Raw genomic sequence first — 101,000 nt, 5'->3', positions numbered from 1 at the left:
GTGCATCCTGTTCAATCCATATGTAACTGAGGATATGACTCTCTCTTCTCTTTGTTCCTTTGCCATTCACAAAATATCAATATGACATTTGGTGGATACTTCACTTCATCCTCATTTGACCAAACATATCACGCTGATATGGTTTGACTTTCACTGCTGGACACTAACAAAAAGATTGCATTCTGAATCTTGATGAGGTGGAATACAGAACAAACATGATGAGATAAATATTTCCATATCTAATCTATGCATCTGTGTATCAATAGAGTAGTTTAGTTTCATTATCCATCTGTTGTGCAGATGCCACATTGTGTCATGTGAGGCAAGATTGGGGTAGAAGGTCTAGAAGTTAAATTCTAGAAATAAAAGTGTGTTGATTTGATCGTTTTAACCTCATTAATATCATGAACATATAACAGAGATTGTATGCATTTTTTGTTTGAAATTTTTGCAGTTCACCATCATACTTTGAAAGAACTTTGAGGGATATTGGGGGGGGGGGCGTGTAAAAGAACGTATAACAATTCAGAAGAGGAGAAATAGTAGGACTATGAGTACAGAGGGAAGGACAACATCTTCTCTCGCCTTTCCAGCTGATGTGTAGGATGGGGGCCCCTTTGGTGAGCGCTGTTGTCAGCCGAGACAAACTGCAGCTCCTGGGAGTGCCCCAGATCTGACAGAATCCTCCCCCTCCATCAGTCACGTCATCTGAGTCAGTGAAGGAGTCTGCGCCCTGCTCGCGGTCACACTAACCAGGAGACACAAGCTGTTCCTCTCCAGGTGCTCATTAATGCACTTGTCCTTGATACCTCCACCATACAACAACACAAAGACAAACACAGGCCTGCCGTGTTCTAATTACACTTACACACACACACACACAAGGATGTGCATCATGCATTTCACTAAGAGACTTGTAAATGTCAAACAATGGCAGACGCCCCGTTACTTCCCCCTCCTGCTGTTGCTGCTGCTGTTATTGTTCTTTTTTTTTTTAGGTATCTCTGTCTCGCTCCGACACTGAAAGCGGCTGTTGTTGTGAAGCAGAGAGAGATAGAGAGCATGCAGTGCTGATGTAAAGATGGTGCGAGCCTTTGAAGTGGGGGACATTAGGGACAGCTGATAGGAGTGCCAGCGTTGGAGTGGAGAGCCGGGCTGGAGGAATTCATCAAGCTTCCTCAGCAATTAGCATATGGGCCTAATTATCATATGAAACCAATCCTCCATAACCAGTCTCTCCCTCCAATATGACTTCCTATCCTTCTACATTATCACCCATCCCACTGAAAAATGGTGAGCATGGACGACCCCGGCGTTGTCTTATACCTCCTCTCTCCGAGGCCTGCTTGAATAACTACCATACCTCCAATGTTCCTTTTTCCATTATGCAGTTAAGCCAGACAGTTAATTATCCAGGAGCAGGGAGGCCGGGGCTCTTTGCTGGCTGCGATAACGATATGCTTTGCTGGGCAGAGAATGAAGAGGGCCAGCCCATAGGGAGCTGTGCTGATGTCAGGCAATCTTTCAAAAAAGGCCTAGGCAATTAGATGCACCAGTGCTACCAGGGATGACTAGTGTTATTGAGGATACTGGCTAGCTTCTCTAATGGGGGTATTTAGGGCAATTATGATAAAGATGTCAGGGCGACCTCCCCGCGACTGCTGCTCTTACATGTGGTGCCTCTAAGTGCAAGATCACAGAGCAGAAATAAAGAGTGACTAAAGATGTGGCCAGTCCCGTGTGGAAGTCCTACCAGCAGCAGAGCTGCTGTAAATACTTGTCTCATGTTGAAAATACATGTCTAGTGTTGCTAAGAGGGCTAATCTGCCCACAAAGGTAAGTCTCTCAGTGGAATTTTGGAGACTATTATTAAAGTTGAAATAAAGTAAATAAACACTCCAGTGGTCAATCAAAGCACAAAGCCTGGCTAATTTGTCCCCCTATAACATCTGATTCAGCACATCTGGCCTGGGGAGAGATCGGAGGACTGTTATTATTTAATGGACGTGGGAAGCTGACCATCTGTGAGGTAGCACAGCCCCACAAAGACGCCTTTCATGTGGCTACTGTTGAGTACACTGCTTGTGTCTGAATTGTTTCCATCCAGCCCTTTGCCTCAGTCATCACCTTTCCGCCACTAGCACCCACCCCTCTTCAGATCAAAGTCACCGCTCAGCGACACGAGCAACAGCTACTGGTCACCACATAGACCTTTAACCGGCCAGCTCCATTTTTTATTTTTTTTACATTGTAATGTTAGCATATGCCATCCACATGGCTGGCATGACACTAAACACACGTTGGCTATTGTTTGAAGTAGGTTCAAAGAGGCAAAAGCGGAGACAAAGTGCAACGTGGAAGCAACCCATGTATCCTCCTTCCTCCTTTAAAACAGTCGTACAGCTGGTCATGTTCTTACTCAATACATTCCTGTGAGTTTTTTTTTATCATGAATAATGCACAATAAGACCCCTCTCTGGTTCTCTGAAATAACACCTCTGGATGGATATTCGAAAGTCATCATGGAAACAGCAAATCCCACTATTCAGATGAAGAAAGGCTCTCCAGTGAAGCACATACCAAAGCTAAGTAAGTGTTTCTTTCTGTTGTAGATCATGGAACACAGCCATGCACCATCCAGGAGAGACTGGTGAGATTAGATATGGAGTGTAATGCAATAAAACCCTCAAAACACAATAAGCCTCTTGTCACCATCCTGTAATGAAGGGGTGCTGCTAGAGATAATTAGCCAGATGAGAGAAATGTAAAGTTTAACATAATAAACCAATATTATGTTATGTGTTTGTCTTTGTGCGCAGGTATTTATAGTATCCCATTCTTCCTGACTTTGATATGTCAGGTGCTTTGAGATGTGTATATTATTTTGTGTGATGTTACTGTTTCCTCTGTTACCAGTTTTATTATTCATTTACCATATGTGAGTTATGTACATAAAAGTGGCAAAATGGCCACGGAGCAGATTGAATTTTACTCATGAAACACCTGCATCTCTGTCCTGTGAAGTGAAAGAGGAGCACAGTAAAGCAGCATTCAGCTTTCATATTGCACTCGTTTTGCTTAAATCATATAAATACCAGCATTAGAGGTTATTCTGATCTCTTCCTTTGACCCGATTCTCCCGTCCTCAATGATTCCTCAACTCACATCAGCTACTTTTCATTATTTGTCTTTCCGCCTTCTACCAAATGCTTCCAAAGCATTCCAGCATCATAAGCAAATGGGCATGGGGCCTCTCTGAAATACTAGCCAATCAATCAGGCCAGGTTTGCCCTTCTGGAGCAACAAGCCCCCATCCCACCCAGCCATCAGTCATGCCCCACCTCTGGTTGTCCTCTTGCCTATTTTCACACCATCTCTTTCACTCCGCAGCTAACATGATGACTTATTATGTTTTCCAACTTGATTCCCTCCAATGTTTGCACTCTAACTCTCTCACTGCCTGTGAGTTACAATCCCCTCCGCCGATTTTCCATCACGATAGCTGGAGAATTAGCTCCAAATGTCTGGCAGAGCGTCAAATGCAAGCGGGGGGAGCCGGGAGAGAAAAGAGACTGCTTTGAGAGATTTTGATCTTAATTTTCCAGCTATTTGCCTCTGTCAATAATATTCATCATGACAAGAAAAAGAACATCTGTTCCTTTTGAATACCTACAAAGGGAGTTGTGATGAGGACATAATTCCAACAAGGCCAGTATCAATCTCTACAGTGCCTTCACTTGGCCACACTTAAAAGTTCAGCGGTGAGTTAAAAAGTTTCCATGCACTGTTCTGTACAAGGGCAGTCAAAAAGGACACTGTGTTAAAAAGCGTTCAATGACAAATTGCCACTTGTGCAAATCAAATTTATAATGCCAGTATTGGGAGGGGGTGTATTGTCTTCTTGAGCGTAAGGCCTTATCCCAGCGTAATAAAAATGAAACAAAAGTCAAAGCTTTTCCCAAAAGGGTGATACATATGCCTGTACTGTATAAGGTCACCTTTAAGGCTGCTGCGCTACACTGTACACCTGCCTAAGAGGTACATTTAAAACAACAGCTAAGCAGCAACCAGCAGTGTCTCAGCATGAATGCACAAGTGTTTGCCTCTATCGTTTGTAGATTTTTACTTAGCATGCATACACATTAGCTTGTGAGGTGTTCCTTCATCCTCTACATTTTATCACAGATGCAGAGAGATGAGATTAGTGTATGTTGACATTCCATAATAAGCCTGAATTGTGAGCATGTAATCTTGAACATTACTGAAAGGGGAGCTGCATAATTCAAAGCCTCACACACAGCCATGCCATCAAAAGGAAAAGCATACCTCACAAATTGCAACAATTTGAGTCATTTAATTCCATTAGGGAGAGGTGTTTCTCTTAATGCAAATGGTGTAATCAGGAGCTGTGCAGCAGGTGTGGACAGTGGACCAACGTGACCTGCTGTGTGTACATAAACTACAGCTGTAGTGATGGATAGCTTGCTTGACAGGGTGTTGTTCTGTGATGCAGTGGAAGAAGGTTCCCACTGTGTCCACACACCTAGCTGCTGCCTCTGTCTCCCATACTCATGCAGGCGCACACACACACACACACACACACACCTCCTAACAATCAAACCACCACATGCCAATGTAAGTAGATGCTGGATTGAGGATTTGGGCTCGTGTCAAAAAATCGTATGCTTAAAGAGATGTTAAAGTGATTGAACTTTGGTGGTACCTTGGGTTGGGAAATCCAGTCAGAAGAAGTGTTACACTTGTTCAAGCTGAAAGGTTTAATGACATAAAGAAAGCGATTCACTTAAAAACAATTCAGCAGAATGACTAGGTTTTTTTTTAAATAAATTGTCAGAGTCTGCTTTGTTCACATTTGTTAATGTGCTAGAAGCGTGATTTTGAGATGTTTCACCATATAATGGCACTGAATGGAGAGAGAAAAAAACACAACTCTCCAATCGTCTCTGCCAGAGCAACAGATAACATAGAATCGCCGTTTTTGGGGTTATATCATGGCCATGAAGCTACACAACCCAAGGTACTACCAAAGTTCACCATCACTTTAAAATTGTGTTTGTTGTTACTGCAGAAACAGGAACACATACAGCTCACCTGTCTGGTTACATCCGTGACACAACAGGAGGTCAAAATCACAGTCACCTTTGCTACACAACTTCTACTCCTCTGCTGCTCTCCACTCCATCAGCGGTCAACAGAGGGATAACAAAGGCAGAGAGAGAGAGAAAGAGAACAAGATCCACCACCCTTCCAGGAAGGACCCTGAAGGGTTTGGGGCCCTGAAAAATAAGGCTAATTTGAAGGTCGTTTAAAGAGCGCCAGGCTGTGCGGCTCAGGAGGGGGGCTGTGAACAAGCGCAGGGGGAGCGGCTTGGGTTGCACTGCTCTGAGGTAGGCGCTCCGACGCTCTCCCTGGTGCTCTTCATCAATCTCTCCCATCCGCCGAGAGCCTCCCCTGACCCACATAGCAGCCGGAGGGAGGGGGTTTGCCTTTCTTCCATTATTGATACCACTGCATCACACGACCTGCACTTACCTGAACCAAGTCAGCAAAGGAGCCACAAAGGTCAGAGAACCACACGCAGACATTTAGCCTCTCATTCACAGTCACAAAGTAAGTGACAAAAATCCCCCTTTGAGATGACTATTGTATGCAAACTATTCATATACGAGGCATACAAGAAAAGTGCCATGCACCCAGAGATTTCTCATTGGGACTTCTGTGTAGGCGCTGAGGAAAAGTCCTCTGGAACACAGTTGCCTTTTCAGACACGGGGTCTGTATCTCAGATGTTATGCGAGGTAAACTGAGACAGGAAACATCTGATCTTCACGCAACTGGAGAAACTGAAACACTTTTGGGGGGAGACAGTTTTTTTGCCCGGTCAGGTGCCGCACATTTTGAACATAAACAAACAGGTGAAATGTGACGAGCTTCCAGTGTGTTTATGCTGGATCCCTCTGTGGCATGAGCACAATAAACTGTGAATTCCAGCACTCTGAGTGAGCGAATGACCGTCTTGCATATTTTCCTGCGGTTAACACCAGGATGACAGGGGGTGTCGGGTTGGACCACAGTGCACCAAGGACAAGGAGCTGCACCATCCTCTCAACATATTGAGGGATGTCCTTGGCAGTGTTGTGTGTGTGTGTGTGTGTGTGTGTGTGTGTGTGTGTGTGTGTGTGTGGGTGTGTGTGTGTGTGTGTGTGTGTGTGTGTGTGTGTTTTGGTTGTGGGGGTGCAAAGATACAGACAAACCGCTCTACATCCTTTTGGAAACGTCTGGCGAACAGTTGCTGATCTGTCTGTGTTTCAGCAGCTAAAGCTTGATCGCAGAGCCATTGGTTGGCGACGAAACTCCCCTTTACACATTATCTCCTTGTCACAATGTTGCTAAAACTGCTATTATAAAGGAATGTACACGCTGTCAGCAAACAAAACACAGTTATTGGTTTAGTGCACTATTGTCTCAACAAAGGAAGGCAATATCACCTCGAAAGCTCTCCATAATCTTTGATTTTGACATTGAATAGGAAGGAGAGAAGAAGCTTTAGCGGTGAAACAATGGTAGATTTGTTCTCTGCATATGCCTCAAATTAGGCCAAGGTTTGGGTAAGGATAAACACAAGTTTAAGCCATTCTAAGTCTTTGCCATAGCAGAGAACAATTCACGTTTGAATGTGAAGCTATTGTTAAACAAAACGCAGGAAAGGAATGATGCCGCTGGATGGAAAGAGAGCTTATCTTATCGTACTGTAACTATCATGTCGCTGCTGTGGACAGCCTCACTCAGTTCAAAGCAAGGGCCGCCTGGCTTAAGTGTCTGGCTTTGTTTCTTCTTCTGAACTGCTGCATTACTTGCACAAATACTTTGATTAAGGTACTGGAACACATTACTCATTCTATGTGCGAATAACAAGCTTTATCTGAAGTGCAGCAGCTGTTAAGACATTAGCATATTTGCTGTGAGTCAGAATAAGACACCTTTGTTGACGTGTTAAACCACTTATGCAATTTAACAGCCACGGAATTGTGCCAGTTTTTCCTAAATTTGGAATTTCAGAAAACAAATGATCATAAGATGGATATAAACTCTGAAGTACATTATTCTCAAAGAAATAAAGTAGGAGTTGATTCCCTCCCCAGTCTCAGACAGGTGGTGCTATATTGTAACATAAACACTGCTGTGATGTCAGGGACAGAAAAAATAGGGCAAAAAGTATTAAACTTTTGATAGTGATCTGTATTAAATACTCTTGTCAAACCACATAAAACACACCATATCAGCACTTTGTTTACATTACACTCACATCAAATCGAGGTGCTATACAATGAATGTGTCATAATATATAATGTATATATAAAAGTACATCATGTTATAGTATCTAGTGTACCAGTTTCTACATTAGTAGTAAAAAGAGTTTCTACAAACTCTTTTTTGTAGTTTGACATAGGAATCATGTATATTGCTGAGGGATGGGTGTCTGTGGGCTAACTAACACAGGAAGTGGGGACAGCTGTATGAAAGTTAGGTGCTAGTTTGTGGTTTTGACAAATAACTGTGACATATCTGACAAGCATGAGTATAAAATGATCAATCACTCATGATGATTAAATATGATTCAAAGAAGATCAGAGTTTGTAGGCGTTCAGGTTCTGATATTTCCATTTATCTTGTGCTTTCACCATAGATCATTTTCTTGATATGCAAGACAAGCACATTTCTGCTTTGACAAGCAGAGTAGTGAACAGCTGGGCACAGTTGTGCATTAAGAGGTGATAATAACGGATCTCAACTGCCTTGCTAGCTCACTACAAATGTCAATCAACAACAATCAAGCAGCCATAATTATCTCTTTATGAAGTTGCTGTGATAGTTGCCGGTATTGAAGTTTACTATCAATGGCTGCAAGCCATGTATAATAATTACAGCAAAGAAACACGCACTATATCAAAAACAAATTACCCTCCATGCACAACAATTAGACTAGAAAATAAAAATCTTGCATGGTGCTGTGTGGTTCTTTTCATCTTGAGTCAGCTCAATAAAGACGGTCTTTCTATCAAAGCTGTTCCAGTTATGTGAATCATACTGAAAGCCTACAGGATTGTTCCTTGGTATTTTGCACAAGCTGGGGACAGGGTGGCTCGACAGCTAGCATGTCTGTGACTGGGTGGTTGTGTTGAAGGGTTAAGAGCACAACCTCAAAGACAAACACAAACACACACACACATGCACACTTACACTTACACACACTCAAACACACACACACACACACACACACACACACGTGAACACCTAAAAGTGTAAAACCAACACCTTAAGGGAATTCACCAAAACTCTCTGTGCGATCAGACACAGGACGCAGGTTTCATGACTCAAATCATTTTGACTCTTACGTTGTTGTTTTTTTTAACTTTCCAGTGAATTTATGAAACTATGACAGCCATTGTCCTGTCTGCAAATTCTCTGAGTGCTTCTGCTGCTGCCACCTTCCAACAGACTAGAGGGGTTTTCTGTTTTCATTTGGAGCTTTGGGGTGTGCAAGTGAAGTTGACAAGGTTGCCATGAGCCTCTTGAACTGTGAACAGGAAGGGCAAGTGCTAAAGTGCTTGAAGGCAGATTTCTATGGTTGGGTGTCTTGACAGATGAAAATGGTGTAATTGCAAGCACAGGATAACTGGTGAGGCTGTGGAACTTCTACAGCAACAAAACAACAAATTGAAAGCTTTTGTCACCCATATTGCATTATTAATTTTGATCAATGGTGATCACACTTGGGCATTACTTCAAAGCAGGTTTTATATTTTATGACAACAAATTCAATTTAGAATCAAGTATTTAACAGAACCATTGTAGAAATATTATAAAATGTGCTGGCACCACTTCACCACTGCCTGTGTCTCTCACCAAAATGGTGACCCCCAAGGTTCTGAGTTTAGTTAATTACTTCAAGTTCCTGTCAGTGGAAAATCAATTACTTTGAGATTCTGGAGTGTATAGAATAAACTAACATACATAACATAGATGTTTGTGTGTTTGTTTTTTATCTCCCACTGCACCAATGGCTTCTAGGTAAACCTGTGCATATAGGGTTGTATCAGGAACCTCTGAAAGAGAGTTACCTTACATATAAAGGAGTTCCTCTAATGGGGCAAGGAACCCCCATAGGTACCGAGTAGCACTAGTACAAAAGCATCAACTCAAAAACATATGCATGAAATTCTAAATGTTTAGTTAATTCTCAAAGATAAGGGTTTTACAAAGACAGGGAAGGCATACTTTGGTGGTTGCAGGAAGATTAAAATGGCTCACCTCAAGATTAAGAAATTCACGACTTCAATGGCTGAAGGGTTTTTTAGGAATGTGCTGGATACATCATATGGTCATATCCTTTATAAATCCCTATGACACAACCTATGATGGAGAAATACTAATAAAGAACAAATTAACCTATACAACTACTCAGGTTGCAGGAAAATTGTAGGTGAGATTGTGGGTCTCCAGAGAAAAGGCTGCTGTAGATGGTATAAAGTACCACTTGATAGTAACCTATTTTTTTCCAACTCTTTTTCAGTGTTTTAATCCCATTAGCCTTGGGGTCCCAGATGACTCACTCCTGCAACATCACAACACAAGCCTTGAGCAGAATACTATTGCAGTGGACTTCCACGCATCTGCACTGTACGCTATAGGTTTGCACTGCAGACTCTCAGCCGGGTTGGAGTACAAGAGAAGAATGATTAGAAGAGCTTGAATGGAGTTTGGCAATGGTGAGAAATTTTAAGTGCTCACCCCCAGACCCTCCACCCCCACACACACTCCCTTGAATGTCTACACATACACACACGTACACACATACATACACACACACAGATGTAAGCAAGGTCTGAGTGACTCTACTCCTGTCACTGGGTGCCTGCTGTGAAAACAGCACCCTCCTCTCTCCCCCCTCTCCCTCTTCCCTGGACGCCAGCCTGACATACCAGACCTTGTTCGTTAGCGCATATTTTTACCCACCGTTACTAAATTAGGAAGCCAGAGAGAGCAAACGGAGTGTGGCTGCCAAGGCAGAAGAAGAAGGGTCTGATCAGGCCTGGGTTTGCTGAGGGCCCATGCCAACCCTACCAGCTTCATTAAGAGCCACTTGGGTTTCAGAAATAGAAGCCCAACAGGGACCGGGGCCAAACAGAGCCCTGAACGGCCAGCCAGAAACTCACGGGACAAACAAACAAATAAACGGGTTGTCTCAAGGCCTGCCAGAATCAACCGGCAGCAGCCACCCCAAGGAGCCATAAGAAGTTATCTTAGGCAGTCTTGCACACAAAGTGCGCCCTGCCCAAAGTTTAAAACCGTTGACAGTACACATACTGCCAGCCCGATACAGAATAAATTAACCTAGAAAGCTGTCTCCGGAGACCAATTTCTCAAAGCAGCCACAGAGACGTTACTTCTTGTTTGTTTTGCATGGATTTTGGGCACTGATGTAAGAAAGGATATTTTCATAAGGAAATGTACATTTCCTCCTCTTTCTATTGGCATATAGCATTCATGTCATCTGAAAGTAAGGAATGATACATGGTACACAGGTATTCCTTATCGTTGGTCTTTCTGCTGACAAGGCAATGAATAGATCGTAGATCACTTAAAAAAATAATATTTTTTAAGGGCTCTTGGTTGGGTACAGCTCTAATAATATATATTTTTTTATCTGAGGAATCTCTTTTCAGAGGGAAAATGTGGTTCACTGAAATGTCTTGAGGGATAAAAAACATTTTTGTCTTCATTCTGAAAAGTCTCGCTGATGACATAAAAAATATTCTCTAAGATCCCACCTACATACAGATTGTGTCTACTCCAAAATTTACAATGTAAAGGTATCCTATATAAACATTTTACAGCATCAAATAAATAAACTCCTTGTCAGATAAGATAAGACAAGATAAGATAAGATAAGGTAAGATAAGGTAAGATAAGGTAAGATAAAGTAAGATAAAACAAGATAAACTTTATTATCCCTGCAGGTAAATTTGTCTTGGACATCAAAGCCGCAGCAGCAGCGACATAAAAACAAGCCATAAATACAAACAGCAGCATTGGATCAATACACATCATTGTGGCATAAAAAACATACCTTATAGGCCAGATTAGTCCATTAAATAACACATTATACACACGCTGCAAGCCTGAAAAAATGCATCAGACTCATACATTCAGTCAGTATAAATAACTTAACAGAGAGGAAAGCAAGATACTGTGTTTGTGTGGGAGATGGGGGTGAGGAGAGATCCAGGCTATGTTCTGCGTTAATCAGTTTTATTGACTGGGGATTTGGACTGAGAACAGAATGAAAATGAATCAAAATATTTTTTATATCTGGTAGTGTAGTTTCAGAGAAATTAGCCGTTTTACAACAAAACCTCAACAGTGGAACCAGGTCCATTGTCCACTGTTGCTCTATCTAACTGGTGACACTCATCCTGCGCACCATAGTGACATTTCCAAGGTTTTAAGTTCAGTCCATTTAACTTCCACCCATTATAACTAATGAGTCGTTAGTAATTGACTTTGAATAACTTCAAGGTCACTGTTGCTCAGCCCTGGATTAAATCTCTAACCTTGGAATGTGTTCACCAATGAGGATGCAGAGAATGGCTGGTCTTTGAGGTCTTTGATGATTAGCTACAAATACACATGTATGGACAATGCAGATATAGTAGTCTTTATATATACTTTGCTAGCATTATATAACGATTAATTCTTACCATTTTGCATAGATAACATTATGAGAGGTCTGCTAAATTGTGCCTGTCATTTCCTAGACTTTGCTATCACATAATGTATGTGAATAGGCCTAACTGTGGATCACTCAAAAGCCAAATTCTTAATCCTAACATTAACAAATGATTAAGAAAGCCCTTTTCTTATTATAAGTTGTCCTGGATAAGAGCATTTGCAAAGTGCCTACAATGTGAAATGTAAACCAGTCACTTTAATAATATTCTTAGATTTTTAAATGAATTGACAGAACTCATTATGAGGACAAATGTTAAATAGCCTAAATGACAGATTTAAAAAGGTTGGGGCTTTTTTAGAGAAAGTGAACCTGGATCAGAGGAGCAGATAATTACTCGCTTACTTAATCTTTCTGTGGATGAAGTTTTTAGGGGGGAAATGTAAAACACTCAGGGATCCTCACCAAACACAGTGAAAAAGATGACTAAAGTTTTTGGGCTGCAGCACCATGCATTGCCCAGTGGTTTCTGCATATTGCCAGTTTAGCATTTTGAAGTGCGCATGCCCCGAACGGCCCAGCCATCACGAGGGACACCAGTCTTGCCACAACCACAACCATAAGACCCTCTGTATGACGCACGCGCTCGGAACCGGTATTTTTGTGTTACTACACTGACATCTTCTGGAGCTATCAGAGCATTACAACTCACCTGTCCAAAACATGTTTTGGAGATGATTTTGTTTTTACATCTCTATAGACTAAACGTTATGAGAAACTCTGTCTTAGCTGGCTTTTTTTTTTAAGGTTACAGTTTAGATTTGTATGTCATTTCTGCTTCATCAGACAGAAGCAGGGAAAAGAAATGGGATGACATTGGGAGGAATTCAAGTATTCTGGGACATCAGCTTTAACCTTATTTCCTGGTTTAATAAAAGATTTGTTACTAGTCTCTACTTGCAGAGACTGTGAAAAAAAAAGCATGAATTGATTGGTTTGATGTCAAGGGCAGGGTAAGCTGATTGAAGTGTTTGTTTGAAATAATTGTAAGGTTAGTCTGTCATAAATCACAAATTGTACCTAATTATTGCGTGTGATATAGGCTACTGACGCAACAAAATAAATAAAAGGTTGACTTTTTTTTTTTTTATTCAGTCTTTTTATGTTAAGATCTCTCATAAATTGATCATCTCAAGCACCCTTGGATAACTGACCAAAACCAAATGAATCCACAAAGATCAATCAATTCAGTGACCAGTTAAGTAGTGAGGACAGCAATTTCCCCATGACCTTACCACACTCTTCTTTTTCTTCTTCTTTTGTTTAAATTATTTTAAGGATAGGGTATTTGACTGCTTTTGAGTGAAACAAACGCATGCGCATTCACATCAACACTGATTGCATGCCCTCGCTACGCTGAAGGGTTATAGAAATCACAGAAGAGCCTTCTATTCCTCACTGTTTCTTGAAGCAATGACATTGCTAGTGGATGAGTCAGAAAAAGTGTAAACTTCATTTTTCCCCTTACTATACAATTACATGGAAAATATAGAAAATATAAAATAAAGGCTGGCTGTATTTTAAACACTAGTCAGGGTCTACTTAAGACTACATAAGCGTGAAGCCTATTTTGAGCTTCTATTGGATTTCATACAGTAGATTTCTCCATTTGATTATAACATTTGTTGTGACAAGTATTGTCGAGATATCCTATAGTAAAACTTGATGAAAATAACAGCGACAATTGTGGAAAATCTGTAGTGGCGAGTAATCTATAAAACCGTTGCAGATTATTTAAGAACGGCGTGGTTCTTGAATGCAGCCTACGTTACAAACAAGCCACTTTCACTGTACGTTATCGACGTGCCTTTAGGATTGGGTTTTCTACTGATGAATGTTATATTAAGTATCACGCTTAGACTTACTCTCTGGAAGATATGGCCCATCACTTAAGGTGTTGTTTTATGGAAGTTTTAAGACCAGTCGTTTCTCCAAATGAAACGACAGGTACTAATTCTGACTGAGAAGGATGAGTTGGTTACGTTATGCTAGCTACGCGTCGTGTATCCACGGAAACTCAAGAAACGAAAACAAACGTGAGACGGCCCGGGATATTGTTGATCCCACTGGTGGACTGGAAAAATGGATGATGATCACACATTGACAAAAACACGACCCATATCCTCCGATCTTAATGAATCGTAAGTGCTTCTTACAGACGATTTTTTTTAAACAGTGGTCCAGTATCCAGTCCAAGCATCCCCACTACAATCCTTGTAACAGAAAGTCAGCACATTTTCTTTCTCACGGGCTATTAATTGACTGTAGACTAATGTAAGGATTAAATATGTGGAGTTAAAATATTGATGATGTAAAGTGTGCTTTTGTTTATCAATGTAGCTGACTGGAGTAGTTGTCGATGCAGGAAAAAAAAGTAGCAAAATATTTGTTTCTCCATCTGCAGGTCCAACTTTTCAATAATGAATATAGACCTAGCTACCTTGTTAGATTAGATTCAGGAAAAGAAATTAAGCTTAAAGTGGCGGGAGGTGATGATGATAATAACTGTAGCCTACCACTGCTCGTTCTTGTAGATCCACTGAAAGCAGAGGAAGCACCAGTGGGGCCATAGGTGCGTCTCCTGTCTGTGATGTAGATGTGGTGAGTCCTTCACAAACTGGACACACTAGGAAGGAGTATGTTATAATGCCTCCCGAGGAAAAGCTCAAACACTTTGACAGCCGAGCCCAAGCCCTGGCAGACAGCCAACAGGTAGGTATAGGTTAGTTGTTTTGACTAAGTAATATGACATTCATTATTACTAGTTTTGCAGCTACAGTGATGCACAGACATGCATGCACATGTAAGAAATATGTAGAAATAAATAGAAATAAAAAAACAATTAAAACAATACATAAAAACAATGTAAAAGTAGAAATAAAAGACTGTGTAAAAACATCTCCAAGAATGATTTAAACAAGCAAGTTTCTAAGATGTGGTATTAATTTTTCTAGCCTAAGCCCCCAACTCTAATGCGTATAGACATTTCTCCACAGTTTGATGCCTGCATCCAGGACCTGGTGCGCTGTGTGGCCCTGACTAGGCTGGTATATGGAGACAGACATCTGAAACTAGCCCAGGCACATGCCAGACTGGCTAAGGCATACCTCCAGTTTAAAGGTAAGATGCTGTGAGAAAAATACAAAATCCTAACTGTAGATTATGAAATTGATTTTCAAGAAACTCATTCAGGTCAGAGATATAAAGCATTTTGCAGTTTTTGTGACTGATGCGCCTGCAATTCCTACAATTTGGCCTCTTTGTACCTCTGTTAGTTGCTTCATGTTGCTTCAAAAATGCATTTACAATTGATTGGAAGTGTAGCTGTATTTGTAATTATGATTTAGCAGAGGTGGCGTCTCGAGTCATATGACTTGGACTCGAGTCAGACTCAAGTGACAATTTTAATTGCTTGAGACTTGACTTGATGGAGAGAAGAAAATACTTGAGACCGACCGTCTTGACTTGGGTTCCGGTGACTTGGGACTTGACTTTGACTTGTACTTTGATGACTTGAAAAGGTTTCTAAAGTCTTGACAAAAGATCTTGTATAAATGACTTAGATCGAAAGTTATGAGATTTGTTCACCAGACAAATCTCTTCAGAATGTTTTCTGAATTTGTATGAAATTATTTAATTTATTGAGTTGAAACTGATTATAGAAATCAAACTCATGATGCTCTTACCAATTTTTTATACTCTTAAAACAATATTGCATTGAAAAGTGCTAGATATTTAGTTTTCTTTAAGATTTTAAATTGCTACTGGACTCTTGATTTGTTCAGACTTGACTTGGTGTTCTACTTTTAGACTTGATACTTGACATTAATGACATGGAATTGACTTGGTAATCTACATTTAGACTTGGGTCTTGACTTGAGACTTACTTGGGTCTCGAACAAAGTGAACTTGGTCACACCTCTGTGATTTAGTCACTTCAAAGTTAGTCATTTTTCATGTGGTGTTCCTGTTATTTTGTCCCCTCCCCAGTAAATACCAGCTAATGAAAGGATTGTTATTTGTTCAGAACATGAATGTTAAGCTGATGTTCAGATTTAAAGTCTACGGACAAATTAAATTCAAACTCAGAGGCGGGTGATTGTTCCTCCAGGCTGGGGACTTCAGGCCCAGCAGCACTCCTCACTGGCCAGGGAGCTGCTGCCCTTCTGCTCCCCGCTCTCCTCCAGCAGAGACGAAAGGCTCCAGGTCCTCACATGTCTCCTGAGCATACATCTCACACAGGGAGGCGCTGCACTGCTGACAGCACAATATCCTTTTGGGAGAGGAGTCGTATGATGGTGTTAAATCACAGTGATATGACTTGAGTATAAAGGTGATATGACTTGAGTATAAAGGTGTGGAATTAAATATGTACAGAAATAACATGCAACCCTGTTCAACGGAATGAACAGGGTTGCATTTAATGACTATGGAAAATGCCTTGACTCTTCCAACTCTTGAGGAAGCGGAGTCCTCCTACCTGAAGGCAGAACAAATACAGGAGGAGCTTCATCAACAGGGTGGCATCAACCATGAAGAGAAGAAGAAGACTGAGCTGGAAATATCCACTTCTCTATCCAGGTCCAGTAGTGAAAAACATTTGTTGTGTTAAAGATACAGTATATATTTGAAAAGTATATAGTATCTATAAGTTTTCCAACATAGATTTTCAGTCAAACCTGAAAATTCATCAAATGTTTTCAGTGCAGCTTATAGTATGTAATGGCAGACAGTGCTTTGAGTAGCAGTACTGTCTGGTAATCAGATGATTTGCTCTATTTATTTCCTGTGACGCCTACAGTGTCATGTTCAAGCTGAGAGACTAAATAACTTGGCACCATCCCAAATTAAATAGTGACGGGTCGGGTCAGGTCTTTCCAGTGGGGATTCAGAGTGTAGGCTGGGGCATGTTACATTTACATTGATAGTTATAACTAATTTAAATCTGTGTTTTCTGGCAGGCTCAGCATAATCACCGGTGCAAAATTTGAGAGGGTGCCTCTGATGTTAGTTTTAAGCTTGACCACAAGATGGCGATAGTTTCCACTAAATTTGTACAAAACCAACCCTTTAAAATATTACATTGGCTCTAACTTCACATCCTTCATGGGCTATTTTCGTTTCGTTGTGATTATGAAATGCCGTCATTCTTAATGGTGAAACATTACAAGCATTTCCCGCTGTGTTATTGTCCAGTCCGCTCAACAGAGCGGTGAGTGTTTTGTGGTGTGTGGCTGCAGACCTGCTGGGTGGGGTTTCGGCATGTCCCACTCATCCAGCCACTGCCGGAGCAGCAGAGGCACACACATTCCTCTTCATAAGCATTTCTAACTCTCTCTCTTCTCTTTCTCTGCTTTCTGTCTTTTTCTTTTTCTCTTTTCCGTCTATATTTTTATCTCTGCCTCCGCCCTTCATCATTTCTTTTCCCCTCCCCTTAGATGATGCTTGTACAATCTGGTTCACTCCTATAGATCTAGTGATTTTTGCTATACTCTACAGAGGAAGCATCGATCATTTTGTTTACATTATATCCAATACAGTTGACATCTTATTGATTTGTTTCCACCGTTTTATAGTATGTTTGCAACCTAATGGTGATATTTACAAGAGAAGTCCCAAGGGCAATACTGGCTCAGGAGAAGATGAAAGAACCAGAGAATCATGGTGGAAACGCAAACCACAAACATTAACACTGCAGGAGAAACTGATAGCCTGTATGGGGAGCTGTATTGGCAGCGTACAATATACTACTTGTCATAGGTTGGAAAGATAATGATATTAACTGTAGGTGAATTTAACGGCATGCACATCGCAGAATTGGAATATAGTCCTACCTGTGTTGAGAATGCCTTTATTTATATTCATTGTGATACTGTTAATTCTTGTGTGACACCAAAAATTAGTTTTGAATATATTTTGCGTCTGTAAATAGTTTGTTTATGCTTGCATTGCACATAACCACTGGATGCTACACGATTCAGTATTTTCTGAGTTGGAGTGGAAACTGAGTTGCAAAGAGATTATTCTGAGCAAGTCCTACACTAATGGATCTATATAGGATCTATATAAATATACTCAAAAATATCTATGCATGTGTACCTAAAACTTTGGTATATTCCTATAGAATAAGCTGCAATATGCTTTGTGGAACTTTCTGAACCCATTATAACTCAAATACAAGTCTGTATCTCAGTCTTGCTGTAAATATTATACAGCCTCACAATCCATGTAAAAGTCTTGTTAAGTGACCAGATACTGATATACTGTCAGAATTTGGATCAATACCTAAAGAAATTCTGCTTAATCTTAGAGTGGAAAAAGTTTTCAATCCAGGAAGTCATGTGTCAAGACAGTGTTTCAACAGGGGATGCCATCCTTCAGTGACGTATTTAAAGGCACTTGAAGATAAGAAAGCAGAAACCCAAGTGAAAATTTAAAAAAAAAAATGTTGTGCGGTAAAGACAAACAATGCTCAAGCAGCATCTGAACAAGCCTCATAGGCTGCTGAGGTGAGCTACTCTGTGAGGAATTTGTAAATGATGCCACCTTGGGTCAGTGTGAATCGCTGAGAGTTTGTTGACATGATATGCGTAATTGAAAAAATGTGCAGACTCTGGCTGGTGTGTAAGCTTGCTAAATCTCTTTTGTTTGGTGATGACTAAGAATTTGGCATGCTTCTATAGCTCTGTCAGTCGACACTGTTGTGATGGAGGGGAATGTTCCCACCAAAGCCTGGAACAATAAAGTAAGCTCAACCCTGTTATAGATCCTGGTCCAAACATTCCACTCAGTTCCAGATTCATACTCAAGGTGTGCACTTATCATCAGCCAAACGGGATGTTGTCTTCAAGGTTTCAAGAACGATTTATTGTTAGGTTTATATTTGTCATGCATCTCCACCTTTTTAGACTTGGGCCTCAAAGCATTTATCGCCTATTGTTTAAAGACCATGCTCTCACAAATCTGCATTTCAGTTTACAGATGTGATTTATTTTAATTAAACATGTTTAGTATCTATTTCATCAATAAAGAGGAAAAAAGTGACCTGCACACTGATTGCATAGGGCACAAAAGGCTTCAAAAAATGGAGGTCACAGAGCTGAGTTAGCAGAATTAAAGGATAAAGCTGGTGTTTTTTTTAATGCATTTCTTACTGTCAAAAAATCCTCTGAAAATAACAAAATCAGCAATGAATTTGCTAATAAGTCTCATCCATGTAGCCGATGCCCAATGAAGCCATGTCCCAGGAGCCATAGAACTCCATTGTATTAAAAAAACTATTAAAAACACGTCAAAGAGCCATGCCGTGGCCCTGGGCAGCATATTTCATAATGGTGATGCACCGGGCCAGCCAACTTTTTCCTCAAACAACTTAATAACCCGACCGTAAACACGTTTTCCATCTCAGGAAAGTAGTTCTGCACCACCGAAAATAGTCCCCAGCGTAATGAAGAATTTGTCCCCATTTGAATTTGATTTGGTAATAAGTACAATAGCTTGACTTTTCATGGTAACAGTTAGCGATTTTTAAAATTGAAACTGTCTTTGTGAGCTGTATTTAAAGGTTTTTAGCTTACAATTGGAGCCAATGACTTCGGGTTGAAAGCTAAAACGGGAACGTGGGATGTCAGAAAGTAATGGGAGTAGAGCAACCGCATTGTTGATTTTGTTATTTTCATAGGATTTGTTGAAGAAATGTTTTTAAAAACACCAGCCTTATCCTTTAAAGAATTCTCAATCCAACATGGTGCAAATATGACAAAAACATGTTCAAAATTATATTTGCACCATGTTGGATTGAGAATTAAATTCCTCAATTCTGCTAACTCAGCTCTTTGACCTCTGTTTTTTTAGCGCCTTTTGTGCCCTACTCAATCAGTGTGCGGGTCACTCTGGTCCTATTTATTGAGTATTTCATAAGATAAGATTCTGTCTAGTAGAATCATTTAACCCACAGACATTTTTGGGAAATTGCATGATTACTCCATCCTCCTTTTGATGAACTGCAAATTCTGAGTACCAACTTTGTACTAATAATTTCCAGAATTTGTCCTGTTGAGGTAATTTTTGGCCCAGTTGCCCTTACTCTCGCATCCTGTTTAACATCTGCATAGCAAATGGGCTGGTTTCACAGAATGGAGCCACAACATAGCCATGCCTAATACTAAACAGTTGGCTTGGTACTCCTCTCCGCTGAGTACAAAACTAGAGTAGCACTAGGCTTAATCCATGTTCATGACATGGATCCAGATGATACCTGATGTTATGAGGCACACAATAAAACGTCCTCAGTCAGAATGTGTTAAATTAAAAGAACCACACAGTTTTGCACAGAGCAGGCCTGTAACGTTATTGTCCCTTCAGTGTTTCCAGGGTTGGCTTCACTGTATCATTTTCCCTGAGCCAAAGCCCAGAGCAAACTTACGTCAACAGTGTTCTGGTAACATTTACTAAAGAGGGCCGTGTGGCTTGCTTGGCAACACATCTATAAATCCCTAATTACATTAATTCCCTGCCCTGTGGACTCTGAGTAGATTTCAGTGGCATATGGCATATTCCCCACTGCCAGGAAGTGTGTAAGGATGCATAGTGAATGAGAGGATAGAGGGGTATTGTCTCCAGGTCTGACCATGCAGGCAGACAGGCAGCACTCTGGGCACAACGGAATGTAGTTCTGCTGCAGCCGTCCTTGCTGCCCTAAAAGGATCTGGAGTGCCTGTCCCATGAAAGCTCTGCTGCTCAGCGGTGGGGTGCGGCCCTCCCACTATATCCATCAAGGCATGTTAGGATAATCTTGTGTTCATGGGAAAATTCAAAGAAAAGGACCATAGGTTTTTGTACTCTCTACCACAGAGATTTCACTATTGAGCATGAATACCCAAATCCATGTGGTCCTGTAGCTCAGGGAGTTGAGCATGGCATTAACACTCAAGGTTTTGATTCCCACGGGGGTTGCCCATAGTAAAAATGAATACACTCATGGTACTGTAAGACACTTTGGATAAAATCATTCACCAAATGGCATATGTTGTTACAGCTTGGCTGCAGTCTGCACTCCATAGGTAAACAAACAGTGTCAGTATCCAGACAACCAGGCATGGACCCAATCTGTACAGTGTGGATGTGGAAAGACTGATATGTGAAAAGGTGTTTCCTCTGCAGTACTGTAGCTAGTGATGGTATAGAAGTGAGTATAGTGTCCTCAGCCTCAGCCCTCCCCTTGACTGGAGAGCTGAATTGAATTTAGACTCCATTAGATGGTTTGAATCCTGCAGGGAGTTGAAGCTGTTAGCAGAGTGGCCTGATGGATCCAGTCTCCTTGCAGAGGATAATGCAGCCATCTCTCTCTCTCTCTCTCCCTCTCTCTCTCTCTGTCTCTCTCTCTCTCTCAGACCATCCTTATAGCACAGTGTGACAGTGACTCTTCTGTCTCTTCTACAGGCATATGTTATGTCGTATGCATTAGAACAACATGTGAAGCCTCACAAATGGCAGCAACTGCATATATCATTTGTTGTCATAGATGTAGAGTTCTGAGCCATGCCTGCCTCATCAAAGACCATGCTTGGATCATCATCTCTGCTTAGCTGGTTTCAACTGTGTTGAGACTGCAAGGGCAAACCTAATTTAGACATCCTGGAATGAGACTTGTGAGCTGAGTGGTGTTGCTTAACACACTGCAGGACATGTTTGTCAAGAGTCTGAGAGGCTGTATGAATAATGAGGGTTAGGAGCAGCATGACCTTCAGGCCCAGAGGAGACCATACAGACTTGTGAAAGGAACCAAAAACAGTTAAAAGGGCTTTGTGCAAGCCTTCCCTATTATAGGCTGCACTGCACCAGGTTTCAAAGGCAGCCATCAGCCGAAGTCTTCACTCCTCTGCAGCGCCCGGGTTTGGCTAGACACCAGGCAGTAGCTTCAACACTGTAGAACAGACTCCTAGTAACACAGTACTAGACATACAGATAACTATGCTGCTGTAAATAAGATTGTAGTCTCAGACAACTTGCCTGATCAAACAAGGGTTAAAATATTACTCTTTCCCTCTCCTTATATCACCATAGTAATGCTAATAATGTGATACTTTATTGACCCCCGTTGGGAAATTCTCTGCCCCCTGCCACAGTGGGATCAAAATTCTGGGCCAGCTACAGACCAGTGACTACAGATGGTAGGGATTCAATGTCTTGCTCAAGGGCACTTCAGCAGGGCAGATGCTTTCCAACACAAGGGTTTGAACTTGGATCCCCGACTTGAAGGGCGGTCTCTCTACTCATTACTCCACCCCGCTGTCTTGTGTAGTGGGCTGGACTACCACTATCTTTACCTTTGTCTCTCTGTCTCTGACTGTTTGCCTTTTTCTATGTCCTTCTCTATTCTGTAGGGTGTATCAGAGGCAGGGGAGGCCCGCGGAGGCCTTAGGCCAGTGTGAGATGTCTCTGCAACTGCTGGAGGGCCGGGGGAAGCCAGAGGAGACCTGCTCTGTCTATAGAGACATGGCAGCCATTGAACAGGCCCAAGGCTGTTTGGACAAAGCCATAGAGTATCTCTCCAAGGCAAGGGACATATGACCTACACATCCACAAACCAACACATACGCACAACACACACAAACACCTGAGACACACTTGTATGAGAGGCTGCTGAGCCTTGTTGTTAGGTAATGTTCCTGAAGTTCTTATTTGGTGATATGTGAGCTGTCTTATTTCATGTGGGTGTTTCTACTAGGCTCATGCCATTGCTGTGAGTCAGAGCCCAGGGGGCCTGGATGGGGCTCATATCTCCCACAGCCTGGCCCTACTCCTTTCTACTGCAGCAGAGACCCACCACAATGGTGAGTCTATTCACAGACGCAGGCCTGAGCTATAGGCACAACCAGCACTGTATGAGGGGTTAATTAGGATTTGAATCTCTCATTGTCTTCCTATATGTCAAGCCCTTCCAGATGATGTTTTTGAAAACGGTATTATAATAGCTTTATTGAGGACATGGCAACTATGCAGCCCAAGTCTAACTTCAACCACATGTCACTGTGTGATCTCCCAGCTCAACTATGTCAAGATAAATTTAAGTTCCATAGTGAAGCATGAGGTTCAGATTGAGGATATTAGGAGGGCTTGTATAGAGGACTGAGCTTACATATAGTGTATTGGCTCTTTGGAAGTGTATCTTTTCAAAATCATATGGTCTTCAATTATTGCTGTAATTGAAATATTGAAGATTGTATTGTGTGTTTTTCCTATGTTGTCGTAGACTCTGCAGGTCAATACTTTGAGCAGAGTCTAAGTGCATACAAGAACTCTGTAGATCAGCAGGATGCAGCCTTTCTCACTGTCCAGGATGACTTCTGTCGCTTCCTCCTCCTCAATGGACAGAAAGAGGTTATACACACACACACACACACACGCACACACATTAATAAAACATGCACCAGCAGCGGCAGTTAAACAGCCCCACTACAATGATGTCCTCCGTGCATTTAGAGTATCATAGCCATCTCTGTGTTTTTGCTCTCATAATTTTGAGATCCTCAGAAGATTTTCACCAACCACACCTCCCTCACTCTGAGAGCAGCACCATGGAAATGTCCCCATTAGATTTTGTGATTGCCAAGGGAATGATTCCACCTGCTAATTGGGGCGCGGCTAGCTCTGCTGTGGGCAACAGGTGTCATTTTGATTTTATATGTACCATTGCAGAGATGTGCGGAGATCCAGAGATCGTCCCTCGCTCTGAAGAGGTCTACATTCGGCGACTTGAGCACTGAGGTGGCAGACACCCTTCAGCTGATAGGAGGTGTGGAGATGACCCAGGGCAGGATCAGGCAGGCCCACAGGTCCATGAGCAAGGTACTCACAACATATAGACAACAAACAGCACACTTAGTGGTGGTAATGTTGTATGTTTGTAACACCCTGTAAATGCACATTTGAAGTGCTGTAATATGAAGATACAGTACTAGCTACTGAGCATAAATAAATCAAACATGGCAAGGAAAACATTCTGGTGGGAGCATCATGTGTTCCGTAATGGCACTGTACTGTTCACCCACGCAGACATAATATTGACCTTTGTGTCTGCCAAGCTATTTGGGAGGGTCTTAATAAAAGGCCAGGAGTCAGAGGGCGTGGCCCCCTCAAAACAAGACACACCAGTGAGAGGCCTGCTCAAATATATACACACAAAGAGCCCCTGTCATATTGAGATGAGTTATTTCCACCATCGTCTCTAAAGCTCAGAGTAGCATGCTAATCTTGGAAGGGTGCAGTGTGCAGAGCCACCCTCCCTGGTGTAAAATGTCACACAGAGTGACGTTGTGCTTTCTCAGTCTGGATGGAGCCTGACAGATGGGCAACACAAGTTTGGAAGGAGAGCGGCACTTTGCTAACTGCTGTCAATTAAAGGGATACTGACCCCAATTAAACCGGCATGCCATTATATCCTTCTAAGCAAAAGTGACATTCCTAAATCATTCAGGGCATATGCATCGAATTAACATCAATAGCAGTCTTTTAGTTGGTTTAATCATCTTCCTCATCAACAGCTGTTACTGTGTTTAACGCCATAAAGGCTTAATTTAGCCATTTAGCATTTAATATGATAAAGGATGTTATTTTATTAAAACCAAACCATGTTTCAAACTCCTTGGTATGTGTTTGCCTTATGAGCTTGGTTCCTCTGGCCACCAAACATACTAAAATACACCAGTAAAGGGGGATTTCTGCACACTAGTGATGACATGCCTGTAAGTGAAGGAGCATGGTTGCTATGTTGCTTTGTTATTGTATCTAAGTGCAGAGGGGTCCAAGTACCACGGGGTGCATCAGAGCTCCCTCACTCTACACTTCGTCAGACTGCTAACCTTTCTGAGTTATCCTGACACAGAACAGATCTGTCAGGTCGTGTTCTTCTGCCATGACCATGACAACAACTGCACCCCGAGAAGTATGTTTTGTTTTCATATGGACGTTCCAAAGGAAGCCTGGCTCGCACATACATGACATCCACAGTCAAAGTAAAGAAAGAACAATGGTGCACACACACTTGACATTTTCCCCTTCCTCTGTCGTGCTGCTGGGGAAAAAAACCTTCCATTACATCAACCTTAGCAACAGTGAAAACATCCATCAGGCCAGATGGACCTGTTCCAATATTTTTTTTTTACTTTCCTTGTTCAAGAGCTAGCTCCTTCTTTCCCTGATTAAACTAAGTTCTGTTGACACCCTGTAATTTATGGTGATTGTGGAAATAGCGGGCAGTCTTTTATCGTGGCTGTTACATCACTTTGTGTGTGTGTGTGTGTGTGTGTGGGGGGGGGGGGGGTGTAGTATGTGTGTGGTGTGTGTAGTGTGTGTGTGGGTGTGTGTGTGTTGGTTTTATTGAGTTATGTTAAATTTAGCCAACATGTTCTAACATCATGGAGATAAGCAGTCATGGCTCATTCCTCTCCTTTGATTAGAGCAAACTAATTGTAGAATGGAAAGTCACACAGGCTGCTTCTTTAATTCATTGGGTAAACCAGCTCAGATTCCTGGGTTGTTAGTTTGCAGTCCTAGAAATACATCCAGATGATCCCCTGGTCAAGTCTACTCTGGTCAGCACAGTTGTTATCTAAACCTCTGATTGGTACAGTGGTTATTTTGGGATGTTAAGAGCTCCATTCACATGTTACTAGGAAGTATTCATATCACCTCTCATCTTCCAGTGACCACTATGCTGTTTTTTTAGTGCCTGGAGATCCAGAGTTTCATGTATGGTCCTCAGCACAAGAAGACAAGAGCTACGCAGAAAACTGTGGACATGCTAGCCCGGTAAATCTCAAGTAGATGTGCAGACCTTTGGGTTATATCCGCTACAAATTAAACTGTACCTTACCATTAAAACATTTGACTTGCATGTCATGCTTTCATGTTTTAATGCTTGAGGCATGAGACCCACTGTTACCGATCAGTAATTCACAATAACAAGTTAGTAGTGCGCTGTAGTTACACCAACAGTTAAGAAAAGAACAGAAATATGTGTGTAAACCTAGGAATGCGACTTGTGTTTCAGTGATACTACCATGTATGTTTTCCAGGGCACCAGAGGTGGCTGAGAGGCGGTCGAGGCAAGGCAGTGGGAAAACGAGGCCTCCTTTCTCTGCAGTTGTTCCATCCTATGTAAAAGAGGGCAACTCCAACATCTCTGACTCTTAAAACTCTTTTCCTTTGTTGCTACAAGAAGGTAGATGAGTTGGAATTGGACCAAGGACTACTGACAGTGGTCTCCATTTAATTTCCTCTGTTCTTGTCTAAATTTGTGTCTGTCTGTTGGCACGAGTAGACAGGCAGGTGCCACTGCTCAGAATGGACTTCATTGCTCCCCTCCATGTCCATGGGCAACACTTGATTTTGTGTTACTTTGTACATTCTGTGAAATAACTGAGTTTGAAGAAATACTCACACTCAGAAAGCATATTTTACTCACAGTAGTTTTTAATTGTTTTTAAGGGATGAACCAATGTCCAAATAAGTGCTGGAACCTATATCAACCAAAACCAAAATGATAATTTCTTCAATATTGATATTCATATGTTATTGACAGTGATATCATATGTCTATATATGAGTGTTGTATGTGTGTCATATGTCGATATAATATCATATATCAATACCTATCGATATCATATGCTATCAATATTTATTGATCATCTCAATAAAACCAGTGATAATGGGGTGCCCAGGGTGGAAACACTTGTTAAACATTGAGTATATAATTATATATTTTCTGCACGCTGGTGTACACTACTAGTTTATGCTATGAAATGGCACACAGTGTCCAAATTATTACATTAGTAATCTAACAAAGGATTGCCTTATTAAACCACAATTTAAGTGCACTGATGTAACAACAGTATTCCAGAATCTTTTTTCACAAAATACTGCAGTTTGTGCAACAGTAAATAAATGTAAATGCACTGTAACAGGGCCCTTAAATGCAATAAATTCTTTTTAATAAGGGTTTCATTTCTTAGATTTCTAAAGTGATAAACGTGTTAATAGGCAATTTGAAAGCATGAAATTCACACTCAACACTGCATTTCTACACTCTTCTTCAATATGACAGTGCCAATAAGGCGATCTTTGAAGACAGTGCTCAGTTGTTAGCAAGTGAGAGTTATACAGCAGCGTAGGGAAAACGTAAAAGATGCGTAACAGGCTGAAACCATATTGGATCACTTCTGCTTCTACAACTAGTACACAACACACCCTTGTGAACACTCAGTGCCACTAAGCTGATGATCCAAAAATAGCCACGGGTCAGGAACACACTCTCATCTCAGAGCAAAGGTGAATCCTGCAAGCCAACACTCTGGTCAACAAATGTGTACAAGCAAAAGGCGTTCAGACAAAATATACTGTGATTCAGAAAGAAAAATTACAAAACGTGTGATTATATTTCATTTCCTGCGTCCATCTTAATTCATCAGTTTCTATCTACTTTTCCTTTTCGGTCTTTCATCCTACCACTGGCTCTTCAAATTGACAGCACTTTTCTTTGGAATTCAAAATGGTGGATTACATCGAGCTCCCTAAATGCATACAAAGTTTAAAAAAAAAGAAATCACTATTTGGTGATTAGAATGGTATGGTACAAGACACCATGTTTTAATTGACATGTTTGCAAGTTTTTCATTTTGATTACTTTGATCAAGTAACTCATGTTTGGTTGTATAATATGCAATTATTTTTCATAATTATATGATTAAACATAATTTAGATAAGTAATTAGTAGAAAGAAGAGTTTATAGTCTGAAAATAAATCATTAGCATGCTATTAGCTATGCTACAACTGTGATAAATCATCACAATTGCTCTCTTTCAGTTTAAAGTTTAAAAGTTAAGGGATTTCTTCAAATCACCAGCTTTTTTCCCCCACTTCTCTAGGAAACTTACGTATAAGCCTACTTTTTCTTGTCCACAGCTGAGCTTTACTATGTTCTGTACATGTCAAAAACTACTACTTAACATAAACCACCGTGTTCCACAATATATACTAACATCATTGCATAAGTAGTGTCTCAATCAAAAAGAATGATAAGATACAGCTGTGTAGCACAGGTTAGTACAAAAATAGAGAAATCTAGAGAATATTAAAGAAATCTGTTTTAAGATAAACTGAAAGCTATAAAATCAGTCAACCAATGCCAACAAAATATTCCATCAAAATGCTGCCATAAAAAGTTGCTACAATATGTAGACATTAGTCCTAACTGAAGCTAGCCTATAAAAAATGAAGACATGGTCAGGCTCACCATTAAGTATTTTGTTTGGCTGTGTAGTAATGCTGCAATTAATACCATAAAAATATGTATTCATCGAGCAGTTTAACAACTCAACAAGTTTCTCTGGGATCATATGAGTTGCATTGATGGTGAACTAAGTATACCAAGTCTCAGGAGATATACAGATACAGTAAAATAATGCACCAGAATCAATGCATTATTATTTAATGTTGTACTGCAAGAATTACAGCATTATTACATAGTCTGAGACCAATGTTACTGCCATATGTGTGGATTGCTGCATGAGAAAACCATGTGGATGTGCGATTCAACAAGTGTTAAATTGGCGAGTATTGTAGTTTGAAAGATTTCTGACTGGATTCTTCATTAGTCATCTGAAGTGCTTTCAAGGTAAACTGTCGCGACTCTTTTCTCATGAGAGACCTTCAGCTGAGTATCCAAGAACTGAGACTGCAGCACCGGCTCTGAGCTGGCCTGAGCTTGGCTGTTGTTTACGTCCATCTGGAAGGTGAAGGACTTTTCTGATGGCCCCAGCTGGGTGTGCCACTCAGTGATGTCAGTCACAGACTCTCTTTCGGTGGTGAAGCCTTCCAGGCCTTCAGCGTGTGTAACATCCTGATCTGTGGAGACTCTCATGCTGTACCCTCCTCCTGCTCCGCCCTGGAGGGCCTTCTCGAGCTCTGGATTAGAAGACTGAAGAGCTGCCATGATCTGCTCCTCAGACAGATCATCTCCTGCCTCCAGCAGCCCAGACTCCTCCAGAGTTTGAGAGACATTCAGCTCTGCAACAATGGTCATGGTTCCATTGTCAGTCGACTGCTGCACTTTTTTGACATCGACAGCCAAATTCTGTGGACTGTCGCTACTAACTTCTGTGAGGAAAGCCAATTCATCCTTCAGTGGACCTGAAACTGAGCCTTGTATCTTCTCTAGTGCTCCCTTTAGCTGCTCTTTTGGGTCCAAAGAGTCCTCTCTCAGGAACTCAAGCACTGACTCCTGCACTGTTGGGGAGACATGAATCTCCTCTTCAATTATGCACTCTGGGAAACTCTCTTTGACAAATGAGTGATCACTTGATATGAACTTATATTCGTCACTTTCCTCAGCAGCCATTCTGTTCGTTGGAAGTCCTTCATCTTGGTAATACCTCTCATCTGATAGGTCATCCACAACTCCATAATGGCCATATGAGGTTATGCCACCACTCTCCTCATGTTCGGACAGATTATCATCTGGTGTGGAGACAAAATACTCATGAGGCTCTTGACCATGGGAGAAGTATGGAGATTCACTCTCTCTGGAGACCTCTTGAACTTGTACAGATCCACCCTTGCCATAGCCTTTGTCTGTCATTAAGGTTTTCAAGGTATCATCATCACTCTTCTGAACTTCAGAGTCATGAGGGACATTCTCAAGCTCCTCAATTTGGAAATATGTTGAGGAGGGCTGAAAAAAACTAGACATGGTCTGCTCAACCACATACTCCTCATCGCTGTGAGACTCCACAGGCTCCTCAATGATTTCCACATTGACGGACTTATTTGCCAGATTCTCTCCTCCCTGCAGGCCACTTAGCAGATTCTGGATCATACTTCCTGTTGCTGTGTCCTTGATGTCCTCCAGTGTCACCTTCTTCACTCCTCTGCTGAGGAGGTCATCCAGGGCAGTGTCTTCAGAAAAATCCAGCTCCTCCTCCACCTTGGACTCCAACACAATCTGTGTCTTAGTTGTGCCATCCTCCTGCTCAGTTTTCTCCACATGGTATATGACCTTTGATTCTCCAGATGAGCTCACTTTAGCATCCAAACCTGCAGGTTTTATCACTTTCTCGATGATCTCCTCCACAGACACAGACTCTAATATATGCTTCTCACTTGGTCCTGTCATAGCCTCTATGTTGCCTTTACCTTTGAAATCACTCTGATATGCATTTCCTTTCTCCTCTTTTTCATCACTCACTTTCCTTTTACTGTCCACCTCTGTATTATTGCCCAGGCTCATCATTGGTGGTGACACCACTCTCACTGATTTGGAGTGAACTGTGGGGGAGATGATGGGGCTGAATTGGTTCTCTGGCTGTGATGCCTGTTTGATTTTCACACTTTTTTCTTCTGCTGCTTTTTTCTGCACCTTTTCTGCATCTCGACTACATTGGCTTTCATTCTGGGCCACTTGTTTGTCTTTGGTGGTGGCGGCAGAGGCAGAAGCTGCAGCCCGAGCTTTTGTGAACGAGATCATATCCCTCCTGGACGCAGGACTCTGATGCTGAGCCCAGCCTGTTACTGAAATAGGAATGACCCTAGAGGGACTAATGGACCCAGAGTGAGGCACAGGGGATCTTCTCAGGTTTGATGTCTGCTCCATGTACCTGACATCCACATGCTGTCTGGTTGAGGTGGCCGCTCTTGGAGTGTAGGGTTGGGAAGGCATCTTGATATCTGAGGCAGAGAATGAATCAACATTTCATGCACAAACATTTCCTGTTAAGTCAAAGCTCTTGATACTTAGTATTGACTGTTTGGTAAAAGACATTGCTTAGTTCATCTAATTCAACAATGGTTGCATATATTCTCATTTATCAAAATAAATACACTCACAAAGTACTCTTGTGTGATCAACATATAACAACAACAATTAAGTAAATACTTTTCAATACCTATTATTCTTTCTCTTTGATGTTGATTTGCCCTCCTGTGTGTGTCTTGCAGATCTACTCTCCCGCCTTCCAGGAGGGCCCTGAACGAGCAAAAAACGAATAAGACAAAAAAGTAATTCAAGTCAAGGGCAAATAATTCACGGTAAATCATTAGGTAATCTTCCTATTTCAAAGTCATTAACGTTTTCCCACTTGCGTGTAAAAAATGATGAACAGATACCTCATGAGGCGATGCACATCATTCAGCTCTGCCATCTCAAACCTCAAACATAAACACGACAGGCTTACAAGACGATATCAATCCAGGGACCTGGCCATATAGGGCAGTAGTCAGCAAAAACATGATAACAAACCACTGTCATCTCACAATGACCTGACAACAGTTTCGTAAAACAGCTCACCTTTCTTTGGCCATGGTTCAACAAAAGTAAATAATGAGAGAGCAAGTAGAAGTCCTTCAAAAAGGAATAACCTCTCCGGAGGGTGCTTCCCGAAAGACTGACCTAAAAATAACAGCTACAATGCGCCGCTGTCTGCACTTTGCAATGAATCCCAAAGCAAAAGCAGGCTCATGACATAGATCCTAAAACTCAAGCCACTGCTACGCCTCTAAGGAAACATTCTGCCTATTCCAAAAATTCAAAACAAACCAGATGTGCCACTGGAGAATTCGCCTTATAGAGACACGCTGAAGCAGATAATTGCCTGCAAAAACATCCTGGAAATTGGTTGGATACTAACATAGAAAATCCCACAACAAATCTGTTGTTTGAGGCTGTATAGATGACATGGGATATGAGTTAAGAAGTAATGAAGTTATGAGTTATGAAATGTTGTGGATATCTTTGATGAAAGCCAGTAGATAAAACCTTAATAAATGAAAATATGTTCTTCACTGCTTGATATAAATAGCTATGTAAATGGATCCAAAGAGTGCCTTTGTAAAAATAGCATGTCTGTTGTTATGATCATAGAGTGGCTACTGTATGACAGCAGCATGAAGACTGAACATCTTGTGCAGGATATGAAATGCAATTATGTACTTCATGTCTTGCTTCCTATAAACTCACAATGAATAATAGAAAATATTTAAGGGCCTCGAACAAAAGAGCCACTGAAGGGTTCTCTTTCAAAAGAAAAAATGTAACTTTTGAATTTAAACTCAATTTATATAAAAGCCACCAATTGCATAAAAAATATAATTGCATAAAAAAATCTAAACTGTCATAACAATACAGAGAATTATGACTGCATTTCCTCATGCAATAATATTTCAAAATGTATTTTCACCATCAGAATGAACGGTGACCAAGTGTATCACTTCTTTCATCTTTCAACCTCAGTTTGAAAGATTAAGTTTGAGAAGCTCATACCTGTTGAACAGCACTAAAGTGCTATAAAACAAATTTCTGTTCAGACTGGACAAATTATGAAAAACAGTGGGCTCACCTGTAGGCAGCCACCTCCATGCCCAGATCCATCTTGACCTGAAGGAGCTGCTGATGCTCCCGCAGCTTGTCTGCAATGCTGTCAGCCAAAATATTCCGCTCACGCTCCAGCTGCTCAATAATCATCTGGAACAACGAAAAAAGACAACTGGCATTAACTCTGGCCCTGTACATAGTGTAATATTTTGACAGTAATGTCCCTTGGGATGTGATTTTTTGTTTATCTCATAATTTAACTGAAAGTACTGTCTCATTCATCTCCTCTTTAACATGATCTATCAAACCATTTTATTTTACTAAAGCCTAGAAAGTTGTGAACTTGGTAGGCTTGTATTGTCTATATTGCTTCTGTTGGATTCTTTGAGACACTAATTCTCTTTCACCTTTCATTTGCAGAGAGATGTTGAATTGGGCGAGCACTTCCTGTGTAAATCAAGTCTGATCCCACTAACAGATTGCATTAATCATGTGGACCAGTTAAGCCAGTGTCTGTCCCTATAATTCTTGCTTGAAGCTTGTCCCCTAGAATGACAGTTGGCATCCCACAACAGATGTCATGTTCAATTACAGATTATAACATGGGGTTAAACTGTGAGAAAAATGTCTTTTTTTTTTTTCTTCAATATTAAAGGCATGCCTATATGAGCACTGTAGCCAGTCGCAGCTGACTGACCTGCTTGGGGCTCCATCTTTAGGAGGGTAATAAGGATTTGTCAGTCTGACAGCTAATTGGTTTAAGTGGCTGGTGTAGCTAAGAGCCATGAAGTGCTGGGGAGGTAAAATGCCATTTACCAAAGCTATTCAATCCTTTTATACTGGGGTCAAGCATGCATGCAAGATCCCATGCTCTTTGTTTGATGGTTATGAGAACACAAACTTGCCAACCACCACCTAATGTTGGTAATGTCAGTATATTTAGAAGTGAGGAGACTTTTATTGATTTCAGAGCCAACATCTATGTGGTAATCGCACTCAAACAGCCAGAGTGAGGCTGGTTACATTATGTCACTTCTTACAGCCATATGTCAGATGATATTTGCACTTGAGGCCATTTTTACTGACTTATACAACACAGGATGCCATATTTTGCATTACATGAGCTTATGTTGTTGATGAATTTTAGGAGTGGGTGGATTGTGATGTTATATTCTTGAATTGAACAAAGTATTTAGGTTTTCTGTTCTCCCCTAAGAAGCAGACTGATCAGATTTCAGATAATTTGCTTGTAGCTGACACTGTGCATCACTGTGCTTATCCCACTTCCAGTGGGTGTGGCAGGGCGCAGAGGGAGTATCCCAGGGCTTAGTGGGACAAAGGGTAGATGATTCTGGAGATTTTCCAATTTTGTATATTTAGGCATGTCTTTGAATAGAACTAAATTCCTTAAATTCTGGCTTCACTTAAATCTCTCTAAAAAAAAGAAAAGAGTAGCCTACTGTCTGTCTTACACTGTCATAACGTGCTCATCCTTACCTGAAACTCAGTGAAATCCCCACGAAATGTGTCCTGCATATGCATGAGTTGTTCTTCAAGATGTATTTGAATCTGGCCTTGTTTTTCCGCCTCAGCGCGTAATTTGTCGAACTCCGCGGCGTAAAGCATCTTCTCCCTTCGCAGGTCTTCCAGTCTCGCCTGGTCCGCTTTAATCGACTGTTCCATTTCTTCGACCTTTTGCTGATACATCTCGAATGTTTCAATCCATCCCTCGGACAGACCTCGGGCATACTCTTGTACTTCTTCCAAGGAAGCCGTCTGAGGCCCATGGTAAGTTTGCGTGATGATGGGTACCACCCGGGAGTCTACCTGACGCCGGAGATGCGCAATTTCTTGATTGTGCGCGTCCTCTAAGCATTTATACTCATTCTCTAGTTGGAATAAACGCTGCTCGAGTGCACTGTTGGTTTTGTGAGCGTGGTGAAGCTCCTTCTCGCAGCCTTTCAGCTCGCCACCTATGTCTCTGCACACCTCGGTCTCCTGGCTGCACAGAGACTGGACCATCTGCAACTCTCGCCATTGCTTCTCTCTCTCCATCTCGGCCTGGGACTTTTCAAACGACAGCTGTGCCACCATTCTCCTCAGATCCCGCATCTCGGCCTTGTATTTCTGCTCCCATTCCCCCGTCTTTGTTTGTCTGAGTTTATTGATTTCAGTAATTAGACAGGCGTTTTCCTGCTCCAACTGCTTGGTTCTTGATAGGTACTGGGAAAGTCTGTTGTTGAGCTCCTGCAGTTGATGTTTTTCGCTCTCAAAAGTTCTCCTGAATTGCATCATTTTGGCATGAAGTTAATAAAAAATAGTTCTGAGTTTTAAAAAGGGTTTCTTTTCTGTGTGAATTCAGAGGACAGGTTCTCCTGGTGTCATTTGCGTGCGCGTCTGTAAGCAGAACTGTCATGCAATTTGCGATCACTGCCCTTTGACAAGTGCAGGAGGTGGGCGGGACCAGAGGATCGGCCCAAGCTGGTCCGTTTCCCTGGCAGATGTGGTGATGCTTTAACGTGCCGTCAGAAATATAAAGACTAGTTGAGTTTACACGTTACCCTTTTTTACAGTCTATGGTTTACACGAATGGCGCAACAAAGTGGTAAACACTACTGTGAAACTCGGAATCAAGGTTAGCCTATTATAAAAATTTAACTAAAACTTACACAAAAACTATGTGATAAAAATTAAAAGACTTTTGAAAACTAAAAGTGTCTTGTCTGCTTGTAAAACTAGCTAAAGAAAATAGAAATGTGCGTGACATGTTTTAGTTCTCATCTTCTTGCTTATGTGCAGGGTAAAAAAGCGAATGGATTTTGGGTGGAGAATCTTTGGATGTTATACTGAACGCTAACTAGGCCACAAGATGGCGCTATCTTGTAGCTCTATTTGTTCAGCCCATGGAAGTATTAGTCCTATGTTGGTTCAGCCCCCATGAGCACCTCTTGCTCTTGGATAAAGTGCCAGCGTTGCCATTGCCTTTGAAAATAGTTGGGATAAAACCCCAGAGTCCTGGGGTTATTTTGTTGAGTCTGCTAGTGCATTTCATTTGTAGGCAAGGCAGGCAAGGCAGCTTTATTTGTATAGCACATTTCATGCACTGGGGCAATTCAAAGTGCTTTACAGAGTGATAAAAATACAGTAAAGGTAAAAGATTTACAATTAAAAAGTGCAAAAGTACAGACAAGAGATACAAAAGATAAAAGACTTAAAAAGTAAACTAGTGCAGTTCAAATCAAATTAAATAGAAAGATAAAGGAACAAATACTCCCACTTTTAGGTGCACATTGTGAGTGAACCCATATGTTTTTCTGTAATTTTCTTTTCCCCTGTCCTTCCTGATTCTACTCTTGATCTGATATTTACGTCAGATCTCACTGCCTAAGGCAGACGAGAATCATAGATTCTCCTCTTGGTCAAAAACCTCACCATCCACAGATGGATAAGAATCATACAGGGTACTTGTACAGCAGGAAACCAACTTTAAGTTGGGCTAGTTGAGGATGTAGGCCTACTGAAAAGTGTATGAAAATAAATTAACAAAAAATAAGTTGGGATTTGTTTTGTTTATATTACACACTTGTTGCAAACAAAATACTATCTATCATTATACCTTAAAAAAATACGACACCGACCAAAAATACTAAAACTGAAACTAAATAAAAATCAAATACTTTTAAATAAATAGAAAACTAAAACTAAACTGAAATTGAAATAACTGAAAACCACATTGGCCTATTATTGTAGAGACAATTAATTAAGACAATTAATATTCTTGTATGTTTCTATTTTCAATGTTTTTCTGTTTGTTTGGTTTTTTTTTTACTTTTGATACTTTTGGTTTTTAATGAATCAACATGCCTGATGCACATTTTCCCCTCCTCATTCTGACGCTGCAGCACAAAGAAGCTCTGTGCCAACAGAGAGACAAAAGAGCCACCAAAAAAAAATCCTAATTTTTGTTACAGGGTCAATTTTGTCTGTGTTTCCGACCAAAAGCACTACAATCAATGTACGAAAAGTCGTTTTTTATGACTTCTGAATTTGAAAATTTGTAATTTACGAGCAGCACTTGAAGGCAGCATTTCCGGGCAGAGGCTTCATCATTTTCAGGGGAACAGCTCTCCCAAGTGGACAAGCAGAGAGCTGCGGGTCTGTGGTTTGTCCTTCTCATAAGATTTAGGTTGACGCACGAATAGAAGTGAAACGTACTCTTCACTTGTTTTAGTGTCTTGCTATTTAATACACAATTATTCCGTATTTCCTTTGCGCCCATAGACTTTGGAAACTTGACCGCGTTATGGATGGAGGCGAAATTGTGGTCGTTACAGGTAAACTGGGAAAATATAAATTCACAATTCTGCTAACTCGTAAAACTGACGTTTATGTATATTTGGAGTGGTGGACAAATGTATGTCTTTTAATCTGCTTTTGAGGGTTTGGACCTTTCAGACAGTTCTTGGTGAACCCCAGCTGGAAAGCAGCCCAGGTAACCTTTGAAATTATTTACAGGCCCATGCATGGAAGTTAAGTCTTTTCATGATATCAACAATATAGCACACGATATTGACTTAAAATGCCTACACATGTTAATATTGAAGGGCTTGAAGTTGGTTGGACTGGGAGAGGGGATAGGTGTTTACATCAAGGAGGTGCCAGTGAGTTATGTCAAAACACAACAGATCATCACTGAACTTTGGCAAACTCTCAACCCAAAGGTAAATATGGTGTTCAAGTCTGGATAATTGTTGTTAAAGCCTATGTCAATACACTGGCCATTCTAGTTATGCTATGAGAAGTTGAATATCTCACATTACCTTTCTGTGTGTGTGTCCAAGTTTGCTGTGCATCTCGGGATAGCCAGTGGTTCCAGAGTCATCATGTTGGAGCAAACAGGGAAGAACAGCGGATACTCGGACAGAGATGTGTGTGGCTTCTGTCCTGAAAGTGGCTGCTGCATGCAAGGAGGAGCAGAGAAACTGGACTCGATTATAGATATGAAGTCTCTCTTCAAGCTGTTAAAACAAGCAGGGATGGATGTGATTTATTCGAGGGACGCTGGCAGGTAGGCGTCTGGTTCTGCAGTGTGGCTGTGTGCTGAAAGACACTCAGATTATAAGATCATGCTTTCCCTCCTCCTCCTCAGGTACCTCTGTGATTTTGCGTATTACTGCTCTCTGCATCACGGTCAGGGGAGAGCAGCACTCATCCATGTACCTGCGTCCGGCAGCCTGGCCTCAGCAGACAGACTGGTCCCTCTGCTGCAGACTGTCATTCAGGCCATGCTCAGACAGCTGGATGGCCCTTCACAAACAGCATGAGGTGCCGTTACAGTGGGCTTCCTGAGGACATCAGTCAGGGTGATCTCAGGCTTGGTGGACCAGTGGTTCTCAGACTATTTGGCTCGTGACCCCCTTAAAACGAAGCGATTCTTGCTTACCACCCACATCACAGGCTGCATATGGAGAGTGGGGAACAGTTCAACCAAAAAATTATTTTCCCTTTTCAGATCATGTCGTTTGATTATCAGAGGAGGTCTAGAGGCTGAAAAAATAAAAAATTATCTTGCAACCTCCTGGGGGGTTCCGACCCTTAGTTTGAGAACCACTGTGAAACCACAGATATAGATAATACTGTTAATGATCGAGGAATCATGGGTTCCCAGTTAATGAAACAGACTTAACAAACGGTGATAGTTCTCATTCACTTTTTTATTCAAAATTTCAGAAAAAAAAAGAAAATACAAGAAATTCTCAGATACACATTTGGAGATGGCATGTCAAAAATACACCATCTCACCTATAGGTGTGAAAAAACTTGAGGCCTCAGTTACAGAACTTGAAAGAAGACAGAGTCTAGCGAAGCTTTTTGATGAATTTTCTTTTCCAATCATTGAATTAACACACAGATTCAGGTTTTGTGAAAGTTAATAAAATAATAGTAGATCAAGGCCCCCTCTGAAGTTATAGGAATGCAAATCATAAAAAGAGAAGCATGATAGTGATAAACCTCAAACTCATTATTGCAATTTGAATGCATTTATGCATCCTCCATAAACCTGAGGTTTGCATGAAGAACATTCTGAAGAAGTTAAATTGAAATGATAAAGACGATTAAGTTGAATCCTTTTTCAGTCAATCTATATTTATGCTTGCAATCTGGCAATGCAAAAAGCAACTAGTCTTCTACTGTAAACGTAGGCCTATCATCTGATTCTAGTCATGTTGTTTACTCTTTACCATGACTACCCGTAATCTACTCGACATCCCTGTCCTATTTATGTCCGTGTGTTTGTTTACGCTGTGGTTTTGACAGGTTTGTGATCTACTGGTAACTAAGGAACCATGGCAGCACTCCATATGAACAGATATTCACCTCACAACAGGTCAACTTTATATCTATTTCCATAACTGAAAGAGCGGAAATATATCACAAATGTCTGTATTTTATCATTACATACGTCCAAACTGAAAAAAAAACATACAAATATATTAAGTAACAACACAAGCACAGTTGGCCTTTGTCAGTGGTGATCTGTGGCATGATGTCCAACAGCAATCCAACTGTCTGTTTTTCCACCAAAAAAAATGTTTACTCTTAGATTTGTATTCTCTTAGATCATACATGGATACAATGCTTAGGAAGATCCTACTTTGAGCCCCCAAATTTAATCTCATATATCACATCAGAAGTTAACTATTGTCCTATTCATGATCCCATTTTTTTTATTGCTTTTGGGTTGTAATTTCAACAGAGTTTTCACATAATTTGCCATTTTATGCCTCCAGCCCTGCAGCCCAGGAGCCTTTGCCCTGAGACAGCGCCCTCCACATGCCTCCTGTGAGGAAAAAGTAAAAAAAAAAAACAGAAGTTTTATGAGAAGTTGGGGGATCTAAAAGCTACATGGCCACCTTTTTACACCTGATACTTAAGACGATTTAGATACGCTCAGGTGACTCTTTGAACCAGCAGCATTATCGTAAGCAGCAATACAATAGGCAGGGAAGGGTGTAGTGTTTACTTCCAAATGATCAAAATGTTGACCGAACCCACTCAAATTACAGAATGGTTATGAAAAGGGTCCATATGGGGATGCAGTCTAATGATATTGGACATTAGCCATCGCTAGAGCATCATGGCAATCAGCAGATAGACATGGTGGACAGGAGAAATGATGGTGTTCACATACCTACAGCGAGTTTAAGGGCAAAAAGATGGAGTAGCCAATTCTAATAATCCCAGTGACAAGAACAGGGTTTCTTCTGCGGCTTTGGTTCCCACATTGACCCGAGAAACCACTCAGAATGTCGTCCATTTTGTGGATTTCTCACTGAGGGCAGAACCGTATTGGAGGTGGAGTTGCTGCTATCGCTATGGAGGTTTTGTGTAGTATGTTATCTGCGGAGGAAAAAATGCTTACCAGACTTCACAGTGCTGATACATAATACACAACAGAATGTATTCTTAAAAAGTATTTTCTGAGCGCGTGATTGACATCTCAATGTTTGGAATAACTCAAAAGGATTGAAAGTTGTTGTAATGTTGATCTTTGCGCTTTAACCTGAATGTAGGCTGCAGCTAAACAGCAAAGGATTTACACCTTGCAAAAACATACTGATTATCGGAGGTCAATAAAATGCTGTCCCTTTTTTTTTTTTTAAATATTCCCCATGATAACTGATGTGTTATCTACATAAATGCATTTTAGATGAGAAGATTAAGGTGTCCTGTCTGCTAACCCTCTTTTGATAGTCTGAGGATTTGAGGTTGTGAAAATTAATGTTGTTGGGAGTCAGCAGAGATGGAATGTCTGATGTGGACGTTTTGCACCCGGCCTCATCTCATAAACTATATACTGTATATATTGCACTGTTCAAAGTCTTACAACACTGCAAACAATCCAGTCAAAAAAAATAATAAAGGTTAACATCATTATGCTAATCCTTTCTCATATGAGGACCCGACGACAGCCTGAACCGATTCTGAAAGAGAGAAGTAAACCACACCGCGCTGAAGGCCTCCATTATCGCTCTGCACCGCACCGGCCCACATGCATCCTTTTCCTCCGTACTCTCAGAACTATAAACTTTCCTTCTGAAAACCAGAAATTGGTAGGGGCAATCTTACGGTGGGACAGCATTCAAACCTCCACACAGGTATTCCATCTCCCACCCTAGTCCACTTGTGAGGTTTCATCTAGATCCCTGTGGGTGTATCCAGATCATGAGGTTTTCTCCAGAGACTAACGAGGTTATTCTATACAAACTAATGAGAAAGAGTGAGATGTACTTTTTTTTCATACGCATACATATATTTAAAAAGAGTGAGGTAGATATATACTTGAAGGAAAAAAAAAAAAGTTTTAAGTCCCCCAGTCATGACACCAAAGAAAATACATAAAAAAAAATCCAACTTTATACTGAATCATGGGGCATTTATACAGTGATTTAAACTGATATCACAAAAGGAAAAAAATAAAAAAAATAAATAAATAACACTCCTACAGAAAAAAAAAACTTCAAAGAAAGAAAAAAATAATCACCAAGCAACATTTTCAAAAGATGAGGAGAAATCCTTCAAAACACTTTTACTATTCAGCCTCCATGTATAAGACCTATTCCATTCATGACATTGAAATGTGATCCCTTCCCTGGACTTTAACCCATCCTTTATTTGGTTTACAGAAGCAATGATTATGAAGACAAATAATAAGACCTGTTTTCACTTTAAAGAAGTAGTACCGCATCAACAGAACGCAGAAGTGGCATGATATCGTGCTTGAGAGTTTTGACGCAAAAAAAAAAAAGAAGAAGAAGAATGGTTTTCGATTTCAAATGGGTAGCAGATGGTTGGGATAATTAAGGCAAACAAGACAACCCAATTAGCCCTATTAATTCGAGAGGCAGGAAATGGATGGGTTAAAATACCAGATCTGGTATAAAGAAAACATCCTGTATACTGGAACTAATCCTGACTTCAAAAGGAGGCACCGGGGGGGGGAGCAGGTATGCTGTACATGTCAGTGAGGGGCCAGAGGGGAGGAGAGAGGGCACTATTGGACTCAACAAAGCATTTGGGGGGCGGGGGTGGGGGGGGCGGGGTACGAGGTGAGACAAGTAGAGGGCAATCATGAGAATGTGTGGAGAAAGCAAAGCCTTTACTTTGACCTGAGATTGAGTCGCACCTAGAGGGCAATGCTAGGCGCAGTGCTAGACAACAAGTACAAAAAGGGTGCAGAAAGTACACGCTCACACATCGAGCTAAGGTGTCCATTCCAAATAATAATAATAATAATATTAATAATAATAATAATATAGACATCCACAAAAAGAATACAGGAGGAAACAGTTCATAAAAAATAAAAGGCAATGAACAAAATGTAGTGTTACAGAAAACCGTTTGGGGTAACAGGAAAAAAAAAAAGTAATTTTATATCTAAATGATCTTGTTTTTTGTTTTTGTTTCTTTTATTTTTTTTAACAGAGTGTGAGGATATAAGAAATGGACTGTAGTGGAGACCATAAATACCAAACCTGAAGGATTTCTGTATATATATAACATCCAAAAGAGAAAAAGAATAAAATAGCAGCTTTGTTCTGTACAGACATAGAGGCGAACATTTGAACCGTAAAAAGGTTAAAAAAGTGACAAACCAATGATGTGTATAAAAATGATCCTGCAGTCTAACATACAACTGTAAGACCTTTATATATGTTTGAAATGTAGAGATACTATGACTATTCTAAAAGAGACCTGCTGTGACTTTAAAGTTCTCTCTAGGCTACTAAAGTCTTTGCCGATCCAGTACGGTCTTGTTTTCTGTCTCAGGTCTTTATCTGCGTTTGTGGTATTATTTGGTGCCAAGTCCATCTGATTTGAACAACAAAGTCTCAGCGAGTGATGTTCATCTCTCAAATGAAATGTACAGTTAAAAATGACAGATAAGGGCGCTGGTCTGAGTAAATTAAACTGGAGACAGAACAGGCAAAATCCCATCCCTTGATTGTGAAATTCAGTGACTAGCTGTGTGAGAATAATGATGCTTTGATGTTTTTGTTTCTTCTGACATGTTGAAGCAAAGACAGACTAAGGCTGCGATTCAGAGTTGGCTGTGACTCAAGTCACATGCGTACGTCCTTCAGACGATACAAAGGATGAACGGGAAAGTCATTCATACTCAGACTCTGTGTCCATACTCTGCGTGGATGATCACCTCTAGACTTGGGTGGTGCATTAGAGATTTTCGAGAAACCTATTGCCAGGAACAGCCTGCTGGTTTTCCTCATTTCACCATCCGAAGGTATTTGGGGACTGGGACTTGAAATCCTTTGAAAAACCCCTTGTTTGGATTGAAGCCAATATAAACCCCTTATTTGGATTTAAGTGGAAGAATATAACAAACCTTATTATCCACTGCATCTGACAGAAGCTGTTCTCTTCTGTGTGTCATATCCATACAGTAGATAATGATTCACAAAATAATAGTGGCTTATGCCAGAATTCTGGATATTAAATTTGTAGATTTGTATATTCAAGCATCTTTTTATCATTATCTGATTATATCACCTGCCTAGTGGTTACTTTGATAACTGTAGGTAACTATTAATTATTTATGATAACAATTGCTGGTTGAAATAATCATAAATTATTAATTTGAATTATGACTATTGTTGTGTGACATTTTTGAAGTCATAAGGAAGCCAATATAAACTGAATGAAAGAGGCCTTTGTTTATATTTCAAATAGAACATAGTAATTATCATGAACCAAATTCACTCATTCCTACTATGCAAGCCACGGTAAGAAATTCATTTCACAGAAATGTAGTATTGTTTTTCTCTTCAAAGTATCACAAGGTTTGCCAGATTTATTCCACCCCCAGCACAGATTCTGTAAATTCTACAGAACTTTGACTGCAGGTCTGAATACAGCGCATCTCAAGACACTCTATTCTATATTCTTCTATCCCACCCCACACACACAGCTACTCAAGGAGCAGTTAGTACCAAAGATAAGCATGGTCTGAATACCAACAAACAATTTTGGTATTATCCCCAGTCCCCAGACTTATCTCAACTCTGAATCACAGCCTTAAGCGCAAGAAGGGAGACCTGTACTAAAAAAAAGCTTAATTTGGCAATAGTTTGGCAGATACACAATAGGCCCTCCTCTTCCATTTGACCCGCTCCTGAAGGGATCTACACCCACAGAAATAGCAACAGGAAAATGAAACAATGATCATAGTCCACAATTCATAATTGAAGCATCCTCACACGACATGAGCTAGTCAGATGCTCATGGAAAGAAAGTAATTTTGATGGAAAGTCATTTTAGAAATGGAGCTATACCATATTATAGAGAGAATCATGTGTTTGTATAAATACACACTCAGATATCCACAACATCCTCTCTGAAATCATCAGAAAAAGTGCTCTTCTGTTGGATTTGCTGGCAGATATGCTAAAAAATTATTTTCTTAAGTCCATGTCTCACTATATCTGTAAGTCAGGATAAATGCCTGTGTCGTTTTCCTTCTTAAAGGACTTACGTAACAAAGACTGTACAATACAGGCTGCACAGGAAGGAGACCGCAGAGTTCCCCAGTGTTGAGTCTGAGCCACCATACTCCAAATGATACTCCAAATGCTTTAGCAGGTTGCTGTGCTGTTTCAGTTTTTAGAGTTGATCTTTGACCTTGATAATGCAATCATAAAGAAGTGGAGAGACCATCTACTGCCATACAGTAGAAGAATGTCTGTCATTTCTTACCTCATCCATCCCTCCTTCAGAGATGGGGGAGAGGTTTGTTTTACCCTGTGTAAGAGGAGGAGGAGGGGCTGGTCTGGCCACAGGGGGCTGATATCAGCAGGCCGACGACTGGGGCAGTGGCAAAGCCCGTTCGTTCTTTCTACCCCCGTTCATGTGTGCATAGGGCTGAATCTCGTCAAAGTTGGGCCGCAGCACCACCACGGGCCCGTTGGCCGAAACTTGTCCTGAGTGCTTGTCCATGGCTTGGCCCGGAGACGCCGAGGCCGAGGCGGCCAGGGCCGGGGACGAGGGAGACGCAGGTCCCAGTAAAGGAGTACTAGGGCCTTGCATGGGGGATAACTGCTGGGCAGGAGGGGGCGGCGTGCCTCCTATACACCCCGGAGCGGGGGCGGCGGCAGCAGAGGGCTGCCTGGTGGATGCAGGGTCCAGTGGAATGTTCTCCATGTTCTCTACCTCCATATCCAGCTCCTCGGTGTCCGGCGGCTTGTTCTCCTCGCTGTAGAAGAAGCTCATCTCCCTGAAGGGCGGATCCAGTTCATCTTTGATGCTGCTGATGATCTCCAGGAAGGACGGACGCATCTTGGGGTTATACTGCCAGCACATCCTCATCAGCTCAAACCTGCCAGTGACATACACAAGATCAGAGGGGTTAATTAAATATTTGTTTTTGTTTTTAATGCTTGAAATTGAGACTTACAGTAATATTTATTGAGAAAATAAAGGGAAAATTTTTCGCATCTTTTTAAAACCAGCAGGTGGCAGGGCACACTGAAGTTTAAGCCCATTTCATTACTTAGTTATGTCTATGTCACTGACGTTCCAGAAGTCACTATATTGACAGTGTCTTAAACCAAATGTATGGACAATACATGAATATAATACAGAAAACTACACTGACCACAATAAATCCTTGCTAATTTAAACCTCATAGAATGGATGTTACAGTGAAACGTTGCAATGACTAAAATTCATTAAAATGGTGGGCAAAGTCTATTCAAAATATGAAACGTGTGCAGGTGTATTCCAATAAAGTCTTGTAAAGACAAACTTGCAGTTAGCTGCAAAACTTTAAATTGCATGTATTGAGTAAATTGAAACACACACACAATCAATATATTATTGCATTGTCATATTTCACATATTGTATTAATGCCTGTTCATTTAACTGGTCAATTCAGATGTCTGAATTTTGGGTAAGTGAAGTTCTACTTTGTTGCTATATAACAGTAGCCTACCTAAGATCAATAATGTAGCATGTATACAACAGCTCAATAAATCATACATGAGGTTAGTGTGCCAGGCCAGCAGCAGAGCTTAGGGAATGTCAAAACAACATCATAAAAGAGAGAATTATTACAGTTTGGTGTGGTGCTATACCACACACCACAACTTCAATTATACACAAACAAGCTAAGAATACCCTCTAAGGCCTACTGACATAAACACCTCAGTCATCTCTCTCTCTCTCTCGCTCTGTTTCTCCTCCCTCTCTTGTTTTCTTTCTCTTTCTCTCTCTCTCTCTCTTTCTCGTCTTATACTCTCTCCCACTCCCGGCAGTCACTTTGCAGTCTACAACAGCCTATGCAGCTGGGTGCCAACTCCTCTCTGCACCAAGGAATTATGGGTAGTGCTTTCCTAAGCATGCGCCTCACTTCAACCCTGAAGCAGCAGGAGGGCAGCTCTGACTTGTTTCTCAGCGGTGCAGCGAGTGTCTCGAAGCTGACATTCAGATGTCCAAACCCGGGCTGTAAGACCTCCCATGAAAAGGAGTGTAATGCTTGGAGCCCGGCCCACGCTCCAGAGTAACCTGTCTGCTTGGCGTAGTCTTGCTAAAAATTCTTAGCCCGCCATCTGTTGCTGTGCATAATGCTTGCTGATGTGACTTTAGAAAAAAACATTGCAATAAATCCTGCCTTCTTGTCAGCGTCCTGCCCGTCATGACACACAGACACATGCTATTACCATTAAGCAAAATTGACTTACATTTGACATGTCATGATTAATGCAAGTACCACAAGTAAATAAACATGGAATAGTTCACAGTGCTATAGGGACTGTATATATTGTATACGCATATCTAGCCGCGTTCTTCAGCTGACATAAGGAGAGCTCCATAAGGTCGAACCACAATCCTTGTTACACTTGTTACACAACTTGACCTGCAATCACACCAGGATGTATTAAATGTTGGGTGTCGTCACACAGATATCTGATATTGGTACCATTACAATAGGATCTTCAAGATCAGATTTGGAGGCGATGAGTCTTGTATCAATATCTGCGCTAGTCTAGACACGACCGGTCATTGATGCGAAGAGATGGACAGAAAGACCATGAAAAGTAATGTGGACATAGATAAAAATAAAATCAGAAATGGGAGATGCATAACAGAAATTTTCAGACCAAGTGTGGATGCAAGTTGGTCTCAAAACATCTATGGGAGAACAGGAATCTGCTGCAGCTGAACTTAACACCCTCAAACCACCTCTTCCACATGCAATATCCCTAGTGTCATGAAACCTTGATGGATAATAGCACTGTAAGTGATACTGCGCATTCCACAATAAATCATGATGTTTAATATGATCACTGAGTCTGTCTTTCATTTTCGCCCAACCCTGTGAGACAGAGACTTTTGTCCACATGAAACTCGAGACAGAAACACAATCGCTGACCCAGAGCTACCTGACCATGGGAAAACAGCGAAAGGGGAAGATATTCAAAGCTTTCCAAATGTGACTCATCCCTCTCTCTCTGTTATCCTGCCCACTTCCTCTCCTTGTATCGCTCTATCCAGCGAATTGTAAGCACTCCAGGGTTCACTTCAGCAGTTCTCTGGAAATCTTCACTAAGCCATTACAGCAGAGGCAACCCAGTGGCTGCAGCCTGACTTCCCTGTGTGCTGCTCACAGACCAGGGGGGCTACTAACCCCTCCTTCTCCCCCCCACCACCGCCATCACCACCACCACCTCTGTAACACAATCCACACACTCCTGTAATCAGGACAAAACAGTCAGGCTGCCATAGAAACCGGGGGTTTGTGTCTGCATAACACTTGGCCCTCTCCTTTTTCTTTTTTTTTTTTTTACTCGTACTCTCTTTCTAAGGTGAGGTCAGCCATGGAGAGTGGGAGGGGAGACAGCAGAATGCCTTCTTATTGAGGTCAGAGAAGGAGCGAAGAAATGCATGTATGCAATAGAGCAGGCTGACAGGCAGGCTGTGCTGTTATTTATTTATTTTTTCTTTAACAGCCTGGGTGATTCATTAATGAATTCCTTCTCTGTCTCTCTGTCTGCCTCGCTCTCCATCTCCCTCCCTCTGCTGATAACAGACACTGATCTCTCGCCTCATGCCCCTTCTCAGCGGCAGGAATGAGGGGCATCTTTCACACACAGGTCATGGCATCCCTTCTATGGTCCTAGGCTAACGGGTGAGGAGGGTTCTCACTGCCAGCTGAGCACCGGGACCGTGTCGTCAGCGGACTGCATTTAACCCGTGACGTAAATGTCACCAGTTAGGCCTCGGCTTGGCTCTGCACTGGCATACACATCACATGATATCCTACACGCTTACAGCCACAACTTGAAATAGAAGCTGGGCAATATATTTATGGGACAGGGGACCTGCGAGACGGTGGCAGTAGAGGACAAAACAATGCATGCTTCAGGGGTGTTGCGACATAAACCTGGAAGGCTTTGAGGGCAAATATAATGCCTGTAACGACGTCATAAAATACATTACACAGTTATAGGGCATTAGACCATGATCTAAAAACCCATCACAGACAAAAAGAGGGACTTACAACATGTCAGGGCAGTTGTCAGGTTTGTCCAAGAGTCCTCCCTCCATGACAAAGCGCAGCACTTGTTCGTTGGACATGCCCTGGTAGGGTTGTTCTGCTAAGGTGGCTATCTCCCACAGCACCACACCAAATGACCTGCAGCAAGAGAGGAGATGAGAGAACAAATTTATAAATGTACATTTACATTTTCACCATTTAGCTGATGTTGTTTCAAAGAGACTTACATTAGCACAGCTTAAATTCCCATATCACCTTTCTACATTACAAGTAACCTATACAATATATTGCAACGTTCAGAGCCACAGTGACCAGACAATATGATGTAAGACATATTCAGTGGTGGAGAGAGTACCAGATGTCCTACTCAAGTAGAAGTACTGTTACTTTGCTGATATTTCACTTAAGTAGAAGTCCTTTTTCCAAAAGGACGAGAGGGTTTAAGGAAAAATTAGAAATTAACACAATAAATTGCGCTAACAAAGTAAAGCCATATTACTCTTCTCTTCTTTGCTGACTGACCATTCACTATGAATGGCTCCATAATTTGTGAATTTATGATTGTTCAGTTTCTGTTGCTTATGCAGAGCCTCAAAATGTGTTCTCTGTAATGGATGTGATTTAAAATGAAGTGCAATACTTCAGTAAAAATGTACTTAAGTAAAAGTAAAATTACTGACTTGTACTCAAAAAAGTACAAGTACACAAAAAAACTACTCAATTACAGTAATCTCAGTATGTATGTATAAATGTAATTAGTTACTTCTACCCTTGGACATAATTCTGTGTCACTTGAATGATCATGTATGATAGAGAAGCACCCTGCAGACACTGCTCATTATGTTATTTGCATCATGTAAAACCTAAAATCTGGCAGCATAAGTATGAAGAGGGATGCAGGCTGTGAAGCACTGTGCCGGTCAGTGGGGCAGAATCACACTGATTTCATTACTGCAGGACAAGTCAAAGTATAAAGTACGTATATGTCACCTTACTTTACCCTCTGATGAGGCAAGCTGCACTGCATTGAGCTGGCTATAAAACTAATTATCAGGAAATTAAAAAATCTTCACTTGAGAAACAAAGAACACTATTTATTCACTATTGCTGGTCATATTTTCACCACTGGCACAGGATCTGAGAGTAAACTCAACAGTCTTTAAAACAGCCTGTTACAACACTGTATGTAATTGGCTGAAACAGTCTCATGTTGAAAGACAAAGCCACATTCACACAGCCTTTCTTGATCAACAAAATAAAAGTCACTTACTCGTACTGCTACCTGCTATACTGAACTTGATCTGTGCGACATCAAAGAGGAAGATATAGTACACAATGTGGAGGTGGGTTCGCGCTGGCACTCCAACCCCTCATTTGAGAACATCTGGAGCAGTTTAAACCCGCTTGTAGGGACTGACCCATGGGACACTTTGAGTTGGGAAACAAAAACTTGCTAGGGAGCTAGTAAACAGTTCTATTTCTCTAAAAAAAAAAAAGTATTCTTCCCGAAAGAGAATTGTGGCAGAGCCATAAATCGAAGTCCCACTGAGACCTGGTACGACAGAGGTGACAGGATAAAAAAAATCCTGTTCTATCATGTAGGGAAAAACACTCACAGTGGCAGCTGTGAACCAAAAGACATTAAGGTTCTGGTTTTGGAAGCACTAGCTATCATGGCATCCACAGTGAGGACGGAGGGGAGGAAATGCATGTATCAACGGTTAAGTGAAGAGTGCCTGTCTTAAGAATATAGGCTGTCAAATGATCTGCTTGTTTTCACAGTGGCAGCCTCACAGCATGCACTGTTTTAGTGTGCCCACACACACATCCACTCAGACACACAAGATACACACATTTCTGAAGTACTGTGAAAGCCCCCTGGATTAGGACAGGTTTGTACAAGTAGGATGTGTGTGTGCATGTGTGTAAGAGAGTGCCCTGTTCTCATACCAGACGTCAGACATCGTAGTGAACACGCCGTCTTTCAGCGACTCTGGAGACATCCAGCGGACTGGCAGCAGGCCCTTCCCTCCTTTTCGATAGTAATCCGTCTCATAAATATCTCTGGTCATGCCAAAGTCTGAGGAAGAGACGGGAACAGAGGTTGGAGAAGCCATTAAATATTACTCTTATGTGCGGGAGAGGAAGCTCCTGAGAGCTGACCTATTCCCTCACCTCTTCTCTCCCTCTGTCCATCTACATTAAGAGTCTGTCCTCTGCCTCAGGCGCTCACTGAAATCCAAATACTTATTTTAGAGGCCGGCAGAGCGGGTTCAGCATTGAGCAACCGGGGGAGACTGAAGGCATTGTATTCGCTAGACTCTTACCTCCGATCTTGACGGTGAAGTCCTCCGTTACCATGCAGTTCCTGGCAGCCAGATCTCTGTGGACAAACTTGTTGGCATTTAGGTATGACATGCCGTCGGCAATCTCCCCCGCCATCTGGATCATCTTTTTTAGCGGGGGTAGGACCTGGCTGGTGGAGTTCTGTGGCAAAGCGAGAGGAGCGGGTGAGCGGGTAGAGTGCACAAGTAGACTATTCAGTCCCTCGATTGTCTTTCCACAGCACTGGACAATGTTTTAAGTTCAGGCCACGTACCACCAAGTGAGGGATGGACTCTGCGTGTGCATGTGTGCAAGTGCATGTGGGTTTGGGAGAGACACAGAAAAAGAGATAGAGTGTGTGTGTGTGTCTGTGCATCTGTCTGCCTGTATATGTCTTATTGACACAATTCACACTATCGCCCTTTTCTGTAGGACAGACTGATTGTGTCTGATACAGAGCTGATCCAGTGTTGTAGGAGGGAAAAGCTGCTTACTTCTTTGCGCAGGGAGCGCAGGTGGCTCTTCAGATCTCCACGGGTCATCAGCTCCATAATCACCAAGGTTGGTTGTCCCTGCGAGACCACGCCCAGCAGCCGCACCTAGACCAATCACACACACAGCACAGGTCAGCTGGGTTGGGTGCCAAGCATTCTCATTGGCATAACTCTACTCCGTATTCTCTCAATTGAACTCTAGGCTAGAGACAAGTATTGTTTAAGTGTTCATATTTCACAACTTCTGTAAGAGAAGTAATGAAGATTTCTTTGGCTTTGGAAAAACTCTTTCTTTTTAACTGTGGGGCTTTGAAGAACGTAAAAAATCCCTTGCCTTTAAATTATTCAAACTGAATTTAATAATTAAGGCTTTTTTAAGTTTGGCTTTTTAGCAGCCAGACATGGTAAAAGGTTGTAACAGCGTCTTTCCAAAGGGAAAATCTTTAACACATCCGTTTAGCTTAATTAATGAGGCTGTGATCACAGTGATGAGAGAATGTATACAATCTCCAGGAGGCTGAGCGCAGCCTCAGGCTCTGGCTGCCTGAGCAGACAGCCACAGAGTGCTCAGTGCTCACGACCAGCTGACCCCTGTCTCGCTACATCCAGGCAGATTAATTAGGAAATAATGATGACTGAGAGCTCTATCTTGCAACTGGGTTCCATGTGACAAAGCGGTGGTTTATTCATAGCCATACATCTACTTTATGTATGCTGAGTGTACAAAATAGTAGGACCATATGCTCTTTGCAAGGTGAATCCAGGTGAAAGCTATGATCCCATTAATTTCATCCATTAAATTCAATTTAATCATTAAGAGCAGATGGAGATGAAAGAGAGGAGACAGGTTAAAGAATGATTTTTGAACCTTGAGGCAAGAGAGACAGGATTGCAACTGAAGGTGCTCCTAATATTTTGAACATTCAATGTACTGTATCTAGAGATGATTTTCCACATCTGAATCATAAATCATTAAAATCCAGGCGTTTCTCTCCCCCCCCCCCCGGTGCCTGATGTGTATTTCTTACCACATGGTGACAGTTGAACTCCTTCATGACAGAGGCCTCATTCAGAAACTCAATGCGCTCCCTCATACTGGCTGTCTCATTGACTGTCTTGATAGCCACTCGTGTCTCAGGTTCGTCCTTGACCACTCCCTTGGCGATGCCTTCGTATACCATGCCGAAGGAGCCTTGGCCCAGCTCCCGGCTCATAGTGATCTTCTCCCTGGCCACCTCCCACTCATCTGGGACATACACTGGAAACACAACGCATGGCAGATAAATGCAAAGTCCAAAGACATGCAGGTCAGGTGAAGTGGAGGCTCTAAATTGCTCATAGGTGTGAGCGTGACTGTGTTTGATGTAATATGGTATATGATGTAGTATATGATGTGTATGTAGTATGGTATATGGCATATGGTATATAGTATATAGTGATGTAATATGGTATATGACATGGTATTGTTGAAAAGTACCTATACTAAGCAACATTCCTATATGCTCACTTAATATGTAACCTTTGACCCATATTTACGCCTTAAGTGTCTAAAACTCAAGAATACTGAATCTGCTTCACCATTATAAGATTAAACTCTAAAAGTAACATCTTGTGTGTTTCTCACAGAACTGTGAGCCTGGAATGTGCAAATGCCCAAATCTCATAGATAACATTGAGCAAGTGGCCTTGACAAAATAATAACTTGTTGTCTTCTAGAAGAAGGTGGTCACCTCTTATTAGCATCTCCTTAAAGGGCTACAGCTGTAATTATCATTGGTTGTTCAGTATTGCCTAAATGACCTTATACTTTTTAACCAATAGTTGTATTATATTATATCTGTATTAACATAATCATGAATATTCAACACTATAAAACACAGTGTAATCATCCAGATTTTGAGTTCCTTGGCTCCCAACCTGCAGATTGAATAAACCTGTCAAACTGCCACTCTCTCGTCCTGAGTTTTCTTCCACAGTATGTAAAGCCCTTTCAGACTTGCTTGTGATAAAGGGCTATATAAATTAGCTTGACTTGACTTGACTTGAATATAACACAGTTAAAGCAGAGAAGACATTTGGTATTTGGCATTGAGATGGTTCTTACTCTCAGCAGCACTGAAGTACTCTGGGTTGACGGACGCATAAAGGACTCCATTCCCCAGTCTGTCGCTATTCCTGTGGACAAAAACACAGCTCAGTAAGCCAGTGGATACATAGAACAGATCATTTTCTATAGGAAAGTTTACTCTTTTACTGTAGGGGAATGTTGATGAAAATAACACCTATTAACTCTAATTAGCATTACAATGGTTGTTAAGTGTTATGAACGTAGTAAGGTCCAAAACGTAATCAAGGAGCTTTGTTTGGCTATGTGGAAATCATGTTCGTAAAAAAACACTTACCTCTTTTTGTTAACAAAGAAGAGAGCTGTGATGAGGCTGACGATGACAACTATCACTATGATGGGGATAATGATGACCAGGTAGAAGGTAACATCATAGTCTCCTGTAAGACAGAACTCGACAAATAAGTGATCAACGCTGACTGAGGATTTCAGAACAATATGAAATGAGCAAAGAAAAGACAGTCAGTATATTTGATGTAGGGGAAATGCCGCATTACGTTTGGGTGGAGGCACGTAGAAGGACACGGTGTCCGTCCAGGAGCCGTTCCCCGCTAGAGAGGTGGCACGCACACGAGCGGAGTAATTCCCCGAGCCCAGGTTGGTCAGCCGGGCTCCTCTGTGCTCGCGGTACTGCTGCCGCGACACACACTCATGTTTCTCAGGCTAAGGGCAAACAAACACACTCAGGTTAAGGCTTGAGGGACAGTGAGGGCTCAAGGTCAAGTATGGAGTGTCTGACTCCGCATGCTGTTTTTAAAAAAAAAAACGTTTCAACCAACATAGACGTTGTCAGAAGTTGTCACCAGTGACCAATTGTCTTTGTCTTGTGAAGTGATTGTGAGACCTTTCATTTCACTCTGGCCAGACTCACCTCAGTCCCCAGTCGGAACTTGATCTCATACATCAGGATGAGGCCGTTGGGTGTGATGGGCTCCGGCCAGTGCAGCACCACGCAACCTTCAACCTTCTCATCCCTCTCATAGATCACCTTTCCAGGGATGTCATCTGCTTTGTCTGGGACACACACACACACACACACACACACACACAATATTATAATGCGTCTACCAATTGTATTTCAGAAATATAATTGTTCGAGACACAGAAAAATAGCTACCGCATACTGTGCTACAATTCCATGACAGACTGTATCCAGGTCAGCACGTTTCTCACCTGCAGGTTTGGTCCTGGAGAAGACAAAGGCTGCAGCGCTGCAGCGGTGCACCTCCTGGTTGCAGGCATGGATGTCAATGCGGTAGACAGTGAAGGGCTGCAGGTTGGAGATTTCTGTATACTCTGTCATGCTCCTGTCTTCTGAGAAGGGGTACTCCTTCAGAGGGGGCAGCCCATCTGTGCTGTTTCCTTCCAGGCCGGGGGTGGTGGTGTTCCCCCGACCGAAAGCCTCACGCGACAGAGTGTTGTTAGCCACACCAAAAACATCTCTGCGACGACGGTCTGCAGGTCTGAAAGACAGAGGGAAAATTGTACAAAATAGCCATAAGAAAGGTGACTTAAATGCAGCTAGTGCTGTTTCGAAAGTAAACGACAACAAAGGATAGAGAGATAGGATGAGGACGGGTGAAGTGCACTGAGAAGGTCAGTTAGAAGCGAGAAATCAGCCAGTCAATACAGTATGCCCTGGAAATCCTATTATAACAAATCATAACTGTATACTGCATGTTTATAGCCCTCAAAAGCAACTTAAAAGCTAAAGCAATCGCAAAGGAGCGGGTGGAGTGTGTGTGTGTGTGTGTGTGTGTGTGTGTGCGTGTGTGTGTGTGTGTGTGTGTGTGTGTGTGTGTGTGTGTCGTGTGTCCAGCTGCTGTGTACTGCTCCCTGTGGAGCTGTGTAGAGGGATGAGGTCAGAAGGACCATACTGAGGTGAACAGAGAGCGAGGGAGAGAGGGAGCGAGGGAGAGAGAGAGAAAGAGAGAGAGAGGTACAGAAAGATACAGAGAGACTCATTCACGCTCGGACAAATACTGTCTTACACTCTGCTGTCTTAACTCTGTTATCCTACATATGCCAATCAACAATACAAGGGTCTGACAGGGCAATGGCTGTTCTGGATTTGAAATATAAGCCATAGAGACATTGGAGAAGCTCACCATTCTGAACCAACATGTTCTGTAATGAAATAGCAGACTGAATCATGATGACCGGTTTTCAGCCTCATAGATGACAAGCCGGCTGGAGCTGGGCGCTGGCACCGCCGAGGACAAACAGGCAGTGACAGCGGTGTCTGTAGCAGCAGCAGTAACTCACCAGACGCTACAAGGCCACTTAGATGCCACCACAACACACCAGGGGTGCTCGGGCTGCCAGGCACACACAGCTTACCTAGAGTCACCTTTAGCAGACGCATAACGATTGGGTCTCTGAAAGAAGTCAACAATCAAACCCACTGGGTAGCCAACTGAGACAGATGGAGAAAGAAAAGAGCGCTGGCTCTGAGTGAGCTGGAAAATGTAAGGCTTATTGATCCAAACGAGTACCAAGGAAACAGCAAAACAGGTGATACATGGAACGGTAATGTAATGGTGATTAATGTTTAGCGGTTGTTTAGAACGATGTGAGGAGAGAGTGAATGAATGGTTAGGTATTTGCTGCAGCATGTACTTGAAATAAGACAAAAGTGGATGAAGCAAAGTATTCAAACTGTGTACTGGGAATAACAAAGTGCTAAACTAGCAGAACCACAAGTACACAAAGCCAATGCCAAGCATCTTTTTTGACTGACAGACCTACACCAAAAGTGGATACACTTGCAATGGAAAAACCTAGACACAGATCTGTGGGAAAGACCAGTAGCACTCTACTGTCAACATTCCTTTCTGACAGTTTTAACTGGCGCAGAAGAACCCAAAGTCCAGCTCTCCAAAACTATCAGTTACTATTAACAATACACCAAACAGCTATGAGGACTGACTCTAATAAAAATCTACAAAGGACACAAGTGCATGGGAGCAAGCATGAGTCTGATTGGCACTGACTAGTGAATCCTGGGCTACACCATGGAAAATGCGGTGTTAGAAGAAGGGAGATGGTCATAAGATGGCCTGAGCCAGCTGGGACAGAAGGAAGCATCTGAGGTCTAATTTCTCTGTGTGCCATAGGTTAGTCTCAGGTTAGGCAAGCCAGTCATACACAGGGCAAGTCTGAAGGACCCTGGGCTGACTGCAGCATGACCTTATAACTAGTTGTTGGTGTCCTGCCCTCCCATCCTAAAAAAAGATCCACCTTTACGCAGTGGAATCCAGAGAGGAGAGCCGTGACTACACATTCTGTCTGCGGCCAGAAGTGAACATAATTTAACGCTAGGCCTTAACCGCAGCAACACATACTGCAGTCGCACATACCAGAGCGAAGGAACTCTTGGGACAGGGGATCTGAGGGACGCTGACTTCACGGTAACACTGTGCAGCACCAAAGACCAGCTGAAATGCCAAAAAGCTGTCTCAGCAAGAGGCGACTGCGTATGAGAACTGCACAAATCCATGGAGTCCTTATCATGTCATCTTGTATGTATTCATCAAGATTTACAACAGCAGGTGACTGTGGTTAAAATGGTCCAATCAGCTGATACAAAGTTATGGAACGTACCAGAAGGTCCCGTAGACAGACAGACTAGCAGCCATCCTCCCTGTGTGACTATTCTCTCCTCCAGTAAATCAGTCTGCCTTTCTTGCTTTCTGTCTGTCTTCTAGTGCACACTAGCCAGCTTGATGGGGATCTTCCCTCTTCCCTCATTCATTTAAATTCCAGATGGATTCACTGTACATTTCCTGGCAGCTGTCTTGCACCAAAAAAAAAACCCCAAACCCCGGACAAAGAGAGCGTACGAGGGGAGGAGGAGAGTGGAGTGCAGAGTGGAGGGGGACAGAATGGAAAACATTTCCTCTTCTTTCTGTTTCTGTTTTCACCCGCCCTCTTTCCCTCACCCCGGCTCTCTAAACCCTGAACTTTTGAAAAAACCTCCCCGATTCCGAGGCCTTTCCCTGGAGTGGTTTGTGATAATGCTGGCTCTGTTACAGTGGAGAGCTTGTGCATACACAGGCTGAGCCCCTCGCTGCAGGCCAGGGACCTGCCACCCGCCTGTTTCCTAGACAGCTATACTATAACAAATCAACACAGCCAGAGAGGGGAGGGGGGCAGATATGAGTACAATTACAATAGAAAGCTTTGTTTTATTATTCTTCCTCCAAAGACATATCGATCCAATTCCACAAGAACACTGCGAAGGGAAGGAGAAGGGCATCATAGCGTTGCTTGAATGAATGAACTTTCGAGGCACTGGGGTATCGTTTAAAGATATGGATTTATCAGGTACCTGCTGAGTGTTCTTAGTGGAAACCAACAAGTATGTTAACACTCTCCATATTGAGCTGAGATGGATGACTAGGTGTTGCACCATCAATACACAAACATAGAAGCACATGCGCGCGCACACACACATATTTTGAGTGATTGTATATATGAGAAAAAATGAGTGTGGGAGAAGGACAGAGCTGGAGTCTTTGAAACAGTAAAACATCCATAGCCACGAGCAAGTTAAATGATAACACAACACAGATGTCAGTCCCTATTGTGGGGAACAAAAGCCTAAGCAGCTCAGAGTGTGCAGCCAAACTAGGCCCTTCAGACTCCTTAATCACATCTCTCTCCCGGGTTTGTTTGTGTTGCCTAAATTGCTGCCTGCTAGGTCCTAACATCCCGGTGCTGCCGTTACTATAGCAACAGAAAGCCACAAGAGCGTTAAGAAGGCTTTGGATCCCGCTCAGCGTGTCTCCTCATCAGCACTCCCGACAAAGGGCCAAGCCCAGCGGGCCGGCTCGGCCCCCGTCCCGTCCATCTACACCCCCATGCTTAGATCCTGTCAGCCCCACAGAGGAGTCATTACACCCCAACTGCCACCTCATTCCTCATTTTGACCCATTAAAGCAAACAAGCCAGAGCTCAGCTCTTTGATGATCATCTCCGCAGAATGAAAGGAGGCATGGAACAGAGCTGTAAACAGCGAGGGAGGTCACTTAGAGGCTGATATTACAATGTGCGATCTCTGCCCCGTCAGCGGCTTACTGTACCTTGGCAGAAAGATGGCATTGTGAAGAAAGTTCTCAAAGACTTTTCGAAAGATTTTTTCATCCTTCTCCCGGTCTTTCTCCTCGGGGGTCTTAGGGCAAACACAGCAGGGGCCCTTCTCTGCCCCGGCCAGGTCTGACTTGGTGGGCTTGGTGTTCTCCTCCATGTCCGAGAACCCCGTGGCTGAGATACGGATAGGGATCTTCAGCTCTGTTTGGGAAGGAACCAGGAGTCGTTAGTAAACAAGTCCATAAAGGGACTGGAATGAGTGTGCAGCTGATCATAACACTTTTTGTAAGGGACACAATTCTGTCACACAATAATCTTTTGATATTAAATGACATGGCAGGGGTCATCAGTTGGGAAGGACAGGTATAATGAGAAGAGATGATGGTTCAGTAGAATGAGTGATGCAGACCTTTGGAGCAGTAGTTGTGTTGGTAGAGCTCCCTGTCCTCAGACTGCTGCTGCCAGCGGACCAGGTAAAAGGTCAGATTGCCGTTGGGAGAGAGGGGAGGTGCCCACTTCACCACCAGCTTGGTTGAGGAGTTGGCATATGCGCGGGAATCCTTTGGCATTGACGGCTCTGCGATAGGGACAAACAAAGTAATGTTATGTTGCAATAAATGGACATTGAGGCATTGCTCAAATATGTTGTTTAAGTGAATAAACTCTATTTGCACCTTGTTATGTAATGATTGAGCTGCTGCTTTGTATAGTAGTTTTAAATAATTGTTGTCCTATTAACCAATATACTGAAATACTGAATTTACAAGCAGCATCACAAGCAACACACTACTACAGTATTGGTAGTAAACGAATAATGGTCAGACTTACGTGAAGGGCGGGTGCGAATGTAGACCACATCACTCTTGGCCCCAACAATGTGTTTGTCCTCCACCTGCAGGGTGATGGCCTTGACGAAAATGGCATACTGGGTCCAGGGCTTGAGGTGCTTGAGCAGAACTCTTGGGTCAGTGTTTTTATCCTGAGGGAGATCCACATCCACCATGTTCCAGCTGTTTGTGCCGCAGCCATCCTGGCCATCAAATTCTGTAATGTTCTGGAAAGGGCTGGTGAAGACAGAAAACACAACCATGAGCTGATATGAAGAGCTTAATTTAAAAACAAGAGATATTCATCATTTAAAAAACAATGACACCTACTCTTACTCTAACCACTCTTCCTAAATGTAGAGTTGTTATTGTAACATGGTAATATGTGATTATATAACATCTGATTACTTACGACTCCTTATAGTAGACTATAAAACTGAGAAGGTCTCTGTAGTCTTGCGGCCGGTAACGCTGCCAGGTCAGTTTAATCAGGTTGCTTGTTGTGCTGTTGGACTTGAACTTCAGGATATGGCTTTCACCTACCATGACAGAAAAACACCAGATAATCAGATAATAACACATATACAAACTTAAAACTACACAATATGACTGTGTAAATGCACATACACACTTGTTTGTTTAAGTTGTCAGGAATTCAAAAGATCAGTGTAAAAGAGCATAATTTAACCACTTAAATGAAATAACTGATCGCTGAATTAAAAAATGAATAACAATCATAACAATATACTCACAGCTGGCTCTGTCACCGTTGTTACGGAAATCACCCTCCTCTGGCTTCTCAGTTACACCTGTCTTCTCCCACATCTTGTGGATCTCGGACATGCAGAGTTTGGGGTTGAGGCGGAAGAAGAGGCGTCCGGCCCGAATAGTCAGGTTGTGCTGGGTCCAGTCCCACAAGAACTGCAGGTGCTGGTTGTCAGTGGCTGAAAATGCGTACATCCTGACGATGGAGGGAGATCACAATGTGGTTACAACAGTCTCACAAAGGTGTGACCAAGTCAACTTCCCTCGAGGCCCAAGTCAGTCTCAAGTCTCAAGGCAAGTCCAAGTCAAGTCAAGTCTCAAGTCTTAATATAGATATGATATATCTATAATATAGAAGTCAACTCAGAACAAATCAATTTAATATCTTAACAAAATATCTAGGATTTTTTGCAATGCAATACCATTTTAATAGTATAAAAACTTGATAAGTGCATCAGGAGTTTGATTTCTACAATCAGTTTCAACTGATAAAAATTCAGAAAACAGAATTTAAAATCTCATCACTTTCAATCTAAGTCATTTACACAAACACAAGATCTTTTGTCAGTACTTCAGAAACCTTTTCAAGTCATCAAAGTACAAGTCAAAGTCAAGTCCCATGTCACCAGAACCCAAGTCAAGTCAAGTCTCAAGTAATTAAAAATTGTGACTGCAATCTCATATAGTCCAGTGCAGCTAGGGCACAAAATGGAACAATCCTAAAAAGATTAAGACTGCTTTTATTGATTCTCATTTGCGTGATTGACTTGAAGTGACTGTGTTTCGTTGGAGCAGAAGTTGTCAGAAATGTTGTTAAAAAGAGTCTATGTTTTCCACCTGGTGGCAGCGTTAAGTGTTAACGGGAGTAGACATCACCGGGGCTCAGGTTTGTGTGTCTGTCTAACAATGAGCCTAGGCTTACACAGAGACAGAGGGGGGGAATGAAACAGTGCAGTGCTAGTCCTCCCAGCCCCAGCAGTCCCAATAGCCCAGCAGAACACCTCTAGAGCGAGGGGAATGCCTTGTTCAGCATTCCTCGAACTGAAACCCTATCCTGGGAGAGATGACAACAAGAGGGGCGACAGGCTTTCCCATGACCCCGTTGGCCATCACCAGAAAAACTTTACCTCATTTCTAAGACTGGTGGTGATATCCTAGTAGAGAGGGGGCTGGTGGACCTGGGACTTTCTATTTATCTACCTTGCCACACTAGCTAACCAGCTGAGAAACAGAATGACTTTGTGAATAATTCTCGAGATGATACCGCAATATCTCCAAATAGTACTGCTATATCCAAGACTAGAAAGCTTATATTTAAACCATTCATTTTATTCCATTTATGTTCATGTACACTTCCACCAAAGGCAAACCCTGCCTGTGATTATGAAACAACCATTCAACAAGAATTCATTCTGACCTTTATGTAACTTCCCTGATATGTTGGTGACAACCTCCCTGCTAGGCTGCGGTTTAATCGTGTCCTCTAATTCCCTCAGTCGCCACACACACACATGCACACACATGTACACACACACACACAAGCAAGGCAGAAAAGCCGTACCCATCCATGAGATCCTCCCCGTTGATGTAACGCAGGCTCTTGAGGAAGGACAGTGAGCCAAGTGTGTGGGAGTGGCGGATCCTCACATAGCCCGTCACTGTCTGGATCAATCCCATGAAGCTCTCCAGCTCAGACGCTATGTTATCTGGGGAGAGGAGATAAACACACACACACACACACACACACATAGACAGACAGACAGACAGGCGCGCACACACACACACACGCACGCACGCACAGCATGTGAGAACCACATTAAAAAATCCACAGGGACCTCTACTACTACTACTACAACACCCAAACTTCATGCTCTGGATGAAAATACCCCAATGGATACTAGGTTGTACAAGCTTTATCATATCTGGAGATAAGCTTGTAAGCCACCCTGTCAACTGTGCAAATAAATAGCATTATAGCATAATGTGATAATTGAGTTGGAGAGCAGGAAGCAGATGTAATGCTGATTTTGTGGCCCACACTATACATCCCAGCAGCCCAGACCCCCAGGCTCCTCTCCTTCCCCTGACTCAGTAGGTTACAATATGGTGCAGGGAGGTCAAGTGAGGTAGTGTAGTCTACTAAGGTTTAGTACGGTGTAGTCTAGTGAAATTTATTGAACTGTGGGATAGTATACTCAAATGAGGTTCAGTGTGGCGTAGGCAAGTGTTGTTTACTAACCTGTGGGCAGTGAATTTAGTCTAAGGTTGACCATAGTCTAGTGTAGCATAGTCTACTAAGGTTTGCTGTAGTGTAGTCTATTGTCTACTAAGATGAGTTGCAATGCACTGAATAATCTACAAATGTGTAGTGTAGTGTCGAAAGGATTGGGCTGCTGCTTGGCTGTACTCACTTCCACGGCGGATGTTGATGTGAAGATTGCCTTTGATGACGGTGCAGTCCTTAAGAGCCTGAGCAGTATCCACAGAGTCGATGAACGAGGTCGGGCACATCTTATCGCACAGGCCATCGCAGGCACTGCACAGCATGCTATGTACAGTAGAGGCAGACGGAAGGAGTGAATGAGAAAGGGGAGACATGGGAAAGAGGAAAAGCTAGTCAAAGAAGGATCAAAATCTAATGTGAACTTTATACCTCACCCTAAAATGATTTGTCCACTCCCTAGCTCCCAAGCAACCTAGCATTCCAAAGGATTCAGGAAAATAAATTCTCTGTGTGATACAAGGTCACTGCTCACATGGAGAGTTGAATCTTTTATGGGCCCTCATCTGAACTCTTGTTTTTCGTGAGAGAGTGAGTCACCATATTGACCTCCGAGACAAAACATGAGTGATGTGGCCAAAAATTATACAGCAGCAGAGACTCAACATGGAAAGTTTGGAAAATGACAAATCAAAATAGGGAGAAAAGTTGCTCTGAGTCACACACAAAGACATTCTCTTATCCTAGGTTAATGTCAAACAGGGAAAATGTCAAGTGGAGGAAATGTTGCCGGTTAGGGCATTCTTCTGATGAATCCCTTCCGAAAGCCTCCAAGCAATGCTAATCTATAGAAATCTACCAGTGGTGTGTGTTGAATACAGGGCGCTAGGTTCAGCACCTTCCACTCTTTCTAAAAAGTCTGGAAAGTCTAGGCTTCAATCATTAATAGCCCAATATGCCTTTTAGCCTCCAGCACTTCCAGCTCTGACACCTCTCTTTAAGAAAGGAATCTGTGGAGGGCCAGGTCAGGTAAAGTTCAGCTCAAGGATACTTCATGCAAATTAATCCATTATGCAGAAGTACACACTGAATCAAAAAGTGCCTGTAACACTTAACTGTCTATAAATATTGAAGAGAAGCCACACTGCTATACACTGAAAAAAAAAACCTGGGAAAAAAACACACTTAGACCATTAGCTTTTTCCATGAAACAGAGTGAATGCAGGCAAAAGCCACGATCCCTTACTGATTTAATCTACTGAATCCACTTCAGACATTAAGGAAAGATGCAGATGGTGGGTATGAAATACATCAAAGAAGGATTCTTAGGTCTTGAAAAATCTGAGACATGGATTGTGTAAATGGAGGTGCAACTCAATATTAGGAAGCTGTTCCTCATATTTTGCACATTCGGTGTGTAACCTGGCATGGCATTTTCAAATCATCAGGACCTAAACTGGAAGTGAAGGGTACGTCTTTACCTATTAGTCTCATTGCGCGTGAAGCCAGAGGGGCACTCAGGCATACATTCTCCCCCGTGGATGACAAAGTCAGTGTCACTCGGCAGGTGCACGCGAGAGCATAGGTCCATGGTGATGCAGCGCCAGCCTTCGAACTTGTAGGTGTCCGGGGGACAGTCTGGCATGCAGCGTCCCTCATGGTAGTAGTGGAGGCAGGCAGAGCAGGCCATGTCATTGTTGGGTTCGGTACAGCTACCCAGGCACTGGCTGTGGCAACACTCCCCCTTGTCTGTACAGGCATGCTTGCAGTTGTCTGGGCACACTGGAGGAGACAGAGAAAAAGACGGGGAAGAGGTCATTTTGGGTGTGTGTGTGTCAACGGTCTGCACTGTTGGACACTATTACAACAAATCTGGATCATAAAGGTCATACAGAAAGCCCACTAATGCAGAAAAAGCACAGATCGTGGTTTAAACGTGGTTTAAACACAGTGAATGACAAAAAGCGGCAGATGATTACATGGATGCATTGATATTATCTGTTTGGCAGTAGGCCAAAAGAGATGTGTAATGTGTGTGTGTGTGTGTGTGTGTGTGTGTACAGCATGTCTGTGCATACATGCGCCCGCACATATGAATGCACACACATGGTTTTGTTTATTGTTTTGTTATTGTGCGAGAGGATGCATGCACGTTTTTCGAATGTGCACAGGTGTTAAGAGTGCAAACTGTGTTTACAAACGTTCAAACGTGTGTTTGTGTGCAGGACTGGGCTGCGGTGGCCAGAGGTGAAGAGGACTGAAGAGGAGGCAAAACTGTAATCAGCCAATCAGCCGCGAGTCCGAGTATTTGTGCAAGGGTCTCTACTGTGCCAGCTTTGTTAGTACACTGCAGCGTCACTACAAATAAATATTACTGCTGTTTGGGACTATTAAGGGAATTATTTTTAGGTCAGGAGAAAAGGGGAGAAGAAATTCTGCATGTCTCGTCCGCAGACAGCTGGATGGACAGCTATTGACTCCAAGAGAGAGGCAGGTGTGGAGGGAGGGAACGCTCTTGCCTATAAGTCAAATGCCTCTAGAGCATTGTTGTATGTTGGATGGACAGTAAGCTCCTACAGGCCTGATAACACCCATTATATCATCCCTGTATTCTATGAAAGCAATGTGCAAGACAAAGAAATTCCTGGTGGCTTATTCATGTGCACACCTTTTTTATCGCTATAACCAGAGAGCCTTTCCATCACGCCTGTAATGTTTATCACTTTAAGGGCCAACATAAAGTCTGATGCTTTAATGGGAGACAAAGACGACTTCTAACAAAACTCCCACTCCCACTACCACAGCAGCTTCCATGAGAGAACTGCGTCCGTCCAGGCCGTGAGAAAATCGACAGTAAAATGATTGTGTGGAGAATAGCGGGGTGTTTCAAATTAAGTTTGAGCAACATGAATAATAGAATCTTCTCTTTGTTTACTGAGCATCAGTGAGGAACCCAACCTCATGGCAATGTGTTATCAATAATACACAACACATTCCCGTTGCTTGGGACAGACATACACTTTTGTTACAATACAGCGGAGGACAGGCTGCGCCCTGTTTATTGTTGAACTTCTCACCCTGAAAGTCTCTGCATCCAGAAAAATGACTATTAACATATTTATCTACATCTCTAAAGAATAAATCATTCCAAATGCAAAATTTGACATAAATGACAAGGAGCATAATCTGCCGTTTATGATCACAGATGAGTACTCATCCAGGTATTAAGACATAAGATGTTTAGACCTGTGTGGTATTAGCCCATAGTTCTAATAACTGCTTATGGTAATCCCATCTGCCTTACAGAGAGCATTTACAGTGACACTGATAGCAACGGCAAGAGGGAGGTGTCTGTTTCTAATGTACCAAAGGCAGCTTTTTTTTTTTTTTGTAGCCCAGCCATAGAGAAGCACATCAGGGACAGCAGATGTAAAGGGAGGAAAGGTGATGATGCAGAGTCCCGCTGCTAACTAATCTTGAGACACTGCAGGCAGGGGCGTCCTAGTTTCAGACGAGTCCACTCCATAGAAAAGCACCTGGAGTGTGGACCTGTATGAATGGCTCTGGAGGGCCCTTGGTGGCAGGGTGTTTTCTGCTAATGGTCGTGCCCTGTTTGAGGAGGCTCTATCAAGATAAAGAGCAGCTATAAAAAAGAGGTAGAGAGGGTTCAGGTTCCCCAGGGGAAAATGTACAAGAGACAAGAAATCCTTCATACCTCATGCATTAAATCTGCTTAATTTGCATAGCAGCAATATTTAACTTGCGCAGGCAGCGCAGCCCTGCCCCCCATTTTGTGCAAAGTCCATGCCCTTGTGTTGTTTGTATATCTAGGCCTGAAGTGTTTGTGAAACGTTTTGTCTTTATTGTTATGCTCTTTGTTACTGCTGCAGGACAAATTTCCCCAGAGGGGCAATAAAGCTGAACTGAACTATACTGAACTGAACTGAACTGAGCTGAAATAAGAGGCACAGCACTCCTGGTTCCTTAGCAACCGCCTCCTGGTGCAAAGCCAGAGCTGGAGGGAAATGTGTGCACATACACACACACATACTCACACACCCACACCCACACATACACCCACACACACACAGACACAAACAGATAAACACTGGACTGTGACACTACAAATGTTATATTTATTGTCATCAACATCATTATTGCAGCAATCTATATAGGCAGGCACTTTTATAGGAGTACATATGGTAAAGAGTGGGAGTGTATGTGTGTGTATGTGTGTATACTGTACATGCATGTTGGCATGCCCAGGTATGTGTGTGCATGTGTTTGTGTGTGCAAGAGAGAGGAAAGGAGCTCACTTGTGTATTTGCTTGTAAATAAAATGCGGGTGTCAGAGCATCGGTGGTTTGCCTTGTGAATCAGTCAAGAAAATGAAGCCGGCTGCTGAGCTAATCTCTAGATGAATATTTCATGCTGCTTTACAAAACATCTGTGTAGGTTAAGAACGTCACAGTGCACTACAGCAATGCTGCAGAGCAAACACACACTACCTCGGTGCCAACTCCAGTTCTGCTTCACAAGGGAAGGGAATGAGCATTCCCACTCTTGACAGTTTCTCAAATACTTGCCATTCTTTCTCGCATTCAGTCAAATCAAATAGTTCAGAAGAGGTGAAATGGTCTGTTTGGAAAATCCCTTCAGGGTTTTATGACAAAAGAAAAATCAAAACGATCTCTGGCTCTTTCCTCAAAAAAAGTCCAATCCCTCTCAATAGATCTGATACAATAACTTTATTGTTCAATTCACTGCAGTGCCACAGGAATTTGTACTCCTGTGGCACTGAATTTCTACTCCTGATAAGATAAACATTTAAACCACACAGCAGTTACTGGGTGCAAGGATATTTTTTATTATGGAATACGTAAGTATAGTATTTAGCTATATGGCCTTTTCCTGAACTATGTATGTATAGTTACACAATAAATGTTTGTTCCAATATCAGCCTCACCGAGAACTGATTGGCTCTATACTTCATGAATAGTGTATCTAACTATCCTGGACCTAGTCCAAAACAAATGGCAGCGCTCTAGAGCAACAAATGCCAACACGCACAGGTTCTCATATCACAGCTGTGATTTGATAAGAAATATGATGCCGATATTAGTGTGCTGAAAGCAGGCAGATCGCTATTGCACATTTGCAGTGAGTGAGAAAAAAAAGATCAGGAAGGCCTCGTTTTCTTGGAATTCCACCAAAAGGGGGCAGCCAAGGCAAACTCTAATGAGCCTCATTGGAGGAGGTCCCTTCCTTCCGTATCATTTTAACAGACTCCTCAATGAAGAGAAATTCCAAACATGCATACCTTCCGCCAGGAGAAAGAGGAGGGGGGGAAGTTGCTGCCTTACAATCCATATAAGTCGACCCGGTTTCCCTGTGTGACCAAACAACCCGTGGTATCAAGGATACAATCCTCTATTTATAGATGCTCCTAATGCGGCCCTATTTCCACGCTGCTGCTCTCTACACATAGCTATGCATGGCATTGTGGGTTTCCACTACTTCAAAGGAAAGGGACTACCTAACAAGGGGCTCTGCTTAGGATAAGTCTGAGAATGTGTCTCATCATCACCATCCTACATCGCAGTCTGTAGTCCCTGTGTGGATGTTAAACATCAGGGATAAATGAGAATAAGCATCAGCAGTTCAAGATTTGACTGTATTCATGCAGGCTACATATTATATAATACACTTATTATGCTAAAAAAAAAGACGGCACAGATGGCACAGAACGAATTTATGGTAAATAAAGAGTCAAGAGGAACTTTAACAATAATCTAAATTTCTGAGACTGCAGAGTCAAATAAGTCAAACAGAGAGGGGGGTAGACGGGTATGATGTTGTTCCTCTCATACAGTAGTTACACAACCCCCCTCCCTCCTGCTCTTTCCCTGAGCAAACAGTCAGGTCAGACACCACAGACACTGCAACCACCCAGCCTGCCCCTGCTGTTCGCCGGAGCACTGCGACATGAGGAGTGGCCGGGTCCATTTCATCAATAGTAAACGAGACAACAGTCAGCACTGAGGAGTCTCCTTTTGAGATGCTGGTGCATCCCTACAACCTCCATTAAACACAGGAGGCGTCACAAATAGGCTGAAAGACAAGAGTGTTGTACAAAGCTTGTTTTTTGTGATAAAGGTATCCTCTAGTCCCTGGACTATGTGAAGAATCTCTAGAATGTTCCAGGCGGCAGAGGAATCAAGGGGGAGAATGTTAATCCCTTGTTCCTCTGCACCAACACAATAACAACTTCAGGAATCACTACAGAAATCCATAGGAAAGAAGCCTGTATTTCAAAGACAAACCTGATCATGGAGGAATAACGGGGGATAAGAGAATAAGAACAAATGGCTGCGAAAAAGACACGTAAAATAGCACGGCAAGGATGCAAATACCGCTCTGAGACAAAAAAATGAATTGATGCTGCAAGAGAGAGAGAGAGAGAGAGAGAGAGAGAGAGAGAGAGAGAGAGAGAGCAAGCATCAAACATATTCCTCCATCAGGCTGGTCTTGCCTTTCTTACAGGGGGCATGCGGGGGGGGATGTTCAGGGTCATGTGACCCATAGCCCATCAACCATGCCCTGCCCGCTCCCCTCTCCCCACCGTCTTCGGTCTATCGAGGGACGAAAAAAAAACAGCCTTGATCTGATAAGAAGATGGCTAGATTTCAACACCGTCTGCTTGGAGTAGGGCGTGAATGTGTGTGTCTGTGTGTGTGTGTGTGTGTGTGTGTGTGTGTGTGTGTGATGTTGGGGGGGGGGGGGGGGGAGTTCACGCTTGGATGCTAAAACAAATGTATTATTATACTGAATAAAAACACCGGTGCTTGAGAGGAAGAGGATTGCAGTGCAGCAATGCTCCTCATCTGAATGCAAGTCATGTCCCTCTTGCTAGAGTGCATGCTGCGTAGTAGACTACTACACTGTTTACATTGGGAGGCTGGTGACACGTTTACAGCCAGCATGCCACCGCTACCTCAGACGATGACATATGGGGTGAAAAAAGAACGAATTTGATCAACTGATATGCTTTTCCAAACCAATGTTAGGTTGTCAGTAACAGTGAAACATAAAAATGATAGAAAAGAACAGAAGACCTAATAAAACACTATTCCATTCTTGACATATCATAACACAGTACGTTTTCCCTGTGTCATTGAGGATGAATAGGAAGCGTGACAGACAGTTGGGAAATCATTCATTATTCACAGTGGGGCTGAGGGGGGAGGGACGGCAGGGAGGGGTGGGGGGGGGGTTAAACTGGGAGATTTCTGCAGGACCAATAGCAGGCGAGCAGGGGAGGTTCTAATCCTGATGACTGACATGTTATTGAGTCTGGAGCAGAGATGGTAAACAAGTCCTCTCTGGAGCGGGCGTTGGGAGGGGGAGTCGTAACCATAGTGATTAAGCATGGCTTTTTCCCGGACTCAGAGAAACCATACCTAGAGGGAAAACCTGAACAGACAAGGCAGGGAACAAACCCGAGTAAAATGACTCCTGCCAATACGGTTGACCCTTCACTGGAAAAGTTTAGGTGTTAAAATAACAATAGATTACTAGCTTATACTGGAGCTATAATGAAATTCACATTAAAAGGTTATGCATGATGCAATATTTATCAGTTCACTGACTTTAATTGATATATGCAAAGCCAATAGAATGGAAATATTAGTAACATACAATACTCATATAGCACTATGTTATAACACTGGAAGTACATGTTTTTCTTTTATTTAATTTGTATAGAGATATAACTACATAATCATTATATACTTTGCTGTAACTACTTAATTTTGAAGGGTACAGTAGTTGCATGGCAAATGTCAATCATGCAGGCTCTCCATGCTCCACAGTATAAACGGGGCCATAGTTCCATTAGGCCACATGATTAAATTTATCTCTACATCACTTCCATTTACTGAAGTATTCACTCTGCACACCTAAGTAATCTACTGCACTGTGGGGATGCGAAGCCTCCCACTCTGTATGCAGAGTCAGAGCCGGTGAGCTCAGGTTACCGGAGCTGAGCGCGGTAGCAGACAGTAAGGTAGCTGAACAGGAGTACAGTAGCAGACGGCAGGCCTATCAGGGGCCGCTGCAGCCCGGATCGCAGGCCGACCCCCCGGCTCCCTGGGCTCCATCAGGCCACATCCTCATCCGGCAACCCGATCCTCCCAGGGAGCCCCCAGTGGATCACTCCAGACACTTGTTTAAACCACATCAGCCCAGACAGCCAGAGAGAGGATGCTTCCTCCACTCACAGCCAAAGGCAAACCGCATCGCAGATTCCAATACTGTCTTAGTGCTACAGCGGTAGAGTCTCAAGTACCGGAATGGGCTGATCTAATCTACAGTAGTGTTTTTCACCTTTTCAGACAGAGCGTGTTCGGGGAGATCGACTGTTCTGCTGATCAGAGGGGTTTTTTTAGAAGGGGAACACTGCGTGGCGTCGAGCATGATGTGATTTTCTCATGCAGACAGCTGGCTCAGGAGAGCTTGGCTAAATCTCTGTTCAGTACTGCGCACAAAGGTGTGTGTGAGCCCATTCCTCCCCGTCCCAGTGTTTCTGGGTCTCTTCCACTCCCATGCCCACTAAAGACCAGCACTGTGTTTTTCACACAACTATGTGCTGGTCTGTGTGTTCAGGCATGCGTGGCATTTCCCCTCACTCGCGTTCAGTCACAACAACACACACACCCCTTCCTTCTACCCTCAGGCCACTCTGCAGCTGCTGCTGTTGTTGTTGCTTTGTTGTTGATTGCATTTACCAACAGTACACAGGTATGCAGAACCACCCAACATGAAAACATTGTATATTTTTCCATTAAGGAGTAGGTGACTCCTGTTAGAGACATGGTTAAAGCAACACTGGAAAATAAAATGAATGAGAAGATCTATTTCAGTTGGCATTTTCACAACACAATGATGAACACAATGTACATTAATATTCTGATATTACTTGGGGGATGCAAGGAATCCATTTGAGAATTGGTGCATGTAAACATCACATCCCATTTGCAGCAGCCCTGATAAGCCCATATCCTGATTATTAGAAACCTGAATACCTGGGTTACGCCAATATTAGCCAGCACACTGAGGCATGTAAACACCTTATTCTATTGACTCTTACTTTGTGCTTTCTGTGTAAGCTCTGTTTGCATAGTAAGATAAATTTTTTTCTGTTACTTCATGTAGAAAGGGGTATTTGTGAATGGGATACGAAGATTCATATAAACAGAGAGTGCATGCAAACACCCTTTAACAAAGAGAATCTGAATGATTGTGCCACCAGGACTGACCAGCAGGCTCAAGCCCCATATAGCTGAGCGTGACTGGGTAGACTAGAAGTCCCAGTTTCCCAGTTTACCTCTTGACAGAAAGCACCCCTGGAGTCTTATTTTTAGCCTAAAGACAGCCCTCCTCAGCAGTCTTCCTCATTAATTCAGAAAACTCATCGGGGCTGTATGTAGCTGTCATGACTTGGAGGCTTGGTGAAAAACAGGTTGCGGTTACTGGCATGGAAAACAGGCATCTCTCTCTATCTCTCCCTCTCCCTCTTCCTCGCCTTTCATTTCCAGTCAAAGTGGCACTAACCTGCCCACTAAGCCATCATACAAATTCACGACACAGCATCATTTTAGCTCCACTCTGGAAGTGGCGTCAAAATCAAGCATTATTACAGAGATGCCCGTTCTGTGACTTATTACCCAATGAATGGCGAGTGGGTGCATTGCCCACCGCATTTCTGAGGCTGATCTGTTCATTGAAAAAAAAATGTAATGTGATATTTAACACTGTCGGCAGGGGGCAAACCAAATTACTGGCGGTTTTCTGGTTTTGTTGTTTTTCCTCCCCCTTTGGTTAAGCTTGATAATGACATTCATAGAGATCATCAGCAGTCTGTTGCAGGCACCTAAGGTTACAACTGGCGCGACTCAGTCAAAAGCTAAGACAGGCATTAGTATGGGAAGGGCAACCTCAGGGAGAACTCAGGCAATGTTTTTTTCACCCATTCCGAGGTGTTTCCTCTCACTAAAAGTGGCTTCTAAAAATACCTGAGTTCCCAGATCTGCTTCATTAAATACAGTGTGTTTCCTGGCAGCTCTGTGTTGGCTGGCTGGCAAGCTGTTTGGCTGGCTGGTTTGCTGGCTGGGTGACTGGTAGGGGTTAGTGAGAGCACTGAGTGTCAAGTCCTAACATTATCTCTCCTCCTATACACATTACCTTCTAATCTCTCCTGTGACTATTGAAGAGACACCCAAGAAGAATTTGCTATCATTAAAGACACAGTTAATGAGGATGAATAGCACCGATATCTCTAATCCGTACGCATGAAATTAACAATTTATGAACTCCCTCATATTGTAGGATCTTTGAGTGATGCACAGACTGAATGTGGCTGTGTACCTACCTGTCCACAGACAGACAGCTTCCCAGCCATATGGACCAATGTTAAATCACAATACATTCAAACTCTTTCAGGCTCTTTTGATTAACAGGATTATAGGATTATTCTACCTGTGAATGTTGCACGCAACACTTTTACTTCATGTAACGCTTCTTACTCTGCACCCACTCTGAACTTGTTTCAGCCTATCAGAACATCAGGACAGTAGTGGTTCTGATGCCAAGGCCTATTTCTGTAGACAGCCATCTGCAGCTTTGCGGCACACAGGCTTCAGTACCGTTGGCACACAGTGCCCAGACTTCATCCTGGCACGCCGTCCGGCACACATTCTCTCTGCTGGCACAACGTCTGGATTTAAAATGACACATCTGCATTTCACATTGACTTCAAGGAGGCCCTAATCCTGATTAAGCAAAGCAACATTTGCCCTGAGCTAAAAAGCTGATGAGAATAGTTCATATTCAACGTGAGCCTTCCTACCGGGTAAAAATGGGAGTGCTTTGCAAACAGTGACAAGGCCATTAGTCAATTACTAAGCTGACAGCTAGTGGACTGTAAATCCTAAAATTACACTTGAGTTTGGTTACGTTTTATGTCAGTGCAAGTGGGGGTGTGTGTGCGTGTGTGTGTCTTTGCGTGTGTGTGTGTGTGTGTGTGTGTGTGTGCATGCCTGCGAGCTTGTGTGTGCATGTGCACATGTCCATGTTACCATATGTGTGTGCTTGTTGCACTAACAGAGGTCATGTTTACATCCATGTTACCGTACAGAATATCACATCATACATAGGATAGGCTATCATGAAAGGCTATACTGCAGTCTTTAAATTGTCTTGTGTGTCTGTCTGTCTGAGTGCAGCTTCTCTCTCTTTCAGATGACAGCGGCTGGGATACTGGCACACCCAGACAGCCTGCGGTGAAATTTTGTTGCTCGGCTTGTTACTCCAGCGCATCTCTTCTTCTATTTGGGATGTAAGCCTCGGTGTCTGCCACCTCATTGGAGGCTGGCTTTCGGTACAGTCCCATTAGCCACTTCAAATATGACATCTGGCACCAGGGTTTCCTTTTCCTCCACTTAATTTCATTTTCACAGTGTGTTTCTTGAGGGTACACACAGTATCCTTTTTGTGCGGCTGCACTTGTTCTTTAAAAAGGACAAGCTGTGGGTTCAGCAGGGACAGTTGTGCCCAGAGTTAACATCTGTTCAGACAGGACACTGAGACTATTCTCTCCAACTGGAGAGACTGCACTGAGACTTGGGGTTAGGCCTTTCAAGTGTAATGGTCTGATAAGATGCCGCGGCCCCAGATGGTATCATATACTAGAACGGTATTGTATTGATCCAGTGTCTGTCGTATACACAGCTTCATTTCACATGAAAGAGACCAGAGACAAGTTTACTTCTTCCTCATAAACACACAAAACCTCATGCTTGTTTTGCCAATTTCCTATCTGCTCATCGAGTTAAAAGCTTGCAGCTTGCAGGAACTTCATGGCCAGCTGAACAACAACACAGGAGAATAAAGGCACTTACTGCTGACTTTGTGTCGTGTTTGCACATTGATAAGGCTAGAGAGGACCGGCGATGGGAATCCACTCGTCTGTACAGTTTATACTGGGAAATGTTTGGCAGCACTAAACCCTGCGCTGGTTTCACTTGATCTTGTTTCATCAAAGGGTGAACCTGAATACAAACAAATATCAAAAGTAGAGGCTATGTTACCTCAAGCATCTCCTTTATTCCCAATTGTGGAGGGTGACAATCAAACAGCCGGTGTAGGTTACCGTGTGGATTTAAAGGCTTTGATTATGCTGAAAAGCTATTATACTGCAGTAAACAATGAACTCATAATAGCCTGTCCTCATTAGCAATTGGGTAACAACAGCACCAAATAAGGCTCTGCAGTTACACATAGCCTATGCAGCGGAGTGTAAAAAACGTCACTGTTTACAAGTCTCTGAACAAATTGGGGGTTACGTCACCTACTGTAAGTTTCACTCCCAGGCTCAGCACAGCCACAGCTCTGCAGTTTCAATCTAAGTTTCAGTGTTAATCTGATTTTACGATAACGCCATTCTCTCATTCACTCCTGGTCTCACTACACAAGCAGCAAAGCCATGATACAGAGAGCTTGAAAAACATGGGGCTGACAGACAGCAGTTCCTTATTTAATCTCCACCATATTTAGTTTATGGACAGGGTTCCAGTGACAAATCAGGCACAGTTGTTAACAATAAAGAGCAGGGCTGAGGAGAGCATGATGTGATATACATGGACTCTGAGAATGGGGGTATGGGGCTCTGGTAGGGCCGGGGCCCAGAGGCCAGAGGCCAGAGGCCAAAGGCCAGAGACAGGGCAGAGCCTGAATAAAGCCTGGCCTGGCCTTACTGTACCAACAGCAGAAGAGGGCAGCTGATGTGGATGGAGCAGGACAGCTGACAGGCCTTAAACAGTCCCCAGCCCACACTTCCTATTGGCTGCCGGTGACATCATGGTTCTATCCCCATTTTTCACCTCCTCTTTTCAGAGTGGGAGGAGAGTTCAGTTCTTCCTCCTCCTCTCTCGCTCTCCACTAAACTAGACTGTTTCTCTCTCTCTCTCTATCTCTCTCTCACACACACACACACACACACACTCACACACATACACACAGTTTCACTTGCCCCTTTTAGGGACCTCAGCAGCTCACATGGCCACCCTTGTTCAGGAGGAGGGGAGAGAGAGGGAAGGAAAGAGCGAGAAATAAGAAAGACAAAAAAAGTCACAGGCACTGAAACACCATTATGGGCATTAGAACTATGAAAGCATGTAGAGCAGAGAGGCTTAACTAAGCTGTTTTCTCTCTCTCTCTCTCTCTCTCTTGCTCTCTCTCTCTCTCTCTCTCTCGTTCTGTCTCTCTCTCCCCCTGTATCTTTGGTGCTTCCTCTAGCTTTGATACCGTGTGTTTTGGTGGAGTTGGGCAGTTCGGCTACGTGTGAGTTGGCTTATTCTGTTAGTGTGGAAAGTACACGCTGTGTGTGTGACACTCAAAGGACGTGGCATGCACGCAGGGCTGCAGAGCCCACCCTGCATGATCCCCCCTCTGCCACATCACACTTAGTTACCATTAATGTCCACCGTGTGCTCTCCGATGGGCCAGTGTGTGGTCTGTTAGGATGAGGCAGAATAACACACACACACACACACACACACACACACACACACACACACATACTAACACACTGCACACATGGTATGATTTGTTCTAGCTCTAAGACCCAAGCAAGCCTTTCTCACTCTACTCAAGTCAAGTGAGGAGCTTGGTTAATGCGTCAGCCTTCATCATGTGTTATTGTGAAAGTCTAGGTCTGACGTTTTTACCAGCAGACAGCTTACTCAATTACCAGCTGGGCTTCACAAACATACTGTGAAATGTCTCCAATAATGAAAAAAAAAGGATGCTCAAATGGGGAGAGAGAAAGAGAGGGAGAGAGAGAGAGAGAGAGAGAGAGAGACAGAGACAGAGTGAGAGAGATTTTAAGAAGAGACATATTGAGAAATAATTGCTTAATATAAAAAAGATGTCACACTGGAGAAAAAGAGAGATCACTCCATCTATTCACCCACTGAACCAAACCAGACATGTAGCAGAGGGATGTGGCTGTGTTGGGAGCTCAGAGTCACAGGGATTGATCCCTGTACCAGACAGGTGATCCTTGTCTGATGATGGGACGAAGGATGGAGGGAAGGGGACGGGGAAATGTGCGCGAAGCAGGGTGCGAGTTGGCCAGTCAGCCGACCTTCCTCTGCTCTGCGGCGATCAGACGCAGTGTTCAGCCCAGCAGCCACACATCCCCCCATGACAGATTAGCCCTTAGTCGGATTAAGGAGTCAGCGCCAGTCCACGTAGAAGAGGTGAAATGTCATCAGAGCACCGCAGGAGGAATCAAGGGGGCTGCAGTGTGGAGCATAGCGAGTGGGGATGGGGGGCGTGGGTTGCTGGCCCTGAGGCAGATGGCCAAGGCTCTGCTCCGCTCTGCATGGACTCCACAGGCACGACACTGCGTCGCACGACAAAGACCGGGCCCTAAACCCCCTCCAGCCCGGCCCGGCATGGCACAACACAATACCCCCCTCGAGCCTGTCCTACTATGAAGATAATCCAAAAAAGCTGCAGCCTGTGTCAGCCCCACATCACAGCAAATCTCCACAGGTGTGTATATAAATGAGACTAACTCAAGTGAGAGAGCTTTCAAAAGATGACACAGTGCCCAGATGCCAGGGGGGGCAGAAAGGGGAGATGTCAGAGGAGAGGCAGAAAAAAAAAAAAAAAACGGGCATAGAGAACAAGCCTGCTTCCAACCACAGGAAGTGCTAAGCCCCCACCATGTCAAACATAAGACTTCCAGAAATGATTGAAACAAAATACCCACGCTTTCTCCCCCAAACAAACAATGGCCTCCATTGTGGAATGTTGTGGCACACTCACAGCCAGGGGAGACATAAAGACACAGTTTGAAAACGCTGGGCTATGTTCCCCCCTCTTTCTCCTCTCCACTCCGCAGACCCCTTTCTCCCTCAGTTGGGACACGGACGGGGGCAGGCAACACCGTAGCCCGCTCCGGAGCCCCCTGCCCCGAAAAATATGCCCTTTGTCTTCCTGTAGTCACAGACCTCACACAACTCAACGGACCAAGCTGCACCACCGCTAGTCCGCCAACAGGGGGCCCGGGCCATAGGACTGCAGGAGAAAGGCATGCTGCACTGCAGACATGTTACACAGATCCACAAAGAGAATGTAAACACATGTCCGAGGAGCCTTGGTTTCCCAGTTAAGACACAAACTCTTGCTCCCCTAATTCTACAGCATCTCATAAGTGGTTGATGAATGCTAAAAGTGAGCAATGTTAGTCTAAACATGGATAAATGCAGTATAGCAATAGTATATCAGTTGACACAGTGTGGCACTAAATACAAAGACTATTTTACTAAATGTATTCAACCAGTACTGCCTACATGCAAGACACATCTTATGTACAGCTTGCAGTACATAAGCTATACCTCAAGTCCCCTCTCTTCAGTAAATCCACATCATTTCTCTCAGTCTGACCTATTGCTCACACTACTTGGGACTTATTATCATTCCACCAGCTCAGTCTCATTCTGCCCGAGGGCTTTCCCAGACGGATCACTGTACTTCAGTTTTATTCCATTCTGAGACAGTATTTTGTTCCACTGACATGCATGTGTGAACCTGAGGAAAGAGGACACTGCACCAACCACACGCACCGCATGCACAAAACAAGAAGAGTTGATTCTATATTTGCTTGGGAAATACTGTATCTCTGCTGTCCCCAGATGCAGTAATTTGTTGGAGTTATTTCATAAATGTCTTGTTAACTGCTATTGGTGTGAAAGGCGCCAAATTGCACATCATAAACTGTAACAAATGGAAGGCCTGAGGCTATATTTACTGTTCCACCATACAACTGCTGCAGCTCTGGAACTGGTTCAGAAAACATCACTATGCTGGATTCTAATAACAGAGGATATTTGTGTATCTAGCGTTTAACTGCACCAAAAGCCATACTGATGATACAAAGGCCCCTTTGTCCCATTTGAATTTGAATACAATACAATATTATCTTAACTAAGTGACATGAACTGGCGTTAAATATTGGCTAAGTCTGGAAACTGCTCTGAGTTACATATTATCTAGTCATTACTGCTGAACAATGAGACCGCAACGAGAAGCCGGGGTGAGAAGAGGATTCCCACCTGCTAGATCAGTGATTTCCTCTAGCATGCACTAAGACAAACATGGGCATACACACACACACACACACACACACACACACATCCTAACAGCCGGTGCTGGGCTGGCTGGCTACAGACAGCTAGGGGACAGATAGCTGGCTCAGAGAGGGAGTGGGAGCACGCTGCTCAATCAATGAGCCATCAATCACACACACAGGGAGACGGAGCAAACACAGGAAACAGGAGACCATATCCTTTAACTACCACTCAAAAGAAAGCCATCAAAGAGCTGGCTCTGACTTCAGGCCCTTTTCCAGGGCCAAATTTCCAAGCACTGCTTCGTCTTGCGGTGATTTGATTAGAGCTACTATAAGTGCTCTGACCCCTCTCAGAGGAGTTCTGCGCGTCCTATACACTCTGTTGCACCACAACAGCTATCTGCTATCCTAACTAGCCCACCACTCCAGGGCCTTGTTGTACTTTGCTGAGCTTTCAGACAGCAAGGGGACGGGAAAAGGCCGGGGAGGAGTGGGAGTAATCATATAGTACATGCATGTCTGTTCTCTACTTGATACCTGGAGGACTGATAGGGAGAGGGAGAGGGAGAGGGAGCAAGTGAACGCAACACAGCAGAATGTCAGCGGCAGTACCAGACAGCTCTCCACATCAAAGACACATTCCACCATTCCTTCCCAGCCCCATTCTGCCTGCAGGAGCACATTCCAGCTACATGTAGGCAATATCAGGCACACCTGAAGCATTTTATTGCTGTGTTGCCTTTCCTTGCGGGGGAAAAAAACAACTCACATTTGCCAAGTTGCCCTTAGAGCAAGTGAGCTCACACAGCTCATACACCGTGTTCCCGACGTGTCCGACTTGGACGCAGAGAATCTCCGACACACAAACAGAGTCCTGAACTGTTGCCAGGCTGAGCTGCTCCTTCTCTGCACCCTCGGGGGAAGCGGAGGGTGGGGGGGGCCAGCCTCGCAGGGGAGGTTCAGCAGAGTTAATGTACACGGTGAGGAGTAAACAACACCAGAGGACGTCCCCATGTCCCTGAGCCGCAGTGACAGCATGTCCTCCTGTCTGCACTGTCACTCTGTGTCAGCTCTCATTACCTACAGCGCTACACGACCAGGACTGACTGACTGACTGACTGGCTAATGGCACCTGCTACCTACTGCTGTATGGCTGTCAGTGGGGGGCTGGGATCACCATGACAACACGAGGGCCGCACTATCCCTGACCTTGCTCACGTAAGACTCACCGGCTCTTCATTAGTCTTCAACAGGGGTGGAAAGAGTACAAAAAAATCTACTCAAGTAGAAGTATTGTTACTTTGATGAAATTTTACTTAAGTAGAAGTAAAATTACTGGTGTAAAAATCTACTTACTTTACTAAAAGTAAAAAGTAGCTCATTTAAAATGGACTCAGAGTAAAAGTTACTTAGTTACTTGTTTTTTTTTTTGGGTGGGGGTGGGGGGGGGTTATATCATCTCTCCCATGCAATAAAAAAGTACAAAAACAGCTCAAACTAGGTTCTTTTTTTTATTAAAGAACACCTTTGCAAAATAAAGTGCATAAACAGAGTCAAACATGTCAATTCAACACTGCATAACAAGGCTGTTGCACTTGAAGTCGAAGAAGTCCCTTAAATATGGCCAGGGATTCACCGCATTTTCTCCAAGTTCATCCTCAACTTCAACCAAATCCGATGGGGTTTCAGTTGGATTTAGGTCTGCAGAAATGTTTTCTAACTCATCCGACTCCATCTCCTTTGTGATTAAGTGCCAACGTATTCTCGCTGCAGTTAGCCAGGGCCAATAGATTGGACAGTTTCTGGCGCGCAGTTCATAGAAAACTCTGGGAAACCTTGGATTTCTTTTACTCTGTAATGGAAAGGATTTAAAATGTAGCAAAGTACATTACTTCAAACAAAATATACTTAAGTAAAAGTAAAATTAGTGATTTACATTTTTTTTTAAAAGTACACAAAAAAGCCACTCAATTACAGTAACGAGAGTAATTGTAATTCGTTACTTTCCACCTCTGGTCTTCAATTATTAATCAACAATATGTAAATACTGTTTCAAACCTTCACGTTTCATGTCTAACATTTCTAAATGAGCAGGCAGATTTGTATCAGCCTTTTAGCACACAGAGAGGGGGAAAATAATTTGAATAGCCACCAAAAGTGAAATAAAACAAAATTACTGTCAACATGGGATAGGTTGAATGAAACTTTCATCCCCCCACACCCCCAATTCCCCAGTGCCAGTGGTTGTATCCCTCCCTGCCTTCAGAAAGGTCCTGTCTGCTTATTCAACAACAGCCATGAGTTATTTGGGTAGCGCCACACAGCTAGGGGAAATACAAATGGAGGGTGGAGGAGGCCTGAACGTTCAACCCCTCTCCCCTGACACAGGGCCCCCCAGTCCCATCATGCATCAAACGGAGCTGCACGCCCCTAACTCCCCTCTGAGACCCTGGGACGGCCATGGCAGCATTGTCGGCGGTTTAAGGGTAGACGCAAGTCAGCTAGCAATGGGAGCATGGATCAATACATCTTGGCAGCTCAACACCACATGTCGTGAACATCCATGTAATATACTGCCTCAGCAAAGGACAACAGAGACTAAACTCCCTGTGACCTCAGACTCACCATATGAAAAAATGTGACAGTGTTCAATCAAAAAAAAAAAAAGAATGAGAAATGAAAGCAAACAAAGAGCACCTTCCTAGAGTACACTGTGTCCAGACATGCCGGGATACTGTGTTCTTTGAAGATATTGATGTGTTCTTTGGCTATAAACATGAATTAAGGTGGTATCAATAACCATTATTAACAACTATAGTGGTTCAAAAATAATAATGTCCCATTCTTAAACACAAAGGAAGAAATTGGAGGAATTACAACTGATTCATTAACAGTTGTAATAATTGCTTGTAACTTATGGGCTACCCATGATAACAGGGCCTCTCGAACATGTTCACAACAAAGACCTCCAAATAAATATGTATTCACCAGGATCCCCTCTGAGAGAAGGGAAGAATCCGGGTATTCCCATCTGGAGGAGAAAATATTGTTTGTATTTACTAGAAAGCCTAAATGAAATAATAGTGAGAATAAACTATTGTGCATTTGGCTGGGAACCCCTGGGACTCCACTTTTTAAACCACTGGGGTAGAAGACATGGTGGGACTGGGACAACAGAGGAGGAAAAAAAAGGTGTTTACAGTCTACAGCAGACAGTCCACACCTCACACATCAACAAATGCAAATCAGACGCAGGAGATCTCTCTTCCTTGCAGCTAGTGAAGTCTATGAATCTGTTGAGGTGTGCCTGTTACTCCAACACCTCCGAATGAGGACTGATCTGTTCTGGCTGCTAAGCGAGCAGCCGCAGGCGGAAGCACAGCCCAAATTGGGCCTTTGTTCCAGACTGCTCAGTGCCTCAGCAGAGGCACGAACAAAACACAAACACACAAAGCCTGTGAAGAGGCAGAGTGTATGTGTGTGGGCCTACCCCAGGCTCCTCCTCAGCCTGAACAGTCAAACACACACACACACATGCACACACACATGCACACAAACACACACACACATACACATAACCAACTCCACCACAAGCGCCTCTGAGCCGCGTCTCACCCACCCACACACATACACAACACACAACCTGACCGCCTCCCCTCTCACTCTCTCCCTCCCTCCCTATTTCTCTCTGCTTCCCGCCCTCATTCATAAAATGGCCGCTTCACAACTCCAGCTGCTGGCACAGAATTTATGGATGAGGGGTCAGGGGCAGCAACGGGCCAGGAGGGAGTTGTTTGTTCTATTTTTCCCCTCCCTGCTATCTCTTCTTGTGCCCTTCTCTGTCTGTCTCACAGTTTATTCCATCCCGCACCATGTAAAGATTTGTCCTCCTAATTCTCCTCTCCACATATGCCAGCCTTCCCCTTCCCCTTCCCCTTCCCCTCTCCTACCCCCCCCTCCCCTCCCCTCCCCTCCAAAACAAACCTGATACCCTCATGGCCTGGGAGGGAAACTGAAGCTATGTGTCTGGCAGGGGAAGGCAGGCGCAGAGCGGAGCGGGGGCAGGAGCAAGCGCTGGTGGCTCCTCCTCAGAGGCCAGCAAGAGGGGAGCGGGGACATTCTCACGTTCCATCCCCGGAACACAACCTCCATGTTTCTGCAGTTTCACCACATCACACACACACAGAGACTCTCAGGGCATGCTTTCAAAGCAACACGAGATTCATTGGTATAATGTTTTCTTTTTTTTTCTCTCTCTCCCTAGTCCAGAAATAGGAGTCGATTTTTTGTCTTTACATACCCAAACATTTTGCAAGGTGGTATTTGTGCAGGACAGATGATCTGTGTTAAAGGAGCAGCAAAATGAGGCAGAGCAAATAGATTGTGTCCCTGAGCAGCTCATTCCAGTCTGCCACAGAGTCTTATAAACTGATCAATCAGAGAGTGACTGCGCACCAGGCCTTTGGTTCTGGAGAGAAAAAAAAAGACAACAGTGCCAGAACTGTTCAGACAAAGCCACAGGGTGCAGTAATAAGTGTCATTGTGTGTGTGTGTGTGTGTCTAGTCTGAGGTGAATGAGTGCATGAGCGCTACTGCGTGTGTTCCCCCACTACGCCACGCTGCAGCGTCTTCTGCTGTAAGCAGACAAATTAAAACTCACTCAAGCAAGAGGCTTGGCTGCCCCCCTCAAAACACAGACACACACACACACACACACACACAACCATTCCCCTATCCCTCCATCCATCCCTCCCCTCCTCTCCTCCCTCCTGCTGCTGCAGCCCCAAGCAGACAGGGGCACTGGGAAGAAGGAAGGATCGAGGGGCCACAGCCAAGCCGAACAGACCCACCTCTTGCTTGAGTGAGTTTTAATTTGGGAGGGTGGGGCTGGGCCCAGGCTTCTGTGGCAGGACACGCACGTGTGCCATACAAAAGGGGCATGTGTTTACACAATGGTATGCACACGCATACACACACAAACGGCATACACAGTGACAAGGGTCAGTCTTAAGATTAAGGAGAAAAACCAAACCATGTTGCTGCATTGAGCTCCCCCTCTACAAGGACCTGTCCCTTTAACTACATCATATACTGTGAGTGATACAATACAGCCCCACATCTAAATGAGGGCATGAGACTTCTCTAGAACTATATATACGCCCATCTGTAAAAGAAAAGGTATGATCTGGTTATATGATCTCTGCACTGGTAATGGTACTGTTACTGTGCTTTGCATCTCATAAAAGCAGCACATTTAGTTGTTCAGCTATAACCAGGATATTGCATTTCCCCTCCTCAGCCCACAGCCTTCAGCCCACGCAGGCCACCTTCAGCCCACCCACCACCCACCCTCCGCCTGCCTGTGTTTCAATCCTGGCCCCACTCCACTCAAACTTTCCACAGATGGGCACAGGGCTGAGTGGCAGTGCGTTTAGCATTCAGTGTGCGTGCGTCAGCCACACCGCAGCCCAGGGACCGAAGGCTGCCGCCATCAGAGGGGTGGAGTTAAGGGACAAATGCTTGACACTACGGGGGTGGGGCACGTGCAAGGGGATGGCGACATCAGTCGCCATATCTGAGCTGCCAGTGCGAAAGAGGGCTGGTCTAACGAACGAACATCCAGGCTGTGCTGCATAGTGTGGTTACTGCTGCCTGGCTATTTATATGTGTCCCTCCTTCAGAGAAGGAAGCCGCTCCTATTGGATCCAGATGTGAGAGGAAGGACAGACAGCAGTCCGACTGGAAGGTGGCAGCCTGGACCCAATCTAGGCTCCGCTGTTCCATAGGGGGGCAGTCTGAACTACTGTGCCGTAATGCAAGAGACAGCCACTTTACTCCACTATGACAAGGACAAAGATGAGATTACAGTCACCTTAGAAGTGGAACAACAGAACGCACTTCCGCAGCATGACTGGCCATCATGTTCTACAGTGAAATGTGAATTTCATATTATCATTTTGTACGTAGTACACTGGGACATAATTCAAACAGAGAAAATGATACACTGAAAAATATACACACTGCAGGCCACAACAGAGATCCTTTGGATGTAAGAAACCCCCCAAAAAAACAGCAGCAACATGTACATGTGCACTTACACAAAAACACATTCACACACAGAGGAATGTGAATGTAGGTCAAATAAAATGATTGTGGTGCTTGAATCCATTTCTGGAACTATCTGTGGACTTAAATATTTCTGCATAAGTGAGTGATGGGATGAAGTAGTTAGGGTAAAAAGCATTCTTCTGAAGAGCTAAGGTCGCAGCCCCACCATAGCTCTCAAAGATGGAATCTCACTATTCTCAGCCAGCCAACTAACATAGCTTAACGCAGCTCCTCTGCTCCTCCCCCTGCATAACCATGGCACTTGAATGACAATGAGTGCTTGTGAGACAAGGCTAAATGTGTTGTGACCCCTGATGATGGATTGCCAGTAGCCAGCCATCCACTGGGCTAGGAGCCCATTGATCCACTAGGGGATCCAATGACACATCATCAATCCCTGGGCCGAGCTCCCATGAGATGGAGAGATGGAGACTAGGCGAGGGAAGATAGGGCAGAAGGGAAGAGTAAGTTCTAATGATGGAGGAACTTGTCGGTCTGTCCCTCAGTTCATACTATCAGCCTGCTTGTTTCTTCAGTGTGTATGGTTTATCTATCTGTCTGTGTGTCTGTCTCTGCCTCTCTCTTTCTCTCGTTTACTGCCTGTTGCGGTTGGTCTTCTGTCTCAGTCAGCTCTTACAGCCACTGGACATGACAAGGCAGACAATAGAGGCTGTGGACAGCTGCTAATCTAGTCACATCTGGCTCTATCATCCCACACTTATGCCTCTTCCACACTGAATGGATATGGCAGAGTATTCTCAGAAATGACATACTGATCCCTTGATCCACTGTTGCATCAGATAGGTCTGGTCTGAGACAGCAGATGCAGGCAGAGGCACGTGCACACACAGACGCACGCACATGTACACATGGGTGCTGTGTGCGGTTGCGGGACGTTGAGTGTGAGGTCTGAACAGGAGCCATTGTGGACTGCGCTACTACGCAGCCACACTGACTGGGGCCCACTCGCTCCTCTGATATGGCTTGAGTCTGAACACCGACGTCAGCCCACAAGCAGCCCCACGTGACGTCAGCACATGTGTGCTTTGACCAGGCGCCTGAATGACTTGGTTTTCAAACAGAGGGGGGGGGGAGCACAGAACGGGAGGGAAAGAGCACCGTCCGGATGTCACAGCCATTTGCGGCCCACCAAAACAGAAAGTGAGATCAGCTTTGATTAAAGCAAGCAAAATGAAACACCAGTATTTCACAGCAAGCATCACTGTCAGTGTAATGGTATAATTATGTGTCTGCTCTCAAATAACTCTGAGGCATTCCTGGTGCCCACAGTAGGGCCAGTGTTCAAATAAAATAGTACTGTCTGGTTGACCAGTGGCTGCTGGCTTGTATTTAGAGAGGAGTGATACGGATGGCAGAGGGGACAGTAATAAAAGTAGGCTAAATCATTTCACCAGTCAGGGATACATCAATGTCACCTCAGATTGGATAAACAGGTTTCTTGGAATTAAATCAGGACTTTTTGTAAGTCAATATCCTCTTCTTTTCCTCTTGCCTCCTCTGAACATACAGTATTGCGTGCTGTTGCCGTGTCCAGTGCAGGGTAACAAAGAGAGCCATATCCAGCCTTGTATTACATTAGCTAATAAATGACATCCTGTTGCCACTGAACTGAGTTGTCCATTTGACTGGGTGACTGGGCGAAAAGTACTACGAGAAACGACTCAAAGGCAGAAAACGGACTAGCATAAGAAGTTGTCTCTCTCATATAATAACTGAAGGGGCAGCAGTGAAGGAATGACAGGAGGTTTCTCTCTCTCTCTCTCTTTCTCTCTCCCTCTCTCAAATACACAAACACAGACACACACATACTGACTTCAGAGAGCATTCAGTCCACCCCTGTGTCGCCCTTGTGCCCTCCTGGTACCCCTTTCTGCTGGCTCCACCCCCCTCCCCAGGCCACCCGCCACGAGGGAGGCAGGAGAAGGGCATTCCACAGGCCTACGTGCTACACGACACAACCACACAACAGCCCTGACAGAGGGGCAGAGGGGCAGGGTGAGGGGCCCCTACCCTCACAGCACACCCCGTCACACTCGATCACAACACCACACGCAGACGGATACTTGAAGACACACTGACACATGACAGAATGTGAAAAAGGTGACTTCACAAATACTTTCGGTGAGTTTTGATATCTTTGTTATATCTATTCACATCTTATAGCAAAACTGCAGACTTCCATACAGTCACAAAAACACAGTGCCAGGCCACCAAACTATCAAAACAGTTTTGAACTTGGGGCCGGTGACCAATGGGGAGTACAGAGGGCCTAATGGGCTTAAGTCAGAGCCCAGACTGCCCACTGCTCTCCTAAGCCTGTTTGACCAGCTGTCTGTCTGCCTAAAGACAGGCTAGAGAACGCCTCGCGCATGCACCCACTTGAAGGAGGGAGCACCAAACACACTCCAGCCACCCGTCACCCCTCCCATCTGCTCCACCAACCGCCAAACTCAAATCACAACAACAACAAAAACCTGTGCTGGCTTCCCTCCTTGAGAACTCAGAGGATCAAGCGACCATCTTTGTCCTCCCACCCAAAATGACACACACACACACACACACACACTTTAAATACAAAAGAATTGTAATTATTTGCATCTACTGAATTTCACACAGGAATCAAATATTACAGAGGATCACCATGGTTCATGGACACAACACAGGCACGAAGCGCGCGCGCGCACACACACACACACACACACACACACACACACACACACACACACACACACACTCACAGGAGCTGCATATCAGTCGAAGTATGTTACACCAACACACTGTTCCCACTGCAGCTCTGAGGTGTTACAGACAGCAGCTATCAGCAGAGGCTGAGCGCGAGTGCATCCTGCAGAGTGTGTGTGTGTGTGTGTGTGTGTGTGTGTGTGTGCTTCAGCACTGCATTTTCCTCCACACTCTTCTCATTAGGGGTTGGCAAAGAGCAGGTTCACTCAGTGGGATGGAGGTTTGTCAGACCTCTCTCATCAGTGTACTCTCTGCCCCCCACCCCCCCACCCCCCCTCGGCCTACATTTCCTCTGGTGTTAACCAGGTAGTGGTGGGAGATGAATGACTACATTAATTGTCTGTGATAGCTCAGGGATCTGCCTTGTGCACAGGAGGGAACAGTGTGTATATGTGCGTTGGACACGGTCATTTTGTACGTTTGTGTATGTGTCTGTGTGTTGCTCTGCGTGTGTGTGTGTAAATGCGCTTGCATACACGTTCATGGAAACTAACTAAAACTGCTCAGCTCCGACCGCTCCTGATGGGCAAAATGTCCCTGCGCTCCCACTGTCTCCTGCTCTAAATGAATCTCATAATGGAACATGGCAGCGGGCTCTTAACCCCACTTTGTAAGACGGACACATGGCTGTGTCTGTCTCGTGCTTCTCCCCTCTCTCCTCAGAGGTGAGCCCCTGTTAGGCAACCACAGCTCTACCTCAGGCTCTCAGATTGCTGCAGCTGTCAGGAAGGGCCCAAAGGACGCTGGCCTGTTTACCCAGCTCACTGAAGAGACACCCACCCCCCTCCTGTCTTTCTCACACATACATACACACACACACACACAGACACACTCTCTCTCTCTCACTCTATCTTTCTCTCTCCATGGGGGGTAGGCTGTGAAGTGGTCATGCTAGGAGATACGCGCTCACAGCAGGACAGTATTTCAATGCACACCGGTGTCAAACGCACTGCAGGTGTCCAGCGGTGCTACATGGCCCTACCCCTGCATCTGGGACATCTTACGATTCCCTAACATCCACAAGAACAAGTGCGGCGTAAACATGCAGACTGTGTGGGAGAGCTATACAGGCAGGGTCTACCTACATGTGTTGTTGTGCAGCAGAGTGCTGTATCATTATGGCACCTTTCTCCAGAGGGTACCTCTAATCCAGTTACAGATTTAAACAAGGGAAATGGTTCCAAGGCATCCATCCTACTTATCCTCAGATCACAAGGAGAACAGCAAAGCTTCTTGTCAACCCAGCAGGGACTTCAAAGGGTTCAACAGTCCAAACATTTGTAGAAATTTGTGGAATTCAACATACTTAATTGCGCCTGACCCACGAGTACATTCCAGTCCATTAGTCAAAGCCTCTGATGAAACAGACACTTAAACTCTGATTGGGTTATGTGGCGTATGAGAGAATAGAGAAATCTATATTTATTCTTATTTACATTGGAGGGTCAACTATGTGGTCTTGGGAAATTGTGGAGGCAACGGGCAACATGGCACTGATTGTATGAGAGAGCGAGTCGTAGTAGCAGTTGTAATGGCATGACATCCAAAGAACATGATCGTATATCTCTGGGGTTAGAAAAGAATGTAGGTGACCAGGCCAAGAGCAACAACAGCACTACAGCTGGACCATTCCCACTACACTACTTCGTATAGCAACGATCAGCACTGGATATAGGTTTTGAGCCAAGCCCGCACACTGAGCCTGATGCTCTGAATTGGAACCGGCCCAAATACAAGGGGCAAGGCGACGTCAGCAGAGAATATGAGAAAAGACAACATGTCATTTGCAGGGAAAACGACACCGCTGAGGAGCGTGCCTATGACTGTGCAGAGCCTGTATGCCAACCTAGCGCGGCCCTTTACAATGCAGCTCAATAATACCCAAGCAGAGAAAAACAACAGAAATCCCAGTTAGCATTCATCATCGGCTAATGATCATTAAGAGCTCAAAGAGGAATAAGAAGAAGTGGAATTTTCTAAAAATACCCCGATTTGTTGGGGTCTTAGAGGCTAAACACTGCATTCTGGAGTAGCTGAGCTGAGTGGAAGTGACGTTTCAGCGGATCACTTACCGTCATGCATTCTTTATTTGAGCTGTGTCCCCCGTGATTGCCTTAGCTAACCTCACTAATGCATGGCATGCAAAGGAATATAGGGTTAGAGTGGGAGCAGGTCTTATAATGGGGATTACAGGATGGTACTAGACCTGAACAAAAGCTGTATTCCCATAGATTCTTCCACTGGCCCGGTGCAGAACGCTAAATGCCTAACGTCCTCTTCCCACAAAGCCTCACAAAGCTCTGGTGTCTACAATTACAATTACAATTTCTCATTTGGCAGACGCTTTTATCCAAAGCGACGTACACATGAGATTTTAATACACAAGCAAGGTTCTAGTCAGTCTACAAGGAAAACTCAATATGATAGCCTTCGAGCTGTCATCCATATTTTCCACTTGATGGTATACTGGGGCAAAATGACACAAGGAAAAAGTAATGAGTCACACACTAAGTATGCGGGCTTACATTGTTTAATCGTACTGATCCAGTGAATGGAGGTTAGCAAAAGCGAGGCAGATGAGCCGCCGCAGGCCTGAACAAGCTGAGAGGTGGTGGATTGAGAAATGGGGTTTTTAGAGGACAGGGGTTGTGTCCTCTTTCTGTCTGTGAAATTACATAAAGGGACCGGTGTTATCCTTTTGTAACAGTAGAAATGAACTGTACAGACAGCAACGGCAGTCGCCTTTTACGTAATCCCTGTCCAGATCAAGGCATTTTTTTATCCTGGGTAAGCAGGCCAACAGTGCCCACAGGCTGAGAGGAGGTCTCCCTGCTCAGCAGCTGTTCTGGTGAAGATCAGCAGGCCAGGCAGGAGGAGGAGGAAGAGACAGGGAGGGGGACAGATGAGGAAGAAAGTATATGGAATGAGAGCTGGGTGATAAAGTGGATGTGAGGAGGAGGGGAGGTGACGGAGTGATAGAGCTGACCCAGAGTTTATCAGACAAGACAAGTAATGAAGAAACAATAGGCATTCTTCCAGTTCTTCCAGTGAGGGTCAGCCAGTGAAAAGAGCAACCCCCCATGCTGTGCCCTACAAAAGCATTAATAGCAAGGCACTGTCTGTGTGTTACACAAGCTTTAACCAAGGCGCATACCGGGCATTAAGAACAACAGACAATTTCACGAGACAGACATGACATCATCCAGTGAATAATACCAACTCTGTGACAATGCGTAAGACACAGCGAGCATGAGTCAATACCAAGCCTATTGGCTCATTTTATAGAATCTGCCCATTGTGTGACTGTTGGTTTAAACAGGCCCTCTTTGGCATCCCCCATTCCTTATTGCCATTATGTCTCCGCTCCTTATCTCTCATAGACAGAGGAATCTTCAGTATGCAACAAGAATGCCCAGCAGGGAAACCAGCCCCAAGGATGAACTGAGGTGACTCTGGCTGAGGGGGTCAGATGTAACAGAGGGGGGGTAGAAAGGTAAATATTGCCCAGCAACTCTCAAGTGCCGGAACCCTCCTGCCAGAAAATAACATAATGTCATAGAAAACAATAGAAAACAAGGTTTGATTTTTCTTTGTTTTGAATATTTAATTAGGTAGCCTCTGACAGATTTTTGAGTTCAACAATGACATGTATAATGAAGTCTTGTGTAGTCTACCAGTTTGCCAGTAACCAGAGATGCCACAGCAGGATCCAGATTGCAGGGCATCAGTAGCCACTGGTGGCCCATGACCACACAAGGCTCTGAATACTCTCCCTGGGCAGAAGAAATGCCAGGAGGATTGCCAACCAGGGCCAAATGAAATCAAGGGAGAGGCTTTCCTTTTCAATAACGTCCGCACGCTCTTGTTTATTCCTGGTTGAAACATTTTCTTCCATGGATTTAATGGAGCGGCACGCTCTAGAAAACTCAATTAGCAGATTTATGGTCCTTCAGCCTGTGCTCACACACATACAGCGAGAGAAGAGAGGGGAGCAGTTAACAGAGAGTAAGGGCTGCCCAGATGAAAAGCGTGGGATCCAATAACGGAGGGGCCATGCACCTATTACCTCTCAGGGATCAATTCAGAAGTGATAGCAGCAATGATAATCAATACCCAGATTAAATAAAAACACTACAGTGCCAATCTACCAACCCACAATGCAAAAGCAGCAATCTAATTACGTTTCCAATGTAACCCCCATTGCACTTTCAATTTAGAAAACAATGAGAAGCTATCTAGGCTTTGGTGTTAATCTGAGTAGCCCAATGTCAGATACCGAGTGTCCAATGCTAACAGAGAGCACAATGACTCTAGAATCACTGCACTCCCTAATAGAGTCTGTGATTTAACTGACTTAGATAAAGAGTCCAAACTAAACTAACAGACCATTAATCCCCAGTTGTAAGAGGCCATTGGCACAAAGAGGCTAATTCATTTCTACTGAGTAACACAGCTTAGTTACAACATAGACTCTGGACTCTGGTGAGGGGATGAGGACTGAGGCCACACTTCAACTAACTTATGATAATCACAGTTCATCAAAGTCGAGAGGGCAGGGGGATGGAGAGATGAAACGAGGAGAAAACTAAAGGGGAGTGAAACTTCAAACAAAGGAGTGCATTTGCGTCTGCTCTCTGGGAGCAGAGGCGCCCTTCCAATCATGCTTAGATCCTTCCATCCTCCTCCATGCAGAGAGGTGACAACATCAGTCGCAGCAGTGTAATCCCAATCAGAAAGCCTTTTCTCTCTGAGGATACCCGCCACAGACCCAAGATGGGGAAGGATGCCAAGCAATTAACTGGAAAACTCACTGGTTCAACAGTCACGGTCTGGAAGCGTTTTAATAAGCTGGAAACTATTTCCAAAATGGTTGACGGTTCCGATGCCGACCAGAGACAAAGGCCTGCATTGTAAAGGCAGAACGTGTATTTTTCTTCACTGATCAAGTTTACTGCCAAGAGGCAGGGAACAGGCGACAGACCCAAGAGCAGTCGCCTGTTGTTTCTTTAGACCCCCCACTCCACCCCCCAGCACACACACACACACACACACACACACACAGCACTGCTCTACCACAAAAGCAGACATGCGAGACCTCCTCCACTGAGCTCTGTTAGAAAAAATGCCACGCTGCAGACCATCCCCACAGTGGCCTATTGCCAATATCCTGAATCAATCTATGATAACTCTAATTTGGCCCATTCAAAGGGGAAGTAATTACATGAGAAAGTTAAAGTCAGTAAAACCACCAGAGATTCCTGGAATGGGTGTGTCAGTTAGTTTACAAAAAAACGAGACAAGAGAGAGAGAAAGAAAGAATGTCACAGACAAACGCACTTCCCAGCACAATGCCTCCGCTGCAATTACAGACACACAACAGAGAGGAGACAGAGACGCTTTTCTCCGGCTTCTCTCTCTCCCTCACACAACAGCCCTATTCCACAGCTCAGTCAGACACACACAAACACACACACACAAACACAACCCACCCACACACCCACCAACCACATGAGCACACATACACACACAACCAATTGAGAGACATTGATTTAGCCATTTTCTAGCCAGTTGTTAGATTTTCCATAATTATTCTTCATATTCAGTTCCATCTCCTCTAACTGTCTCAGCAGCCTGGATTGGCGGAGATTAGTAAAAGGGAAGCTTCGCCTCTTGGCCTGGTCATGCATCAGGCTGCGGGGCATTGCTGGGACCATAGGGGTGACAGGCTTGTTTGATCTAGACTTTGGCTCATATAGATGTCAATGTGCGTGTGACCTAGACCTCATTGCTGGGTGGGGATATGTGAACTTCTGCCGTTCGCTTTTCTTCTCCCTTCCTTCCTCCCCCTTGAGTTTCTCCTCTCCTCTTCCTCCAGTAGCTGGTCCCTCTGGCAGTACATGACCCGCCCAGCTCACACTCACTTCATAAATCAGGAGCTGCGTCTCCGCCGTGCACTTGAAAAGAGGCCGCAGTGCTGCCTTTCTTTGCCGTGCCCCGAGAGGCCGCTTCCTCCCACCGCACTGGAGCCAAGAGTTTAAACACATGCTTGTGTACAGCATTTTCTGACACCCGCAGGCACAAAGTGACGCGCCGAATGCAGAGGTGTCTGTCTCCATGGCAGCACCAAAGAGTACGTTCGCCAGAGCACGTACTTACATGCTACGAAATAGCAACCCCCTTTGATATTTATAGTACATACACTCCAATGCAAAATCACAATGGGCTAGTGTGTGCTTCTCTGTGGCTTGAAAGGAAACAAATAAAAGGAGATCACTTAGAGGTCTGTTAATATACAGTGTTAAGTTTGGTAAAGGGCAGAGACAGAGCGAGTTATTGCGTAGTGTTGGGTAAACACAAGTACTACTCTCTTTACAGCAAATGAAGCATAGATTCTCAAGAAAATCGGTGAATATAAGACAAATTTGCAGAAAGGAAAAAAAAAATACCCTCATTAAAACAGGACATTCCATAATTGCGTATAGCTGAAATAAAACTGGTTATAGGAAAACTCAAATTCCAAAACCTTAAAATCAGGTATTAATCCTTGACTCAAGTAGCAGTGGAAGCAGTGACTAGAAAAGGTCACAGTCTCAAAAGCATCCCTGGTGGTCTGAAATATTTCCTTTACTTAGGCCAACATGCTTGTGTAATTACGCCAGCCACTTCAGGCTTTCACTTAATTAAAACACTGGCCAGTGTATCACAAGGTGTAAAAACTTCAATAGCATTCCAGGTCTGTGTTTCTATATAGTACCTTAGACCCGCACCGGAGCGAGGGGGGCAGCTAAGTCTTTTTTATGACCAGGAGGCCTCCAGAGGGACAGAGAACTAATAATACCATGGCTGCAGTGACTGACACACAGAGCAGGCCAGAGTCCAGCATATCTAACAACTTCTCTGTATGCCAGTCATGCTAGGGGCTCACAATCTGATTCACAGTCCATATACCCAAGACCTCCCCTTAGCAGGCGTAGTAGAGGAGTCCTGCTTCTGACATCACATGAATCTGCCAGCCAGAGTTCACATTTTCAGCCATAATCCATAATGATCCAAAGAAGTGCTCCCATTGAACCCGTTGCTCTCATCGCCATGCTACAAGATGAGTTATGGATTCTCCAGCGCTAATGCCGCTATTCACAGACCTTTCCACACCTCAGTGATAAAATGAAGTCTGTCTCACGCTCTCTTCACTCCCCCCACTCTCACGCTCTCTCTCTCTATCTCTCTCATACACACACAAAGTCATAGTGTGTCAGAGAAGCAGGCCATGGCCAGTTGAGGGTCAGTTGACAGAGTAAGCCTTCGCTGGAGTAGAGACAGGGAGATGAGCCACAACACAGCCCCCCCCCCCCTCTCTCTCTCTCCTGTAGCTCATGGTAGATCGCATCCAATACTGCTCCTGAAAATCCAAGAGGAAAGGAGGCACCAGAAGAGAGCAGATATAAACAGGTTCAAGGCTATACAGTAGATGGATATACATCAGCATAATTCAGCACAAGATATCTGGAAAAATATTAAAAGTGCAATATTGATTGCAATTTCCAAATCACAAGAGGCTTTTTTGAAGTGCTTTAAGTCACAATAGGGTTATTTGTCAGTTCTATGCAGACTGTGCAGCATCCACAGGGAGCTGGATCTAGCTGGAAAAAAAAAAAAACCTTGTGAAGCCTAGCTCTCTGAAAAGAGCCTCCTGCGATGTGACGCTCAGGCCAGGCCAGGACACTCCTCTGTGACCACACAGAGAAATATCAGGCTCGTAGATGTCCTCCTTCCTCTGCTTTGCCTCAGGCTAAGCCCTCTGTCTGCTCAACTGTCACCGTATCACCTCCCATCAACTTTCACCCTGCTGGAGACTAGATAAAGGACCACACATATCTGACGCTCTCAGAGACAGCTATGCTGATAGGTCAGCCGTGCGTTTGTGTGTGTGTGCTTGTGTGTGTGTGTGGGTATCTCTGTCTATACATTGGACCTACAGTGCAACCGCTTGGCTACAAAACACTTGGATTATACTGCACAAGCTGTTAATATGAATAATTCTATGGTGATTTTTATGGTTGTTTTTGTCTGAACCACTTCAGCTGTTTTGGAGAAGGCTGACATGGAGCTGCACGAGCTAACTCGCCGTGTGCTATGTGGACGTACAAACTTGTGTGTGTGTTTCGACTGAGATGAGGTTGAGTAGATAATGACTGACTTTTAATTTTGGGGTGAATTATTCCTTTAGGATACTGCATGGCCTTTTTCAAACAGCCAAGGGATGCTCACAGTCCCTGTGGGAAAGCCCACAGTTAAGCACATACTGGGAGATGGCAGCGCAGAGTGAATGAATCTGCAGTTTAACAAAAAACGGTGAAATGGATGAAAGTGGGGGGTTACTTAGATGCTTAGTCTAATGATCAACATTGGCTACAATTGGCCATTTGTGTGGCACAATGCAGGCGGTCTTCTAAGCTGGGACCACTGGCTTGCTGGCAAGCTAATCACGCTCCCTTAATGACTCTGATGTAAACAAAATTAGCCACTCATTTGAAAAATGCCATGGAGCAAAAGCAGGGGGAAAAAAATCCTCCATATGCATAAATTTGAGCCAGCGGAAACAGTATTTTGCAGTGAGGATGAATGACTTGCGTATGCAGAGTGAAAAACATTAGCGTCACAATGCTACAATCCCCTAGAACAAAGGCCACTTTGTGTCTGAGCATGCTACAAGCATGCTCAGACACACACGCAGCCATACATACATACATGCATAGACACACACATACAAATAGGCACTGACACACACCGCTCCTTATATGTCTGGCGGACACACATCTGGAGTTGTGCTTTGACGTTTCAGGGCATATTTGTTTAAACACATGCACTCAGCACAGAGAGTTAATCTCAGTTCCTCACATACTTGCTGTTGACTAAAGAATGTCTGTGTTGGTGAAAACCGGTCTTTTGAGTTTGAACTCTCAAACTGAGTTATGAACTCCAATCCAATTTGGGCAAAACATTATCAACAAAAAAATGTTAAAAGCATGTTTGGAATGTATCTAAAACGAACCATTCAGATTCAAATTCAGTCTATTATGCCTAGACGGGAAGTTGGTTTGCTGTTTGTTTTGAAAAGGAGACACAAAGTAGAAAAACCAACATTACACAGTGCACAGTAAATGAAACAGAGAGCAAAAAAGGTGAATCATCTGGCTGATAAATAGGCTGCAGGGGTGACAATAAAGCGCTTAAGTGTGGCCTTGATAGATACATCAATCCAGTCTCCAGTCTATCTCGGTGTCTCTGGTGGAAGGGGTGACAGGGGTGAAAAGTAGGGACGAGGAGTTAGGACATAGCCTGCCCTCTCACATTATTCATGAGTGCAGTCACTGTGGGAAATTAAAGACTTCCTAGTTCTGTTACTTTTACAGTAGGGTGCAGAGACAGGTCTCCCTGAGGGCACCATTTGGACTTTTCAGAGAGAGGGTGGCTCTCAGCCCCAAGTACAGATTTCTCTTTATTTGGTGATATCTTCATGTACAGAAAGACCAAGGGATGACAATGATTTTGCCTCTAATGAGATCGTATTCACTCGTACTGTACTGTATGTCAGAATAATCTCTACAAACACTTTCCGAAATAGATGTGCATCCATACTGTAGATACAAGCATAAACAGTGGATAAACAGACAACTTCAGTCTCTCTATTGTTGGCTGAATAAACAATAGAGAGAAAGTAGAAGCGGGATGAGATTCCAGGGGCTTTCCTAAACAGGAGCATTGAGTGTCATTATCACACACAGGTGGAGGGGGGGAGAAGGAAACAAAAAGGTAAGAAGATAATACCATATATTATGCAGGGAGGCGGGTGGAATGCAAAAACAAGGTTTTTACAAGTAGGTACACGTCTGGCCTGGAAAAGTGCTAACAACAGTACATATAGGACAAAACAGCGTCTAACTGCTGGGGAGGGCTCAGACACGGACCACAGCGCAGCAGATACAGAAGTGTTGCCTTCTGCATTTTTCAGTGTATCACGGTGGAACTGAACAGGGTATTTTGACTTATTCGTCAACAGCGAGCCACAGCATTTTCGACCGTATCATAGCAAATCAGAGAGGTGTAACAGAACAAAAGCTAAAGCAAGCTGACGGCCATAGCGTGGGCCTAGCAAGGATAGGCCACGTTGAGTAAATGAGTGTGAGTAATGCGGCCTAATAAAAGATGAATGAGAATGGGCGGTGTTTACATGCAGGCTGTGGGCTAGCGCCTGTCATGTTTATCAGACAGGCGCAGAGAGAAGCAATTCCTGACGCACACTCAAGTGCAAACAAGCCCGGCTAGCCTTGTCTCTGTAATTGATGCACTAATGGGGGTGGGTGGGTGGGGGGAGTTAGACTGAAGGGGGACTAGTCCAGACTGGGACTTCAAAGGCCTGCTGGACGCTTATCAACAAATGTGCTCTCATCAGACACAAGAGGATGGAGCAGATGAAAGGAGTGCTAATGCACCTCCACCTCCACCCCCATCCACCCATCTATTCTGCTCTATCAGCAGCAGACCTGAGGAGCCAGACTACTGTAAGAGGGGCAGAGGAGGCATCGTATCAAAACACTCATGCACGTACACACACGCACTTACACAAAACACACACACACACAAACAGTGGGGGGCAGTGAGTTCGTACTGCCTATAAGCCAGCTCATCTTTGAACAGCAGAGCCGTTACCAGGAAAGGTCACACGTACATCCAGTAAGTGATAAATCTCTTTGATGATCTCAACATGGGTCAGCACTGTTGGCCGAAGCAGTGTTGTCATATAGGTGACCTGCGGGTTTAAAGGAAAACAGCAACAAAATTGCCTTGTCACCTTAACTTACCCTATCTGTCACCATGGAGTCACAATAATCTTTACCGTCCTGTGAGTCCAAAGCCAATTTAGCAAGGATGAATGAGGATAGTGGTGGCTCCCAGGTGACATAGCCTTTCCCTCCCCTCCAAGCAGCAGGCGGAGATAGAGCTGCAGTGGGGAGCTCCAGAGACCTCTATATTTATCTGACACAGTAACAAGCCACTGTCTGACTGCTGCATGGTGCAGTACAGCTGCACAGTTCCTCTTTGTCCTAAGCCCTCCTATCCCCGCTCGAACATGACTGCTGTGGCCAGGGACGAGGGCAACGAGGATGACCCGGCAACGCGTCATCATCAGTGAGTCATCAGGAATGATACCGCATTAGGATCACTGTCCGCGGGAAAATAAATACACCGAATTCTGTCCCTGTAGCTCAGCGGTGCTTCATGCTTCCTCTTCCTCCACTGCTGGATTTCGCTACAGGAGGAGCCATATTTCAGAGTTGAGAGCCATATTTCATCCTGGGCCACCCCGATGCTAACAAAGCACCAACTGGTGATTGCTGTGTTGGAGTGGCCCATTGGGGCGGTCGGCCAAGGAGCCACAGGTCTGCCAAGAGAGCCAGGCCAAGAGGGCTGGAGAAGGCAGAGGAGCCCCAGCCACCTGTGCCCATTAGGCTGGGTGCTGACAACTGCACTGGGCCCTAGGGATCCCACCCAAACAAGCTGAGGAGAGAGAGGAAGGGGAGGCACCAGACAGGGTCAAGGTCATTTTTCATTCATTGACAGAGAGCAGACTAATGGCAGACAGTCATTAGACAAGCAACGCTGAACTACGCGTAGTTGATGCTGATAGTTAAATGGGAGGATTTGAGTTTTGATTATGAGAATAGAACGGGCATGATCAAAACAAGCATTGTTTGGATCTATATAATGTAGCTCCTCATACTGGACAAGAGGGAAGTTCAAAAAAGGGCTTAAGGGGAAGTGTGCGGTTGTCATAGGCATTTCAATTAGCTGAGTAACTTCATGAGATTTCCTTTGTAAGTTTATGATGCCCTTTGATCTCCTCAGTGTGCACAAGCAAGGGAAAAGAACAGACGGCAGAACACTGCTGGCACGCTGCGGCCTGCTTGATATCTCTTTTATAGATATTGCACACACACAATATACACACACACACACACACACAAACACGCGCTGCACACCCATTAGATCCATGACTCATCTTGAGCTAATCTTCCACAGAATCCAACAACTCGTCTGTAGTTAGTGTATTATGCAGTCTCTTTGTCTACCTGCCAACTTGCGCCGAAGCCTCTAGGTCACAACCCACAGATCCGGGGTTCTCCATTGGGCATATCAGCACAGACGCTCCCTGCTTTAAAACAAGAGACATCCTACATCGACATAAACTGACATGCCCTAAGGAAGAGGATCTGCCTTCAAAGAAACGCTCTCACACATTTCAGCCATGTGTGGAGGGCAAGGAAGAGGGAGAAGTATCCCCCACCCGACTCCCAACCACACACACACACACACACAAACACAACAGAAGGGAAGAAAATGGAGAGAAGTGTTTCTGTGTGACCTCACTGAACCTGACTCTAACTATTTTGGCAAAGCAGGATACTCTCTTCTCTCTGTGGTATGCCAGCGTACATCCTCACCTCTGCAGGAGAGATTTGTCAGCAGGAGATTTCTTTTTTCCGCTGTGGAATTAACCCGTGCTCTCAGAGCTTACTTGCAGGCATGGCACATTATCTCCCAGGCAACATTGCCAAGCCTGCCCAGCGGTGAGTAAATGGCTGGCCGGGTCCGCAGGCAGACAGAGGCATGGCTTGGGTGCCGAGGACAGGCACAGGCAACAGGCACGGGCACTCCTCTCTCTCACCTCGGTGAGAAGCGTCAAGAGAGGCGGAGATAGCCCTCATCCTTCCTGCCATTTACAGCGGGGCTGAGGGGAACCTACCACAGAGCCGGGGGGCCCCACGGCGCTGAGAGAGGAAGTTATAGTATTCACACAGATTTATGAATGAGTGTTGAGAGCAACGGATGAGTCACAGCTTCCGTGCTGCACAGCCAGAAGGCAGCAGGCAGCCTATCACCAGAGGCACTGGGTGGTTCAAATAGGCATCGGGCAGGCTGGCTCCACACTACACACTGGGCTGACACTTACGCAGACACACACACACACACACATACATAGACACATACATACACACACACAAACACACACGCACAGCAGGCATAGTCACAGTGGGCACACACACAAACTGGGCACAAGTTGAGGAAAATTTGTCAAAGTAGAGGGATGGCAAATGGCACGTGAGAGAGGTGATGGAGTGCGTGTGTGTGTGTGTGTGTGTGTGTGTGTGTGTGTGTGTGTGTGTGCGCATGAGTGCCTATGTGTTTGGATGTGAGCGCAAGTGTGTCAGTCAGTCTCTTTGGAGGCTAGCAGCATGACACACAGGTCCTATTTTGGTCAATCACGTCTATGAGAGGAAACCTAGGAAAAGAGGCCAATCTGTCAGCGCTTTGAGAGGAGTCCTTTGTAGGCCACAGAGGACAGGAGTCGGATAAACTCACAGAGCCAGCTATCAATGGACAATAAGCCCTGCTGTTCATACACGGACAATAACACACTGTATAACCATATCATCGTGAATGAACTTTGCTAACTTGCAATCAAATTGAAATTACACTGAGAAAGACACTGTTGTTGACATCAAAAGTTAGCAATAGCAGTCGACACGTGTCTGTGGCTTTTCATGAGTCTCACCACACTCTGCTCAGGCAGTGAAGCAAATAGAATATGTTACAATTTTGCTTTTGGGAGGAACTCAAAACAAATTAAACCGTGAGGTAAAAAGAATTCCATTCTGACCAATCACACTCGCCACTCATGCTCAAGGACTCTCAAAGTCCAAAGGCAACCAATAAAACCAATTGAGCAGAAAAACTATTTGTAACCAAACAGATTTTTCCCCCTGCTTTGAGAGGGCTCAGGTTCTGGGTACTTAGTGAAGAAGGCCTCTGTTTTGGGTGAATGTATTAAGATTTCCTGCTAAAAGTTCCCAAGAATGACATTTATGAATGTGACCTAGATGGGAGAAAATGTGGCAGAGGCCAGGAGAGGGAAGGAGAAGGAGGGAGGGAGAGAGGGGGAGAGGGAGGGAGAGAGGGAGGGAGAGAGGGAGGGAACAGGGGTGTAGATGGAATGTACTGAGACAGTGAGACCAACGCGCGAACGTGCGCACACACACACACACACACACACACCAAAAAAGAAGCAAGCACAAATGCATAGTTCCCCCTAATTTGCTATTCACACATAGCTGGATAGCAATTTATTGGCTGATTGTAATGAAAATGCTGTGAGGTTTTTGTAAATAGAAAAACTGAATTCTAATCGAACATACTGATATAAAAACTGCTAATATACACTCTACAAGAGTGTCATTTTCAACACACTAGACACATTTGTGTGTCTAGTCAGAGG

At 43.7% G+C, this 101,000-nt stretch overlaps 4 protein-coding genes across 4 annotated transcripts; 2 read left to right on the top strand and 2 right to left on the bottom strand.

The window, feature by feature from the left end:
* Window positions 1-13,658: 13,658 nt before the first annotated feature.
* Window positions 13,659-26,033, top strand: ttc23 (tetratricopeptide repeat domain 23). The gene is made up of 11 exons (XM_071520293.1): window positions 13,659-13,952; window positions 14,346-14,523; window positions 14,808-14,931; window positions 15,923-16,079; window positions 16,267-16,392; window positions 22,197-22,368; window positions 22,541-22,646; window positions 23,066-23,193; window positions 23,512-23,661; window positions 25,541-25,623; window positions 25,890-26,033. Exons 1-11 carry the CDS (start codon window positions 13,894-13,896, stop codon window positions 26,005-26,007), a joined length of 1,401 nt encoding a protein of 466 aa, XP_071376394.1. The 5' UTR covers window positions 13,659-13,893; the 3' UTR covers window positions 26,008-26,033.
* Window positions 26,034-28,462: 2,429 nt separating this feature from the next.
* On the bottom strand, window positions 28,463-34,553 carry synm (synemin, intermediate filament protein). The gene is made up of 4 exons (XM_071520292.1): window positions 33,674-34,553; window positions 32,202-32,326; window positions 30,753-30,832; window positions 28,463-30,534 (listed from the first exon to the last, which is right to left on the bottom strand). The coding sequence occupies exons 1-4, from the start codon at window positions 34,469-34,471 to the stop codon at window positions 28,463-28,465; spliced, it is 3,075 nt and encodes a 1,024-aa protein (XP_071376393.1). The 5' UTR covers window positions 34,472-34,553.
* Window positions 34,554-36,479: 1,926 nt separating this feature from the next.
* On the top strand, window positions 36,480-37,500 carry pgpep1l (pyroglutamyl-peptidase I like). The gene is made up of 5 exons (XM_071520295.1): window positions 36,480-36,510; window positions 36,616-36,668; window positions 36,781-36,897; window positions 37,018-37,244; window positions 37,326-37,500. The coding sequence occupies exons 1-5, from the start codon at window positions 36,480-36,482 to the stop codon at window positions 37,498-37,500; spliced, it is 603 nt and encodes a 200-aa protein (XP_071376396.1).
* A 383-nt stretch (window positions 37,501-37,883) lies between these two features.
* Window positions 37,884-63,157, bottom strand: igf1ra (insulin-like growth factor 1a receptor). Its single transcript, XM_071520294.1, has 19 exons — window positions 63,078-63,157; window positions 61,787-61,923; window positions 60,937-61,081; window positions 59,363-59,571; window positions 59,023-59,149; window positions 58,612-58,847; window positions 58,193-58,360; window positions 57,777-57,984; window positions 53,866-54,155; window positions 53,564-53,706; window positions 53,190-53,355; window positions 52,970-53,072; window positions 52,672-52,742; window positions 51,596-51,825; window positions 50,568-50,672; window positions 50,076-50,235; window positions 49,699-49,828; window positions 47,752-47,886; window positions 37,884-44,567 (listed from the first exon to the last, which is right to left on the bottom strand). The coding sequence occupies exons 1-19, from the start codon at window positions 63,119-63,121 to the stop codon at window positions 44,042-44,044; spliced, it is 3,333 nt and encodes a 1,110-aa protein (XP_071376395.1). The 5' UTR covers window positions 63,122-63,157; the 3' UTR covers window positions 37,884-44,041.
* Window positions 63,158-101,000: the final 37,843 nt, after the last annotated feature.

Source organism: Centroberyx affinis, unplaced genomic scaffold (assembly GCF_046629955.1).
Source record: "Centroberyx affinis isolate AG114_WGS23_722 - 3 ecotype Tasmania unplaced genomic scaffold, CSIRO-AGI_Caff_v1 ptg000789l_1, whole genome shotgun sequence".
Lineage (NCBI taxonomy): Eukaryota > Metazoa > Chordata > Actinopteri > Beryciformes > Berycidae > Centroberyx > Centroberyx affinis.
This window is presented reverse-complemented; position numbering and strand designations above follow the sequence as displayed.

Excerpts from the sequence above, each read along its gene's own strand:
- pgpep1l (XM_071520295.1), top strand. The coding sequence starts at position 36,480 with ATGGATGGAGGCGAAATTGTGGTCGTTACAG. Across the intron at positions 36,511-36,615 it reads CGAAATTGTGGTCGTTACAG|GGTTTGGACCTTTCAGACAG; the intron begins GTAAACTGGGAA and ends TCTGCTTTTGAG. Across the intron at positions 37,245-37,325 it reads TATTCGAGGGACGCTGGCAG|GTACCTCTGTGATTTTGCGT; the intron begins GTAGGCGTCTGG and ends CCTCCTCCTCAG.
- ttc23 (XM_071520293.1), top strand. The coding sequence starts at position 13,894 with ATGGATGATGATCACACATTGACAAAAACACGACCCATATCCTCCGAT. Across the intron at positions 16,393-22,196 it reads ATATCCACTTCTCTATCCAG|GGTGTATCAGAGGCAGGGGA; the intron begins GTCCAGTAGTGA and ends TCTATTCTGTAG. Across the intron at positions 23,194-23,511 it reads TCCTCAATGGACAGAAAGAG|AGATGTGCGGAGATCCAGAG; the intron begins GTTATACACACA and ends GTACCATTGCAG.
- igf1ra (XM_071520294.1), bottom strand. The coding sequence starts at position 63,121 with ATGCCTGAGTGCCCCTCTGGCTTCACGCGCAATGAGACTAATAG. Across the intron at positions 53,073-53,189 it reads CTACGTGCCTCCACCCAAAC|GAGACTATGATGTTACCTTC; the intron begins GTAATGCGGCAT and ends TCTGTCTTACAG. Across the intron at positions 51,826-52,671 it reads GTACTTCAGTGCTGCTGAGA|TGTATGTCCCAGATGAGTGG; the intron begins GTAAGAACCATC and ends TTGTGTTTCCAG.
- synm (XM_071520292.1), bottom strand. The coding sequence starts at position 34,471 with ATGATGCAATTCAGGAGAACTTTTGAGAGCGAAAAACATCAACTGCAG. Across the intron at positions 30,833-32,201 it reads ATGGAGGTGGCTGCCTACAG|GGCCCTCCTGGAAGGCGGGA; the intron begins GTGAGCCCACTG and ends TTGCTCGTTCAG. Across the intron at positions 30,535-30,752 it reads TCAAAGAGAAAGAATAATAG|ATATCAAGATGCCTTCCCAA; the intron begins GTATTGAAAAGT and ends TCTCTGCCTCAG.